Source organism: Papio anubis, chromosome 15 (genome assembly GCF_008728515.1).
Source record: "Papio anubis isolate 15944 chromosome 15, Panubis1.0, whole genome shotgun sequence".
Taxonomy (NCBI): domain Eukaryota; kingdom Metazoa; phylum Chordata; class Mammalia; order Primates; family Cercopithecidae; genus Papio; species Papio anubis.
Genome location: NC_044990.1, coordinates 61,848,991 through 61,993,169, shown reverse-complemented (window position 1 = coordinate 61,993,169; position 144,179 = coordinate 61,848,991).

Here is a 144,179-nt window from a genome sequence, read left to right as displayed (position 1 = left end):
TAAATGCACCTCGGGAGTATGAGGTAACTCAAAAGAACTTCTTAAAGAATTAGTTGCAGAGTAAATTGATTTAGTTAAAGAATCATTTACATGGTAAATTGATTTAGGCTGAAGTGAGATAGATGCAAATCAAGAGATGAAAAGGGCTTCCAGCAAGAGCAATAAAAGGGAAAAGTCTGAAGTGTGGATGGCAGAGTGTGTTCCATGAATGAAGAGCCTGGTATAATGACCATACAAATGTGATAGATCTAAAGATAATCAATTATAACATAATGCTGACAATCTTTTAAAAATGTATTCAAGATAGCTGGTGGTTTTTGAAAAGTGGCATAACAAGGTCAAATTTATAATTTAGGAAGATAATTCTGGTAAGATATAAATTCGATTAGAATAGCAAAATAATCAAAATATTGAAATAAACAGAAGATTTGCAATAATCCAGTCAAGACGTATGAGGACCTGAATACAAATATTAGTCCTGGGCGATTGAAGGTGGTAAATAATACTAAAAGGCATTACATAAGCAGAATGATGCAATTTCTTAAATTATTGCCAGAAGTGGATAAAAGAGAGTAAATTGTGATTAGAATGGGATTGAGTAAGAGCTGTAAAGGAGGAAGTCAGCTATTTAATTAGAAGAGAAAGGATTTTGTAGTATGAGAACGTTTGCTTTTACTTTCAGTAGACGAAAAAGCCATAGGGGTCTTGATTACGAAGCAAACGTAATTTGCTTATGGCTTAAATCACTTTAGATAGCTATTATGTTGAGAATGGACCATGAAAGAAAATAGAAGCAGGGAGAGATATTTATTGTTTTAATTCATCTGTGGCAAGATAGTGGCTAAAACTAGGATGGTTCTTGTGTAGAGGATACAAAGTGGCTGGATTCAAGATATATTTTATATGTAGGGGCACTATTTTATTAAATATTTGGCAAAGGATTGGAGTTAAAGGGATGATTTAAAGATGACTCCAAGGGCCTTGGTCTGCGCAACTTGGAACATAGACTTACTAAAAATATAAAGGGTAAAAAAACTGAATGTGGAAGAGTTTGGGGCATTTAAAATTTAAGGTGTTAGATATTCAAGTGGAGATCTCCAGTAGACATTTATGTATACTATATGAAGTAAGGCGAAATTTTTAAAATAGAGATATAAATTTGGCACATAGACAATTTTAAAGTCATGAGATAGAATGAGATCATAAGAACAGTCAGAATAAATAGAGAAAGTCATCATAGAAATCCAAACATTGCAGATGAAACATCCAAGGGGATTAAAGACAAACAGCTAACGAGGTTGGAGAAAAGAAAGTATAGTATCTTGGAAGGCAAGTAAATGAAGTGGTTTAAGCAAACACTAACTGTGTCAAAGAGAGGTCAACCATCAAGTAACATAAAGATTAAATAGTTATCCTTGAATGTAGCAAACAGGGCAGTTATTGCTGACCGTAATGAAAAAAAGATCAGTAGATTGCTGGAGGTAAAGGCAAATAATAGAGCTTTGCATAATAGAACATTGGAGGGAAAGTGGTAGAATAAGAACACAGTTTTAGGAATTCAACAGTGAATGGTATCATAGAAGTGGGTCCTTATCCAAGAAGTGGACATTACTTGGTATTAAGAGAAATTTTGTTTGTTTTCCAGAAGTTGTTTTTCCTTCTAAAAAAGTAGAAGCTGTGAAAAATCATGGATAGGTTTCGTGAGCAGGGTTAGGGAAAGTCTCTACTTACTTCACGAAATTGAAAAGCTCAGGAATTATTGGATACATTTCTCAAATTTCTGGTTTGTGTGGAGCCCTGGTGTGGCTAAAGCACAGAACGACAGCTCCTACTCCAAAGGTGCCTACAGAAACTAACATTAGCCATCTGTCAAAATCTCCATGCCTGCCCGCAATTCCTCAGAAACAGTAATGAGTTCTACTTCTATTCTACCTTCCTAGGTACATAGAAACGTCCTTGTCACACACTAAATAAAATTTTTCCCTGAAAAGGTTCTGTGAATCATATAGTCAAGACATACAACTCTTATGATATAATAGAGAATATCTAAATGAAAAATAGTGCACACACTGATTCCTTGAATGTTAGCCCATGCAAGGTAATAGTAGAAACTCTCACACTTTTTGTGCTAAGCTGTAATTTGTGTTTTGGGATTTTTAAAAATAAGAATAATTTCCAATCTTTACTACAGGGACAGGTAACAAAATGAATAAAGCTTCAATAAAGAAACAGTTCAAACTATTAGGAAAGTACAATATAGTGTTGACGTTTTATTATTACAAATATATTTTATGATAGGTTCTTAAATGTGCATTGATATTTGTAGGGACTCTCATAATGCCACTTAAAAATTTTTAGGGTTCTTGTGTATTTATACTTCCCTATTTTCACATCATAATTCTTCAATTATGCCTTCTATAATTTGAGGAATAAATTAGTTATATAACATTATATATAAATTGTATGTTGTTTGGTTAATTTTTTTTGCATTGTCAGGAAAAACATTATAAACGTCACCATCTAAAAATTATAAACATGGGCATGTTTATAAACATTTGTTTATGCATATTATGAAAATATATTTCTGTTTATATGTAAATATAACATTTGTGTCATTTCCCAAAAACTCTGAATATAGGCAATATGAAAATATTTTTATTAGAGATATGAGATATAGTATTTTTTCTTGTAATTCCTTATGGTTTTTTTCTCTCTCACAAATACTCTTCTACTAAGTTTTGCCATTTTCTTTCTGAGCCTGACCATTTTTCCCTATCTCTGTATATTTATTTTGTTTCTTTCCTGTCATAAATATATTTGTATTGAACAGTTAGAGTTTTCATTCTAGTTTGCTTATAGAAGAGTCTGACACCTTCGTTTTATTTCCCAGTGGGTGTTATATGGTTAAAACAAAAGTTTATACAAAGTTAAAAGGTGTAAGATTTGTTAGTTGACTAAAATGTCTTAAGTTCCTTACATTTTCTGGTAACTAGTTATAACATTAGTTTATTTAGACTTAAATATTCAAAATTATATGTTATATTTTCCAAACTAATAATTGAAATAAGTGGAAATATATACAAGTATGAAATTAATAAACAAAAAATGGAATACAAATAATTCATTTTTTTAGTTGCTTTGATATCTTTTCTCAGTTCAGTTAATAGAATATTTTATTGTTGTCAACTCCATAACTTTTATTTTCTTCTAAAAAGAAACCAAGCAGGATACATGTGCAGAACGTGCAGATTTGTTACATAGGCATACATGTGCCATGGTGGTTTGCTGCACCTGTTGACCTGTCCTCTGAGTTCCCTCCCCTTACCCCTCACCCCACAGCAGGCTCTGGTGTGTGTTATTCCCTTCTCTATGTCCAAGTGTTCCCAGTGTTCATCTCCCGCTTATGAGTGAGAACATGTGGTGTTTGGTTTTTCTGTTCCTGTGTTAGTTTGATGAGGATGATGGCTTCCAGCTTCATCCATTTCCCTGCAATGGACATGATCTCATTCTTTTTTGTAACTTCGTGGTATTCCATGGTGTATATGTACCATATTTTCTTTATCCAGTCTATCATTCATGGGCATTTGGGTTTGTTTCAAGTCTTTGCTATTGTTAATAGTGCTGCAGTAAACATACATGTGCATGTGTCTTCATAGTAGAATGATTTATATTCTTTGGGTATATACCCAGTAATCGGATTGCTGGATCCGATGGTATTTCTGGTTCTAGATCCTTGGGGGATTTCCATAATGTCTTCCACAATGGTTGAAATAATTTACATTCCCACTAACAGTGTAAAAGCATTCGTATTTCTCCACAGCCTCTCCAGGATCTGTTGTTTCCTGACTTCTTAATAATCACCATTCTGACTCGCATGAGATGGTATCTCATTGTGGTTTTGATCTGCATTTCTCTGATTATCTGTGATGTTGAGCTTTTTTTCCTGTTTGTTGTCTTTGTAAATATTTTCTTTTGATAAGTGTCTGTTCATATTCTTTGCCCACTTTTTGACTTTTTTTTTTCTTGTAAATATGTTTAAGTTTCTTGTAAATTCTGGATATTAGACCTTTGTCAGACGGGTAGATTGCAAAAATTTTCTCCCATTCTGTAGGTTGCCTATTCACTCTGATGATAGTTTCTTTTGTTGTACAGAAGCTCTTTAGTTTAATTAGATCCCATTTGTCAATTTTGGCTTTTGTTGCAATTTCTTTTGGCATTTTTGTCATGAAGTGTTTGCCCATATCTACATCCTGAATGGTACTGCCTAGGTTCTTCTAGGGTTTTTATGGTTTTGGGTTTTACACTTAAGTCTTTAATTCATCTTGAGTTAGTTTTTGTATAAGGCAGAAGGAGGGGATCCAGTTTCACTTTTCAGCATATGGCTAGCCAGTTTTCCAAGCATCATTTACTGAATAGGAGATTTTTTCTCCATGACTTGTTTTTGTTAGGTTTGTCAAAGATTAGATGGCTGTAGATGAGTGTTGTTATTTCTGGGGTCTCTGTTCTGTTCCATTAGTCTATATGTCTGTCTTGGTACCAGTACCATGCTGTTTTGGTTACTGTAGCCTTGTGGTATAGTTTGAAATCAGGTAGCATGATGCCTCCAGCTTTGTTCTTTTTGCTTAGGATAGCCTTGACTATCCAGGGTCTTCTTTGATTCCATATGATATTTAAAATAGTTTTTCCAAATTCTCTGAAGAATGTCTATGGTACTTTGATGGGAATAGCATTGAATCTATAAATTACGTTGGACAGTATGGCCATTTTCAAAATGCTGATTCTTCCTTTTCATTAGGGGGGAAGGTTTTTCCATTTGTTTGTGTTTTCTCTTATTTTCTTGAGCAGTGGTTTTTAGTTCTCCTCGAAGAGGTCCTTCACATCCCTTGTTAGCTGTATTCCAAGATATTATCTTCTCTTTGTAGCAATTGTAAATGGCAGTTCATTCATGATTTGGCTCTCTGATTGCCTATTGTTGGTGTAAAGGAATGCTTGTGATTTTTGCACACTAATTTTCTATCCTGAGATTTTACTGCAGTTACTCATCAGTTCAAGAAGTTTCTGGGCTGGGATGATGGGTTTTTCTAAATATAAAATCATGTCATATGCAAACAGAGACAACTTGACTTCCTCTCTTCCTATTTGAATACTCTTTCTTTCTTTTGCCTGATTGCCCTGGCCAGAACTTCCAGTACAACGTTGAATAGGAGTGGTGAGAGAGGGCATCCTTGTACTGGTTTTCAAAGGAAATGCTTCCAGCTTTTGCCCATTCAGTATGATATTGGCAGTGGGTTTTCATAAATAGCTCTTATTATTTTGAAATATGTTCCATCAATACCTAGTTTATTGAGAATTTTTAACATGAAGGTATGTTAAATTTTATCAAAGGACTTTTGTGCATCTATTGAGATAATTATGTAGTTTTTGTCTTTGGTTCTATTTATGTGATGGATTACATTTATTGATTTGCATGTATTGAACCACTCTTGAATCTGACAGATGAAGCCGACCTGATCGCAGTGGATAAGCTTTTTGATGTGCTGCTGGATTTGGTTTGCCAGTAATTTATTGAGGATTTTCACATCTATGTTCATCCAGGATTTTGGCCTGAATTTTTCTTTTTTTGGTTGTGTCTCTTTCTGGTTTTGGTATCAGGATGATGCTGGCTTCATAAAATGAGTTAGGGAGGATTCCCTTCTTTCAATTGTTTGAAATAGTTTCAGAAGGAATGGTACCAGCTCCTCTTTGTATTTCTGGTAGGATTCAGCTGTGAATCTTTCTGGTCCTGGGCTTTTTGTGGTTGGTAGGCTATTAATTATTGCCTCAATTTCAGAACTTGTTATTAGTCTATTCAGGGATTAGACTGTTTCCTGGTTTAGTCTTGGGAGGGTGTATGTGCCCAGGAATGTATCCATTTCTTCTAGATTTTCTAGTTTATTTGCATAGAGATGTTTATACCATTCTCTGATTGTAGTGTGTATTCCTGTGGGGTCAGTGGTGATAGCCCCTTTATCATTTTTTATTGTGTCTATTTGATTCTTCTCTCTCTTCTTCTTTATTAGTCTAGCTAGAAGTCTATTTATTTTGTTAATTTAAAAAAGAAAAAAAAACACATCCTGGCTAATATGGTGAAACCCCATCTCTACTAAAAAATACAAAAAATAACTAGCCGGGCGAGGTGGCGGACGCCTGTAGTCCCAGCTACTCGGGAGGCTGAGGCAGGAGAATGGCATAAACCTGGGAGGTGGAGCTTGCAGTGAGCTGAGATCCGGCCACTGCACTCCAGCCTGGGCGACAGAGCGAGACTCCATCTCAAAAAAAAAAAAAAAAAAACCAGCTCCTGATTTTATTTATTTATTTATTTTTTTGGAGGGCTTTTCATGTCTCTATCTCCTTCAATTCTTCTCTGATCTTAGTTTTTTTGTCTTCTGCTAACTTTTGGATTAGTTTGCTCTTGCCTCTCTAGCTCTTTCACTTGTGATGCTAGGGTGTTGATTTGATACTTTCTAGCTTTCTGATGTGGGCATTCAGTGCTATAAATTTCCCTCTTAACACTCTTTTCACTGTGTCCCAGAGATTCTGGTACACTGTCTCTTTGTTCTCATTGGTTTCAAAGAACTTCTTGATTCCTGCCTAAATTTCCTTATTTACTCAGGAGCCGTTCTGGAGGAGGTTGTTCAGTTTCCATGTAATTGTGTGGTTTTTACATGAGTTTCTTAATCTTGAGTTCTAATTTGATTGCACTGTGGTCTGAGAAACTGTTTGTTATGATTTCAGTTATTTTGCATTTATTCAGGAATGTTTTACTTCCAATTATGTGATCGATTTTAGAATAAGTGGAATGTGGCACTGAGAAGAATGTATATTCTATTAATTTGGGTTAGAGAGTTCTGTAGATGTCTACTAGATCTACTTGATTCAGTGCTGAGTTCACATCCTGCATATTGCCAATTTTCCATCTCGGTGATCTGTCTAATACTGACAGTGGGGTGTTAAACTCTCCCACTATTATTGTATGGGAGTCTAAGTCTTTTGTAGGTCTCTAAGAACTTGTTGTATGAATCTGTGTCACCTGTATTAGGTGCATATATATTTAGAATAGTTAGCTGTTCTTACTGAACTTTTCCCTTTACCATTATATAATGCCCTTCTTTGTCTTTTTTTATCTTTGTTGGTTTAAAGTCTGTTTTGTCAGAGACTAGGATTGCAACCCCTTCTTCTTTTATGCTTTCCACTTGTTTGATAAATTTTCCTTCATCCCTTTATTTTGAGACTGTGTGTATCTTTGCATGTAAGATCGGTCTACTGAATACAGCACACCGATGGGTCTTGACTGCTTATCCAACTTGCCAGTCTGTGTCTTTTAATTGAGACATTTCGCCCATTCACATTTAAGATTAGTATTGTCATTGGCAAATTTGGCCCTGTCATCATGAAGCTGTTTGTTTCTTTTGCACAGTAGTCGATGCAGTTTCTTCATAGTGTTATTGGTCTTTATATTTTGGTGTATTTTTACAGTGGCTAGTATCGGTTTTTCCTTTCCATATTTAGTGCTTCTTCAGAAGCTCTTGCAGGGCAGACCTCATGGTAAAAAAAAAAAAAAAAAAAAAAAAATCTCTTAGCATTTGCTTGTCTAGAAAGGATTTTATTTCTCCTTTGCTTATGAAGCTTAGTTTTGCTTGATATGAAATTCTGGGTTGAAAATTCTTTTCTTTAAGAATGTCGAATATTGGGCCCCAATCTATTCGGGCTTGTAGAGTTTCTGCTGAGAGGTTCACTGTTAGTCTGATGGGCTTCCCTTTGTAGGTGACCTGGCCTTTCTCTCTGGCAGCCCTTAACAGTTTTTCGTTCATTTCGACCCTGGAGAATCTGTTGATTATGTGTCTTGGGGTTGATCTTCTCATGGAGTATCTTAGTGGTATCCTCTGTATTTCTTGAATTTGCATGTTGGCCTGTCTTGCTAGGTTGGGGAAGTTCATCTGAATAATACCCTGAAGTGTGTTTTCCAGCTTGTTTCCATTCTCCCCATCTCATTCTGGCACTCCACTCAATTCTAGCTTTGGTCTTTTTATGAAATCCCATATTTCTTGGGGGCTTTGTTAATTCCTTTTCATTCTTTTTTCTCTATTCTTGTCTGCATGTCTTATTTCAGCAAGGTGGTCTTCAAACTCTGATAACCCTTCTTCTGCTTGGTCGATTTGACTGTTGATCCTTGTGTGTGCTTCACGAAGTTCTTGTGCTGTGTTTTTCAGCTCCATCAGGTTGTTTGTGTTCCTCTCTAAATTGATTATTTTAGTTAGCAATTCCTCTAACCTTTTATCAAGGTACTTAGCTTCTTTGCATTGGGTTAGAATATGCTCCTTTAGCTCAGTGTAGTTTTTTTATCACCTATCTTCTGAAGCCTATTTCTGTCAATCTGTCTCCATCTGATCCTCCATCCAGTTTTGCACCCTTAATGGAGAGATGTTGCGATGATTTGGAGGAGAAGAGGCGCTCTGGCCTTTTGAGTTTTCAGCATTTTTTGTTGTTGTTGATTCTTTTTTTTTTTTTTTTTTTTTTTTTTGAGACGGAGTCTCACTGTGTCTCCCAGGCTGGAGTGCAGTGGCGTGATCTCGGCTCACTGCAAGCTCCGCCTCCCGGGTTCACGCCATTCTCCCGCCTCAGCCTCCCAAGTAGCTGGGACTACAGGCGCCCGCCACCACGCCCGGCTAGTTTTTTGTATTTTTAGTAGAGACGGGGTTTCACCATGTTAGCCAGGATAGTCTCGATCTCCTGACCTCGTGATCCACCCGCCTCGGCCTCCCAAAGTGCTGGGATTACAGGCTTGAGCCACCGCGCCCGGCCTGTTGTTGTTGATTCTTATTAATCTTCTTGAGTCTTTGAAGCTGCTGAGCCTTGAATGGGGTTTTTATGGGGGCTTTTGTTGTTGTTGTTGTTGTTGTTGATCTTGTTGTTGCTTTCTGTTTTGTTTTTTTTTTCCAATTGTCAGGTCCCTCTTCTGTAGGACTGCGGCAGTTTGCTGGGGGTTCACTTAAGGCCCTATTCATCTGATTCACTCCCGTGCTTGGAGATGTCATTCAAGGAGGCTGGACAACAGCAAAGATGGGTGCCTGCTCCTTCTGGGATCTGTGACATTGAGGGTCATCAATGTGATGGCAGTCAGATTGCTTCTATATAGGGTGTCTGAAAACCCCTATTGGAATTTCTCACCCAGTTGGGTGGCACAAGGAGCAGGACTCGTTTAACAAAGCACTTTGTCCCTTGGTGGAGCTGGTGTGCTTCCCTGGGGGGAATCCCACTCATCTGGGCTGTCTGGATTCCTCAGAACTACCAGGAGGAGAGGCTAAGTCTGCTGGTCCACAGAGCCTGTGGCCACCCCTCCTGCTAGAGGCTCAGGCCCAGGGAGACCTGGATTCTGCCCCTGAGCCTCTGGCTGGAGTTGTTGGAGTTCCTGCAGGGAAGTCCTGCCCAATAAGGAAGGATGGGTCAGGCTTAGGCCTGAAGAGGTACTCTGGCCCCAGACTACCACAGCTGATTTGTTGGGCTGTGGGGCCAAGTCTTGGGACCAAGACATCCAGCTTCCCTGGCTCCATCAGGGGAAAAGCCCAGCCTGGAGCTATAGAGATGGGTGCCATCCTTACCGCATCCAGGGAGCTTAGTGTACTAGGCAGTTGTCAGTCCCAGTGCTGGCTGCTGCCCCTACCCAAGGAGCTCAAACGGCTTAGCAGGCAGCCGCAGCCAGTGCTAGTTACCATTCCCCAGGGGAGTTCAGTAGGCTTAAGCTGATTCCAGCTGAGGGACTGTAAGAATTTGTGCATTCCAGGGTTGGGATTTTAGGCCACAGTGCCTTGGGTTCACGAGTGGGATCTTCTGATCCGCGAGTTGCATAGTTCCATGGAAAAAGCAGAGTTTCCCTGGCTGGGTAGCATGCTCATTCACTATCTACCTTGCCTGGGGAGAGGGGCTTCCCTGCCCCTTGTGGCTCTCAGGTGGGCCGCTGTACCACACTGTTCTTTCTCTCCATGGGTCGTGCCAGTTATCTAGTCAATTTTGATGAGAGAATCTGGATACTTCGGTTGCTGGTGAAGGATTCATACACTTATTATGGTTTTTTTTTCAATGGGAGTCTCCGAACGCCATTGCTTCTAGTCAGCCATCTTGGCCCTGCTCCACTTTGATATCTTGAAGACTTGATAAGTAAGTAAAGAAATAAAAACAAAATAAATTATCACCAGTATACTTACACTACAATATATTTTACAGTAAAATTTTGAGGCTGAAAGGAGATTACACCAGTTCACAAATCAATCTATATGACTAAATAAAAATCACAGGCTATTGTGCACTCTAGCTACATATAACAGGCTATGTGCATACTTTTGTTTTATACATTTCTTTAAAACTTTTAGACTTATTTGAAATAAAATTAGAAATTTATAATGTATGTAAAAAATCTGTGATAAAGTAGTGTTATAGAGAGGAAAAAGGAAATGCATGCTTGCAAGTTTTCTGTATATTACATAAACTAATTAAATACTAATTCTAAGTACATTGTAATAAGTTATCAATGTATTCTGTAATCTCCAGGATAACCACTAAAGCAGATAAGAAATTATATAGTTATACATTATACTAAATACATTAAAATTTAATATGAAAATATTAGCTGTAATATATGTAGGCAGTAAAGGAGAAGCTGAGGAACCAAAACCAGATATCAATAAATATTGTAAATTAAATGGATTAACCCCTGTCTCAAAGGGCAGAAATTGTTAGACTCTCTAAGAGAATGAAGACCCAACTCTATAATGCTTATTAGAAATATTCCTAAAATATGATGACACGATAGATAAAAACAATAGGTTGTGAAAGGTAAACCATGCAACAAGGAACATAAGCAAGCAAAGTTGGCTAAAATACTATCAGACAAAAAATAAACAAACAAAAATGGACATTTAAAATAAAGAGAAACACTTGATAGTAATAATCAGTCAATGTATTAGGAAGATATAACATTTGTATGTGGTAGTGTCCACTAGCAGAGTTAAAATATATGAGCAAAAATTGACAGTATTAGGAAGGAGATATAAAGTCTAAATTATAGTTAGTAGCATTAATGTTTCCATCTCAATAACAGTTGTCAACAGCAACTTAACAAAAATTTCAGTGGGAATATGGAAAATCCAAATGATACTATCAATCACATTATTTAATTCACATTTTTTGAAATGCCACATCCAGCAACTGGAGACTTCACAAATTTACATTCATTTCCTATACACATGGCACTACCACCAATATACAATACATGCAAGTCACGAAACATGTTTCAATAGATTATAGATCATTTAATGCTGCAGAAAACTCTGACCCCAAAAATTAATCTAAAAGTAAATAAAAATAACACATGCAGAGAATGGTCTCTATATATCATATATTATAAATAATATATTTTTAAAAATCAGCAAAAAATTAATTGAAAAAATGATAAAGAAAACAACACATATCAACTTGTGAAAGGCTATTCAAATAATGATTAAATGAAAATTTATAACCTTAAATGTACAATTTGTTATAATAGGAGAAACATTTAAATTTATAATTTGTTATAATAAGATAAAAGTTTAAAAATCAATGATCTGTTTCTGAAGAACAAGGAGCCAGAAAACAAGGAAGAAATTAATCACAAAAAGAAATGCAGATATTGATCAAATAAAACAGATACAGAATAGAAAAAAAAATCAGTAAAACAAAGTCGGTGTTTTGAAAAAATGGGAGAAAAGAGTAAACAATAGTTATTATTTTAAAAGATACATTTGTTAATAATACCAAGAGTGAAAGAAGAGATTTACTTACAAATCTGATAAGAAATGGGTCATAATATTGAAAGACAAAGCAAATGAAATATCTCCACTTGCAGCAATGCTACAAAAATAAATACATTTATTAATTTAATTAAAAATGTGCAGAAACAACATCAAAATCTATGAAATTTTATTATGGATATTTGAAGGCTAAAGTAAATGAAGAGGCAGAGGTTAGAGAATTTGCAATTCAAGATTTCAATACTTACTGTAAAGCAATGTTATAACTACGACACTATTGGCGTAAGTGTAGGCTTAAAAGTCAATGATCACAATAATACATCTAAAATACACTCACACTTGTATGGTCATTTGATGTTAAACAAAAATGCCAAGGTAAATAAATGGAGATAAATCATCTCTTCCATAAATGATTCTAGACAAACTGGCTATCCATACAAAAAATAAATCATCTTTACTTCACACAATATACAAAATTGAGCTCAAAATGGAACATAGACCTGAATATAAGAACTAAAATTACAAATCTGCTAGTAGAAAACATAACAAAAACTTTGGAATATTGAATTATTCTGTGATATCTGGAACACAAAACAGCACAAAAATTGTATATGATAAAAGTATACAAAATAAGTTACATAGATATAAATTGAACGCATACAAAGATGAGCAGTAATATTGTTCACCAGGTAATTGCAAGCTATAACCACAAAGAGGAAAATGTTATACACACACCATATAGGTTACAATAAAAAATAAAGTATATTAATATTAAATCTTTGTAAGAATGTAACAGAATTTAGATTGTCATAAATGGAAAAGGGTGGGAATGCAAAATGGTACATCCACTTTCGAAAACAGCTTGCAAATGTATTATAAAGGTAGACATATATTTACCATAGAAATTATAAATTCACACATACTTTCCCCAAAGAAATAAAACATGTTTATACACACACACACACACATACACACACACACACACACACACAAATGTATGCAAATGTTTATACCAGCATTAATCATACTAATGGGAAATAGACACATCACAATTGTCATAAATTATGAATTAGAAAAAAATCATGGTATGTTCATACATTGGAATACTCTTCAGCAATACAGATTCAAATGACTATGAAGATAAAATCAATGATTCTTAAAAGCGTTTAGTAAAAAACGTCAGACTCAATATACTGTATTCTGTATGATTCCGTTTATACAAATTTCAAGAAAATGCAAAATTTTTTTTGGGTCTGGATTTTTTTTCTATTTTTAGTACAGATGGGATTTCACCATGTTGGCCAGGCTTGTCTTGAACTCCTGACCTTAAGCATTCCCGCTGCCTTGGCCTCCAAAAGTGCTAGAATTATAGTCATAAGCCAATGCACTCCATCTGGTCAAAAGGCAAAATCTTAATGACAGGAAATCATCAAAAAATTGCTAGCCCAGAGCTAGAACTTACAGGAGTAGATTTATTACAAAGGGGTACAGGGAACTTTTCAAATGGATGGAAATTTTCCATGCCTGGATAATGCAGTAGGTTAAATCATTGAATAAAATTTCGTAACTCATCTAATGGTACATTTAAATAGGTGAATTTAATTGCACATAAAACTGAGAGGAAACAAAGAACAATGAACAATATAATAAACCATTCTGTGGTAATTAACTTGAAAATCTAAATGAAATGAATAAACGCTGATAGAAACCTACCTCCTGAGTTAATTTTATTCTTAAGTTTTAAAAACATTTTGTAGCTATTGTAAATGAAATTATTTTCTTAAATTCTTTTTAAGATAATTAATGATACTGTATAGAAACATATAGATTTTTGTGTGTTGATTTTGCATCTTACCAGTGGGAATATGGAAACTGAATTAATTTATAATTTACTAATTTATAAATTCTAGCAGGTTTCTTGAATCTATAGAGTTTTCTCCATAATGTCATTTGTGAACTGAGAAAATTTTACTTATTTCTTTAAAATTTGAATGCCTTTTATTTCTTTCTTTTGACTCATTGCTTGGGCTACGATTGCCAATGCTATTTGTAAAGGCTTTATTTTTAAAAATAAAATAGACAAGCTAAAATTATATGCATATGAAAGTGTTCTTGAATATTCAACACAGTTTTTAAAATATTAAAAACTACTAAACACAGAAGGACTTACTATTCCTGACTATTCTAAAGCTATTGCAATCAAGTAGTGGGGTGATGGCATAATCACGGATATAGAGGTCAATAGGACAAAATAAAGAATTTAAAATGGACACAAATGATTTTTAGAAAAGACAGTCAAATGGGGGAAAGGCCAATGTTTTAAAATATGAAAGTCAAAAAATAACAGATGCTCACAAGGTTGTGCAGAAAAGGGAACACTTATACACTGCTGGTGTGAGTGTAAATTAGTTCCACCATTGTGGAAAGCAGGATGGCGACTCTTCAAAAAAAGCTAAAAGCAGAACTACTATTTGACCCAGCAATCTCATTACTGGGTATATACTCAGAGGAATATAAATCATTCTACTCTAAAGACACATGCATGTGAATGTAGCACTATTCAGCATAGCAAATACATGGAATCAACCTAAATACCCATTAATCACAGACTTGATAAAGAAAATTTTCCACACATACATAATGGAATACTATGCAGCCACAAAAAAAGAATAAGATCATGTCTTTTGCAGGAAGATGGATGGAGCTGGAGGCTATTATCTTTAGCAAACTGATGCAGGAACAGAAAACCAAATACCACATGTTCTCACTAATAAGTGGAGGTTAAATGATAAGAACTTACGAACACAAAAAGGAAACAACAGACACTGGGGTCTACTTGAAAGTGGAGGATAGAAGGAGGCAGAGGAGCAGAAAAGATAACTATTGGGTACTTGGCTTAATACCTGGGTGATAAAATAGTATGTACAACAAAATCCCATGACACATGTTTACCTATGTAACAAATCTTCACATGTACTCTCAAATGTAAAATAAAGGTTTAAAAAAGAAAGTATGTAACAAAATAAAACATGACCCATTAATTCTTATATTAGATATTTTTAAAAACTCAAAAATGGTTTTGTATCTAAGTGTAAGTGTTCCACTATAAAATCTCTAGAAGAAAACATTTTAAAAATTCATAACTTTGGAATAAGCAAACATTTTTTATATAAGAGAACAGAAGTTTGAGAGATAAAAGAAAAAATAACAAACCAGGTGTTAAAACTAAAACCTGTTTTGTAATCTTAGAAAGTCCAGTACGTTAATAAAAAGGCAAGCCACAAAGTAAGAGATAATTTTGTATATTATTTACCTACGTATATGTATACAAATGTGCAAAACATTTTGATAAGGACTCCACCAGAAAAGGAATAGGAATGCCACATAAGCATATGGCAAATTACTTACAGACATGAGTCAACACAGAAATCAAATTTAAAACCACAATGATTTTTCACTGCATATCTATCAGATGAAGTAAAATCAAATAGCCTAATATTGTAAGCTATGGGTAAGGTTTTGGAGAAATATGTTATTGGTGCATATGTTTTCCATTCTGGTATTCTTGGTATTTTATGGCATACCATTCTGTGAGATTGATAGTTGCTTATAAAGCTCTTACACTTATTCTATGACAAGTCAGAGGTTCCTGAGCAAACCTACAGATGATGAAAATTTCCACTACCTTGATTGTGCCCAGGATTCCAAATGTATGTATCAGCTAAAATATATCTAAGTTAACATTTTAAATTTTTGTATTCATCTTACACAAATTGTAATCAAGTTATTGAAAAATAAGGTAAGGATTAAAAAAGGTAAGTGAACTCAATTTTCCATTGAAATAAAATAATTTTTACATTGAACAAAATAAGAAATCCTAAAATACTAACAACAAAAAACCAAAACATATAAACAAAAACAAAGACAAACTTTAGGTTTTAAAAATAATAGGTGAAAATAAGTATTATAAAAAGAAATGACAAATCTAGCATATAAAATAAAGCAGGTGCAGCTATCAAAATATAAGACAAAGTAGGCAGTTATAACTATTATAATAAAAAATTATTAGTAGTAATAGAGGGATAATTTTAAAAAGATGATTATACCAAGAAGAAATAACAATTCTAAATAGATGAACATAAAATAGGTTAATCAAAATAAAATTTTTAAAATGTGTAAAGCAAAAATGGACAGATATAGAGAAAGAAATAGACAAATATATAATCAGATTTTAAAATACAATAAAAATATTAAAAATTTGATGCATACAATTAGGAAACTTAATCCAAGATATATTTGTAAAAGAATGCATAATAAACCTTTACCACAATTAAACATAAACTGGAACAAAATAAAATTGAAACAATTTTCATAGGCTGAAAATCATGCAGTGTCTTTTCACAGTTAAATTATAAGAAAATAAAAAATCCACATATACTGGAAACTCTCTGTTTTAAAATAAATTAATAAATTTCTGAATAACCTATGATTCAATACAAATAAAAATTTGAAAATTATTTAAAATAAATTATAAGAATATCATATATTAAAACATGCACAAATTAAAACATTAAATCTGTACTTACAGGTAAATTTGTGGCCTTAAATGGACATAATAGATAGGAAAACAGGTTGAAATATTCCAAATTTCCATTTTAAAAAGTAATAAAATGCTATCAAATTAACTCAAATAAACTACACAAAATAAAATGAACTAAGACAGTAAACTAAAGAATTCTAAAACACATATATGGCAAAGTATTAACAAAGACAAAGGCTGTTTTTGGAAAAGCTGGTAAAATTGAAAAATTGTAACATTTATCCAAGAGGAACAAACAGTTTCAGGAGTGAATAAAGGGGACATTGCTAAAGATTCTGAAAGCAAATTAGAAGAAGAAAATTCTGCAACTTGCTACAAGATGGATGAATTTTGATTACATCATGCGAAGTGAAATAAACCAGTTAGAGATGGGCAAATACTGCATGGTTTCCCTTCTATGATGTATCTTTCTCATAGAAGGAGAATGAGGAATGGTGATTTCCAGGAGCACAGTGGAGGAGGGAATGGAGTTGGTAAACAACAGGTATAGGATTTCAGCAATGCAGAATGCATAATTTCTAGAGATCTGCTGTGCATCATGCCTACAGTTAATAGCATTGTATGCTTACAAAATCTGTTCTGAATGTATAAATCATGTTGTGTTCTTAACCACAATAAGATAAAAATAAATAAGAAGGTATTTCTAAGAAAACTGTGCTGATGTATTTTAAAATTTAGATTAAGAGGACAAATTATTTTTTAAAATGTAACCAAAACAATTACAACATGATGGAAGAATAATCCTAAATATATGAAAGCGGTCGAAGTATTTAAGTATAATTACTTCAAAGACAGAACTCTAAACACAAATGTCTTCAGCAGTGAATCCACCAAAATATTTATAAAAATAATCATTAGAATCCAGTTTTAGGGATACCCTTCCAGAAAATTAAAAATGCAGGACAATTTCCTACCTTGTAGTACAACAAATCTACCTTAAAGCGAAGGCCTGAAAAGATTAAATACATGTATGTGTGTGTGTGCATGTATTTATACCTATATGACATATGATATAATAAGTATGATGTATGATATTGTTTATAACTCCTTATACAGCACAAATTTCCTTCTGCTTTTCAGTTTAGCTCCTTGCCTCTGCTTACTCAACAAAATAAGAGAAAATTACTGGATGGAGGATACTGTCACAGGATCCTTAGGGTATCACTTCACCAGCTGGAAACGCCTGTGGCCAGCAGCACTTCTGCTTGAGTTTTGTTCTTGCTCACTGCGCTTGTTCTGCCCACCTGGCTTGGCAGGCTGTGCCTGGCTCACACTACCCGCCCGGATCCCACACCTGCCAAGAGTAAGCAAAGCGTGAAGAATGAGGAGTGTGTGAGCGAGCAAGTGTGGGGTCCAGCCACTGCACACAGCCAGGTACACTGGCAGCTGCAGTGGGGTGGGCAGTTCCAGGCACTGGCACAGGCGCTGGCTCTGTGTAAGACTGTGGCTGGACCAGATGTACTACAAGCAGCATCTGCCGTGGGCACCAACATCCAATTAAGGGGATCATGGTAGCAGCCAAAAAATTGGAGACACCAGGAACCACAGAGCCCCAAAGAGGGTGTTACAGCATGTCACAGCCCTGGCTCAGGGTACCCTGGGATCTGGGCTCCCAGAAGGGCCGGAGGTCTTCTCTCCTCGTTGCCTGCAGCACAGCAAGTTGTGGGGAGGGAGGGTCATGTTTCAGGGAGGGGAGTTTCAGTCGTTTGTGCTACAGCTCTTTCAGTCGTTCTGCCCAGCTCTGGCCCATGGCTACTGGGCTGGCCAGCCCCACCACTGCTTTCTGTTGCATGGGGTGGCCACCTGGCCCCGGTGGAAGGCGAAAGGGCTATTGTGCTACAGCAGCTCTGGCTTGGGGAATTCCAAGGTCTGAGCCCCCAGAAGGGTTGCCACTCTACACTCCCACAGTCTGGGAGTGTATCACCGCCTGTGTAACTGCCCGCCGCTCAGCGAGCCGGCCAAGAACAGCTCCTTTTGCTTTCACTGTTTGGCGGGTCCCAAGTTCTTGTCTCACATCCTGGAAGAATGAGGTTATGTGGACAACTGGAGAGTGAGCAAGGCAGAGAGGAGCTTTATTGAGTGACAGAACAGCTATCAGTGGAGAAGTGGGTAGCTCTTACCCACAGGCAGTTCATCCTGATGAGCGTAAAGGAGACCTGAGGTAGGTAGTTCCCACCCACAGGCAGGTAGTCCCTATCCGCAGGCAGATAGTACCAACAAGTGTCCAAGTCTGGCTGAGTCTGGGTTTTGAGGGCTCAGAATAGAGAAAGGACATGCCGATTGGTCCATGGGTGGGCCGGGACAAATCACCATCCCATTGTCTGAAAAGCATCAAGGAATTTCTCACTCCAGGTTGCAGACGCCACCCTGAAGTGTCAGCTAGGTCCCCACGCTTCAGGCCATCCCTAGCTTGAAGGTGAAGCTTCACCAGGGACCTGTCCTTTCCTGCCTAAGGAACTTGTCAACCTCCTGCAGCCATCAGTATGATGTCCACAGCACCCAGGCTGTCCACACTGAGGGGCCCCTGCAAGCCCACATTGAGCTGCCCACAGAGCCTCCGGCTTCCCTCCCTGAGCTCGCTGGTGTACCTAATTTCAGATGGGGCTGAGGAGGTGGGGATTGGGGGTCTGGCATTTCAGCACCACCTCGAGCATGCACACACCCAGCCGGGTCGCGACAGCGCCTGGGCTTGGCTACAATGTTGCTTCACACCTAAGTGTGTGTTGGGAGCAGGGAGTGGCCAGGGAGTGGGAGCAGGCACTTTTGAGCCTGTGGAGGCAGGAGGTTTCCCAGGCCCCAAGAGCACAGGAATGCCTGAGCCCAGAGTCACGACTGGGCGGGTGCAGCTGTTCCCAGGAGCACGGGCTCCCACCCTGCCAACTCGGTAGGGCACGGGGCTCCTGCTGGGATCGCCTCTTCCCATGCCACACCAGCTCCGAGGAGCACATAGCCCCGGCTGCATTTCTCCTGCTGCAACTGGCGTCCTCGCAGTGGCCATTCCATACAGGGCGCCACTGCCATAAGTACTGTGCATTCACTGGAGTTCCTTCAGAATCAAATATCAAATATGGCATCAGCCCATCCAATTATCAAAAGTTTGGCTAGTTCTTGTTGTTCTTTCTTGTTTTTTTGTTTTGTTTTGTTTTGTTTTTGTTTTTCCTTTTTAAAATTTTTGTTGAGCTTGCTCTTTTGCTAGCCCAGTTTCAAACAGTCCCTGGCAGAGGCTAGTGAGGGGCAGAGTGGATGGGGGAAGGGGAACCTTTCATGAAAGGGTCAATGGTTTGATTAGATAGGAGGAATACCTTTTGATGATCTGTTGCACAGCACAGTGAGTACAATTAATAATAATGTATTAACTATTTCAAAACAGCCAAAAGAGATTTTAACAGTTTGCACCACAAAGAAATGATAAATTTTTGAGATAATGGATATTTTAATTAGCCTGACTTGATCATTTCTTTAATGTATACATGTATCAAAACACCACATGGTACCCCGTAGATATATAAAATTATGTATTATTTGTCAAATGAAATAAAATAAAAATTAAAATAAATTATATCTATCTATCTTTAAAACATGAAAGCTTCCCATGGCTTGCTTACCTAGGAAGTGTTAATCATCCGGAGTTTGAAGTTTGGTTTTCACAAATTTTCTTGTATCCACTATTCTTCACTAACTTGAAAGAAAAGTGTTTTACCTCATTTTCTCGCTCATAGATGGGAACTGAATAATGAGAACACTTGGACACAGGGTGGGGAACATCACACACCGGGGCGTGTTGTGGGGTGGGGCGAGGGAGGAGGAATAGCATTAGGAGATATACCTAATGTAAATGACGAGTTAATAGGTACAGCACACCAACATGGCACATGTATACATGTGTAACCTGCACGTTGTGCATATGTACCCTAGAACTAAAAGTATAATAAAATAAATAAATAAATGAATATAAAAATGTATTGAAATGGAAAATCATTAAACCTTTTTAATTTCCAAAAAAAAAAAAAGAAAGAAAAGTGTCTTTTTTTGTTGTTGTTAATTCAATGATTTCTTGTTATCCCACAGGAAATGAAAATCTTTTATATTCATCCATATACTAATCAAAGATGATCTCCCCAAATCCATTTTTTACATTCTGAAATTTACATTCCCTTAAGTTACTAAAATTAGGTAGTGGTAAAAAAACAAACAAACAAAAAAAACAAATATTCAATTGATTTTCTCCCTCAAAATTATTCATATGATAATATTGCAATAAATCATGTTTTGTTGAATCTATACATTGGAAAGAACACAAATAATATGTAAAAATATTCCTTGACCATGGTAAATTACAAATAATGTGAAAGACAGAGACAAGCTTTGGCAACATAGTGAGATCCTATCTTTATCAAAAATTTAAAATTAAAAAAAAAATTACCAGGGCATGGTGACATGCATCTGTAATTTCAGCTACTTTGGAGGATGATGTAAGAGGATTGCTCAAGCCCAGGAATTCAAGGCTGCAGTGAGGTATGATTGTCCCACTGCACTCCAACCAGGGCAACAGACGGAGAGCCTGTCTCAAGCAAAACAAAACAAAACACAATCATACCCAGACACACACACACACAAATGAAAGAGCTTAAGTTGTGTGTGTGTTTTCCTACAACATGTTTGGAAGTGGCAGAGTTATTAAAAAAGAAAAATAAGTACCTTCAGAAGTATCAGAGCAGTTATTATTTTCTAGGCTGACTCTGCATTTGAAGTTATGGGTGTTCTTTTGGAAGAAAATGCAGGTATCAACTAAGAATAATAACAGTTTCTAAAGTAAAGAAAAACTCATCTATTAGAGTATATAGTTGAGTCATAAATGCTTTCTGGTTATAATAATAGTGAAGGAAGTTTCAAAATGTGAACAGTATGCTGTCCTTGGCCCAAGGGGATCTGCCTCACTGTAGAGTGAAAATGGGATGTGGGAATTGAGCTTTTTGCCAGCTTTTCAGCCACTCTCTCAGAGCCTCTTCTTTAGGAGCAATACAATTAATTTCCACCTGCAGAGAGAGGCCTTTAACCTGCTGTTTTAACCCAGGCAGCGGGAGATCTAGGATCTCACCCTTGTTCTTGCTAGTATGAAATCTGTAAAGCTGGAGGATCTACTTAATTATGTGTGTCTTTGTTGTCTTTTACCATAAAAAGCCAAAATGAAACTAGTCTTGCAATGCTCTTTCAAGGAGAAAAAGAAGCATATTTGATTGCTAGAGGTATTTAAACACTTAAAAATACATGATATTCGTGAGTAATATAAGTATTTCAGATGACTTTTATCACTCGCTGCCTCATACATTTTCTTCAGACATTTATCAGATGAATCATATGGGCCTGAAGGCATGACCTCTAAGGAAGCTGAGCACTTCAAAAACAGTGAGGTAAATCATGCTACCAGTAGAAATCATCCTCTGGGCAACGATGTCGGTGTACATTTTGTTCCGAAGTCACAACTTCTCTCATGGCTTACCAAACTTAAAAATCAGTGGTGTGGATTTAAAATTTCCTCAATATCATCAGGACAGAGCAGGGAAATTTGAGCTGATCATCTAAGATAATTCAGGAAGCTATTCTTACCTAACACTTTCCACATTATTTCCAAATCAATAGCTGTATGTAATAGCCATCTTATTAAAACCGGAACTGACAGTTACCAGCCATACAACTCCATCTGAAAAGTCATGTCTTTCTATATTCTAAAGCTGTACTTCTTGGATTTTCATTTACTATCTCATTCTTTAATTTTAGATTTCTTTCCTGGACATTTATGGCACTGAAGTCTCTTGTTTCCTCTTTTAAAGATTTAAATGTCTTTTGTGTACACATACACACACACACATACACACACATGCACACACATACACTGCTTTTGTAAATATACGATAAGGAGGCAGGAGATATTTTTGTTTCAATAATAAGTGCTTTTTAAAATTATTAAACAGCTATTATGTACTAGGACTTCAAACACACTTTTAAATCTGAATTCTCATGATTAGAGATAATTAGTGCCTCATTATTTGAATAAGAAAGGAAAACCTGGAAAATTGACGTGTCTTACAAATTTGGAAAGCGATTACATGTCAGAGCCAGGATTACAGACAGGTCTTTCCATTTCTGCAACCCATTTAACTTAAACTTCACTGTAGTTCAGCCCATTTTGCTTCTCAGATTAATTTATCATCAGTGCCTGTGATGGCATCTGTTCAGTTTGAATACTTGGTAGGGTGTACATAGTAAATACTTTTAATCACTAATAAATATTTGTAGAGTGATGACTCTTTCATGTTGGGTGTTTTCGTGGATCCTGAAGGTAATTAAAAATTAACCCAACTAAAACCCAAATTGCAGATTCTCAGGTAAATGTGACATTTATACTATCACTTTTCTATGTTGAGTAAAAGTAGGAAGAACTCTTAAATCTAGGGATAGATATTGTGGAAAAAAGAGAACAAATTTGTTTATACAGACAACAATTTTAAAGATAATTCCCGAATGATTGCTTACCATCTGAATTCAAAACTTAAAGTGTTTCACTACTACTAAACAACATTTAAGATCACAGGAAAATGCATATCTATTGATTCTTTCCAGCAGGTTTCCCTACATGATATGACTTGGATGATTAAAAACATCTTTCCACTGACAAAACAGATGGGAACTGTAGCAGATGGAAACTGTAGAGATATGCCAAAAAGGAAAGTCCAACAGGCTATGTTCAAGTACATTCAGAGTATATCTCAATATCTTGGTGCATTTCTGTGTTTTGTTCAAGACCCTCAATAAAGTCGATAACTGCGTTACTGACTTTATTGAGCTCAGAATTAACCACTGAGAATAGCACTGTTTATAAGAGAAAAAAATCATGTTAACCAAGATCAGTTTTATTTTGTTTAAAAAAATAAAGCAGAAAACAGTCAATAACTGAGGCAAGGACCAGAATGCACATGTACATTGAATTCCCTACCTCTAAGTACACCTGCATGAGGTTCTAATTATTTTGCCCCAGTGACATTGTGTGTATGTGGTAATCAGAGCCATTGAGAGGTAAATTAGATCAGTTAAATGTTTAATGGTTTTGAGCTACAATGACATAATATGTTTGATTTCAAAACAAACATGGATTAAATTATTGAATAAAATACTAAACACCTGTCAGGTACGGTGTTATTTCTCTCTAGGCAAAATCTGAAAGTATATTCACTAGTAATTCTTTTCTATAAATCAATTTCATACCAATAACACCAAATACAAATATGCTCTTCTAGTTGACTGTGTTCCTTTAGAAACATTAATAAACTTTATCAGTTCAAGGTTTGCATGGCGGTTAAGTGTACTCAATTGAATTTCTTAATTAGTTGATATCTTATTTATTATTTAATGTGATGTTTCTATTGTTTCAGTGTACAAAACTGTTATTATGACTATTGTTTTATTTTCCAAATAATATAATTAAGAAGAGAGTAAAAATCCCCATGCAGAAAAGACACAGTCCCTACATATCAGAAATTAATACTTACTGATACTTATGAAATCTGTGTTCCAAATTTAAGACAAATGAATAAAATTATTCATAAGAATATGTATATGCTTATAATTATGGCAAAATAAGACTCAAATTGAAAGCCTTCTCAAAAATAGTAAAGAGTATTTAATGGGGTTATTTTAATGAAAGGTAATTATAGTATTACTCAGCTTTGCTATAATAGAGAAAAATCCTACAATTATGGTGGCTTAAAATAAGTATTTAATTATCACTCATGCAGTATGTAGTTATGTGTTGGCTGCAACTTTCCTCTAGGCAATGGCTGGGCTTCAGGCTAAGATTGTTAGAGGCTGCAGCTTTGCTCTATTATTGAGTTGATTGACATATGCCTTTGTTCCAGAACACAGGATAAAGAAGCAGCACCTGGGCATTAGATAAACATTCTGCAGTAAAGCAGAAGAGTAAGAGCTGACATAAACTTATAATACCTACAGCCTCTGCTTGAACATTGTGTAATCACGTTTGCTGATATTGACCATAATCCATAACAGGGCCAGTCTGAAGTTAGTAGAACAGGAGTTTATATTTTATTTCCATGATGGTATGAACAACAAAGAATAATGTGTCATAGATATATTATGTATAAATTAAAATGTTTTATACATAAATAAAACATATCAAGTAAGAAAATTTCTTTGCATGACAAGGTTTATAGAGGTTTATTAATAACAAATACTTTGCTAGTGATTTTCTCTTGTTATTCCCATTTTTGTATAAACAGATAATACACTCAGTTATTTTAAATGGAATGCTTAGAAAAAATAATTTTGATTTTTTTGGTTATTACTTTGTCAAACAACAGATATTCAGTTTTGTATAGCATTGGAATGATAGTTGATGTGGAGTCTAAATGTATGAATGAGTTAGACATGTTCCACACACTGGGCTGGAGGAATGAAAAAAGCCCTGGCTCTTCTTTACCTTTCTTTCAACATATCAGTCCCTATTCATAGTATTCCCAATGCTATGCTCCAACCCTCTTAAATTATATAAATATTAATGATTTATGGATACATTTTTGTACAGAGAGATAAAAGCAAAAACAAAAATTACTTATAAGACCAATCTTTGGATTTAACACTTATTTGTGTTTGGAAACGTTTAAGATGTAAATGTCTATTATATTCACAAATAGATACGCATGTAGAAAAATTTTCTTGTATGCTTAAACACTTATTTTTGTTTAATTCATAAACAGTCATTTTGGAGTCACAATTCCCTTATTCCTGCTTCATGAAGTTTTATCTTTGTGAATTTCACTTCTTAGACAAAATCATTGCACTTTGTAGATATACTGTGATATGGTTGGGTTCTGTGTCTGCACCCAGATCTCACATAGAATTGTAATCCACAGTGTTGGGGGAGGGATCTATTGGGAGGTGATTGGATCATGGGGGTGGATATCCTCCTTGCTCTTCTGGTGATACTGAGTGAGTTCTTACGAGGTCTAGTTGTTCAAAAATGTGTAGAACTTCCCCTTTCATCTTCTCTCTCCTGCTGGCCATGTGAATATGTGCTTGTTTCCCCTTTGCCTTCTGCTACCGTTGTAAGTTTCCTGTGACCTCCCCAGAAGCAGAAGCCTCTACATCCCACAGAACCATGAGCCGATTAAACCTCTTTTCTTTATAAATTATCCAGTCTCAAGTATGTTTTTATAGCAGTCCATAGTGAGAATGGACTAATACACACTGTGATTTCACCCATCAGCTCCCCTGACGGATATTTGAATTATTTCACTTCTATTGTGATTACAGGTATTGCTGCAGTGAATAGCTTTGTGCCCTTATTTGCACAATGGTTTTGGTATAAATTCTAAGAATTGGGGTTGCTATGTATGATGGTAAATTTTAAGATATTTCCAAATTTGCCTCTATTATGGTGACTTTTTTTTTTTTTTTTTTTTTTGAGAGGGAGTCTCCCTCTGTCCCGCCCCTCCCCCCCGCCCCCAGCTGGAGTACAGTGGCACAGCCTCCGCTCACTGCAAGCTCCGCCTCCTGGGTTCACACCATTCTCCTGCCTCAGCCTCCCAAAGTGCTGGGATTACAGGCTTGAGCCACTGTGCCTGATCTATTATGTTATGGTGACTTTTTTTTTTTTTTTAGGTGGCGTCTCTTCCAGGCTGAAGTGCAGTGACGCTATCTCTGCTCACTGCAAGCTCCGCCTCCGGGGATCACGCCATTCTCCTGCCTCAGCCTCCGGAGAAGCTGGGACTACAGGCGCCCGCCACCGCGCCCGGCTAATTTTTTTGTATTTTTAGTAGAGTCAGGATTTCACCGTGTTAGCCAGGATGGTCTGGATCTCCTGACCTCGTGATCCGCCCGCCTCTGCCTCCCAAAGTGCTAGGATTACAGGCGTGAGCCACTGCGCCCGGCCTATGGTGACTTTTCAAAATCATTATGAGCGGTGAATGAACTTACTTCCTGAAGCCTCTCTGAAGAACATGTGGTCACATTTTTAGATTCTTATAAATCCAATAAGTGAAAAATAGTATTCTGTATTGTTCACTTAAAATTTAGAAGCCAATTTGAGCAGATTTTCATGTATTTAAGAGCTATTTACATGTCTTTTTCTCTGATCTTTTAACATATATCACTAGCCCATTTTTACAGGGTGGTTGGTTTTTCACTTCTCCATAGCTCTTTATATATTAAGGATATTAATTTTTGTGGGATATGAATTCGGACATCCTTTGTCGTAAAATTTAAATCTGTGTTTTACCTGAGACATAACTTTCAAGACTGAAAGGTAGTTTAGCTATTTCAGCTAGATGCAGTTTGGAACTTATTTAGCAATAATTTGCCTCTGAGATTGTAAAGAAGATAACCATGTGTTGTTGGTTTCTTTGCCACGCATCTCTTCCAATCCAATAATGAGTTTTTAGATAGTCTACGTTCCCTAGCAGCAGCTCTCAGGTCACACTCTACCTTCTATCCTCTCCCAAGAGCCCCACTCAAGCCTGGGTTGCTCCTTTCTCTCTGAGGATGGCAGCAGCAGTTCGAAGGTACCATAGCCATTCACTTTTTCCGTGCACCGGCGAGTTTTTCTATCCCCTCGTACCAATACTGTTAATTTATGTTTTACTTTTGTTTAGAATTCTTCTGCAGATGTTTTTGATTTATTAGTGTGTTCTCTTATGATTTCCGGTCTGTCAATCACTGCTGTAAAGACGTGCCTGCTCCAAGATTATACACACATTCACCCATATTTTCTTTTAGTATATATAGAATATAATCTTAGCATTAATTTTTGACCTAGTTATAGTTTTTAATCAATGTATTTTGATGCATTTTTATTTATTATAAAATTTGTTCCTTTCATACCTTTCTCATGTTTTGAATAGTTCCAATATCACATTGTAGTCTTGTTGCACATCTTGTCTCTGCATTCATGCATTCCTGCATTGTTTTTGTTTTTGTTCTTATCATCTTTCTTAAACAAATAATTTGTTAAAATTTTTAGTTCATGTTGGAATATTAGATTACACTTTTCATCAACTATGTGAAACAATGTTACTTTTCTCATCCACTTCCTTATCCCATCTTTACATATAGACAGTTTGTTCCTTATTTTTGATAGTTATATTTTCATTCAGTACATTTTAGATTCCAGGGAAACAGTGGTAGGAGTGATCCAGGGTGGTTTTCCAAGCTTCCCAGGTTACGGATTTCCTTTATGTTTCTGCAAAAGTCTTAAAACACAGCACATTTGTTTCTCAGAGATCTTTTGAAAGGGATCCTATGACATCAGTTGTAGCCTTTCTATATCTCATAATTTTTGCCTTACAAGATATGTCTTTGTTTATCATAATTCTATTTGCTAAAACTCCTCAAATATGCTACTTTTGGGAAATAACCTTCATCCCACTTTCCAATACTTCTCTCTCTGCTTTCCTAGAAATTTAACTCTCTTCAGTATTGCTTCTATTTCGATGATCATCTTTCAGTGAAATCCTCTCCTTCTGGGAGCAAATATGATAAAACCTTGCAATAACATGCACTGATAATGTGAATTATAAAGAATATGATGAGTATTAGCTCCTTTCTCTGTGCAATTCTATTCTGCATTCAAAGCACAATAACATTTGCTCTCCTTTCAGGTGAGAAGGAAGGTAAACATGGAGGACATACAGAATATTGACATCGACAGTCAAAAAACGTGGGAGGTGAAGAGTATGTAGCCACAGTCCCAGTATTTTTCTTTGCTAGTTTTACTTTCTAATTTAGCTATACAGAATGGGTATCGACTAACTAGAAAGATTTGAGATAATTGACATTCTGGAATTTTTCCCATCAATATTTTAAACAGAATAGACACTTGACATTGCATAATTCTGAAAACCACCTGAACCAGATTGGATTCGTATTGCTTGGCCAGGCTTTGTAACACTCAACTAGTCACTGTGTATTCTGATCTCAGGCATGTTTTTAATCTCACAGTAATGAAACTCAACCTTATTTGTAATTTAATATTTTGCATTCCATTGGGTTGGGTGTTACTGTATCCTTAGTGATTTCTGTATCCTGGTCTCTAGGATTCTTGCATAGTTCCTGTCCATTTTGGTGACACATTCTCATGTGTCTACTCAAGGCTGATTCAGGTCTATGCTTTTAGTAACATATAGACACAATTTATTGCTTGTTTAGTTTTTTGTTTTTGTTTTCCTGATCCCAGTTTTCTCTAAAGTGCAGGTTTTTAATTTTTTGTTGCTTTATTTTTCTCCTTAATAAATTATATGATTACCCACATTTCCCTTCAGAATTGAAACTATGATCAGACATTTGCAAAGGCACTTTAAAATATAATTTATCACTAAAATTAGAAAGCTCAAGTCCCATAAAATACAATTTCAGATTCACTAGTAGACTCTAACGACATTCCATAATAGAAGCAATTCACTGAAATAATTTTTATTCATTTTACACTCTTTCCAGAAAATGGTAATTTAAAAAATCTGTTTCTCCAAAGTTCACCACCAAAATAGATAATAAAAATTATATATACTCTGGTTTCAAGAAAGCATAAAGGAAACCATATCACATTTGACCTTGAGAATAATGAAGCTGAACATATATAAGCCATTTAGAACAAAATATTCAATATAGTTACATTCGTGCCCTGTACAGAAAGTTATGAAGGTCTCTAATAAAGATACACTTTGGCAATGTTCGCAAATAATAGTATTTTGTCTTTGAAGAAAGATGTAATTATTTTATAAAGTGTTACATTGATCTCAAGCACTTTTTCAATGCTAGACATGCTTGGATTGAAGAATAATATAAGATCAAATATTTTTTGTTCTGCTTTCACTCATGCTTGTTTCTTCTTAAATTAAACCTAATTTTAGTTGTCAGGGTCCTATCTATTACTGTCTCATCTACTGTGACCACTTCCATCTTGATATGCAGAGGTCATTGTATGGTGTTTGACTCTATTGAATCTAAAGTTATAAAACGCAACATCACATGGACTCTTTACAATCTGTGATAAAAAGGGAGTTTGGGACTTCTGATATGGGGCAGAGGGCAGATAAAGAAAAGAAAAAAGAGATGCAGCTTCTAGAAAATAAACTTTGATAGAAAGATAGCATTATTTCCCCAGCTTTGGAAAGCTATAAGTAAAAAGTAAAAATGTATATATTTACAGTATACAATGTGATGTTTTCATTTAATCATTTCATAATGAGAAATGATTTAATCAAGTTAATTAACATATCCATCATCTTACATACCTACCATTATTTTGTGTATGTGGTGAGAATGATTAAGATCTAATCTCTTAGCAAATTTTAAGTACTCATTGCATTATTATTAGCTACAGTCATCATGCTGTACAAGACCCCTCCAGACTAATTCATCTTGTTCAATTAAAACCTCATGCTCCATAACCAATAGAGATAGCACTTTTGAAAGCATACTGGGGGGAGGAATTGAACAAGACTAAAAAGTAACAAAGTGAAGGAAAAGTGAAAATAAAGTAAAATTAAAAGTGAAAATGTACTATGAAATTAATATTGAAAAAAAAGTACAAAACAAAAACAAAAAACAAATAAACAATAACAAAAAAATGCACCACCAGGAAGCAAAAGAATGTGTCATTGACAGCCTCAAAGAAAACCTAGGTAAAATCATGTGAATTTAAACAGAAATCATATGTCATGCTTTCTGGCCACACAACCCCTTTTATACATACTTCCTGTTCTTGGGAATCTTCTTTTCTTATGAGACCTGGCTACCCTAGATATAAACCAGAAAACATGCTTGCCCGCTATGATTGCCTTTTGAATGTGTCAATTTGGGAAGGCTACACTCCCCAGTTATTCAATCAAATACTAATGTAGTTGGTACAATGAAGGTATTTTACAGATATGATTAGACTCCATAATATCTTAATTTTAAGTAAGAGAGAGTATACTAGATAATTTGTATAGTCCAATTCAATCCATTATAAAACCTTAAGAGCAGATCTTCATCTTATGCAAAAAAGAAAGAAAGAAGGAAGGAAGGAAGGAAGGAAGGAAGGAAGGAAGGAAGGAAGGAAGAAAGAAAGAAAGAAAGAAAAAGAAAGAAAGAAAGAAAGAAAGAAAGAGAGAGAGAGAAAGAGAAAGAAAATTCTACCTGTGGACAGCAGTTAAAGCCTGTGTTCTAGAATTTCAACTTGTTCCTCCTGAGTGCTTGCTTCATAGATTTTGGACTTGTCCAGCCAGCCCTCACAATCATGTAAGCCAATTATTTGTAACAAATCTCTTAGTATATATCTCCTGCTTCTGCCCCCAGGTTGAACTCTAACTGATAACACATTTTCTTACCTAAAAGTCAGCTGCTGCTCTAACAAGTACCTTAAAAATGTGTAAGTGGCTTCAGTATAGGGCCATGCACAGAGGCTGAAAATGTTTTGAAGAGCATGGTAGAAAAAGTTTAGATTGTCTTTAACAGACTGCTAGTTGAAATATGGATCCTAATGACCCTGCTACCGAGCACTCAGAGGAAGTTAAAAGCATGGTAAAGGCAGCCTAAAGCACCATAGAGAATATCTAAATAATTAGAAACAGATTGCTAGTAGAAATATGGAGGATAAAGGTGCTACTGTTGAGGGCTTAGAAAGAAATGAGAAACATGTTACTGGAAGTTTAAGAAAAGGAGATCCCTATGATATAGCGGCAGAAATTTTAGCAGGATTGCATCTTGCAGTTATATGGGAAGCAAAACTTGTAAGTGTTGAAATTGAGTATTTAGTCGAGGAGATTCCCAAAGTGTTAAAGGTATGGACTGAACTATTCTTGCTATTTATAGTAAAAATGTAAACTAAAAGAAATAAATTGAGGAAACCATTGTAAACAAAAGTGAATCAGGACTAGGACTTGGAAGGTCCCAGCTTATTCAGACTGCAAAAATTGCTAAAACTACTCAATTTATTTTTTTGAAAGTGTACTGTAATGAAAAAAAATTACCGAGCATGTAGCTGCTAGTAGGGACTTGCTATTACCTAAGAAAGGTCAAAAGATCAGAGTATGCAGTCACGTCAAAAAATGTTTTTGAAAAGATTAAATATGTTACTCACAGATCACAGTCATCTAAATGGAATCAAAAATTAGAAGTGAGAGTATGTAGGAATGGCTTGTGAAGGAACCTCTCATCTAATAATATACATCCATGTATGCATCCATCCATGTGTACACATATACTGTAATGCAACAAAATCTGGCATGACATGACAGGACCTACATGGGAGACTCCCAAAATTCCTTAGTATGTTACACCAACAGAGATGTGGCCAGCTTGCTTTAATGAGGACAATAGGAGTACAAAATAAAAACAACCTATTGTTTTACATGATAAGTGTCCTCAAACTTATCATGCAAGAAACAGGCTGAATAAAATTACTCATCTGCAAACACATGCAATCATTAATGAAAAAGCATATTGTCTCAGAGAATAGATCTAAGAATCATAGGGGATTATTTCCAAACTTCGAAACTGGATGGAATTTTCTTAGTGCGATTTTGAAGTTGTTTTTGACTTGTGACTCCATTTTCCTTTTCTTTCATCTCATTTCGAAAAAGAATGTTTGTAACTGTTATTCTATGCTTATCCTACCATTTCATTTTGGTAGCAAGTAACTTGTTGCTTGAGTTTCACAGGTTCACAGATGAAAAAGAATTGTCTACAGTATGGTTTATACCGAGAGCCTCACTTATACTCAGGAAAGATTCTGTAGTTTTTGACATTTGAGCAGATAAGATTTTGAACTTTGAGTTGATACTGTTACTGGTGGGTCTTTGTTCTTGAAGCTCCCAAGATGTGGCGGGCTGCTCTCAAGATGGCAGCAAGCCTTTTATTCTCTGACCTGGGGTTCTTGGCCTCATGGATTCCAAGGAATGGAACTTGCGGCCCTGCGGTGAGTGTTAGAGCTCTATTAGAAGCCGTGGGTCATGGAAGAGAACTGTGGAACTCAGTGACTAGTGTTCAGCTTGATTAAGACGAATCCAGGCACTTAGCCAGGCAAGAACAATGGCGATCGGGAGCGGCAACGGGCGCCTCGCTGGATCAGAAGTGCAACAGACACCCTGCTGGATCCGGAGGGGTGGAAGTCTGCAGCCGGTCTGCCATGGTGGCGATCCGCAGTGGTGGACAGGTGAGCGAAAGCTCAGCTCCAGCTGGAATAAACACGGACCTGAAGAGTGTGCAGTTGCAAGATTTAATAGAGTGAAAACAGAGCTCCCATACAACTGGAGGGGACCCAAAGGGGGTTGCCACTGCCGACTCGAAATGCCTGGGTTTATGTCCCGATCATTGTTCCTCCCAGGCTCTCAGGCGATATATGATTTGACTATTTATTTACCTCCTGCTTTTAGCCTAATTGGTATTTTAGTGAGCTCTCTTTACCACCTGATTAGTCAGATGTGAGTTGAGTTACAAGCCCCGGGTTTAAACGTGGGTGTGGTCACCTTCCCCAGCTAGGCTTAGGAATTCTTAGTTGGCCTAGGAAATCCAGCTGGTCCTTGTCTCTCAATATTGCAATAGGTTGGGGCTTTTGCAGACATTGCAGTAGAGCTCATTTATTTGGTATGTGGGAAGAACATGGATTTTTGGGGGTCCAGTGTAGTATGTGAATTATGGTAAGCAAAATAATAGCCGTCCAAAGATGTTTATGCCCTAATTCTTAAAACTTGTGAATATGTTGAATTATATAACAATGAGTAATTAAAATTGCACATGTAGTTTACATTGCTAATCAATTGACTTTAAAATAGGGATATTAACCTCAATTATCCAATTGGACCCATTATAATCACAAGGGTCCTTAAAACTAGGCAAGAGGATTGGAAAAAGGACTGGAGGAATGGCAATATAAGAACTTGGCCAAACTTGCTGGGCCATAAGCCAAGAGGGTCATGAGCCAAGAAATGTACATGGCTTCTAGAAACTAGAAAAGACAGGGACACAGATTCTCCCCTAGAATCTCAAGAAAGAAATGAAGCCCTAAAGATCCCTTGATTTTAGCCTAGTAAGACCCTTTTAGACTCCTCACATCCAGAATTGTAACATAATAAATTTGTGTTATTTTAAGCCACAAAGTTTGTGGTAAAATTTTCCAGCAGCTATAGGAAATTGGTATATATAGCCTTGCCTGGAGCTAGGGATCAGACATATGATGTTGGCTTAAGCAAGCGGATCAACTTCATTAACACCTCAGTTTGAAGGCAAACAAGGTGAAGAGTCAAGTAATGTTCAGAGTCTATTTTCTGATAATAAATAAAGGTTGGAAGAGGAAACAGGCTTTGGCCTTCAGAAACAGAGGTAGCGAAGACTGTGCTGTCAAGCCCAGCCCCAGTAATGAGAGGCAGAGCCTCTATGCCCGGTTTCAGAACAGTGTGATCTCTTGCAAAACAGTCTTCTGATGAGGTTTGGGTATTTAGAGGCTGTTGAACCTCTAAAGCCCCAAGGCTCAACTTACTATCTCCGCTAGATATTCTTTGACCTACCATACATCCTTTAATAATTTATTTGAAATAGCTGATGTGTGCTGTTTTTTCCAGTTAAGAATTCTGACTTATACACAATTTATCGAGACAGAAGTTTCATTGGATGTTTGAGAAAGAAACCATATTTTAGAATCAATGTGGAAATAAGTGCTACAGAATTAAAGAAATTGGGTAGAGAGCACTTTGTTTAATATCTGCGCCCTTCTGTTATTAACTCCTGAGACAAGGAGAATGCCAAAGCAGTGTTGCAGTGAATGAACTGGGACCTTTATTTCCTCGCTGGGCAAATGAAATGCTAATTATCTTGATATTTTAAATTCAAGCAGCTTATTCTTTTATTCGTATGTGGGAACTCAGGCAAGTATAATCTCATGTAAGGAAATCCTCTATAGTGTATAAAATGAGGATACATATTTAATGTCACCTTTTACAAGAGAAGAAAATAAAAGGCTTTCTGTCTATGAAATTATAAAAAATATTATTTTCTCCATAGGTGTTTTCATTTAATAATTCATTCATGTTTCCAGTATATTTACTGGGAATCTACTATATGCTTAACTATGAAGGAAAAGCCATGAGTAAAACATGGTTTCTACCTTTTGAAAAGCCTAAATGTAAAAGAAAAGCCAGGTATAATGAAATCAGCATGGGTATAATAACATAAGGGTATAATACAGTATTCCAGGATCATCTAAAAATGTGTTGTTAAATATTCCACAGAGATGTCGAGAGTATTCAAAACAAAGGTGATATTTGCCATTAGCCTTACTGGATAGAGAATAAGAGAGGAAGAAATCAGAACAAAATGTACTCCTGGCAGAGAAATTGACATGTAAAAAGCCCAAGAGATACAATGGGATATAATATATCCACGGATGATGAGTGGTCCAATATGGATGAAGTAAAGGGTATGTGTTTATGTGTATGCATATGATTTTGTGTGTGTATGTGGTATGCGTGTGTATGTGTGTGCGTCAGCTTTTTTGGGGGCGGGGGGAACATTTATCTAAACATAACTGTTAGTATAAGATTTAAAAGATCAGAATTGTATTTGCTGGCAATGTGGAGAATATATTAAAGATGAGACAGAATGAAGGCAGAGTGAATAGCTAGATAATGCATTTAACTCTAGTTAGAAATGACGTTACTATTGCTAGGCTGCAGCATGGAAAGAGAGGTTTAAACTTATAGGACTTGAACAGTTAAATGGGAAAAGGTGCTGTGGGAATGAGCAGTGGTCCAGGCTTGCTGTGCATTTAACTGGTGGAACTTCTCATACCATTTTCATTAACACCTAAATGAAATAATTCAATATTGCATCCTATTTGACAGTAGTTAAGTTCAGTACTCCCTTGAAAAAGTCTGAGGATATTCAGTGATCATTTTCACATATTGTGTGTCATTTTTTACCTCTACTGATGATGTGAATTCCAGGATTCTCTTTAGTTACCATTGGCCACATTATTGTCCTACAATCCTTTCATGCTGACACAGCTCTCCTTGTTCCATTTCAACCAAAATTAGGACTCATTCGATTCCTTACTATTATAGCACAGTTAAAACAGAATAGATACTAATTTGAGGTTACTAAGAAACAACTAAAATTTTTTTGTATATAATAAGTAATCATTATTCAGAGCAATATTCTCAGTGTTCCTCAAATCCAGGAGCCATGCATGCTTAGAGTGAATGCCAATTTTGAACATTTCCAAATTAGACTATATCCTATTTCCAATTTCTAATCTTCCACTCATTCCTGTAACAGCAAACTGTGTCTTTGTGTCTCTTCAAAAAAAATTTTAAAATCCTTTAAAATTAGACATTCTTGGAGATAAATTTTCTAAAATTAAAGCACATATTTAATAAGATAATCATTCATATTCCATTCTGTATTTTTTGCATTTTACCACTTTTCAGTACTATGACAAGGATGATGAGTATTAACTGTATTTTCATCTGTGAGGAATATGCATGTTCACCAAACTTAATAGTGTTAGAACAAAAAAAGGATAAGACAAATATGGATTAATAAGTCAATTTTTGGAGACCCAGAAAATGTTTCGGAATGTTTTGAAACAGTCGTTTTGTTTCTCTTGATAAAGTCCAACCATTTGGAGACATTTAAATCAAGGTTCAATAACCAGGGAAGGGAGGAAGGAAGTAATAATTAGGCAAATTCTAAAAATGGTGGTTTGAGTTGTCTGACGGGCCACTACTTGAGATAACTAGTTGTAAGTTAAAAATATGTCAGGAGATAAATGAGGTCAAGTTATGTATTTGAGAATCATGGATTTATACATAGAATTTAAAGCTGTGAGGCCCAACAAACTCATCAGGTCAAAAACAGGTAGAGTACGAAATCTGAAAAGACAAGATTTGAACTTTAGAAAATCTGATGTCTTAAGAGGATAAGTTGAGAAAAACTAAAAAACTAAAGATATGGAAAATGAGCTTTCAGATGAATATGAGATAAAAAAAAGAAGAGTAAATTCCTAGTAGGATTTACTGTGTAAGAGTAAATTCTATGTAGAGTTCACAGAAGCCCCAGCTGTTCTAGAAGATGGTCTCAAAGTTTGAGGAGTGATACAAATGCTCTGGAAAGTTGTAATAGAGTGAGGCCTATTATAGAGTAGAAGTGTAATTGTGGTTTACAATTAAGGGCCACTGATGCTTTTAATCAGAATGTGGTGTGAAGTAGACAGTAATAAACAGATAAGTTGAAAGGAGAAAATGTAGATGACTCTTTAAGAAATACGACCGGAAAGGAAGGATTTAGAGTGATAACCCTATTAAGAGGCCCTTATGAAGGGGTGCTGATTACTTTGCAAACCATTTCCATAGCTGACATTTTTACCTGGAATTTATCTCTTCAAATTCCTCCATTTAATAAACCTGACTTGCTTTTTTTACTTGAGGATTTCAATAACTAAACAAAAATAAAAACATCAGCTGACAACAATTAAATGCATAATTTAAAATAAAATTCGTGAGTTAAAAATTGTGTGTGAGTGATTTAGTAAATAGGTACTACACCTATTACATGCAAACCTCTATGTAAAGTTCTCCTACTGTTTTCTCTATTTTAAGGTAAAAGGTTCAGCAAGAATGTTTTATGGTGGGCAATTCTTTTTACCTGGTTCTTACACTAATTGTAGAAAACTCTGACACTCTCTGTATGTATCCCACTCTTTAAGCTTCTGAAGTACAGGTGCATATCAGTTATGGATTATAATTTTAAAATCAACTTTTAGTATGCTGAGGTTCAGAATAATGTGCCAAATGGAGAGAGGAAAAATTCAATGCACATGAAAAGAAAATAAATTTTTTAGAAAGGAGGCAAGTGGATGAACTAAAAGAGGTCAGCAATTAAAAAGTACTGTCTACTATATGAACAAATATAAGGGGTAGAAAGAGGGCTTGTCTAAGAATATATAAATTCTTCATTCATTTTCTAATTTTATATAACAGAAGGAAAAATAAAATAAAATAAAGCATTCCAGACCTTGTATTGTTGTTTCCTAGAAAATGAGTTACTGCCATCTCCTAATTCCTCCCAAATCCAGAAATGTATTCTGATTAATACCTTAGAGATTTCTTTCTTTGGTGACTAATACTAAGAAATTGGCACTGTGTGAGGCTATTAGTATTAGTCTTTTGTCTTAGTCTGTTCAGACTGCTATAAGAATATATCATAGACTTGGTGACTTATAAACAGAAATTTATTTCTCACCATTCAGAAGCTGAGAAATCCAAGATTTAAGGTGGCAGCAGTTCCGTATCTGATGAGCCTGTTTCCCGATTCATAGATGGCGTCTTATTACTGAGTCCATGCACAGTGGAAGGGACAAGGCAGTTCTCTGAGGTTTTTTTTTTTTTTTTTTTTTTTTTTTTAATATGTAAGGGTACTAATCTCATTTATGAAGGTTCTGCCATCATGCATTAATTACCCACTAAACACAAAACAGGGGAAATAAAGAAGTTACAATTTTATGAAAAGCCAACATCTTTGTAATTTCTTTCCATTGCCTGTTTTAAGATACCATGTAAGGTCCATCTGTTACAGATAAAATGAATATATTATGAAAAAATTTGGCAGCCTCATAATTGCATTTCTATACATGCTTTAAATGCATCTTGGTTTGCAAACAAAAGGCATATATCATAAATTGCAAAGAAAAATGTATATGCCTCTTTCTGTGAAAGAAAATGAGATACGTCAATAAATCATTCCTAATGAAGAAAATATTTCCTTTCCTTGAGGTTCTTTTCTTATCAGACCAAACTTTGCTACCATGTGAAAACTATTTGAGAGTATTTATCAGTGCAAAAGCTCAAAGACGTTAATGTAGTTTTCAATATATCATTTTTTCTAGAACTTTCTATGGCTTCGCTACCAAGCAAATTCATCTTCAAGAACAGCCTACCCATTCTCATTTGATGATTCTATGCATTTTCCCCTTTCTACAGCTCAGTTGTTTTTGTCTGATATAAAACACAGATTTGATGCTTAAGTACAATTTTAATCAAGTCCTCACTTAAATAAAAATAAATCAATACTTTTTATGTTCTTGAGGATTCTTTAGAATTAAAAATGAGTAAGATTCTATTTTTATTCTGTATGTTTTAAAACTTCTTATTTTGTTTATTGCCCAAGGATTCTAATTTTCTGTCATTCAGAAAACACATCACAGAGTTTTACATAATAGCTATTTAACAAATATCTGTTGAATAGATTTTAAAAGAAGAGTTAATTCAGGAAAACTGTAAAACAAACTCCTCAAAACTGTATCCTTTAAGACAGTTATAAAATATCAGTATTAATACAAATATATATTTACAATAGAAATTAATACAAACTTTCATACTCTGTCACTATTTTACTTATATAGCATGGATATATAGTGAATAAACAAGTAAGTAAACAGGAAAAATGAATCACCATTCTTTCTGGCATATTTAACTCCATATTTAAAACCATATATAAATATAGATATAAAATTAGAATAAAACATAAATTATAATCAGAAGTATACAGAGAATGTTGTTGAAACAATCTCTGAGAAACTGAACACTCTAACTTATGGTAAATGTATTCCACCTTAGTTGTCATTAATTTTATAAAATTAAATCGGAAAAGGTAGTTTATATTTGATTTTTAGGTTCTATATTTATATCAATAATGAGGTAAATCCTTGTATTGATTTGTAGGGTGTTATAAAATGTAATGGAGACTACTAACAGTCACAATGTTTAGTATTTATTTCTGTGATGAAATACAATAAATATGTAAAAATTATGTTTTATTTTGGCATTCTACGGCCTAAAATATATCTATCAAAAATGTACAAAGGTCATCTAATCCAAAGTATTCCTTAGGGTCCACTTATGTCTACCTTGACACATTGTCACTTAGGAATATATGTATATATATATTACACATATATATATATATGTATATATTTTTTGAGACCGAGTTTTGCTCTTGTTGCCCAGGCTGGAGTGCAATGGTGCGATCTCGGCTCACTGCAACCTTAGATTCAAACAATTCTACTGTCTCAGCCTCCCAAGTAGCTGGGATTACAGGCATGCGCCACCACGCCCAGCTTCTTAGGAATATTTTGAGGCCGATAAGTTATGCTCACAGCTGTGGAAATATCTTATCTCTGACTGTTTTCATGGTGTGTGTGTGTATGCACTATGTGTAAAACTGTGTTTGTATATCTTATATATAAATTCTGTTTCCTATGAAATGGTTATTGCTCATTTTCTTTCAGGGAACTTCAGGCTTATTTTATAAATATCTTCTAAGCCAGCAATTACACATACATATACATAATTATATATTATATATATAATTTTTTTATATATACCTACAATTATTTTAGAAGGCTACTTTCTTAAGCCAAATACATACATAACAATGCTTCCTTGGTTCACGAAGGGTTTAAAGAATATAATAATCTTATAAATAATGCAAATGAAATATTTATAATAGTTTATCTGGGAAAGCACAAAGAAAAGGAAACATAACTTACTCAATATAATAATAAAAAAGGAAGCAAACATGTGCACTTTGAAAAATTATCAAATTTACTATCTAGTAGATATATTTTCTAATTCATTAATATGTTTTTATATAAATTATTAGAATATATAATCACAAACATATATTATTATTATCTGGTCCTAAATAAACATTTTGTACACTGAAGAAACAGAATTAGACTGTAGTCTTCCAAGTTTCAAATCTGAAAACAAGAATAAAAAGGTAGCAGAACTGTTAATAGAAATAAATGTTATCATAATCCTGTAAATTCATCCAAAGTAAATTTTTAATAGCTAAATCCTTAAATAATCTAAATGGAAATAGAGAACTTGCTTATTTTAACGTGGGGAACTTTTTGTCAGAAACAGGTTACTGACAGAGGACTCCTCCCCTGGACGGCTTTTAGGAGAGGACAGACATCTGAGAGCATTTCCTTTTCCCCAGGCAAACAGGCAGGAGTCAGATGTCTTCTTACTACTACTTCCAGAAGTTGATTTTTGAGTCTCTTTTGTAAGAAAAGACAGGCTTTACTACGACAAGACAAAATCTGAAAGATATTTATGAACCACATACTTACACTCACATGGAAAATGGATGGATAGGCAGAAATTGAATGTATAAGAGGCCATTAAAGTAGAAATTTATATATACATCGAATTGTACATATAAATATGTATAATATTTTTAAAAGATATATTGTTTTAACTTTGTAAATATGTTCAAATTAAACTGTACTGAAAGTTACTTAACACTTGATTAGCATACTCACAGTTGTTTTTTTTTTTAATTTTTCTACATGATAGAACATATGAAAGGTGTGTTTCAGTGGAGAAATATTATTCTGAGTCCACATAAGTTGTGCTATTACTAAAAGATGAATACCAAAAGATTGAATAATTCAGAAATTATTGAATTTTTTTGTGGAAAAATACATCTAAACGAGAAGGAATAAACATAAGAGAAAATTTGATTCCCTAAAAAAGGTCATAAGCCTTGCAAGTAAGAAGAATGATGAATCAACTTAGTTTGTTCTTTTTCTAGTTCCTTGACATGTAATACCCAAACCATATTAAAGGCATTGTTAACTAGAGAGTTGAAAGATGAAGTTCCACTGAAAATATATTCAACTTAAGAAAGTAATCTATTACTGTTGTAGGTAATTGTAATAGTATGTAGACTGTATAATGCATATATATGTGCATACCTCACTAGTATAATGATATATGCAATTTTAATATGTAATTTTTCTGTAGCAATAGATTAAATCAATATTTGTCCTATTTCTTCTAATCCTTTTCTATTGAAAAATAACAAGATTTGATGGAAATAAAAGTCAAATATAAATGTTTATTTAGACAACTGTGATGCTAATCTGTTGAAATATTAGAAAAGCATTATGAGTAGAATTAAAAAAACAAAAAATCCAGTGATATTGATATCAGTTATGATCTTGTTTCTCCAAAAGCAGCATACTCCACTGATGACTAAGGACATCTTTGTGTCATTGCAGGCTCTACAAGTATAGCCGTATTAAGAATTTAATGTCAGTGTGAAAACAATTCACAGACCTGTTAGAAAAATACAATTATATCTAAACCTTTACAGAGGAGTTTATGAATGATATTTATCTCAGCATCTATGTGCTATTATAAAGAAATTTTTTTTTACCATTCAAAAATGAGCAATGATTGCAATAACATTACTAAATGTATAATTTGTATTTAGAAAAAGACATGCAGAGAGTATTTGCTACAAGGTCAGTTGAGTCAAACAGAGAATGATATTACGGAAAAGTTAAATGTATTAAAGGATTGACATGTTTTAGTAATGAGGAATGGTTTTATTAATCACTCCATTACTGTAAGCAGAAAGTTCAATCAAATATTCTACATCAGTTGTTTGGGGATTTTGTAGAAAAGATGATCTTTTTTCCCCCTCATTTTATTTATGAGTTTAATTTTCAAAGTCATCTGGGAGAAAGAATAAAGAGCCTAATATCGGTTCTCTTATTTCTTAATAGGAAAATGGTTAATGCAAGATTATTTCTATTACCTTTGAACTCAAAATATCATAGTAATAAATTCCACTATAATTTAAATATAAAGCAAAATTCTGCTTACAATCTCTAAAAGAAGGTATACAATTACTAGTGGTCAACTGATGAAATTACTGTGCCATGGCAACGATATTCTCATTAGTTACACGTACAATTTTCAGTTACCAAAATGTGGCTTATACTTTTTGGGAAAAGGGATTCCTATATTTATAAGCAAAGAGTAATTTTGAACAGGTATCAAACAGAGGAATTTGGGTAGATATATGCACCAAAATAAACAGATAATTTAATCATCATCCTTGACAGATCCTTGTTGAGATTTTGAAGACAGAAAAGTATATAATCTATGCAAAGCAAATGCTCATAGGTTAGACTAGGAGCTAGAGTATGTGATTAAGTAACATTCAGCCTATCTAACAGAGCAACCAAGTTTCAAATGACTGTTATCCACAATTACTCCATTTGTGTAATGCCAACTAGATGACATAAATACATAATGAATGCATACTGAATATAACTATAAATAATATTTAAATTATGTATAATATGAATTCATTTTCTTGTCTCATAATCTGTCCTATAAACTTTAAAAATAATTTCCATTCCAATATTTTTTCTTCAAACAAAATTCTTTAGAAAATGTATTTAGCTACTTTGGTCATCTCTTTGCTGTTAAATTGGATAGTACTAGACACTATCTATAGAAAATAAAATTAAGTTTCTTACTGTTGCACTTGAGGGACAGCATAAACTAACCACAGTTCAAAAATCCAATTTTATTGGTTCTTCTTCCTTCTCCTTCATTGAACCAAATGTTCTAAATAAATTCACTTACTTTATAGTTCACCAAAATATGCTTCCTTTTTCTGCCTTGCTGCACTTTGCTCATATTGTTTCTTCATAATTATGCGCTTATTTGTTATGCTTTTAAGTATTCTAAACAAATTCTGTATGTTTTTCAAAAGCATGTCAATATGCCACCCCTTTCTGACCTTGCTTGATTTTCCTAGTGAAGCATATTTTTACCTGTTCTAAGCTATGTAGGGAAGAAAAGATTAGAAAGAGAGTGAGGGTGTCATTAGTTCAGCCCAACTGGTTTAGTAACAAGAAGCCTCAAAAGCTAGTATTTAATTCACTGAATTCACCAAAGTCCATGTTTTGACCTTATAGTTTCAGAAACACAAACTTGCAATATCTCAGAATTAATTGAATTCAGGCATACTCTCCAAAACTAACAAAGCTCATAAAAATGAATTTAAAACCAGTGTTATGGTTTAATTTACTTTGTGAAATATGGTTGTTAGGTAGACAGTAATTTTCTGAATTTGTGCCTTCTAGCTCCCCATAGCCCATGACATGTAAGGCTAAATGTTCTGAAGGATGGCTGGTGAGCATGTAATCGAACTAAAGTAAGTTGTATTATTTGAATATCCAACAGTATCGGTTTCTAAAAGGCTGCTGCATTTATTATAACAAGAGAAATATGTGTAATATGAATTAAATACCCAAGCCAATCTGATCATTTAGTCTCCTCTAGTACTTGGATTGGCCCTTCAATGTTCCTTTCTGTGGCTTTCTATTTTTGTTTTCCTTGATGACTATTTTATTTTCTAATATATATATTATTTAATTAGTGTAGGTTTTAAACAGTTTTTCTAAGTCTCATTCACACCATCTGCATTTGAATTGTTTGAGTGGTTTGTTTAAATTGTGAATCGCTGGGTTGTTCTGCAAATTTACCAGAATCTTTGACTGTGGTGAGGCTTGGAAAGGCATGTAAATACATGTAAATATGAAAAGAAGGAGTTAAACTATCTCACTTACAATATGATTCTAAACTTAGAAAACCCTAACGTCTCCACCAAAAGTCTCCTAGAATTGACAAACAATTTTAGCAAGTATTCAGAATAAAAAAATTCAATGTACAAAAATCAGCAGCATTTCTATACACCAATAATGTTAAAGGTGAGAGCTAAGTCAAGAATGCAATCCCATTTACAATAGAAACACACACACACACACACACACACACGATTCCTAGGATCACATCTAACTAAAGAGGTAAAAACTCTTTGCAAGGAGAACTACGAAACACTGCTGAAAGAAATTAGAGATGACACAAATAAATGGAAAAACAGTCCATACTCACAGATAGGAAGAATTAATATTGTTAAAATGGCCACACTGCCCAAAGCAACTTATAGATTAAATGCTATTTCTAGTAAACTACCAACTTTATTCTTCACAGAACTAGAAAAAAAAAAATCCTAACATTTGTAAGAAACCTAAAAAGAGCCTGAATACCCAAAACAATCCTAAGGAAAAAACAAAAAAACAAAAAAAGAAACACCAACAAACAAAACAATAGCAAAGCTGTACACTTCAAACTATAATATAAGACTACAATAACAAAAATGGTCATGGTAGTGTTAGTACAAAAACAGACACATAGATCAGATAGACTAGTGGAACAGAGTAGACAGCACAGAAATAAATCTGCACACCAACATACCACCTGCTGATCTTTGAGAAAGCCAGTGAAAGCAAGAGATAAGGAAAAGGCTCCCTATTCTGAGATAACTGGCTAGCCACCTGCAGAAGAATGAAATTGGCCCTTACATTTCACCATGTCCAAAAATTAAGTCAACATGCATTAAAGATTTAAATGTGAGACCTCAAACTATAAAAATCCTAGAAGAAAACCTATTAAAAATTGTTCTTGACAAGAGCCTTGAAAAATAACTCTTGGGTAATGATATGATTTGGCTGCATTCCCACCCAAATCACATCTTGAATTATAGTTCTCATATTATCCCCACATGTCCTGGGAGGGACGCAGTGGGAGGAAATTGAATAATGGTGGTGTTTACCCTTATGCTGTTCTCATGATAGTGAGTGAGTTTTCACAAGATCTGATGATTTTATAGGGGCCTTTTCCCCTTTTTGCTGGGCACTTCTCCTTGCTGCCATCATATTAAGAAGGAAGTGTTTGCTTCCCCTTCCATCATTATTGTAAGTTTCCTGAGGCCTTTATAGCCATGCAGAACTGTGAGTAAATTAAACCACTTTCTTTTATAAATTTTCCCATACCAGATATGTCTTTATTAGTAGGGTGATAACAGACTAATACAGACAAGCCTCCAAAAACAATGGCAACAACAATGAAAATTGACAAGTGGGGACTAATTAAACTAAAGAACTTCTGTATAGCAAAAGAAACAAAGTAAACAGACGCTCTACAGAATGAGAGAATATATTCACAAATTATGTATCTGACAAAGTTTTAATATCCAGAATTTATAAGGAACTTTAACAAACAAAAAATAGGTAATTCCATTAAAAATGGGCAAAGGACATGAACAGACACTTCTTAAAAGAAGATATACAAGTGGGCAACAGACATGAAAAATGTTCATCAACAATAATTATCAGTGAAATGCAAATCAAAATCAGAATGAGCTACCATTTCACACCAATCAGAATGACTATCATTAAAAAGTCAAAAAATCAGAGATGCTGGCAAGGTGGTGGACAACAGAGAATGCTTATATACTATTGGTTGAGTGTAAATTAGTTCAGCAACTGTGGAAAGCAGTTTGGAGTTTTCTCAAAGAGCTTCAAACAGATTTAACATTCAACTCAGCAATACCATTGCTGGGCATATACCCAGTGAAAAATAGATCATTATAACCATAATGATATTCGCATGTGTATGTTCAGTGCCATGCTTTTCACATAGCAAAGACATGGAATCAACCAAGGTGTCCATCAGGGGTGAACTGGATAAACAAATGTGGTACATTTACACCATGAAATACTACACAACCACAAACGAGAACGAAATTATGCCATTTCCAGCAATATAAATGGAGCAAGAGACCACAGTCCTAAGAAAACACAGGATCGGAAAGCCAAATACTGTATATTCTCACTTTTAAGTGGCAGATATATATTGGCACACCTGAATATAAACATGGAAACAGTAGAAACTGTGGACTGAAAGGGAGGAGAGGAGTGGGGTGTGGATTGAAAAACAACTATTTGGTATTATTCTCACCACCTGGGTGCACTACACCTATGTAACAAATCTGTATTTGTACTCCCTGTATCTAAAGTAAAAGTCAAAATGTTAAAAAAAATTATAAGGAAGAGAAAATACATTTAGAGTACTACGTTTACTGATACCATAAGTTTACATCATCTGTTCATGAGATGAATTGTCTATCTGAAATGGTGGATAGCCACAACTGTAGACATCAATCTATGGTACACATGATGCCATTCAACTTTTTCTTGTTAAAAAAAAAAAAGATTACTGATATGTATCTCTCATGGTATTATGTGTGGCAATTAAGTCAAGTAATTGGTGATTTTATTTTATATTGAATCTCATTTTACTCATTTAAAGTCTTAATTTTGTTGGAGTATATTTGTTCACAACTTCCTGAGTAATTTGGATTACTCAGTAATCAAGTAATGATCCAAATAAATCAATTTTTAAAACTTTGTTTATCTCAAAATAACTTTATTATATCTTTATATTTCATTATTTAAATTTGTCTAGAATTCAATATGAATATTATTTTGTTCTCGAATTGGAAGTTTTGATCCATTTTCTTCTAAATTCCAATGTTGTTATTTGAGAATCCAGTGTTACTTGAGATTTATGGGTTTTATATACATTTTTTTTTTCACCAGGAAATGTAAGGATGTTTATTTTGCCCGTGTTGTTATAAAATGCCATGATATTTTACTTTGCTACAAGTTTATTTATTTTTATTACATTTGTCTTTAAACAAGGGAGACATCCTTTCTAGGAAATTATCTTCTTCTATTACTTTGATAATTTTCTCTTCTCAGGATCCCAAGCTTTATCTTTCTTAACACCTTACGATTTGGCTACTAGACTTCTTCCAGTAACTTTTGGACACTCATTACCTTTTCTGCTACTGGCCCATGATCTCTATATTTGCTTTACATACATTCCAAAATCTATGTTCTCTGGCTGATATTATTCATAGTGTTTTCTTCTTATTGTATTGATCTAGTGTGTTCTCTCTTGTTGTCGATAGAATTAATTATACTTCATAGGAATTTTTTGCTTTTAATGATTGTCTCTGTTTCTACTTTATTCTTTTAAAATTGTTTTGTTTTTGCCTTTTGTATGAATTTTCTTTTCCACAAATATCTGGTCAATTCTGACTCTTGAGTATTTTTATAAGGGAGGAAAAATAGACTGTAAGTATGTAAAAAGAACTGTTTAACACATAAGCTTGTGGTGATTTCATATGAGAGCAACTCCCTTCTTCCATTGGGACACTTCTCTTCCTCTGTCCAAGAAAAGTCTGTGCAAAAGTAATAATATTATTATGACTGCTTAAGGTCAGTAATAATTTCAGCCTTGGGGATCTTTATCTACTATGTGACTAAATCAGGAAATTTGATCAGGGAAGGAAGTGAGGTGCAGGGAGATTGGCTTTTGTTTGGCAACACACTCTTGCACCAGACCAAGACTGCTTAATTTTGAATTGCTCCTTTTGTGAGATAAATAATCTTATTTCCGAAATCCAATTTGGAATTGGTATTTCAGTACTGGATGTTCAATATGTTCTTAAATGATAAGCCACCCTAACTAAAATAACTGTACCATTTTATTTATTATACACTCTTATCATTCCTGTGTTTTTAATATTGCATGTTTAGTATGTAAAATTGTATGTCTATATATATATATATATTACTTGTTGTGTTTCTCTCACTACATGAAGTTATAGAGGGAAAGAGTTTTGGCCCATTTATTTCACTACTGAACCATCACCTAGTGAAATAATGTTGGCAGAGTTAGATATCCAGTAAAAATGTGCTAAGTTATTTAATGGAAAAAACATGTGATATATTGTTGGGTGGAAAAAGAAAGCTGCAGAATCAGAGGCAGGCAAGACTTAGCACATGAGCCAAACGTGTTTGGCCATCAATGTCACTATTCCCTTAGGAGAAGCATAAAGTTTTCCATTTATGATAAATGACTAGCCCCAAGACTTTATTGATTTTGATTATGTTCTTCTTCAGAGGCATACATATGTGGTCCAGTTTCTTGCCTCTAGGTGATAAGTCTCTAAATAAGAGGCAGGTGCATTTACTTTTCAATTTTTTCCAATTTTATTGTTTGAATTATGTATGTATGTATATGCATTATTTTAAAGTGAATGAACATAAAATTCACAAAACGTTGTTTTATATTTCCATGTTATCTTAGCTTTCTTAAAGAAATTATTCATTCAAACCTAAATATATTTGAATAATACTATCAGAAAAAGATATGATCATCTAAGATACACCTCTGTGAAAAGATTGTAAGTATAAACTGTGTAGAGAAAATAATTAGAAACTTTTTGGATATTTTATTCTATTTGGAATAGTTTGGCATTTATTTCTTAATATAGAAAATTACCCCAATAGAACCAATTTAACATCTATCATTCATTATGTGTTTTGTCTAAAGTTTATAAAATAAAAGTATGTTATTTCAAATACTCAGAGCTTAAACATAAAGAGAAGGATTGTTGATTGATGTGTATGTAAATACAGGTTATTTTATTTGACCTATTTTTTTCTATTCAGCTACATTCTATTTAATAAGTTGTTCTATAAACTATATATTTCATCTTCTCCAAAATGATGTGTGATTGTGAATACTACTATATAGTGATATGGAATATGCCTTTTATTTTATTGTATTTTAAAAATACAGCATTACCAACCAAAAATCTGAACAAAATGCTTCTTTAATGTACAATTACTGAATTAAATGTTGGATTAAAGAATATTAAAATCTGTTCAATAGTTAATTCAATGGTCCCCACTGAAACCATCAGCACTGGCTTAGCTTGAAAATAAATTAAATATTTCAGCATTTTTAATAATCATAATGTCACATGAAGTTCTGAATTTTTAAAGAGATACACATTAATAGCTTGAGTATCTTTTTATTGTAACCAAATGCTTTTAAATTTTAATAATACACTCTCATTAAATGTATCATTCAAGTTTCTCGTTGCTTAAGGATGATGTTAAAGTTCCTTTTGCCCTTCATTTACTATAACTTGGATCATGCTTTGTGAAAAGGGTTAATCTAATTTTAATTAAGTTTATTTAATTAAACTTCAACCCATTTTTAATAATTGAATATTTAATGGAAGTCACAGTCTGAGAGAACCAAATCATTTTTGCAACATGTAGTTCTTAATTGAAAATAATATAACATTCCTAAAATGAAATATTGTTAGAGCGATTACATCAAATGCTGCATGAAACACATTTAGATCAGATATCAAAGAAAGTTTTTACTTCTAAAAATCAAACGATGTGTTTCTTGAAAAAAAAAAGATTTTATTAGAATAAGTTTTAATACTTTAAAATTTTATTTAGAAAGAAAGGGAGACAGGTGAGAAGAAAGTCAAATGACATGAGCTATTTAAAGAAAATGAAATATTACTAACATAATTCAATACAGATAACAGATACGTTACTGAGAATTTTAAATCAAAATTTGTTTTAATGTTTAATATGTGTAACAAGTGATGACTCAGTTCATCTTTTCAACAAACTTCTTTCAGCTCAGCTTGTTAATGTGCAGATATATCAAACCTTCCTTAAAATAAGTATTGATTTGTTTCGTCTTTGTTCTTCTGTACGATAAAACCAAACAACAGTATATCAACAGCGATATAATTATTTTAGTATAGTCATTCTTCAAATCTGAGTAGATTTTATTTCAGTACATATAATTAGGTCTACTAATCTGAATTGGAACATCTATCTGATTAGTTGATGCAAATGCTCAGTAGACAACATGATAAGACTTCTTTTCTAAATAGAAGGCATTTTGAGTTTCTTGAGGCATCGCTGTTTAACAAGAAGTGGATACATTTATAACAATTAGGTTAATTCTCTTCCCCTGAAAACAAACATATAGTTACAAAATTTATCTTGCCTTAAAAGAAATCTCCACTTTAATAATTCACCTGATCATCTGATAGATAAGAATGCTCTATTACAAAACAAATCATTAAATATGTTAGGATTATTTTGTAGAACTAGGATTCCATATTTCTAAAATATATAAGCATTATAGTTAATCTGGGTATTCTGTATGATTTTAGATCTTCTGTACGCATTTGGTATTAACTCTGGACTATTTCTGGATTATTCATTCTGATACTTTTTTATTATTTAAAATACAGTTCGCACATTTAAAAAAATTGGAAACCCTGTAATCCCAGCACTTTGGGAGGCCGAGACGGGCGGATCACGAGGTCAGGAGATGGAGACCATCCTGGTTAACACGGTGAAACCCCGTCTCTACTTAAAAAAATACAAAAAACTAGCCAGGCGAGGTGGCGGGCGCCTGTAGTCCCAGCTACTCGGGAGGCTGAGGCAGGAGAATGGCGTGAAACCGGGAGGTGGAGCTTGCAGTGAGCCGAGATCCGGCCACTGCACTCCAGCCTGGGCCACAGAGCCAGACTCCGTCTCAAAAAAAAAAATTGGAAACCTTCATAAATACTGTTAGTGAATATTAGTCAAATAAATAAATTTGTGTTTTCTTTAATAAAATCAGTTTAGAATATCATCAAAGAAAAGAATCATAATATTCATTGTTCAACTGATTTTTATAATGATGGGAAGACTACTAAAATTGAATTGGATACTTCAAATTAATGATAATTGTTGATAGGAACACAATAGAAATGTATATAAAATATCTGTATCACATTTGGGAAGAGATTATTATTTTTAGAATAATCATTCTTTTTTAATATGATGACATGGTTACAATTTTAATTTTTTTCTATTTAAAAATAATGTGCAATACTTTCATAATATTGCTTTTAAAAATTATAATATATATCTATTCTAATTTTGGAATTTATAAAATAATTCACATGGTTAAACATGACATTTCTGAGAAGCATACTATCATTTTAATACTGGTGATCTTTCTAAGACATAAAGGTTGTTGCTCTTAATTGAACTATTTTTAGTTACATGAGATTTCTTCATTATTAAATGAAATCTTTGTAATTTATGCATTAAAACGATATTTTGAGAGGTTAAGTGGCTTGTAAAGAATAAAAGGAACTAAATCAAATCAAGATGGAAGATAAAACTCAAGTACCAGATTCCCAGGCCATTGTTCCTCTCTTACATATTTTCTCTTTCAAAAAGATAGGATGCCAATCAATTAAAACCCAATTGCTTGCTAACATAGCAACTAGAATACTGTATTTTAAATATTGCATTTGAATTTTAAAATATTTGGGAAAGATAACTTGCATTGAGAAATACACTAGAACTTCAATCTACTATAATTTGGAGTCAATACAATTGTTTTAAGTAAAATTTCAGAGGTTCTTCTTTTATTGATTTAACTAATTTTCTCTGAATGTGGTTGAAAGTTATATTGCCATATAAATGACAAAGGCTTACTAAAACTAATGAAAACCTTTTCCCCTGTTTGTAAAATGGAGTCTGAGAAATAAATGAGAAAATAAGACTGAACAGAACATCAGGACTTTCAATCTATGTTTCAGTCACTCTAAGCAGTACTACAAATATCCTTCCAGCAGAGATTACATTTGGAATCTCAATCAAATGCAAGCAAAAGGGATACCCACATTTTGAGAGATACATTTCACATACTAATGACAGAAATATGAAAAGTCATCAAAATAAGCGAAATCATCAAAATCCTTGATAAAAATATCATTTTAGTTAATTTTTTATAAAATATGCAATATCCACGGAATAGGGGGTTTTCATTTTAATTGTCAAACAATAATTGTATATATTTATGTGGTACAATGTAATATTTTGATCCATGTATATACAGTGCGGAATGATCAAATCAAACTAATTAGCATATCTATTGCCTCACATACGTATGTCTTTGTAGTGAGAACATTTAAAATCTTTAGCAATTTTGAAATATATAATATATTATTACTCACTATCATCATGATGCTGTGCAATAGATGGCCAGAACATAGACAGATCTGGTCCCCTTTTTAATCCCTAGGCATTTTGCAGGCTGGGAATTGGACTTTTATTCGACTATTTATCCAGCCTTTCCTTATTATACATGATCATCTTTCAACTACACGTCTCTCATATAACACTCCACCCCCACCATAGGCCGAGCAGGGAAGCATAGATGAAAAACATTAAAAATGTTAGTAAAAGGCTACAAAGCTTTAAGAAATGATTACTCTGCCATATTAGAATTACTATTTATATGATTACTATTTATATGCCCTTGGGTTTGTTAAAATGATAAACTTTACCAAAGAAAATTATGGAACTATGTTTGGTTTGTCATTAAGCAGATTAATCATTATAACTTAGTTTAAAATATACATATTTTAGTCTTTTTTCATATTCCCTAATGATTGGAAAAAATGTAGGAAATAAAATACATTTTATTAATCATTTGGATTAAAGAACTATTCCCAAAGTTTTCAGTGTGATCGTTTCTTGATATTACAAATATTATTATTTGTCATGTTGTGATATATTATTTTTCCCTCATATACGATGTCCCAGTTCAAATAAACCTGGATGAAAAAGTAGCTGGATGTGCCATCTGGCACAAAAATGGTAGCCAGTCAATCATTCAACCATCTGGGCCCAACACAGTCCTGACTGAGTTTTTGTACCTTGAACCAAAGGGGACCAGCTCAAATATTATAATTAACAGTGGGAAGAGAAGCTTGTGTTCCCATGTTGCTCCCTATTCTGGGCTATTGGCCATCAACCTAAAGCACTGGCTTCTTCTTCAGCTCAATTTACATTCAGAACTTCCAGCTATTCCCAGATAATAGAATTTAGTTTAAGAAAATTATATCTCTCGTATTTTCACTGTCTTGTTCAATTGTGACCTCCAAACCTGGCCGTGCTTGGTATTATTTTCTTTTAAGAGGAAAATCTGTAGATTTTGGCAGCCGCCGGGAAACACTTAATATAGTAAAGGTATTCTGGAGATGTAGCCGCACACGTTCCAGAACAGGTACTGGCTGGAAGGCAGTCAGGTCCATCCCTTCCATCTGTGCATAGTACAATTCTCCTATGGATTCAGTCTTCAACTTTCTTTTCAAATGTGGCTTTTCCAATTTTTAAATTGATGAGAATATTTACTGACCCATCCTCACACAAATTTAGTCATATTTATCTTGCATTTAGCTTCTTTAGGAAGAAAATTGATCCATTTACAATTTATTAATATAGAATTTTCTTGTGAATATTCCAGTGACCTTGAAATGGTAGAGGCTGAGACACTCTTACAGAATATTGAACCTACATTATATATACAAATGTGAATTTTTATTGTAAATTTTATATTTATTTAAAAAAATGAGAACTTCATAATATACTGGTATTTGATTTTAAATAACCTAATGGTGTCCAAATATCAGCAACAAATTGAAATTACTGATTTCCATGGAATTAGTCAAAGTTTTAAAGTTATTGTATCTAAGAAATGACATGATAATAATCTAAATAATAATTTGCCCTTAAACTTGCATTGCTATATCACATTCATTATAAGATTCAATATTTATCAAGGCAATAGAAAGGAATATCTAAATACAAAAACATTTTATTTAAATTATAGGATGCTTAACTCATAGTTGTTATTAGCATAGATATTGGAGACATTCCGCCTGAGTTTAAATCTCAGGTCTGCTACTTACTAGTTCTGTGCCTCGAGCAATTCTCATCTCCATGCTCAATTTCCTTTTCTTTAAAAATGATTTATAATTATATACACCCAAGGGTTTATTACAAGAATTAAAGAAATTGTATGGAAAGCCATCAGAACAGATGTTTATTAATACACAGCCAGGAAGTAGTAGACACTGTGCTCAAAGGTCTCTGTAGTGAAATGCTGCCAGTGTGTAGGAATGTCAGAGAATAGTGTAAAAGCAATGATGTACAAAAGTAAAACATTTCCCAAAAGAGTTACGATGTGTGTGAGCTGAAAGAGGGAAGAAAAGTTCAGCCAAACTGGAAATATACCTCTCAGAAATGCTGTGGGGCATGACTCGACCTCAAAAGAGAGGTAAGACTAGCATATTAGTCAAGGTTCTTCAGAGAAATAGAAACAATAGTCTCATAGGAGGTGTGTGTGTGTGTGTGTGTGTGTGTGTGTGTGGGGATAAGTGTGTGTGTGTGTCTTCTCTCTTTCTATACATATTTTCTCTCCCAATGGAGAGAGAGATCTACTGTAAGGAATTGGCTTGTGCAATTATGGAGGCAGAGAAGTCCCAAGATCTATAGTCAGTAAGCAGGAGAGCAGATGCTATACTTCCAGTGTCAGTCCTAGGGCCCGAGAAGCAGAAGGCTTACTGTGTAAATTACAATCTAAGTTAGCGTCTGAAGCCAGAAGAAGACCAATGTTTCAGCTTAAAGTCAGGCAGAAAGGTAATTTTTTTTTTTTCTTATTCAGTTTATATTGTATTCAGGCCTTCAGTGGATTGGACGAGCCCACCCACATTAAGAGGAACAACCTGCTTTACCCAGTATCAATTCAAATGCTAATCTCATACAGAAACACCCACATAGACATACCCAGAAATAATGTTGGACAATTGTCCAAGCATCCCTTGGTCCAGTCAAGTTGGCACATACAATTAACCATCATAACCAGTATGTCTCTAAAATTTCTGTTGACACCAAGATGTAATAAAACAATTTTTTTAAAAGGTGACTTTTTCTGAGTTTATTTTAAATGAGTTTTAAAACTCTTTGCATTAGAGTATTTTCACAGGTAGAACTAATTTGATGCATTGTTCTATGTGCACATTCCAACCATATACTTTGAAATTTCAAGTTGTTCAGAATACATAGGCAATTTTCTACCTATTTTAAAATATTTTAGCATGACAGTAATAATTATGACTATCGTGTTTAGAAATAAATGTTAATATGGTGGTTTACATTAAGAAAACTAGATATCGCTATAACTATTAAGAAGTACTCATAGTTTTTTATTATTACTTTAATATTGGCTGAAGTCAAACTCTTTTGACATATGCTAAATGTTCACTTTTCCTGATTTACATTTACCAGTGTAAAATAAAACTTAAATCCTTATTTTCATGTGGCTATTCAGCCTAAGCATTTTGATTTGAGACAAACACTGGTTAGTTTCTGGGTTATGTCGCTCCAATAACTGCAGGGAAATGAACCTGAAGTCGTGCCAGTATCTTACTGATATAATTTTTAAAAGGCAAGACTTTTGAGTAATAGGCACATGGCCATGAAACTAAACCTAATTAAAGCCTTGTTAGTAAGAACGTGTCACGTCCTGATCTATGGAGTCAGAAAATACAAGATTTACAAACCTGAACTAAGTCAAGCAGATGTTAAATCCTGACTTAATATTGACCAAGATAGAGAAAAGTACTCATTTTTTTTATTATGTGAGAAGATCTATCTTATTAAGATAATATATTTTCTATTATATAGTTTTGCAAAAGTAGATGGTTATCCCGGGTGTCTTTTTTTGTAAATTAAAGCTAAAAACTTGGGATACAGGTATAGACAATTTACCTATATGTAAAGAGGGAGGGGAAAAATAAAATAAAATTCTTAAAATTAAAGGTATAAAAATCTATATATCCTGTGTATTTTAATATATAGAAATATAAATTATGTGTATTTTAATGTTTTAAAATACACATAATTTTAAAACTAACATAATAATTGGGCTTTAATTTTAAAACAGTTAAACTTCTTCATGTTATATATATGTATGTAAAAAAGCTACTACTATTATAAGATTCCTATGAGAAAGTGAAACACTTGTTAATTTAAGAAAATGTAGTACATAAACACCAGAGAATACTGTGCAGCCGTAAAAAGCAGTGAGATCATGTCCTTTGCAGCAACGTGGATGGACCTGGAGACTACAATCCTAAGCAAACTAATGCAGGGACAGAAAACCAGATATTGCATGCTCTTACTTATAAGTGAGACCTACGCAATGGGTACACATAGATATAAAGATGGGAACAACAGACACTGGGGACTACAAAGTGGGGGAAGGAAGGGGACAAGGGTTGAGGAATCAACTATTGGGTACTATACTAACTACGTGGGTGATAGGATAAATCGTACCCCAAACTTCAGCATCATGCAATATACCCATGTAACAAACCTGAGAGTGTACCCCTTGAAGTCAAAGTGCAAGTTGTAATTATTAAATAAAAATCATGAGTAAAAATGTTATCTCCAAAATTTATTTGGTGCTTTATTGTTGTACAATGATAGTTACTATAGTGCGCCACTCTTCTGGGCATCATGAGTTATCATTACTAATATGATACTTTTGGAAACTCAGATTCATGATTAACGTAAGATTTACATATGTATATGAATTATGTGTTTAAGCACGTGGAAAACCTTTTGAATACATCAAATGGCATATTTTTCCTTTTTGTTTTTGGATCTAGGATGTAAAATATGAAGAGAACACTAGGAAGGTTCACACTACAATAGGAAACACTCAGCCATTGTGACAGGAGAATTGTCTGTTTGGGCCTCTAAATTTATAGCACCTGACCCAATACCTAACACAACTGACATATTTATTGTACCCTTGTTACCTGAATGAATTCAGCATAGTCTTTAGCATTTTCTTTTAGAATATTGTCTGGTAATGACAATGATAAATAATTCTTGGGATACAAGAGTATTATAATTATATTCGTATTTTTTCGAATCCTACTTGCAGACTAAAAGAAGAAATAATCTCTGAGAAGCCAAAGATGCTACTGTGGTCCTTGCCAATAATCAATATGGGAGTAAACTCTACAGGTGGTTAAAATAATAGACAATGAGGAGTGGATGGATTATTTATTGACCAATCTGAGCTAGAGTAGCATATACAGTTTGGATATCTATCAAATTTTGGTCCTAGTAGTCCCTAAGACTTTTGCATTTTAAATTCACAATATAAAACTGTTAATTTTAAAATGTAATCCATTTACAAAATGAAAAATATAAGTTGTTTGCTAAAATATTAGGTGCTTTTTAAAAAATGTATTTACAATTAATTTTATAATAAACTTGTGCAAACAACAAACTACTTGCAAATTATGATTAAATGAGAAATAAGCAATATATTATTTTTTCCTAATTTTTCAACTTTAAGCATATGTTTATTTAAATCTATTTTTTAAATTTTAAGATATATTTTACTGGAGATAATTGGTTAGATTTATAAATTAATTTTAAAAACTATTTTTGAGAAAATAATTCTTGTTTTTCTAAAAAAGCATATAATTTTAATAAAGTATATTTAAATTTTAATTGCTTTTGACTGTTTTATGATTATTAGCTTAACATTGTACTTCTGTAATTATTTTTGCCATGTCCTTTGCCTGATTTTTCCATATAAATGATAATAGTTTCTACTCTTTTGAGTGATTTGAAATTTTTGTCTTGTCAAGTTTATTATTCTTAGCTTTTATTCTTTTTTTTCTGTATTTATGTTTAGAAGTGTTGTTCTCAACTTAGAAACTGCAGACTTTTTAACTTACTTCCCTCCTGTGCTTATATATTAGTGTTTTATATTAGTCTTTGTAATCTAAGTTTCTATAATAAGCTTAGTGTAATAGACTTGATTATTATATGTTCACTTTCCAAATATTTAGTCAATTTTACTATCACCTGCTAAATCATGCATCCATTTCTTAATTTTTTTCTAAAATTATCAACCTTTAAAAAAGTATAATTTACCTATGAAGATGCATCTATCTGAGTGTAAAATTATCTGCATTTTGTCTGATGTACATGTGGTTGAGATCATCACCAGGATCAAGATACAGAACATTCTCATCACCTTTAAAGTTTCATGGGTACTCCAGGCATGAAAGTAGTCTTCAGTAGACATGTGGTCTGCTTCTTGATGTCAGAATAATTCTTTAGGGGGTGGGAACGGATGGTCACTCCATGTTTTTCTTTTTTTTACTGCTATCATTAGTTTATATATTTTTATTGAAGAGTAGTATTCTAATATGTTTATTTACCAAATTCTGTATATCCACTAACTATTGATAAATATTTGACTATATTCAAGTTTTGATTATCAAAAATAAATATATTCTGAACATTAGTTTAAATGTCTTTGTGTAGATATATTTAATTTTTATTTAGTAAATGTTTAAGAGTGCAATAGATATGATTTATTATAGATGTTGTTTTCCATTTAAGAAATTGCCAAACTGGTTTTATGAAGTAGCTAGATCTTATTTTTCCTCCTTCAGTCTATGAGCGTTCTTGATTCTCCATCTCTTCTCAAACAGTTGGTATTACCAGAGTTTTTATTTAGCCATTTCAATGTGAGTATAATGTCATGTCTAGTGATCTAGAATATGTTTCCATGTGCTCATGAACAATTTCGTATTATTTTGTATGGTATCTAGTCAAAATTATAGCCCTTTTTAAAATTGGGTTGTCCTACTGATTTAGAAAAGTTGTATGCAAAAAAGTGGACATAATCAGGAAAATAAAAATGAAAACCACAAAGCAATATCACTTCACACCCGATGAAATGGCTATTAGCAAAAAGATTGAAGATCACACGTGTTGGCAAGGATGTGGAGCAAAGGGAACCCTTGCACACTGTGGGTGGGAAAGTGAATTAGTATAGTTATTGTGAAAAACAGTACAGAAATTCCTCAAAACAATAAAAGTAAAAATACTATATTTTGGAATGTTTCATACTATACCGGGTATAGTGTCTACTACTGGGTATATTATCCAAATCCACTACTGGGTAAATATATCCAATGGAAAAGTATTCAGAGTGTCAAGGAGATATCTGCACTCCCACGTTGACTGCAGTATTATTCACAATAACCGAGATATGGAATCAACCTATGTTTCTACTGATGGATGAGTGGATAAAGAAAATGTAGTATGTATACACAATGGAATAATATTCAGCCACAAAAATAACGATGTTTTGTGGTTTGCAACACGGTTAAAGCTATAAGAAATTATGTTATGTAACATAAGTCAGGCACAGAAGACAAATACCTCGTTATCTCATTTATATGTAGAATTATACAGAGTTGAACTCATGGACATGTAGAGAGTAGAATGGTGGTTATCAGGAGCTGGGCAGTAGTGATGGTGTGTATGTTCGAGAAATGTTGGTCAAAAGATACACAATTTCAGTTAGATAGGAGAAACATATTCAAGAGATCTAATTTACAATATGATGATCCAGTTAATGATAATATATTCTTTTTTTAAATTTTTAAATTTTTTTATTTTTGAGACGGAGTCTCGCTCTGTCGCCCAGGCTGGAGTGCAGTGGCGTGATCTCGGCTCACTGCAAGCTCCGCCTCCCGGGTTTACGCCATTCCCCTGCCTCAGCCTCCCGAGTAGCTGGGACCACAGGCGCCCGCCACCACGCCCGGCTAGTTTTTTGTATTTTTAGTAGAGAATGGGGTTTCACCATGTTAGCCAGGATGGTCTCGATCTCCTGACCTCATGATCCGCCCGCCTCGGCCTCCCAAAGTGCTGGAATTACAGGCGTGAGCCACCGCGCCCGGCCAATATATTATATTCTTAAGAAATACTTAGGGTAGGCTGGGTGAGGTGGCTCATGCCTGTACTCCCAGCACTCTGGGAGGCTGAGGTGGGTGGATCACTTGAGATCAGGAGTTTCCAGAGGAGCCTGGCCAACATGGTGAAACCCTGTCTCTACTAAAAATCAAAAACAAACAAACAAACAAACAAACAAACAAACAAAAAAAACCTGGGCGTGGTGGCCAGTGCCTATAATCCCAGCTATCTGGGAGGTGGAAGCAGGAGAATTGCTTGAACCTGGGAGGTAGAGGTTGCAGTGAGCCGAGGTCACGCCACTGCACTCCAGCTTGGGTGACAGAGCAAAATTCCATCTCAAAAAAACAAAACAAAAACGAAAACGAAACAAAACAAAACACTTATGATAGATTTTTAAGTGTCCTCACAACAAAAATTACAATGTTGAGAGGTAATGCATATGTTAATTAGCTCAATATAGAAAATTTTCCATATATATATTTCAAAACCTCATATCATACCTGACAAATATGTACAATATTTGTCTTTTAAATAATACAACATTCAAAAAACCTGATATACATCCTTTTGCAACAGATATATGTTTGAGATGGTTTCACCTGTCTTTCTACTGCCTTTTACATTCACATAAAAATATCTGAAAGTCATGACTGACTTTGGAACCAAGAAATGAATGAAAAATCCTTAATTGCCTTTAACAGATTTTTATTAGAAATCTAGACATTGAGGATATTGCCAGTAAACATTGAATAGGAAATTAAGAATATGTTATTGAAAAATGGAAGAAGGGATCCCTTTGTTGTAGCAGAAGAAAATTTGCCAATATTATTTGTTTGGTAACATGGAAAAACATATACTTAATAAACTGCATTATCTAGTTAAGGAGATTCCTTAGCTAAGTTTTGAAAGTGTCATTAAATTTCTTCTTTCTACTTGGAGTAAAATGTGAGTGGAAAGAGATCCATTGATGTAAGACTTTAAAAAAAAAAATGAATGTGAACTTGATGGTTTTGAAATTGTTGAGCCTCTCAAACAGGCAAGTGATACTAACATTAACAAATTGCCTCTGAGCAAAGCTGAAATCCAGAACATGGTCAAGAGAAAGAGCTCCGTGAAGCTAAGACAGTTATTCTATAACTCAACAATTTTGTTTATTTTTCAGAAACATCTAAGGTTTTACTTCCAAATAAAATTGCTACAAAAAGAGGCATTTGTAAAGAGTGAGGATGTGCCTCAAAGACACTCTTAATTTAGTATTAGGACAACTAGAAATCTTAAGGCTATTGTCCATCAGCCATCTCAGGAGCAGCATAAGGTAAAAGAAGGGCTTATCGCAAAGATGTTTGTGTGTGTCTTTTGTCTAATTGACTCAACTTCAGTAAGATTCATACGTGCCAGTGTTTGAGAGCATTATATCAGTTACTAGATTCTTGGTTTAGCATCAAAGTGACAGAGGCAATGTGAAATAAAGAGACTACTGAACTCTAGAAATTTTACTGGCAGAAATCAGCCTGAGAAAATGACTGAGCTCCTAACACATACTACATTTCAAAGAAAAGGGAGAATTATCCCTAAGGCAGAAAAAAGAGCTCAGAACCATGGAGAACCACGACTAGCCCTTGAGATCTCATCAAGATATTTATAACACTTGGCTGAAAAGATTACTATGGACCAATGACTCCTTTGTGCCTTCAGTTTTCCATCTTTTTGGAAAGAAATGCTTATATTGGTTGCCCCATGTCTGTTCTAACATTGTATTTTGGTTGTGAGGACGGGCAGATAATTTGCATTTTTGGTTTCATGATTTACAAATTAAGAGGAACTCTATCTGAGAAACTATGCATAGGAAACATATCCAGGTTGGTGAGGTGTGATGGCTCACACCTATAATCCCTGCACTGTGGGTGGCCGAGGAGCCTGGAGAACATGGTTAAACCCCCGTCTCTACTAAATATACAAAAATTAGCTGGGTGTGATGGGACATGCCTGCGGTCCCAGCTAGTTGGAAGGCTGAGGCAGAAGAATCTCTTGAACCTGGGAGGTGGAGGTTGCGGTGAGCTGAGATGGCACCACTGCCCTCCAGCCTGGGTGACAGAGCAAGACTCCATCTCAAGAAAAAAGGAAGGAAGGAAGGAAGGAAGGAAGGAAGGAAGGAAGGAAGGAAGGAAGGAGGGAGGGAGGGAGGGAGGGAGGGAGGGAGGGAGGGAGGAATGGAGGGAGGGAGGGGAGGGGGAGGGAGGAGGGGAGGGGAGGGGGAGGGGAGGGGAGGGGGAGAAATGGTGGAGACGGATGTGGACTTTGAACTGGATGGTATAATGGAAGGGAAAGGAAAGGGTGGATCACGGTATTAGAAGATAGACTGTGATAGGCAACCTCTGAAAGAGTTCCCAGTGATCACTGCCTAGTGTTACTCATGAATTTGTATAAAACTTTCCCCTCAGTTGCAGGCTGGACCTAGTGACTCATTTGTAATGAAAAGAATAGTGTAAAATAATAAAATGTCACTTCTGAGATTAGGCTACAAAAAAACTTTCTCTCTCTCTTTTTCTGTCACTCCCTGTCTGTGTCTCTGAACCCTTTTGTGGGAGAAAGCTTCCATACTCTAGCTCTGTGTAAAAACCTGTATTTCAAGAAACTGATGTCTCTAGCTGCAACCAAAAAGGACCTAAGACTTACCAAAAGCTGACAACTTAGAAGCATAGAAGCATATTTTAATAATATTACCATGGAAACATCATTGTCGCTTTATCATTTTATTGACTTTTATTTTTATGGTTACTATTTTCTTCTTTGTATTCTTTTTGTGTATGATTCCTTTGTTCTTTTTCTAATTTTCAAGGATACTGATTTGAGACCTTTCTTGTTCTAATATAAGCATTTTAAACTAAAAAATTTCTTGTAAGCATTATTTTATCTTCTTCCCTCAAATGTTAAAAAAATGATTTATTTACATTACATGAGAAGTTAAAATAAAAGATGCTTTTTTTTTTGCTCAGCAAGTTCTACCTTGGTGAATAAACACTAGAAAAAATGGTCAGTCTAGAGTTATTGGGGTAGTGTGCCAGAAATGTCAGGAAGATCAATGTGGTTGAGAATGTTAAGATTCTACAAGTATTCACTGATTTTTGTCTATTTTCTTTATGAAATGATGAGATAGGGGTGCTATCACTTTTATCATGACTGTGGAATTCTGTTTCCCCAACTAAATCTAATTTGATTCCATGTATTTTGCAGCTGTGTTATTAAAGAGATACTCATTTGTAATTTTTATCTCTTTCTCGGGAATTGAACATGTTCCCATTGTATATACTTCTTCTATTTCTCTGATACTTTTTCCCAAGATTATCTTATACTGTAGTAATATTGGTATATTAAATTTTTTATGTTCAGTGCTTTATATCACATTAGCATTTACTTTCAACCTATTGGGGTCTTTATCTTTACAGTGCCTCCTTGTAAATAGCAGAGAGTTTGGTCATGCTTTATTTTTTATTTAAATAATTCTGCATGTTAACTAGAGCGTTAAATTCATTAACATATAATGTCTATATAGTTGGATTTTAATTTTATCGTTTTTTATTGTGTTCTCTTTCTCTTGTCCTCTTTTGTGCCTTTTGTTGTTCATTTTCTTGCCTTCTTTTATTAATAACTACTTTGATGTTTTTAGAATTTGCTCTTAATTATGTTTTAGCTTTCATTACATTATGTTTTATTAGTTTTTTATTTTTATTTTTAGTGGTGTATGAAGGACTAGAATATGTATTATTGAATGTCTCAGTCTACTAGTAGTAAATATAACCATACAACAATATAGGCTGGCATGTTTGCTTGATGATGTCTTCCAACAAATCATTGGAGTCCTCTTTTATATTTTTCAATTATTTCTCTCTCTCTCTCTCTTTCCCTTAGTTCAGATGATATCTACAGCTATACATACCTTCATGTTCACTGATGCTATCATCTTTATCTCAAAGGAACTGTGTTTCAGATTTTTTATTTCAACATTTCCATTTTGGTCTGTTTTATGGTTTCTATTATTTCTCTGCTAAGACATATATTTACAGTTATTATGAGAATAATATGCTTTAGCTGATTGAGCATATTTATAATAGCTATTTTAGGTTCTTTTTTGAAAATTCCAGCAAGTGGGTTATTTCATGTTTAGACTCTGCTTATGGTCATTTTTCTTTAAAACGAGTCACATTTTCTCGTGTTTGCATGCCTTATTTTGTGCTTTATCCTGTACATTGTGAACACTATGAAATGAGATTTGCTCTCTTACTTTCCTCTAATGAGTATTGTTTCCTTTCTGTAAGTCAATGTACCTGGATAGACCCAAATATAAACTTTCTTTATAAAATAAATTTTATTGTGTATATTGAAGATATACAACATGATGTTATAAGATACATGTATATAGGAAGATGGTACTATAGCAGAACAAATTAACATATTCATCAGCTCACATAGTTACCCATTTCTCCTCACACCACCACCTGACTCCCTGCCCTGTGACAAGACAAGCTATAATGTACTAATTCAGCAAAAATTCTGAATATAATACATCATTATTAACATAGCCTTTATGTTGTACATTGGATCTTTTGACTTGTTCATTCTACATATTTTCTACTTTGTATCATTTGACCTACATCTCCCTATTGCTTCACTTTCTTCCTGACCCTGCTAACCACTGTTTTATTCTTTATTTCAGGAGGACAAGATCTTAAATATCAGTTCTGTTCTTTTTCTTTTTCTCTCTCTTTCCTAAGCTATCCTGTTTGCACCCTGCTGCACACATACATTATTTAGACATAAGCCCAGGCCTTGCAGAGTTTATAAATAGTAATGCAGCTCACCTTCTTGGGTACTCATCCTTTTGGATTTTTCCCTCACTTCCCAGGAGCTATTGCCAGTGCAGGATCTGTCAGTGTCAGGTTGGAAAAACAGCACATTTTCTATTGGTCTTTGGTCACATTAACTCTACTGTGAACATTACCTCAAAGACAGGCACATCATTCCATATTTGTCAGTTCCAAATTTTGGCTGTCCTCCAAAATCAGTCTTTGTTCATTCCCCTGATCTTTCAAATAGGCAGCTGCTTTAGTATTTGGTCAAGAGTTATATTTGTTATCTATGGAAAGAGCCATCTTCATTAATTTTTTCCTCCCAACTCTTAGTATAAATACTAGTTTTAAAATTTATTGATTCTGCTTCTTAATGAAGAGTCTAATATGTATTATCTTAGCTTTCAAAGGTATATTCTTCAATTTATTCTTCTATTAATATTTATATAAACACTACACAGTTTAAATTGTGGAAAGCATAACACTGATTTAACATCTAGTAAGAGAATTTCCTTTGTCTTTCCCTTTTCTTCTCATTACCTGTAATGAGAAAGACTTCAGTTGCTCATCCAAATGTTCATTTGGACCTATCACTCAGTAACAAAGCCCTGAGCAATGGAATGGGGTGTGTGTGTTGGGGTGTGTGTGTGTGTGTGTGTGTGTGTGTATTCTTACTCAAAATTTTCAACCTCATCCTCCGAAAATACAGATTTAATAGCTGAGATTTACTACCTTGATTACATTATGAGGAACCATTCAGGAGAAAACTCTAAGATGATGAAAAATTGTAGAAGGATTCTCAACCTTTAACGAGCATGGAGGTAACAGGTGAACATTAGAGTGCCTATTTTTGGAGTTTTAAAAAAACTTTCATCAATATGTGTTTCTTTCATTTGATTAAAAATAATGTGTTTAATATGGTTAGAATCACAGTAAAACAATGATTTCTTGAGTTAATTTATTTTCAATATTTGTAATAACCAGATATGAGTCTCTACTAACTCGAATCTTCTTCCAAGTCTTGGAAACTGCTTTATTTTTTCCATATTGGCTCAGTATATTTTTTGTGGTATGTATTCCTGTAAGTATTGTATTTGCCGTAAGTTTGTAGATTTTTTATTTTATGGAGGTAAATTTTCACCCATAGCATTGAAAACAAATGGAATCTTATCTCATATTATCCCCATTAAGACCTTCAGCTTATATCCTATAATTCTCTATGAGGCTTTTGATCTAAATCCATGTAGTTTGAATATCTTATTTCATGTATCTACCATAGGTGTACCTGTGAGGAAGAAAATACTTTAAAAACATATTAAACCTTCCCCCCACTTAGGGCATGTAAGTGTGATAATACTTGTGTTTTTCATTGTAAATTATTTGTGGAGTACCATAGATTGTAATTAAAAGTAACCGTGCGCTAATTTTTTTACCTATGTCACCCACCAAACAATGAAAAATTTAAAATATGAACCATGTATAATGAACCTTTGTATTCAAAAGCACCTAGTCCATTACTGTTTAATTATTCCTATGTTCATACAACATACACGTAACAGTAAGGCAGCTTGGTATTAATATATCTCTTTAATATTTTCTCTTTCATTCATACTGGTTTATTTTAAGTGGTCACTCATTTATGTGTCCTTATCTATCTTTTAAAAACAGAGAGAATTGGCCAGCCACGGTGGCTCACACCTGTAATCCCAGCACTTTGGGAGGCCAAGGTGGGTGGATCATGAGGTCAGGAGATCGAGACCATCCTGGCTAACACGGTGAAACCCCATCTCTACTAAAAAAATACAAAAATATTACCCAGGCGTGGTGGTGGGTGCCTGTAGTCCCAGCTACTCAGGAGACTGAGGCAGGAAATGGCATGAACCCGGCAGGCGGAACTTGCAGTGAGCCTGGATCGCGCCACTGCACTCCAGCCTGGGTGACAGAGCGAGACTCCATCTTAAGACAAACAAACAAACAAACAAAAAACAGAAAGAAATTTACTTGGTCTGGTGAATACTGATGATAGTTCCCTTTTGACAATTTGAGTAGTTTCATGTTCATATTTTTTGCAGTTCCTTTTAAGTTTGGTCATATAAAATGCCTGGGTGTGACTGTTATATATTTGGCAACAGAGCAAATGAAGAAATACATAAATGTCAATTGAAAAAATAAATGTATTTCAGAGCTCTGACGCTGTATAATTTTATATGAAAAAAAGTCTGGATAATTAAAGGGAATTGTTGCATATGAAACAAAATTCTTCATTTTCTTATCATGTAATCTATTACTTACCCTTGACTTAAATTAGTGTCCTTATTTTCAATATGTATGTGTCATAGATTTGTGTGTTCTGTATCTCTACGAGATCTATAAACAGGTGGAATATATGCCAGAATTTTGCATTTACTTAAGTAACAATATCATTTTTAAAAAGTATGTCAGAAATGGATAAGTCTACAAAGTTTATTCTATAGAAAGATGTCTATGGTTACAAAGGGAAGGAAATGATTTAATATAAATCAATATATAAAACAGTCTCCAAAGAATTAAGCCAGCATAATTAATAATATAATACTATCAGTAGTTATAATATTTGTAATAACCAATACTATAATTGGTTGTAATTAGAATACAGTCTAATTTCTTAAATTTCAAATTTAAGAAAAATCAAATTAAAAATAATGTTTTTGTAGACCCTCACATTTTTATTTAATTTAGAACTTCAGGATAAATATGTATCTCTATAATAATATATAAATACATAACAAATGTATTATATATACAATATAGTAATATACAAACATATTTACAATTACATTTTTCAAGGTATCCCTTATAATGAAACTGTGAGATGGGCTAATTTTACGGATGTGTACAGTCAGTCATTTACATTTTTTAACATCTCAATCTTAAAAATATATAGCAAATTTGTTTTACATATTAGATAACTGCAATGAATAAAAAATGGTAATAGGAGATTAAAGAATAAAAGTAAGCTAAAAATACAGTTAAGATTATATATTTATAATTTTGAATTTTGTTGAGGTACTCAGTTTATAATGGATGGGTTTCTACCATTATTAAATTTGATCTCAAAAAAAATTTACTCACAAGGTGTGCCTAATATATTTTTAATTATTTGCAGATGAAGGAGTTGAAAGATTTTACAAAAATTTCAAGTTAAACTTTGCAACAGAGAAAACATTTACATCAATGCATCTGTGTGCACTCTTGACACTTGCAAACATCCCAAGATGACTTCAATACTGCATGAAATTTGCACACTGCTATAAGCAGTATAAAATAATGCCTAAAGGAATAGCTTATTAGCTGGTGAAATAGGTCAAGTCATTACTCATATTTAGTTAAATATGAATAGTTCAATGAAAAATAGTCCAATAATTTTATTCAAGATAAGGTGAACTTTTTACCCTTTAAACTTTTTTGTTAGAAACTATGACATATGCAACACACATTAGCCTAGGCCTACACAGGGCCAGAATCATCAATATCACTATCTTCCATCACCACATCTTGTCTTGTTCCACTGGATGGTCTTCAGGGGAATAAAATGCACGGTGCTGGGAAGTCCAACATTAAGAAGCCAGCATCTTGCGAGGTGTTCTTACTATGTCACTATATGGTAGAACACTTTCTGAAGGTATTCTAGAAGCGTGTGTGTGTGTGTGTGGGGGGTATAAAAGGAATACTCTCTAAAGTAACAATAAAATGTATAGAATAGTAAATGCATAAACCAATATGCATTTACTATACCTCCTAAAGATATTCTATACATACATACATTAAGAATTATAATATAGTACATGCATAAACCAGTAACATAGTCATGCATCACATTTATTAATAATTACATACTGTACATAATTGCATGTGTATAATTTTGTATGATTGGCAGCACAGTATGTTGACACCCACATCACCACAAATACAAAATAATATGTATGCGATGACATTATGATGACTATGATATCACTAGGTGATAAAAATCTTTCAGCTTCATTATAATCTTATAGAATCATCATCACATATGCAATTTGTCATTGATCAAAACGTCATTATGCAGTATATGACTGTAATTTTAAATATTAGACTGATTACAAGAAAAATGCTGTAGATATATGTGAAGTAGTATGTTTAGTGTACTTTGTGTTTGCTATAAGAGAATACTACAGACTGGGTAATTTACAATGCACAAAAATTTACTGGCTCACATTTTCTGGAGGCTGGGAAGTCCAATATCAAGGTACCAGCATCTGGCAAGGTCTTCTTTCTATGTCATTGTATGGTAGAATGTTGAAGGTCAACAAGAGAAAACCCGTGCCAGGAAAACTCGTTTTTAAAGATGTTAAAGTTACACGTGAGCAGAAGGCCCTCATGGCCTAGTAATCTCTTAAAGGTCCCACCTCCCAATACAATTACATTGGCAATGAAATTTCACCATAAGTTTTTTTTGGGGGAAAAGCATTCAAACAATAGCAGAGAGGATAAGAACTTTAAACAGACAAATATGAATATAAGATGCTAAGGTTTTGAGTTTTTTTTCTTAACCATAAGTGATTTCAAAGCCAGTATCTAATATAACTGGTTTCTTTCTACTACTAAATTTATATATATACACACACAGACACAAACTACCCAAGATATATACATTTTCTAAGTATATATAAAACTTTTCATCAATGATTTTATTATAATCATACAATAAATTAAAAATCATTCTGCTTGTATGCTTAATATAAACAAATGTAAAGAAGGAGATAGGCATAGTTTTAGGCATATACATAATCAGTGACTTTCTGATACTGACGGTGCTTTGTTGAGAGAATAGGAAATTACACAGTACTAAAATTAAACCCATCAAATTCATCTCAAATTTCTTTCATAATCAGTTATTCAATTGAAAATATCACTCATTTCAGAATTTTCTACACTTTTTGTGTTACAGATTGTTCATGATTTGTGGTATCTCATAAGATTATGAACAACATGATGTCATGCCAAATGTGTAATTTTAAATATATTAAAAGGAGTAATCAGAAAAAAATATAATATATTTTTAATAGAAATTTTAAAAAACTGCTGATTCATTGCTACTTTATTTTAAAAGCCCATTATTTTATGTGACTTTCTATATGAGTTATCATCATTGAGAATTTTCAAAAATATTCCAAATTCTATTTTCCATTCCCCCCATGCATTGTATATTATTTTAGTGAGCTTAACACGGCTAACCTCTGATGTGGTGGCTATATATATGATCTTAAATTTTTCAAAAAGGTGAGAGATAATTTTTTTTAATTATTATAGTAAGGAAATCAGATGACACACACACACAAATATTCGCTTTGGCTCCTTTAAAATTTAAGTTACTTGCTTGTTTTTGATTAAGGAATTAATCTTTTTTATTTACTTTTTAGTTTTTTGGAGAAAGGGTCTTGCTCTGTTGCCCAGACTGGAGTGCAGTGGTGCCATCTCACTTCACTGCAACTTTGGCCTCCTGAGCTCAAGGAATCCTCTCACCTTGGCCTCCCAAGTAGCTGGGACTACAGGTGCACTCTGCCATGCCCAGCTATTTTTATTTTTATTTATTTTCTATTTTATGTGGACACAGGGTCTCACTCTGTTGCTCAGGCTGGTCTTAAACTCCTGGGCTGAAGCCATCTGTCCACCTAAGCCTCCCAAAGTGCTAGAATTACAGGCATAAGCCACCAGGCCTGGCTCAATTAATATTTTTACATGAGATCTATGTGAGTTGTATTGATATATTTGATTAGATAGCAAATCTTGCTATTTGTGTTTTTAAGCTGGCAAAATAGAACAACTGAACAACAGAATATCACTCTCTTGTTATTCAATAAACTTATTAACATGGAAAAACACATTGCTTAGTGAATGACTAAATATTTAAGAAACCATCATATGCAAGTAGCAAAAATTGTGGCAAACTTACCCAAACCTTTTTACTTTGCTCACATGACAAGATGCTAGTAGATAATAGCTAATTTTATTCTAGAAGATCAGGAAGGGGATGATCAGAGGAATATGCCTCTGTGTGTAGCTTGGCTTTTCCCTTAAGGTCACAAAAGAACTGTGTGTCTACAAAAACCTTAAATGGTACATATTTATTCCATATTTAGCACAGAGAACGAAGTCTTAGAAAGAGTAGAAGTACTCTGGCATTCTGTGTTCTTTTCAGGAAGAGTTTTCTCAAGACCTCTTAACAGATATCTACTTCACATTTTACTCACAAGCCTGCATCAAAGACAAATTCCTATTGCAGGCATTGGAATTCCTGAGACTAAAGTATTTCTTCTCAATACCTCAATAAAATTTCATCCCTCTTAGCATCAATAATAGACAGCAATCATTCTGGGACTGGACATAGAGAATGATGTCCTAATATAATGGGTATGATATATGTCTGTGTGCTCACAAATGCATTTATAGACAGAGCATTAGAAGCTTATGTATCTTCAGTGATGTTTGTGCTACTAGGTAAGCCTAGACGAGAAAGGCTGGATTCATTTAAAAGAAGAAAAATGAGTGAAAATATTAATGAGCATTTTTATTAACATTCAAGAATACTGCCCACCAAATGGCAGACTTTCAACTCCTCTTACAGCTATGGATGTTTCTTATAATTATAATTATTAACTTCCACAGTCATGTAGAGATAGCCATAGGAAAAAAATACAAGATGATAATATTTTAAAATCACAAATGATTATACCACTGTTTTTTTTCATAACTATGTTAGATTTCTTTGCTAAATTTGGCTACATAACTGAGCTGTTAACCAATTTTATTTACCAAGTAAATAAATTTCACTAGTACCTACTCCTTTTAATATATTATCTAATCTTATTTTACACTGTTAATTGACATTCTCTCAATATCTAATCACACATTCAAATTTTAGGTTCATCTTTTGACTCAGGTCATAGGTCATTTTTGAGATGGAGTCTCACTCTCTTGCCCTGGCTGGAGTGCAATTGCATGATCTCAGCTCACTGCAGCCTCCACCTCCCAGGTTCAAGCAATTCTGTCTCAGTTTCCTGAGCAACTGGGATTACAAGCATGCGCCATGCCACCTGGGTAATGTTTGTAGTTTTAGTAGAGACGGGGTTTCCTCATGTTGGCCAGGCTGGTCTCAAACTTCTGGCCTCAAGTGATCTGCCCGCCTTGGCCTCCCTAAGTGCTGGAATTACAGGCGTGAGCCACCTCGCCTGGACAATGGGTCTTTCCTCAGAGAGATTTGGCCTTGCATAAGCGGGAATTTATTTTCTTTATAGTCAAAATTCTGTTTCTTTTACACTGAGCCAGCTTCACTTTCTAATGCCAAGTGTGTCTGTTTAGGAAAAGGCACTGTCATCTTAATGAAAGAGAATGGAGTAAGAAAAAAAATATGAAGACCAATACTGAGAAAGTCAAAATTCTCCAAAATAATAAAATCAAACAAAGAAACAAAACCATCTTAGCTTCAAAAGTGTAAATATTCTACTAATGATAAAACAAAAACAAATATGTTCTAGTATTTAAAATGCTTACATCTTCTAACACAATATCAAAATTCTTAGTCTTGTTTTAAAAAATAATTGAAGAAAATAGCAGAAAAATGAAAAGGCATATTACTTTTCACATGGCAGATCTACTGCATTTTTGTTTCAGTCTGTTCCAATTCACCCAGGCAACACTGCTTTCAATTATATGCTAAATTGTGATTACTTTTTTGTTCCTTATCAATAGAAAGCAAGAATCACGTTCTAACAGAATTCAGTCAGAAAAGAGACTGGCATGAATGTATGGCTGGTGTGAGAATAAGAGAACGAAAAAAAGAGCGAAGAAAAAAATAACATAAATCTGTCATCTAATCCTTTGATAATTGAATTTTAAAGATCTTTATTATGATATATATGGCACATAATCTAATGCCATTCATCTCAGAAACTGATATTCAATAAACAAGTGGAAGACTTTGAATAGCATGCATCATTTATAAAAATGACCCTGCCCCTCATAGGCCAAAATGCTGAGTTTCAAAATTCTGAAAATTTCTCTACTATATCCAATTCTAAAGCAAATCAAATTTAATTGTTCTAGAATCTTTCCCCCTCTTCCTCATTGGAATATTGAAAAAAGTTAGTGGGAAAAAATAAGTACAATTGGGTCAAGAAAAAAAAGTTTCTTTATAATGATGGGTAGAATCTAAATTAAGCATATCCTCTCATGGATATCATTAGATTCACCAATTTGGTAGAAGAAACAGGCATTTAAGGCATTTTATAGAACCTAAGAAGTGAGAGCAAAGCTCAGTTACTCTCAAGAAGGATACTCACCTACTGAGTTTTGCTATCTTCCCCACTAAGAATATCAATAAAAAATATTATGTCTAAAAGATAAACCATATCAAAGAATAGCTCTAAAGGGAATCTAACTGATTTAGAAAAGTTGGGGATTTGAAAAACTTTCCCATAATATCAAAGCAAATTTGAGGTCTGCAAAAAGCTTTGTACACATAATATTAAAAACAAATAATGTGTTAACTTTATGCAAATATATTATGAGAAAAAAGGTGGTGATTAAGGGGGAGAAAAGAGGAAGAAAGAGAATTATCCAGTTTTGGATTCCAAGAACACAATAAAAAAATCAGAAAATTCATATAAATTTTTAAAATTATAGGAAAGTTGGTAACAATGTATAATCAAAAATATAAGGTCAAAATTGAGAAATGAAACAAAAGTATGAGGTAAAAGGAGATATTCACATAAAGTGACATATACTTATGCACAAAGATTCCTGATAGGATTAATAACATGTAAGTTTACAATATAAAAATCAAAATGAATTTGTCAGTAATTGGAAAGAAAGGTTGATGAGTTAATACCCTTGTCTTTCATAGTAGGGAGGCAAATGAAAGTCTATGGTTGTAACATGATTTAAAATAATCTCAATGCCTCTTATGCTATGTAGTCACTCTATTAGTCTTAGAAGAATCTTTAAATGTCTTCATTTGCTACAATATTTTGGAATTTTTTAAAAAAACTATCCTTAAAAGTTTTATTTATTTGACATTTCTTTCTTAACTAAATATACAAAATATTTTAGGTAAAAAAGTGTAAATATTTTAAATTAAATTACTTTAATTGAAAAATAAATATTTTACATAGAAAATTAAGCAAATGCATATAATTGATAGAGAAATATGATGTGTTTATCACATCTATTTTCACTATTCTCCCTCGCCTATCATTTAGAAGGTATTTATGATTTTATTTATAAAAATACAAAAATATAGACTTCTTGTTATGACTTTATTTTGTCACTAACTGAATGAGTAGCTTGAATACTAAAGATATCTCCTATAACTACATGTAATACAATAAGTTAAACCATCTGTGTCCCTATTGTATTTTCCAAAGAGAAGCACAATTACTATTTTACTTTAATTTTATTGTATTTTCTGTGATATGCTATTAAATCTATTGGCTAGTTAGCATTTTGACATACTGGTGTATTAGTCAGGTTTCACTAGAAGGACAGAAATAATAGGATCTATCTATCTATCTATATATCTTATTTTACTAATCATGAAAGCTGTTATACACTAAGCACTGAGAGTACAAACATGAGTAAAATAAGATTAGTAATGTATTCACTCATTTGATCATAATATTTCATATATATATATGAAGGGGAGTTTATTAAGGGATATTGACTCACACAATCACAAGGTGAGGTCTCACAAAAGACCATCTGCAAGCTGAGGATCAAGGAAACAAGTCCAAGTCCCAAAGCTGAAGAACTTGGAGTCTGATGTTCAAGGGCAGAAAGCATCCAACACTGGAGTAAGATGTAGGCCAGAAGACTAAACCAGTTTAGTCTTTTCATGTTCTTCTGCCTGGTTTTATTACGGCTGCACTGGCAGCTGATTAGATTGTGCCCACCCAGATTGAGGGTGGGTCTGCCCTTCCCAGTCCACTGACTCAAATATTAATCTCCTTTGGCAATACCCTCACAGATGCACCCAGGAACAGTACTTCACATCCATCAATCCAATCAAGTTGACACTCAGTATTAACCAACAACTGTTCAATTTTTTAAAGTATTTCATATTTTCATATGCTTAGACCTTGTAAGTATAAGATTTAGAACATGTAATTTTTTAATTTATCAAGAAATACTTGGAAGCTATTATATATTATAATATTATATATTAAGCACTGAGAATACAAAGATGAGTAAGCGTAACTCACGGACCTTAAGCTGGAAAAGTCTAACCCATGACTTTGGCAATATAGTGTGATAGCTAAGAATACAGGCAGTATGGCCTTCAGAAAGAAGATGTAGTGGTTAATTTGCTGAATATGCTTAAAGACATCTTGGCTTATAGGTAGGTTTATTTTGCTCTGTAATTGGAAAGGGAGAAAAAAAAAAAAAAAGAAAGTCCAGATAGTAGATATGGAAAGCTTGACTCACACAGCTACATCATGGAAATGCATGCAGTTAAGAATTACTAGAAGTGAATGCCAGAATGATGACAGTTGGGCAAGACCAGATGATAAAGCTCTGGTATAATGTGATGATAAAGAGTACAGTGTTTATTGATTAGGCTCTGAAGAGCAAAACTTGTATTTAACCAAGGTAATGGCATGGGGAAAATTGTGTTTTATTAAACTCTATGGAGGATGCCTTCCAGAAGAAAGAAAATGGAGTTAAATATGGGAGGCTACTCTAATAAACCTAAGTGAGCTACAATAAGGTTCTGAATTAAATTTATCATGAAGAATTTAGAACCTAGCAAGATTCAAGAATAAAAAAACTAAAGATGATTACTTGGTTTCTATTTTGTGCAGATGGGTCAAAACACTAAGTAAACACAGGAAGTTGCACAACTTATTTGTGGAAATACTATTAAATATCAAACTTACAGAGTTTGAAAAAGCAATGAGACCAAAGATGTTTCATGAAAATGGTTGACTTAAGGTTGGTCATTACAAAAATGAAATCTGAATCCCTGAGAAGACATAAACTAAGAAATTACTTCCACATAAGTAGTAATGTAGAAAAAAAAGTATTGTGAGAAAAAAGGTAACTAAGAATTAGTCATTTGCACTATAAAATTTTATGCAACAACAAAATAAAGGAGCGTGGCCATTGGAAAAGTTTGCATGGGATTGACCATCAATACAGAGGAAACAGCTGAGGATGATCTTGAAGTAAAGGAAAGAAACAATAGTAGAGAAAAAAATTCAATCAGTGTTAAATATGAAGTCAAGTGTAAGTAAAATAAGATTAGTAAGCTTGTATTTACTTGTTTGATCATAATACTTCATTAGAGACTTTTCGTACAGTAATTGTTTTGGGTTTGGGGGTAGATGGAATAATGCTATGAGTTGAGAAGTAAATATTGCATTAGATCGCAGACATAGCAAGTATAGAATATTTAAGAAAATGCCTCTGAAGGAAAATTGAAGGAAATTTTGGTTGCTAAAGGATGATATGGTTATTGTCTGTGTGTATGTAAAGGGAATGAATTGTTTTTGTTAAAAAAATAGGTAAATTTTAAACTCATTTATAAGCAGAAATAGGAAAGGTATCTAAAATTATGCTAATATTTATTAAAAGCAAATTAGTATAACAGTGAAATAAAAGTATCTAAGAATACCTTGCTAAAGTAAGTAAAAATATTCACAACTTTTTATTTTACAGTTTAAAGAGAATTAGGCAATTTTATGTCATGCAATGCATCTTCAGCTTTTAAGTACATAAAGTGATGGTAATATAACTCACTTGATGAATTCAGTAAGTACTTTTCTTGGTATCTTGAGAGAGTATATAGAAGAAATATCTTGTTGAGTCTGTAACTGTTGCAAGATACAAAAGTGTTTACCTCTTGAAATGTAAGTTGCTGCTAAATTTGTTTGTTGAGTTCTCAATGAGGTGGACTACCTTCGTGAGCACTTAAATACCATATGGTTTCATAACACTGACAAGTACAACGGCTTGATGATTTTAATCCCAGTTCACCAAAGGAATCATAATATTATATAAAGTGAATGAATTAGGCTTTGTTATATTGATTGAATGGTTAGGAAAGTTCATTCAAAGGAAAATAAACTCTGATTTACAGTTTAATCCACAACATAACAAAATACCAAGTCAAGGATAGTTGCTTTACTGGTTATCTGAGCATAAAATTGTAAAGAACTGTTCCCTGAGGAATTACAAGTAAGATTCCTTCTTTTATTTTAATTTTATAGGTAAGTGTTATGACTTTAAAACTAAGAAGACTTTTATTTTTTTTATATTGTGTAACTATTGGATAATTCATTTATTCATGAAACTTTGTGTAATTATTAGTTTCAGCTTCCAGCTAAGTCATAAACTCTAGTATTACCACCTCTAGCCTGATGTCTAAACATCAATTGAGAGATTCTCTACAGCCCTCTTTAAAAAAAGGTCTTTATCGTAAGTTGTTAACTAACACTGGTACTATGAAGTTGCAGGGCTTTGACTCCTGGCTACACATACCTCATCCAAAAAGGAACACTGACCCCTACTGAATGTTAAATGTCAACACTGGCATCTGGCACCAAATTCAAGTTCACCAAAGCCCTATCTTCAGACCTGGGAGATGACAGTAAAAGTAACCTGCTTTCATAGAACACTGGACCAGGTTTGTATATGAAGTCATATTCATTTAATAGGCCAGGCACAGTGCCTCACACATGTAATCCCAGTACTTTAGGAGGCTGAGGCAGGGGAATTACTTGAGGCCAGGAGATTGAAACCAGCCTAGGCAACATAATAAGACCATGCCTCTACAAAATTTTTTTCTTTAAAATTAGCCATAGTTGTATGTGCCTGTAGCTCCAGCTACTTGAGGGGCTGAGGTGGGAGCATGACTGGAGCATAGAAATTTGAGGCTACAGTGAGCCATCATCATGTCGTGGTACTCCAGCCTATGCAAAAAAGCAAGACCCTGTATCAAAACAAAATCCATTTAATAAATTTTCCTCTATATAAAGTAATATAATTTGTTCTATGCTTTAATACAGAATAATTTAAATGTTTAGCTGCCCATGACTTTCCTTGTTTTTTCATTGTCAGACCTAGGCAGGACTTATGCCCCTTTTGTCTAAAACATTGGTAATTCTACCTGTAGCTTACAAAATTGGGTAAAACAACAAAGATTATCTTTCTCTCTCTACCTGATTATCTTCAAAATTTAAAAACCATTTCGAATCCTGCTGGGTCTGAACTATTTTCACTGCTAATGCCCTGCTGCTAAAACTATATAGGCAACTTCTCAGACTCAATTGCAAGAGCTGGGTATGTGAGATTTTAAGGGTCAATTTTGAGAGAGAAAATTAATTTAGCTCCTCTAAATCAAGGAGGCACATAAATGACTAAACATAGAAACAAAACAAGGGGCTTTGCCTCCTTAGTCCTTACTTGGCTCCTAATACCCACCCTCATGAAAAATACCATTTGGCATATGCAAAAGGGCCATTTTTCTTGGGAGGATTTTCTTTATCCAGTCTGTCATTGTGTATATGTACCATATTTTCCTTATCCCAGCTATCATTGACCTATCATTTAGGTTGATTCCATATCTTTGCTATTGTGAATAGTGCTGCAATGAATATACACGAGTGTGTCTTCATAAGAGAATGATTTATATTCCTTTCTTTACATACACAGTAATGGGATTGCTGGGTTAAGTGGTATTTGAGGTTTGGGTCAAAAGTCTTCAACTCTTTGAGGAATTGCCACACTATTTTCTACAAGGGTTGAACTAATTTACACTCCCACCAACAGTGTATTAGTATTCCTTTTTCTCCACAGTCTCACCAGCATCTGTGATTTGTTGACATTTTAATAATAGCCATTCTGATTGGTGTGAGATGGTATCTCATTGTGGTTGTGATTTGTATTTCTGTAATGATTGGTGATGTTGAGCTTTTTTCATATGATTGTTGGTCACGTGTATGTCTTCTTTTGAAAAGTGTCAGTTCATGTACTTCGTCCACTTTTTTATGGGGTTGTTTTTTTCTTGTAATTTTGTTAAAGTTTCTTATAGATACTGGATATCAGACCTTCGTCCAATGCAAAGTTAACAAAAAATTTCTCCCATTCTGCAGGTTATCTATTTCCTCTGTTGATTGTTTCTTTTGCTGTGCAGAGGTTCTTCAGTTTAACCAGATCTCATTTATCAATTTTTGCAATTGCTTTTGGCATATTTGTCATAAAATCTTCACACATGCTGTGTCCTAAATGGTATTGCCTAGGTGGTCTTCCAGGGTTTTTATAGTTTTGGGTTTTACATTTAAGTCTTTAATACATCTTGATTTAACTTTTGTATATGGTGTAAGGAAAAGATGTAGTTTGAATCTTCTGCATTTGGTTAGTCAGGCATCTCAGCACCATTTATTGAATAGGGAATCCTTTCCTCATTCCTTTATTGTCAGAAAAAAAAACCTCTTTTTCTCTTCCAAATACCACAATAAGGTGTAACAGCAAAGTGGTGGGGAACATAGATTTGACTATCGTAAACAAGTTCTATGACAATTTAGGCACTGAGCATCAAGCATTTCTCAAAATTGATTCATACTCTCCTCAGGATGTCACACATATGGACACCAATTGGCCAGAAGATAAATTAAATTTGTTGGATTCTGATTTAATGTTGGTGCTTGATATGGTTTGGCTGTGTCCCCACCCAAATCTCATCTTCAATTGTAGTTCCCATAATCCCCAGATGTTGTACAAAGGACCCAGTGGGAGGTAGTTGAATCATGGGGGCAGTTACCTCCATGCTGTTCTCATGATAGTGAATGAGTTCTCACAAGACGTGATGGTTTTATAAACAGCTTTTACCCCCTTCGCTGTGCACTTCTCCTTGCTGCTGCCATGGGAAGAAGGAGACGGTTGCTTCTCTTTCCGCCATGATTGTAAGTTTCCCGAGGCCTCCCAAACCCTGTGGAACCAAGTGTCAATTAAACCCCTTCCTTTATAAATTACACAGTCTGGGGTATTTCTTCATAGCAGAGTGAGAATTGACTAATACTGTGCTACAGTTCTCAAATAAGCAAATGACCCTTGCTAAGGAAGGCAAACATATGGTAAGTCTGATTAAAGAATATGATGTTACATTTTGTTGTTGTTTTGGCTATTTAGGTTGTTTATTGTCCTCTGATTCTACCTACGACTCCCTTGAACACCAAATATTCACTATTTTTATGATGCTTATCATTATATTATTGTTATCTATCTCTTGTAAATGTCATGATTGATTCAGAAAAAGAAAAAAAAAAAAAAAAAGGAAGGCATAGATCAACATAGCTTGCATAGTAGATCTGATCCAAGATTTTTTTTTTCCAGGCTGACTTCTAGGCCTGATTCTCTCTTGCCTCTTAAATAATTAGCTGTTAAATGAGGTCAGACTGTATCTTTCCCTGGGACCAAACATTGCTAGTACTGAAACTATTAACACCCATTGGACTACTCTAAGAATGAGCCTTCCTAGCATCATACTACTCCTTGCCATTGGTTGGCTTGCACATGCAATTTATGGAATAACTTTTGGCCAAGAGAGGATACTCCAGACTAAACTCTGATCTTCTTTTTCTCTTCCTCTGTATTAGTCCATTTTTATGCTACTGATAAAGACATACCCAAGACTGGGCAATTTGCAAAAGATAGAGGTTTAATTGTACTTACAATTTCACGTGACTGGGGAAGCCTCACAATCATGGCAGAAGGCAAGTAGGAGCAAGTCATGTCTTATGGATGGCAGCAGGCAAAGAAAGAAAACTTGTGTAGGGCAACTCCTCTTTTGAAAAACATCAGATCTCACGAGACTTATCCACTATCACAAGAACAGCATAGGAAAGACTTGCCCCCATGATTCAATTACCTCCCACTGGGTCCCTCCCACAACATGTGGGAATTCAAGATGAGATTTAGTTGGGGCCACAGCCAAACCATATAATTCTTTTGCCCAAATTCCTATCTAACAGGCCTGGGAAGTCATTTACTATAAGTCATAAAAATCACATCGTATGGGTTATTTAACACTATATAATATGGCTTTACTTTCCAACTTGATTCAGGCATGACGTCAAATGACAGATAAATTAAAAAATCAAAATATTTTACCCCATATGTTTCTTTGGCATATTTTGAAATGGCCCTGCAAAGACATATTTCATGGGGGGAAAATTTGCTTCTATAATGTATCTCTATTAACATAACTAACTCTTTCCCCTTTCAGGCCATCCCAATCATGAAGAGATTAACTGAGAGACTAGCACGTTTGAAGGTCTGAATAGGACCTGAGAGACTTCATCTACATAATAAGAACCTTGGTCGCCACAATCTTTTTTTAACCCAGACACTCCTTTATATTGATTCCATGTTTTCAGGTAATAACTCTTTCAACAAATTGCCCAAAAAGAAACCTTTGAATTCACCTATGATCTGTAAGCCACTGCTTAGAGGTTTCCTGCTTTTCTAGACTGAACAAGCATATACCTCACATGTATTGGTTTATGTCTTATTTCTGTCTAAAACATATAAAACCATGCAGTAATCCAACCACCTTGGGTACATGCTCTCAGGACCTCCTGAGACTGTGCACCAGGCCATGGTCACGCATATTTGGTTCAGAATAAGTCTTTTCAAGTATTAAAAAATAGGATAATCATTCCCAAATAAGTGTGTGGAATACCTTTTAAACAGTATCTATCATGATTCCAACAGTACCTTGTTATATAAATATGTGTCATATCTCAAATGTTTGAGTCAAGTGGCCAAAAGAGTTGAAAGAAAACAAGAAAGCCAAAGTATATTGGGGAACTTAACTATTTTATTTATAATGTATAGCAAGATGACATTTAATATCAATTATCATGATCATTCCCAAATAAATATGTGGAATCCCTCTTAAACAATATCTATCATGATGGTTCTCACAGTACCTTTTTATATACATATGTGTAATATCTTTAAAAAATTGAATCAAGTGGTCAAAAATGTTGCAAGAAAATAAGAAATCCAAAATAAAGTGAGGAACTTAACTTTTACTTAAAATTTATAGCAAGATGAAATTTCGTATCAATAGATATAGAACTTTATGTATGTGTGTGATTAATCCTATTTCATCACAAATTAAGAACAAAATGCACCATATTGTAAAAATTAATATTATACATGTAAAGACAAAAACTGTTATTAAATCTTATATATAAAAATGACTGGATTAATCAAATAGCAAAAATATGTAAAATAAAAAGCTATTTTAATGGTAATAAATTTGAGTGCAATTCAACTATAGAAGTTTCCAGCTAAACACAGCATCAAAGAAAAGACAAGCAAAGGAACTAGATGTAGGCACAAATTTTGTCACATGACTACGGTGAGCAAACCATTAAATGAGCCCAATGTAAAATGTAAAGGAATTTTAGAAAGTCCTATTTTTAAGGAGATATAACTTTTTGTGTAAATAACTTTATTCTGAAATTGAGAGCCCACATGATTGTGCTCATTATGAAAATTTGCTAGGATACCAGGTTCCCAAACAGAGATAACTGCATATGATTACTACAAAGGGTGCTATTGCCCTGTCCTGAAGAAGAATTCTCTCCTCCTTTAGGAATAGCAAAAGATAAAAAGTCATTCTTGTCTACACATTCCATTTCATTTTGATTTTTACTTTCTATGAATTTATATAGCACTTATCTTTCATGCTCATTTTAAAATTGAATCATATATGACTTTGTATAATTCTCAGAAGTTTTATGTGTTTGTTTCTTCTTCCAATTTCTGAAGGAAATGGTTATATTTGTATCTCTTACTAAAGAATACTGAGAGGAAGATACATCAGTTTTCTATACAGAAGAATAGACATCTCATTTTTGAATTCAAAAGGATAAATTTTTAAGCACAAATAGAAAGAAACCTTAAGTAAAATCTCTATCATTGAACTTTCTGTCCTGTAACCCGTTTATGTGGGTAAAAAGTTAAGATATGTCTAAATACATGAAAATAATTATTTTCTTTTCCTTTTACTTGTCTTTCTCATTTTGTTTACTTTCAAACTTAGAAGAACATAGTGGATACTAAAATAGTGTACAAAGGCTGAGGAAGTCTTGTGATTGACACATTATTATTTAAGTAAAAATCAAATTCCAGACAACTCTTAGCTTTTGAGATATTTCATGTTATCTAATAGAGGAAAGGAAGCATTAGAGGAGCAAATGTTTAGCTCCAGAATTTTTGGAACTGCTTACAATCATGGTAGATTAATAAAGGCTAATAGAATATATCAGACAAATGTGGGTTTTTCCTCTTTGCAAGATGCAATGCATTTCAAAATATTTTGTAAGACAACTGTCTAGAGACAAATGTAACTATAGAACAGACATTAGTGAGTCTAAAACCTAAAAAAAAAATTGAGAAGTAATTTTAATTGTAAAAGGACTTTAGAAAAAAGAATAAGATAAAAAGCACCAAATCAGTGTGAAATACCTAGTAGCAACAAAGTGGAATGAAAACAGATTATGAGGTATATTCATTTTGTGATTCCATTTTTAATGCACCATTATCCACCATTTTTATAAGGTGATAGTAAATACCAAAGTGAAATTGACTGACATTTTGAATCCTTTGCCTCATTTATTATGGTTCACCTGGCAGATAGCTAAGAACATTAAATTCACTTGTGATGGCCTCCTTTGCTAACATTTTAAAATAGTCATTGTAACTGATAATACCTAATACTGTAGCTTATATCACTCATATTCTGCATTAACTTTAACCTTTCTTAGAACCCACTGATTAGATTATAAAAGTAAAAAAAAATGCATGCAACAGTCTTATGTTGTATTACCACATATAATTTAAAGGGTCTTACATGCGTGTATCCTAGAGGAAAGTATATGGCTACATTAGGTCTAGTAATACATTAATAAGAACTGTTAAAGAATGTGAGTATTTACTGCAAAAGTTTCTGCATTACAAAATATGCAATAAATGGTAATAATTTTCAGAATATAGCAAACAGCAATAACTGATTTTAAAATAGGTATCTTTGCTAGGAGTCTGTTTAAAATATTCACCTTTTCATTTCTAAAATATGATTGGAGAAGAAAGAAAACTGTATAGCTATTTTAGCTCCAAGGTCCACACACCCCTACCCTCACACATGTGCACACACACAAACACCGGTAAATATGAAACTGACTGAAACTCATTTACAACTAAGCCATGATATTCCATGTCAAATGAAATATTATTTTTAGCCCCATACAAGAGCCAACTATAGACAGAACTCCCCATAGGCTTTTTTAACCGAATTCATGTCTGAATCTTCCCCTTTGCTCTTTTCTCTCTCCATGGAGCTGCTTTGATGAAGTGTTTCATTTACATAATCAAAAATTCCTGTGTCTCAGTTCTATCTATGTTCAGAATAGCTCACTGGGAATGGGCTAGAAGTACAGAACATATGAACAGAGAAAAAATTAAGAATGAAAAATAAGCTTAAACTCACCTAAAATGTGGCTTTAACACTAATTGGATGGAACACACACCCATGCTCACATGCACACATACACACACTCACAACACTTATCCTCCTTCAGGTCATGAGCAAATTTCTCCCAGTAACATTTCTCATTTGATCCACAGGGAAATTGGCATTTGGCATTACCTGTCTCTACACTGGATTTGAGGAAAGAAACTTCAAATCAGCTATGCAAACTAACTGTAGGCCAACGTTAAATTAGCCACACAGCGGGTTGTGATATCTAATTTATCCATATTCTCCAGTTAATTTATCCTCTAAGGCATTTTACAAAATCAATTTTGTTACGACATTTTATTTCACGTGGAGTAAAGAGAGGCTTAGAATTTTATACAGCATCACCAAACTTTTAATGTAAAAAATTGTGAGAAAATATTACTATATCATGTTCAATAATACCGTGCAACTTTATGGCATGTATTCTATTTATTACTAATAAGTCATTAATATTAATAATTTATTATTAATAATAGCATACAGAGCAAAGTGTCTGCTTATGAATGCCAGCAGAGCCTCCATTTGAAAAGTGCTATCTTCTGTTAACAATGAGTCCTGTGAATGAGCACTACCTTCTACTAGGTTAAGATTTTCTAAACACCCAAATTACTCCCCCTACCCTTTCCTCTGTCCAGTCAGAATCACTTTGGAAATGACCACAACCAGTTCCATTCTCCCAACCGTGAATATTATCTTCATATGTTCTATTTGGTCAGTAGAGATCCTGCCTCAGCATAGAAAGTCCCATGTAATAATATAAATTTTGGTTATGCTTTTACTGAAAGACTACATAACTTTACAATCGTAAAGAAGATATATTTGATGTGGTTGAATTTTTTATGTAAATACACTGATAAAGAAGACCAGCAGCTTTCAGCATTTCACTTTTCCAGCATGAAAAGACACTTGCACTGAGTTTGTGTCATGTTGTTGATTCTGTGCCAGTGAGGTTCAGATTGATCTCAGCACATTCTGTGCCTTTATCTTAACCAGCGGCAATGCCCTTAGAAAACCCCAGAATGTGTCTAAGTTACTGTGAGTCCTAAGCTTTATTCCATTAACCTTTAATGAAATCAATGAATAATAAACTTCTCTAATTATTGTCACAAAGAAACCATTGTGTAACTAAAGCTATTATGGATCCATGCATTATTCTTGTTGGCAAAAAGAAATGTAATTTTGTTTTTGTATATCCTTAGCATCTGAATATTTAATAGATACACAGGAAGATAGTTTATCATTAAGTCATCTGGATCTAAAATGTGACCTGAAATACTATTTCTTTTTTCTCCTAGGGACTCTTCAAGTTTTTAAAATAATTTTCCAATAATGCATTTTGTCAAGACATACTCTGAAAAGTTGATGTTTGAATCAATCTTATGAAACAACCAGAGCCAAAATTAATCCATTCTCAGTATTAGAAAGTGATTATTAAATATGTTTAAAAACATTGTTGGGCAAATACACTATTCAGTTATCTTGTTGGGGATTACTTCTTTAACATGGAGACCAGTTTACATGAGCTTCCTGTTCTGCTTTCGTGGTACCTTTCTTGCTTAAGATTAAATCCTGTATGTTGCAGTTTTAAGTTATTTTATGTGTTTTATTTAAAGCTTTATACAGGCCAGGCACGGTGGCTCACTCCTGTAATCCCAGTACGTTGGGAGGCTGAGGTGGGCTGATTGCCTGAGGTCAGGAGTTTGAGACCAGCCTGGCCAACATGGAGAAACCCCATCTCTACTAAAAATACAAAAACTAGCTGGGCATAGTGGCATGCGCCTCTAATCCCAGCTACTGAGGCAAGAGAATCAATTGAACCCAGGAGGCAGAGGTTGCAGTGAGTTGAGATGGCACCACTGCACTCCAGCCTGAGCAAGAGAGAGAGACTTTCATATAAAAATAAAAAAAAAAAAAATCTAGTTTCACAATGGTTGATTTTCAGTTAAACTTGCAAAAAATCCTACTATTCATTCATACTTCCACAAAAGTTTCACCATTTTCTAGTCATCATCAACGTATCAGTCCGAGCTCACTCAGAGAAGCAGAGACAGTATAAGTAAAAATGAGAATTGTTACAGAAATTAAACCTTTCATAACAAGGAGATAAGTTGTGGAAATGAAGTAGCTGCTATAATGAATAAAAGCACATTGTGCTGTAGTATTATATAGAATAGGCTTCAATAAGTATGTTGAGTAATAAAGTACTCATGTCAGCAATATTTAAATAAACACTGGGAGGTAACAGAACCTGAGTAACAACTTAGTTGTATACAAAATATTAGTTTTTTTTTTTTTTTGTTTTGTTTTTGTTTTTGTTTGAGACAGTCTCTCACTCTGTAGCCCAGGCTGGAGTAGAGTGGTGTGATCTCCGTTCACCACAATCTCTGCCTCCCGGGTGCAAGCAGTTCTCCTGCCTCAGCCACCTGAGTACCTGGGATTACAGGCTTGTGTCACCATACCTGGTGAATTTTTGTATTTTTTGTAGAGATGGGTTTTCACCATGTTGGCCAGGCTGGTCTGGAACTCCTGGCCTCAAGTGATCTGCCTGCCACCCTCCCAAAGTCCTGGGATTACAGGTATGAGCCACTGTGTCTAGCCAAAATATGCTCTCTTCCTGTTGTATTCTCTTTACAGATAACTTACCAAGCAGTAGGAAGACTAGAAGAAATAAAGCCCCTACAGACAGAGGTTTCTTGTTCTTTCTCTCATCAGTTTTGTTTCCTACCAAGAATCTCCTTAGTTTCCTTGAAGGATAGTTGGGCATGCATTTTGCACATTGAAAGATATGTGGAGATGTATTCTGCACATGTAAGATGTTAAGATTTGGCATAATATGATGTTATTATGTGTCATGTCTACAATTCAGCCTGGAAAATACAGGCTAAAAGAATGTGATTTTTGGTTTATTTTGTTTTGCTCTGTTCTGTTTTGTTTTTGAGGCAAAGTGAATGTGAGGAATGAAGATAGTTGCTTTTAATGCATTGGACCTATTGGTGAAAAATTTTACCAATATAATATTGTTAACTGCCTTAAAACACATTACAGATTATTTTATGAAATGTATCTGTTTGATTTTTTTTAACAGTGAATTTTTTCAGGTCAGAAGGAGTGATGGACATCATTTCTTTAATTATAGATAGCACTGTTTCCTGCACCCAGGAAATGACTTAGATATCAAAAGCATCTTCAGTACAAAGTTCAACATTTCTGTTTGCTTCTTCCTGTACATTTTTAAAGCTGGTTTCTAGGTTTCTGGAATAAAATAAAAGTATGTCAAGGCAACAAATTCCTGACAAGCAGCCTGAACTAAGCTTCAGATGAGTTCACTTAACTAATACTTATAAAACTCACTTATACCTACATAAAAATATTTTATTTACCTTTTAAATGTTTCAGCTATATTTCTAATTTGAAATATAAATTATGCAACTAGATACTAATATGATATTTCTAATCACTCTTTAACTTTGCCAATACAAAAGAACCAATTTAAACTATATCTGTGTCTTGAAACCTAAAAATAATACTTCCTAGGGAACATCGGTAGAACATCATTAAAAATACATCATAAATAACCAAGGAACCTCAGTCTAGCCCAGTGGTAATTTTAAGTGACTAGTCAATAAATATATTGCCTAGTTGAGATTTTTTCAATGAGCTCTTGTTAATTAGTATACACAAGCCAGGAATCAGTCTCTCAAAGAATCCAACACTTTTCATAAGTCTTATTTTGCAGTGTTTTCCAACTCCATGACATTAATTCATAATTATGGTCAAAGTTTTATTGCCTAAATTCAGCACCACTTCATCATAGAATGACAGGAAATCAAAAATACAATATGATGATACAGCAAGGAAGAAAGTATAGTACAGTGATATTCACCATATGAAAGACATATGCTTCAGAATCTATATTTATCCAAGGATAATAAATACAAAATACACTTGATTGGAGGCATTGGGAAATTTACACACAGACAGAGTAGCTGGCCAATGAAAGACAGTCCTGACAACTCATAAGATAAAACATAAAAAATTGACTATGAGCCTGTCAAGGCAGCAAAGGCTTGATGAACTAATATTTTAAAGAGAAACAAACAAACGTATACAGAAGTATGTTGGGCATTCTTTGCTTCTCTTATATGCCAATTATTTCTGTATCCATTGTCTTCCCAGAAACGGTGGCTAAGAAATATAAGAAAATGTAATGGAATTTTTGGAAGTCTCACCTTGCTGGGGAGAGGAAGAATTGAGTTCAAGAACCTCTAAAAAGCAGAGGTGGTGGTAAACACCATACATTCTCTGTTGAGATTATTTAAGGATTGCATGCTATTAGTGAAGGCCAATCAGAAAAAGCATCAGTCTTTAAAAATTGAAACACGTTGAGGGCTCAGTCTCTGACTGAATTGAGATCTGCCTGCTATTATATATGCCTGTTTAAGCATGGGGTTAATCTTACCTTAAGAAAAAATATCCTCTACTACCTCTGTAATTTCTCACACAAAATTTCTGGGCATTCCATTAAAAAGTTATCAACAATCAGTACCTGCAAATTAGACAATATAAGCAGAGTTGTCTAAGACCCAGATCTTAAGAGTTATCAGATATGGACTTTAAAATAGCTTTGATAAACATTTTCAGGAGAAATAGAAGACAGTACATAAATTTTGCCACAGAACAGGGAATTATATAAAAAAAAAATCAAATCAAAGTCTTTGAAATGCTAGATATCAAAAATAAAGTGATTGAAATGCATTACAGAATGTTTTACACAGGTGAGCAGAGTATTAGTTGAATAGAAAAAGACCAGTAGACTGAAGCAGAGGTTTTTAAAAGAAGAAAAAACTATGATATATAGAAATTATGCTGCAAAGATCTAATATCTATCTAATTTGAGTCCCAGACTGGAAAAAGATGAAAAAAAAAAAAGCAGGTCATAAGTATTGATGAGATATCTTGTCAGAGATACAAAAATCACTATATCTTCACCACAAGAAAAACAGATACAAAAATAATCTCACTTAGATATTACAATATAGCTACTAAAAATAAAAGCCAATATAAAATGCCAAACAGCACCAGAGAAAGACATATTAAAAACAAAAGAATAAACAATTAGACTGACACTTGAATTTCAACAGTAATTATGTAAGTCAGAATATAACGAATGGCATAATTAAGGTAATAAAAACATTTAACTGTCCATCTATAATTCTATAAACATTGAACATATTCCTCAAGATGGAAAAATTAACTAAATGCAGGAAAGAATTAAGAAAAATAACAAGGGTAAATATGTAATATATAGTAAGTCTAATTCTAAAGATGTTGAATAGTTTATAATATTATATTATGAGCTATTATATACAAAAAATTTAAAATAAGTGGAAAAACACTAGTAACACATAAATTATTAAAAAGTCACAAGAAAAAATAGAAATTTGATTAACTATAGAAATTAAATATGTAATTAAGTGTTTCTGAAATTTATCTTCCACCTTTTGACATACAGTTGTCTAGCAAATTATATAGAATAATATCTCCTTCCTGCTCACCAGATCCAGTAAGAATAATAGCACCAATGCAGTGAACCAGGATGGTATTCTAAGGAAATAAAAAGGTGGTCAGGGTACCCGTGTACTAGATTATAACATAAAGCTAGATAATTGATATACTGCTAGGGTAATAGGAGAGTGGAGATATATTGCTGGCCTCATTAACTGAAAATGAATTGTTTTTGGTGGTCTTTTTAATAAAGGGTACAGAGAAAAAGTATTCCCCAGATCAATAATCAAGTGTCATGAGATTTATTGATTTACTCCTACCATGAAACCACAATTGGTGCAGCAACTGCAACTGCGGTCACCAGTTACAAAAATCCTCTTTCATTCTCTAACAACAGGCTGTCTTCTGCAGAGAACAAATAGGCTAATTAAAGCAGAATATGATAGGGAGCTCCACTTCTTCCTCCTGCAAATCCTTGATGGTGGCACTCATCCTGTAATCCCTCCAAGAAAGTGGTATTACTTTTGGTTTACCTGTCCTTTGAGTTGAAGCAGTTCCTGTGGCTTCCACTTATTCTCTCCTGTCAGGACTACAGAATTTCTCTTTCCAGCCAGGATAAAGATTCATAAAGAAGAAAATTTAAGGAGACACCCACACTTGGAGTTATGCCTGTATCTCCCTACACTGCATGCTCCAGGCTCCTCTCTTACCTTGCCCTAGTCCTAACTCTGCATAAAATCTTTATCCCATAGTTATTCCATAGACTAGCCTGCCATTGTAGTTCTACAGACACCACGATCAACTTGCTAACACAAAAGCTCTCTGCAAATAATTTTTTTTTGTTTTGTTTTTACTATTTTGAATTGCTGTTCATTAAGGTATTCATGCTCCCCTTATCTTTGGTAACTGTGATCACAGTTGGCCCTTTTCACCTAGTGATCCCATCAATAAATAATAATTATTAACTTTACGAAAATATTCATGTTAAAGTTTTAAAATCAATAGCCACAGGCCACAGTTCTTTTCTGGTACTCATTGCACAAGTATGAATTTGTCTACAACAAAGAATCAAGAAGAAAAAATGCCACACGCTTAATATTTAAGCAAAGAATCACCAATCTGTACAATCTGGGGAAAAAAAATTTTGATGCGTCTTGCTGAAAAATCTGAATTAAGAATCATTTTGAATGCATATTGTCTTTATTTTAATTTTGTTCTTACATTGAACAAAATAATTAGAAAAATCATACTACTATGCTAATTGCTACTGATCCAGAGTGTCTTAATTACAAGTAAACAAGTGTATTTTTGTATTATCAGGATAACTTTTCATATTTTATTTTATTATATTTTTTTTCTAAATGTAAATTATAAATTGCACTGCCCATATACACACACTTAAAACAACACAGAGGCATATGGCACGCAGGAAGTGACCACCTTTAATGGAGTTTGGGCACACATGGACACATACTTTTATATAGTTAAATTATAAAAACAGAAATGTCAGTGTTGCAACTTTAATTAAACATATGGAAATGTTGTCCTTAGAGTAAAATTTCCTACTAAAGCTGTTTTCTTGCCAACTGTTTTTTATTTTTCATCAACATTTTGTTACATGAGTGTTTTTTTATTTAAAAAAGTTGTAAGAATAACTCTGAAATAAATCTCTGTAGCTTTAAAGACTTTTCTAATTAAGTCTGACGTTCAAATTTAAAATAATATTTTTCTGGAATTACCTAAAATATTAAACCACATGTATTTATCTAAACTTAAAATAATATTTTCTGGAATTATCTAAAAATATTAAACCACATTGTCATGGTTACTATCGTGTGTCAACTTGATTGGATTGATGGATGCAGAGTACGGATCTTGGGTGTGTCTGTGAGGGTGTTGCCAAAGGAGATTAACATTTGAGTCGCTGGACTGGGAGGGGCAGACCCACCCTCAGTCTGGGTGGGCACAATCTAATCAGCTACCTGCAAGGCCAGAATAAAAGCAAGCAGAAGAACCTGGGGAGACTAGACTGGTTTAGTATTCTGGCCTACATCTTTCTCCTGTGCAGGGTGCTTCCTGCCCTCGAACATTGGACTCCAAGTTCTTCAGCTTTGGGACTCTGACTGGCTTCCTGGCTCCTCAGCTTGCAGAAGACCTATTGTGGGACCTTGCCTTGTGATCATATGAGTCAATACTCCTTAATAAACCCCCCTTTATATATACATCTATCCTATTAGTTCTGTCCTTCTAGAGAACTCTAATACATACATATATTTACCTAGTTTCAAATAATATTTTCATGAATTATCTAAAAATATTAAATCACATATATTTACACTGTAAGTACATCTGGTTTTTAAATTTAAGTTTATACATTAAATATATTGCTTATAATATTAGGTACAAATTTATTGAGAATGTATCTTGTGAGTAACTTAGTATCATTCACCATAGTTATTCATAACTTCAAAATTGTCAGAACATTGACATTACATAAGCAAAACATTGATTAAAATGCAAACTTGTAAACTTTTATCAATATATCCATGTAGGTAAGTTCATATAGTCACAAAGTTAAATGATATATCATTTTTACTCCCTTAAAACATATATTTAATATAATAGAGACATGATCCCCATTTTACTCATATTCTATAGGAAAGAAGAAAGAAAGAAAGAAAGAAAGAAAGAAAGAAAGAAAGAAAGAAAAAGAGAGAATGGGAGGAAGGAAGAAAGGAAGGGAGGGAGGGAGGAAGGGGAGGAGAAGGAAGGAAAGAAGTGAAGGAGGTAGGGGGAGGAGGATAAAGGAAGGGAGGGAGGGAGGAAGGAAGGGAGGGAAGGGGAGGAGGAAGGAAGGAGGGAAGGGAGGGAGGGGGAGGAAGGAAGGAAGCAAGGAAGGAAGGGGGAGGGAGGGAGAAAGAAGAAAAGAAGGCAGAAGGAAAGAGAAGAAAATGAAGAAAGGACATAAGAAGCAAATAAAGAAAATTGTGGTATTTACTCTTACAGTACAATATTTAAAACCTAACGCTGGCTCAGTTTTCCCAGATTTTATGAGATGTTCCTGACATACAGGGGTATGCGCAATTTCCTTTCCAGCACATCAAATTACAAAATATGAAAGAAAAACCTGTGATGACTTACATTGAAATAGAAACCAGAAAACACATACAAATTCTAAAATAAAACACTTTGAAACTATTTAAGAACAAACTATCTTATTATTTTTATTAAGTGACAATACATTTTAATGTGGCCATGAATACATTAAATAGGCAGCCCCTAATCCACACTTAACCACCAACTTCCCCAGTCAATGGAAGAAAATATATCCTAGTTAAAATGTAATGCAAATTAAACACTTCCGCTATGGTACAAACCCAGACAGTTTGTATATTCAGGATTGTGGAAATAGAGCAAAAACAAAAACAAAAGAATAGATCTCACAGGACACACACACACACACACACACACACACACACACAAAAACGCCTGAAGTCTCTCTAATTATATTTAGCTGGTAATCTCACCTCCAGATCTTCTCAATCAACTGTTTTAAAGTCAGTTGTCTGTTTTTAGTATTTTGATAAAGTTTTCATTAATTACAAATGATTATACATGACAAAATATGCAATTTTAGTTTTTCAGGGCTTCAAAATGACTTTCTTATTGTTAGAAATGGGTGTGGTTATTTCAAAATAATAAGAGATTAGAAAATAGTGAACATAAGATAAAGGCCTGTTTCTGGGCTTGACAGTTGTGTCACCCCTAACAAGTCATTTTGTCCACTGGAACTTCAGTTTCTACATATAAAATAGGAGCAAAAATTCTTTTTAGATGTCTGTCTTAAAGAGTTTCTGTGGGCCAGATGCAGTGGCTCACACCTGTAATCCTAGCATTTTGGGAGGCTGAGGCGGGAGAATCACACAGTCAGGAGTTCGAGAGCAGCCTGGCCAACATGGTGAAACTCCGTCGTTATTAAAAATACAAAAAATTAGCTGGGCGTAGTGGCAGGTGCTTATAATCCCAGCTACTTGGGAGGGTGAGGCAGGAGAATCTCTCGAACCTGGGAGGCGGAAGTTTCAGTGAGCCAAGATTGTGCCACACTGCACTCTAGCCTGGGCAACAGAGTGAGACTCTGTCTCAAAAACAAAAGCAAACAAACAAAAAAGCAACCAAAACAAAAACAACAACAACAAAAAAACTGTTTCTGTGAAACTCATTTACTGATGCTCAAGACCCCCAACTGATTTCCTGGTTCATATTCCAGGACATAGTGATGAAATTATGTGGTGTTCTGAGGTCATCTTCCTGTATAACTGTGTAGAGCTCTAATCACCATTATTGCCTGACTTAATTCTTTCCGTTCTTTTTTTTCTGGTTAGTCAAAAACATTATGTCGTTTTTTTCCCGTTTTTCTTTAGTATCTATTTGGAAAATGTGTTTGATACGTAATTACATTTTCCCAAGTACTATGTTCAGTGCATATTACTTCTTACCTCTTGAGAGAATTCAGGCTATATCTTATACTCATTTTCTATTCCTTGTAGCTCAAGGGTACGCTGGGCACCCACTCACAATAAATATAGACAGAACTGAATTAAATAGTGTATTTTAGTAGTAGATATTTTACACAATATGAATGCTGACACGGTTTTACATTAGAAGTTATTCCATGTATTTAGTATTAATTAAAACTCATTCTATGTACTAATATACTAACAATATTAACACCACGAATATTTTTTGCTGAAGTCTGCCTGGAGACAATTCTGTATGGGTCTCGCATTTCTGCCTATCTTTTGAGCAGAGGCACTGGCTGCGTTTTTCTGCACTATCTTCCAATGATGTTTGTATAGCAAAAGCCTTTGAAGATCAAAATAAGGTTTCTCTTTGGGGAAGCATGCTTACTGCTGATTATAATTTTTTTTCAAATTAGGTTTTCTATGCTTAGGTTTCCTCTTTGCCACAAAATCCCCTGCCAGCCTTGTCTTCTTTATATCACCCTGGGGAATAATAATAAATTATCATTTGTTTTTATCCCAAGAGTCTCTTGTATAGCATCAGAATCAACAAAACTGTGACAACTTACCTGATTAGCTTATAAGTAGGGTCAAAATATGTAGCCTTTCACAGCCCTTGACAAAGTCTGTATTCATAAGCCACTTCTTAGTACAAAGAATCAGAAAATTTTAAGCTAGGGTGGAACACTTAGAACTCAGTTTTAGAGCTCTCTCATATCATAAATGAAAAACTTATATATTGGAAATTAACTGACTTTCTGAAGTTCACTGTATGTTAATGAAAGAGCATAGACCAAACCCTAGAATTTGTAATTACTATGAATGGCATTTTTCCCAACTGTTACAGAATGATATCTAGTAATACACATTTGAACTTCATGAATGCCACCCGATATATTAGCTTATTTAGACTTTTTCAGAATGAGTTTATGAACATTGTATTAGCTTCGACCATTTGATGCTGTATAACAAAAAATCTTATCTCATTGAGTATGTATATATATACACACATAGAGAGAGAGAGAGAGAGAGAGAGAGAGAGAGAGAAATTTGAAGAATATATATATTTAATCTAACCTTCATGACCATAGTGGAACAGTTGTGACTCCGACGTGTTTTCCTGGCCTTCAGCCTGATTTGGCTTAGTTCAGATTGCTCAGGCTCAACTTGGTTTCACTGGACTGAATTTGACCATAGTTTTCTTGGCCAGGTTGAACTTTACGAATCTTCTAACTTTTATTTTACAATCCAGGCCGAAAGGGATTTCTCCATGTGAGACATGCTGTTATAATAGAGAATAAATGAATGAGTGCCCCAAACAAGCTATTTAAAACACATATCTTCTGTTAAAAATGGCAAATGTCATATCTGCTTATATACTGCTCTTCAGCACAGTTCACATAGCCAAGCTGCAGAGTCAATGACATGGGCAAGCATAAAAAGGGTAAGGAGAAACAAATAATTGCAAAAATTCTGTAGAAATAATAAAAACTACCATACATGCATCTAAGATTTCAAGTCCAATGTTACAGTGCTTACTCACAAATATATTACATGATATATTAACATATATTACATAACAAATTACATGTGTTTTATATATATAGAAAATAGCTGACACATACAGGCTGACCACACTTTTCATCCAAATACAACTGATTTTTTTTTCTTTAAAATGGTCCTTTTGTTTTTCTAAATTATCCTTTCTGTGTCCTAATTATAAAACTGAGGAAATGGTTCTAAAGTGCTCTGGATCTTATCCCTAGAAGCAACCTTTGCCAAGTGCTTTTAACTATTAGTTTATTGAGATATAATTTATAATTTATGTACTGAGGAAAGTATCCATTTTAATGTGTATTTAGATTACTTTTTACAACTAGAGCACTGGGTAGGCTAAAAGCATGGGAAGTTCATTTGAATTGCAAGCATATGTCTCCCATATTTCTGCATGCCTTATGAGTAGAAGCAGCGCCTTTCTTTCTTCCAAACCATTTTTATGAGGATAATTACACAGCAAAAGGTATTTGTGCATTGTCTAGTATTATAAAGATAATTACCCTCTGGGCAAATATCAAACTGATTAACTACCTATTATTAAAAAAAAAAAAAAATCCCAAAGCATGTGGTTCTACTCTTTTATTTCAGCCCTATGCAGGTATCAGATTGTCCTATTTGCCTCACCCTGTGGATCTGTGTCATGTAGAACAAGCACAAATGCTGATATTCTGACTACTGTTGTTGTTGTGATTAATAAACTGTTGTATCTGACCCAAGTTTCTCACATTTTCTGCTTTCACCTATGAAAATACGACAGATTAACTTGTTAGTGTGAAAGCAGGGTAAAATCTCATATACTTTACTGTTCTTTTTGACTAAAAATGTCTCTTTAAATTCATGGCTGTTCTTCTTAACCATTCACTAAAAGTGTCAATGCAATCATAGTGATGTTAGTAAGTTTTTTAAAATGTGCACTATTTCTAAGATGCTGTACTCTCCACACAGTTAAGAATTCTTTTTTTCCTCATTTTTATGCTCAGCAGATAAGCTCATCATCTATTTTTAGAAAATATAACCACTGAAAGAATCAGTTTGCTTCCTGGTACTAAATCTATCAGCCAATCTTTTCTCTCTTCCTTCTCTCTTTCTCTTCTGTTATGTGCAAATGAAATAAATGTTTCATTTCCTGTGTTCTTCAGGTCCTCTCCTTGTTCTTTATCAAAAGTATACACATTTTCAAAAAAATCTAAATTTAGAACTCTAAATTCTAGCAATTTGAACTACAGAACAAGATGGAAACATGATTACTGAAAATTGACAACAAAAAAGAAAATTACTGCACTTTCCATTCTAGCTACCATCCTTACCTATAGAATTTTTCTTCACACTCATAGTCAGTAGGAAAAAGTGAATTAATTTGCTTTTGAATTTTATCTTTCATTGATTCTTCAATCTGCCCTCATTATTACAAGAAAACATCCTTTCTTAACCTTAATAACTTACAGAATGCTATAACCAATTCATATCACATAATACATAATTTTTATTTCTATTAAACATTGACAGTTAACTACTGCATCTTCAGAGACTTTCTGTTTGCATCTTTTAGATGTTAGATCATACTCATATCTCTGCTACCTCAGTGGCTGTTGTTTCACTAGATTTGGTAATATTTTATCTTCATCTTCTCAACCATTTAACATAAAGCTCTTCAAATTATAGTCACTCACACTCTTCTAACTCTATCCTCTAAATGTGTAAATATTCCAATTAAAAAATAAAGATTGGGGTTACAAGGCAGAGCAAGATAGTCAAATAGCACCCTCCAATGATTCCTCCAGCCTGCAAGAATACCAAGTTGAACAACTATCCACACAAATAGAAGACCTTCGTAAGACAGAAGGATCAGATAAGTGACCACAGTACCTGGTTTTCACATCATATCAATGAAAAAGTCACCAATCAGAGCAAGAAAGTCTCGAATCGCCTACACCAACCCTCCTCCATCCCCTGGCAGCAGCCATGTGGTGTGGAGAGAGAATTTGTGTACTTGGGAAAGAAAGAGCAGGGATTGTGGACTTTGCTATAGAACTCAGTGCTGCCTTGTAACAGCAGAAAGCAATACAGGGCAGAATTTGGCCAGTGCCCACCAAAGTAGCAATGAAAATAGCCCTAGCAAGGGAGGAATTATCCATCCCAGTAGTCAGAACTTAAATTCCAGCTACCTCTACCACTGCAGGCGAAAGCACTCTGATGTCCTAAATAAACCTAAAAGGCAATCTAAGCAACCAGGACTACAATTCCTAAGCAAGTCCTGGTGCTGCTCCAGGCTTAGAGCAAGTAGACTTGGGACACATGCAACCTGGTGAGACACCAACAAGGGTTGCCAAAAAAGTGCTTGTGTCATCCCCTCCCCAACCCCCTGGGAGCACAACTCGTAGCTACAGAACAGACTCCATATTTTAACTTAAAGGAAAAGTAAAGAGGACTTTGGCAACTCAGACACCTGCTCAACCACAATAGAAAAGGGCAGCAGGCAGAGTCCTGAGGCCCCCATTCCAGGTCCCAGCTTTCAGACATTTGTAGACAAACACTGTGCCTGAAGGGAATGCACTGCCTTAAAGGGAAGAATCCAGTCCTGGCGTAATTCATCATCTGCGGATTAAAGAGGCCATGGGACTTAAAGAAACATGAGTGATAGCCAGGCAGTATTCACTACAGGCCTTGGGTGAAACCCAGGGCTGTGTTGGCTTCAGGTGTGACCCAGCACATTTCTAGATGTGTCATCCAAGAGGAGAGACTCCTTCTGCTTGAAGAAAGGAGAGGGGAAAGTAAAGGAAACTTTGCCTTTGAGTATCAGCTTGGCCATAGTTCAGTAGAGCGTCAAATGGGATCCTGGAGTTCCCGATTCCAGACCTTGGCTTCTGGATGGCATTTCTGGACCTGCCAAGGATTGCAGGGCATCTCACTTCTCTGAAGGGAGAGACCCAGGCTTGGTGGAATTCATTGTAAGTCGATTGAAGAGCCCTCAGCCCTTGAGTGAACATCTGTGGCAGCCAGCAGTACTCACCATGGGGTAGTGGTGACCACGGGGAGAGATTTCTTCTGCTTGAGGAGAGGAGAGAGAAGAGTGAGAAGAACTTTGCAGACTGGATGCCTGCTCAGCCACAGTAGGATGGAGCACCAAGTCAATTTCGAAGGTTTTTATTTCAAGCACCGACTCCCAGATGAGATTTCTTAACCTGCCTCGGGCCAAAGAGGAACTTGCCACCATTAAGGGAAAGACACAAACCTGGCTGGATTCATCATTTGCTGACTGAAGAGCCCTAGGGCCTTGAGAGAACATAGGTGGTAGTCAGGCAGTGGTTGGCATGGGCCTTGTTAATGACCTAGTGCTGTGCTAGCTTTGGGTCTGACCCAGTGTAGTGCCAGTGGTGATGGCCACAGGGGGACTTGTGTCATCTCTCCCCCATCTCTGGGCAGCTCAGCACAGACAGAGACATTTTGTTTGTTGGGGGAAAGTAAGAGTCGAGAACAAGAGTCTTTGCCTGGTAATCTAGGGAATTCTCTCAGATCTTACCCAAGACAACCAAGACAGTACTTCTATGAGTCTGTAAGAGTCACAGCATTCCTGAGCCTAGGGTGCCTGCTAAAGCAAAAAAAGCTGCAGTGAACAAAGTCTTAGATCACAGCACTCAACTCTCTCTGAATACTTGGAAAGCCTTCCCAAGCAGGATGAGCACAAACAAGCGTAGACTGTTCAGACTGTGATAAATACATAACTCATCAATGCCCAGACATGAAGAACAAGTATCAAGATCATCCAAGAAAACATGACCTCACCAAATGACATAAATAATACACCAGTGACCAATCAGGAAGATGAGGAAACGTTTGGAACTTCCTAGAGACTAGTTGAATCATTTTGACCAAAATGCTGACAGTGATATGGACGATAAAGTCATTGATGAGGATATCTCAGATGGAAATTATGAACTTATCGGAAACTGGAGTAAAGGTCACTCTTTACTGGAGCGAAGGTCATGCTTTAGCAACGAGACTGGCAGCATTGTGCCCCTTCTCTGGGGATGTGTGGAACTTTAAACTTGAGAGAGATGATTTAAGGTAAGTCATGGAAGAAATTTCTAAGCAGCTAAGCATCAAGATGTGGCCTGGCTGCTTCTAAAGCCTATTGTCATGTGCATAAACAAAGAAATAAATAGAAACTGGTACTTACATTTAAAAGGTAAGCAGAGAATAAAAGTTCGAAACATCGCATTGTAGTCATGTGGTGGAAAAGAAAAACCCATTTTCTGGGGAGAAATTCCAGAAGGCTGTAAAAATTTGCATAAGCAAAGGGGAGCTGAATGGTTATACCCAAGAAAATGGGGAAAATGCCTCCAAGACATTTCAGATACCTTCGTGACAGCCCTTTCCATCACAGGCCTAGAGGCCTAGGAGGGCAAACGGTTCAGCGGGCCAGGATTAGTGCCCCACTGCTCTGTGCAGCATTAGGACTTAGCATCATACATCACAGAAGCTCCAGCTCCAGCCATGGCTAAAAGGGGCCAAGGTACAGCTCAGGCCATTGGTTCACAGGGTGCAAGCCCCAAGCCTTGGTGGCTTGCAAATGTTGTTGGACTAGTGGGTGCACAGAAGGCAAGGATTGAGATTTGGGAGTCTCCACCTGTATTTCAGGGGATGTATGAAATGCCTAAATGCCCAGGAAGAAGTCTGCTTCAGGAACAGAGCCCTCATGGAGAACATCTACTAGGCCAAAGCGAAGGGGAAATGTGGGGTTGGAGCCTTCACACAGAGTCCCCACTGGGGCACTGCCTAGTGGAGCTGTGAGAAGGCGGCCACCATATTCCAGATCCCAGAATGTTATATCTACCGACAACTTGCTCTGTGTACCTGGAAAAGCCGCAGTCACTCAACGCCAGCCCACAAAAGCAGCCTTGGGGGTTGAACCCTGCAGAGCCACCGGGGTGTTGCTGCCCAAGACCTTGGCAGTCCATCTCTTGCATCAGCATTTCCTGGATGTGAAACGTGGAGTCAAAGATTATTTTGGAGCTTTAAGATTTATTGACTGCCATGCTTGGACTTGCATGGGGCCTGTTGCCCCTTTGTTTTGGCAACTTTCTTGCATTTAGAATGGGAACATTTACCCAATGCCTGTAGCCTTCTTGTATCATGGAAGTAACTAACTTGATTTTGATTTTACAGACTCATAGGCAGAAGGAAGTTGCTTTGTCTTGCATGAGACTTTGGACTTAGACTTTCGAGTTAATGTCAACATGAGTTAAGTCTTTGGGTCACTGTTGGAAAGGCATGATTGTGTTCTGAAATGTGAGAAGAACATGAGGTTTGAGAGGGGCTGGTGCGGAATGATATTGTTTGGCTCTGTGTCCTGACCCAAATCTCTTGTTGAATTGTAATCCCCAGTGTTGAGGGGGGTACCTGGTAGGAGTGATTGGATCATGCGGGCAGACTTCCCCCTTGCTGTTCTCATCACAGTGAGTGAGTTCTCATGAGATCTGGCTGGTAGTGTGTAGCACTACCGCCTTCACTTTCTGTCTCTCCTGCCACCATATGAAGACATGTTTGCTTCCTCTTTGCCCTTCTACCATGATTGTAAGTTTCTTGAGAACTCCCCAGCCATGTCTTCTGTACAGCCTGCCGAACTGTGAGTTGATTAAAACTCTTTTTTTTATAAATTACCCAGTCTCAGGTAGTTCTTTATAGTGGTATGAGAATGAACTATTAATAATATATCATCTGACAAGTAATTAATAACCAGAATATAAAGAGAACTTCAGTAACTCAATTGTAAACATCTAATAATCCAATTTTAAAATGGAGAAGAGATCTGAATTTACACTTCTCTAAAGAAGTCATGCAAATAACAAACAGGTATATAGAAAGGTATGCATCATCACTGATCATCAGAGAAATGCAAATCAAATCTATACGGAGGTCAGGCACAGTGGCTTGTGCCTGTAATCCCAGCACTTTGGGAAGCTGATTAGAGCAGATCAATCACCTAAGGTCAGGAATTCGAGACTAGCCTGGCCAACATGGTGAAACTCCATCTCTACTAAAAAGACAAAATTAGCTGGTTGTGGTGATGCACACCTGTAATTCCAGCTACTTGGGAGGCTGAGACAGGAGAATCACTTGAACTGGGGAGACAGAGGTTGCAGTGAGCCGAGATCACACCATTGCACTCCAACCTGGGCAAAAAGAGTAAAGCTCCATCTGAAAAGCAAATTACAGGCAATAACAAATGCCAGTAAGGATGTGGAGAAAAAGTAACTGTCTTACACTATTGTTGGGAATGTAAATTAGTGCATCCACTATAGAGAACACTGTAGATTTTCCTTGAACAACTAAAAATAGAACTACCATATGATCCAGCAATTCCTCTGCTAGGTATATGCCTAAAGAAAGGAGATCAGAATATCAAAAAGATATCTGCATGCCCATGTTTGTTGCAGCACTACTCACAATAGCTGAGATTTGGAAGCCACCTTAATGTCCATCAACAGATGAACAGGTTAAAAAAATGTGATGGAATTCTAGTCAGTCATAAAAAATTAATGGAAATCTGTCATTTGCAGCAACATAGTTGGAACTGGAGGACATTATATTAGGTAAAATAAGTCAGGCACTGAAACACAAAAGTCGTATGTTCTCACTTATTTGTGAGAGTTAAAAATTAAAACCATTGAGTTCATGAACACAGAGAGTAGACTGATGGTTGCTAGAGTCTGGGAAGGGTACTGAGAAGCTGCAGAGGAAAGCATGGATGATCAATGAATATAAACACATAATTATATAGGAGGAATAAGATCTAATATTTTATAGCATAACAGGGTGACTACAGTCAACAATAATATTGTACATTTTAAAACAACTTAAAGAATGTAACTGGCATGTTTGTAACACTGCAAAATGATAAATGCTGGAGACCATGAATATCCCATTTATCCTGATGTGATTATTATGAATTGCATCTACTATCAAAATATCTCCTGTACCCCATAAATATATATACCACTATGGACACATAAAAATATAAATTAAAAATTTTGAACAAATAAATAAAGATTGACCAAGTGGGTTAAAAAACATGTCAATTAACTGTTTTATACCAAAAACTCATTTCAAATACAATGACATACTTTCAAACCAGATATGCGGAAACTGATATACTTTACAAGCATAGCTTAAAACAAATTAAAAAAGCAAAGGCAAAAATGGCTATATGTTGTCAGACATATTCGATTTCAGAACAATGTAAATTATGAGACATAAAGAGTGACATTATGTATTGATAAAAGTATCATCAGTACAGTCTAATCATCCTAAATGTGTATGCACCAAATGACACAGTCTCAAAATACATTACATAAAAACTGATAGAGCTGAAATGAGAAATAGACAAATCTACAACTATATTTATGAATGTACTCCTATAATTTTAATGTTTCCTTTGAAAGTTGATGTGTCATAAACTTAATTCTGCTGCCTTAATGAATGGATTAATGTTGCTCTCATAGAAATGGGTTTGTTATTATGGGAATGACTTTTTAATACAAGTGTGCTGTCTCTATCTCTGTTGTGCTTGCTCTCTTGCCATGGTATTTCCTCCATCATGGTATGACACAGCAAGAAGAATCTCACCAGATGCCAGCACCATTGTTTTTGGACTTCTCAGCCTCTAGAATCATATGCTAAATAAATGCATTTCCCTTATAAATTACCCAGTCTGTGATATTTCATTATAGCAACAAAAAACAAACTAAACAGAAAATTGGTTCTGAGAAATGAGGCCATTGCTATAACAATTCCCTAAAATTGTGGGAGCCATTTTGAAAAGGAGTGATGCGTAGAAGTCATATGAATTTGGAGGAACAGACTAGAAAAATTCTGTATTGTGGTGAATGAAGTGTTAACAGTGATTCTGGTGAGGGCATGGTAGGAGAGATTAGGGAAAATCTTGAACTTCCTAGAGATAATTTAAGTGGTTGTGAACAGAATGTGGATAGAAATACGAACATTGAATACCACTTTGATGGTTCGCAAGTAGAACTGAAGAATGAGGATTTGGAAACCATAGCAAGGACCAACCTTGTATAAAGTAGAAATGAATTTGACTGAACTGTTTTTGTACCTGAAGGCTTTATGGAATGCAGAATATAATAGGAACAAACTTGCATATCTGGCTGAAGAAATATTTAAGCATCAAAACATTTAGGCTACTGCTCCAAAACCACGAACTAAATACACTTATCTTATTTCAAATTACTTTGTGTGTGGTATTCTCTTATAGCAACAGAAAATGGACTAAGGCAATAACTCTCTCAATGACTGGTAGAAATACTTAACAACATATCAGCAAAGATATTGAATAACTGAACAACATCATTTGTACCAGCAACCACTCTCTTATTATTTGAGAAAAATATGTTGAGATTGAAAAAATAATTTATCAGTATAAGTTCATTAGGATGGACTTTCAAAACACAAAGAATTATCCTAGAAAGAACACAGGAGATAGAAGGGCAAGGATGGGAAAAATAAACAAATATACAAGCCAATAATCTTTAAACATGTGGATAAATGTAAATAAAATATAAAATAAGCTCTATCTTTACAAAATGATAATGATATTAATAATACTGTCTGTTATCTATGAGGAAAAAGTACAATACAAAGTACTATAAACAAACAACATGCAAGTAAGTTGAGGATGATTGGTATAAACCTTTCTGATAACTTTGTGTTTTTACAATGATAGTTAATATGTTTTCATTTTGTTGCATATCATGATAATATTTTTAGAAAGCCTATGGATAAATTGAAGGAGACCAAATTAGCATCCAAATCAGTAAAGGGAAAAAGAATATGTTTTCAAAGAAAAAATAAATAGCATACAGAAATGTAGATTAATTAGAAGTTAAAAAATAGTGTAAAATATGAAAACATTGTATCTAATCACAACAAACATAAGGACTAACCTCACCAATTAAAAAAAAATGTAAAAAAGTTAAAAAAATTTAATTTAAAAGGGCACTACTAAAACACAAGTTTGTAAAGTACATTAAAGTAAAGTAGTGAGGATTGAAATGGGTATTTTTGTTTGGGAGTTTGTGTGCATGCATATGTAAAAGTAGACTTTGATAGATATGTATGTAATACCAGTTACCAATTGTTCAATTCTCATGATACTGAGCTTTAAATATACGTTTCTAAATTTATGATAGGTGAAGCAGACAAAAATTTAGGAATATGAAAGCTTCAACATGTAATCAACAAACTTTATTAACATTACATGGAACACCACAATTGATGATTTAAATGGTGCCTCTAATTATATATATTTTGTTCTTTCTTGAATACATTATTTATTAAAAATTGACTGTAGAAATAGCTACACAGAAAATCAAAGAATTTTGAATACTTGCTATTACCTAGATATTTTATACATTATGTTTAAGTTCAAATTCCATTTAAAGACTAAAAGTAATAACCGTATGTTGTCAGTTGAAGGGTGTCCATTTAAAAAAAAAAAGTTGAAATCCTGACACCAGGTGCCTGTGAATGTGACCACATTTAAAAATAGGATCAAGCTGCTATAATCAAGAAGGGGTCATACTGGATTATGGTGAGCAATAATTCAATGACTGTTGTCCTCATAAGAGAAAAATTTGAACACAACCGTGAAATAAGATAATGTGAAAGACATAGTCACACAGCAGAAAAATCATGTGAAGACAGACATAAACATGAAAGTGACAGTTCTACAAGGCAAGAAACACCAAGCATTGCCAGCAAACAGCAGGAACTAGGGCAGAGGCATGAAATAGTTTCTTCCTCAAAACTTTCAGAATGAGGCAACTCTTCTGACACTTGGATTTTGGACTTTCAGTTTTCATGACTGTGAGATAATATTTTTTATTGTTTTAAACCACCCAGTTTGTGATAATTTGTTATGGCAGCCCTGAGAAAGTAATACATACTACTTTTGACTATTAAAATTAAACACTGATAAACAAGTGATAGCTTGGAGAAAAAAAATTGAAATGAAAGTTTAAAAACATGCAACCAACAACTGTTTTAATACAATTTAATTGCACATGGAAAATTCACCAAAGACGACAATACAGTAGTAAATGAACAGATTTTCAACAAATTGTAAAGGCTCTTAAAGATCAACATATATTATTTGACCACACCTAAATTAAATTAATATATGTAATAAGATATCTATGAAAACCTCAAATTTTTGAAAATTAAGTAAGTCTTTTCTAAAGACTACATCAATTATAGAATAAATAACATGGACCACTTACTGAGTTATATTAAATATACAGTATATCAGAATTTGTGCTCCATCTTATAATTCTGTAGAAGAAAATCTATGACCTGGTACAAATAGAAAAACTTAAAACTGGTTATCTAAACTTCACTTTTAAACATTAGATTAAGAATAATAAATAATACAAGTAGTAAGCAGCAAATGGGAAACAATAAAATAAGGGCAAAAAACTGACAAGCATTAGAGAATGCCAAGTAAGCAAAAAGTTGGTTATTTGCAAAAAGAAACAAAAACCAAATTAACAATATAATAAAAAAGGAAATAGCACTACATATCTTACAGGTATTAAAAGGACAGTAAGAAAAATTTGTATGCTTACAACCAATAAATTTAAAACGAATAAATCATGGAAAATTCTAATTTACCAAAATTAACATAATAAAAAATGAAAGATCTGAATAGTCCTTATTGATTCAATAAAGCGAATTTTTTATTATAAGTTTTCCCAGAAACTAAACAACTGGCTCAAGTACTTTCTCTTCCTCCAGTGAATGCAATCAAATATTTTATGAAGAAGATTCAGATTCTCACATTTTCAAAAAGTTTATGAAAGATGCTGTTATATTTAAATGCAATACTTTTGTGAGAATAACAACAGATAAGAAAAAAGGCGAATGTGCATTTTCTCAGGAATATCTGGATGGACACAGAAAACAAGGAATGCTTCAATCCAACCATGTTGTGAAGAATATACATCTTCTACCCCACTCGTTTAAGAATCAGGACAAACCAATAGATTAAGGGAAAAATGAATTTAAATAATATGATATTCAACAGAAAATAATATAAATAGCTACCATATGATCAAACTCAAGTTTAAAAGTAACATTTGCTTTATATTCTCATGTCAGAAAATGTCGCATTTTTTTTTTTCTAAACTACAATTTAACCTTAAGCTGTGGGGCAGAGCAATAAGATAAAAGAGAAAGTGTTTGGCAAAATCTAATGTTACATTCCATAACAAAGGTTTTGAACTTTAATTTTCTCATTTTTGATACTGATTTTTTCCTGGGATTTGGTGATTAAAATTAAATAGTACATAAAATGCAAAGTGCTTAACATGTTACACGGTAGGTTTTAAAATGTATTTTTAAGTAGCTCCATCTAAGAGTTTGTCAAAAGAAATATATTTATTCTATACAAATTCTAAATCACCATCCTATGATAACTGGTTTTCCAGCTGTATTACATTTTTTGACTACTATTTTATTTTTGCATAAATAGTATTTTGTTGATTCTTCACATCTCATCTGATCCAAACACTTTTTCTGTCTCTGTTTATATTCCATCAATATTTCTCTGACTTAAAAGAAATATGTTTCAGATAATCTGTTATTAGTAACACAATCTCACACACAATTTTTTCCTTATTATATGACACATACTATTACCTCAGATAAGTATATTTCAATATATACTTTCAAAGGACAAGTAAGTTCTCACAGTTCCACATCCGTGAAATGTTATTTTTGTGTTTCTGAAGGATTTTTGTAATTTTAAAGAAGTATTTTTTTCTTTAGATTTTCATCATGATTTTTAACATGCTAGTATAATTTGTGACTTACCAGGAGAAGGAATACAGATTTCAAGGTTTCCAGAAACATTTAAGCTTTAAACATATTGTATGGAACATTCATTATTGTATGATAGAACATTAGCATTCTTTACATTGAAAATAAGGATTGCAATTGCTCAGCGTTTATTTTCTATCATAAGATCATGCTATTTTTAATATATAAATGTTAATATTTTTGGCAAAAAAAGATTTCTGCTTATAAGTTCTTCTGCCATGTATTTTTGCTTCCCCTTTCAAGCTATCTGAGCCCTAACTGCTCATAGCAAGCCCTCCAGGATGTCCTTTTAACTTGCCTTCTGGAAACCCACCCACTAATGCATATATGGCTTTACCATCTTCTTTTACCCCTTCCTCTGAATACTGACTATGAACATCTTGGGAGGAGTTCTCTGAAGTGCATGTAGAACTGTTCTTTGTGTAGAGATGGCATTGAACTAAGAGAACTGTATCCCTTCTGGTTCACAGAAAGAGAAATTAAAATTGATGCAACTCAAAACAGGTGTCCAGAGCTGAGAGAAAGATTGGTTCTGAAAGCACATCCCAAAGGACATGAATCCAGAAAGAAGTTACTGAAACTTTACCAATCTTTTCACGTTAATTAAAAAAATATATATATCTGCAGTACACCACTAAAATCTAAAGAAACTATAGAGAAGGTAATGGTTACTGTGACACTTTATAGTCTATTGTTTTTTGTTTATGTCAAATATTTAGTTTCATTGATTTTAAAAAATATATTCTGAGAGTTATTAAATAAAACATAAATAATAATACAGGCATTTTGGAAATTACACCAAAATATATACTGAAAACATGATTGCTGATTTAATCTTTTGTGAATACCTTTAAACTGTTCATGAGTGAATACATCATCTGTAGGAAGGTTGCATTATTTATAGCTACCAGAAATTCTCTATAATGTACAGTGCTGAATGCTGGTAGATATTTAATAACTTCAACGGCCTTAGAAGAAGGAATTTGTTCAGCAGGATGCCTTAAGAAAAATTACTTCCTTCTCCTCCATTTCTCTGATCTACTGCCAGAGCTTCTTGTGACTAAAATAAATGAGAGCCAGAAAGCATTGAATAACTCTCAGTCCATGCTTCTTAACACCCTGGGAGATAACAGGCAGATATTCAGTACAGTATTATATAAACTTTCAGGGTCCTCTTGGATACCTTTTCTAGATTAAAAGTTTGTGTTCCTGACTCAAAGGATGACTAAAACCACATTAATGTATGATGATATTTGCTTAGCCATATCCCCACTTGAAAATTAAATGTTAGCCACACGTAATGGTTTTTATATAAGATCATGGAGTAAAACAGAGATGAAAACAGTAAGTGAGTAACAAAGAATAAGAATATAGTTCCCATATTGTTTCTACCCTTGATAATGTAAAATTATTTGTGCCCTGTACGTTTACAAATTCACTTTTTTCCTTGACATCTTCTAACACTTTGACTGTGATATCTACTTTAATTGATTGTGTGACCTAAATCCTTATTCCCACAGCATCATATTTCTTGCAATTTTGTCTCCATTGAATTTCTGAAGTTTTCCTTTGACTAATATTAATGAGCAAGAGTACAATAGGAGGAACCCCAGTTAATCACTGGTCACAACCATTGTCATTCATATCAAAGTACAAAAATGGTGAAAATCATCCATTTCTTCCCACAAGCAGACAACTTTGCATTGTAATGTTGTTGCTCCTTCTATGAACATTTTGAGTCTTTTTCTTTATCCCTTGACTATGGGATAGCCTCTGGATTTGCTTTGACGATAAAACACATTGGAATTGGCATTGTGTGTGGTTTGAATCCAGACCTCAATATTTGTATGTTTCTGCCCTCATTTAAGAAATTTTGTTGAGCTGTCATTTGCAAGGCACTGAATGACTGAATACCTAAGTCACAGATAATATACCTTAACTAGTGGACTGTTCACTGGCCAAATAGATGAGTTAAAGAGAGATATGGTGGAAATTAGCAAGCATATAACTCTAAAGATTCTAAAAGGATGAGATCGGACACATGGATTGGGTTCAGTGTATACTGCTCAGGCAATGGGTGCACCAAAATCTCATAAATCACCGCTAAAGTACTTACTCATGTAATCAAATGCCACCTGTTTCCCCAAACCTATGGGTAAAAACATTTAAATTTAAAAAGCAAAATAAAAATGAAGAATTTAATTGGCATTGATCTCTGCAATTCCTGCACACATGTGACATTACTTTTGGTTTACTATCTTGGCTAAAGGAAAGAGAGACTCAAACATGGAACCTGCATTTGGGCATGTTTGCCATAATGTCCCTCACTCCATGGGTTAAGAAATCAAAGTGAGGATTCTGCTTTGCATTAAACATATAGGTTCCAACTATTCATTTCAGAATTGAGGAAATAATTCGAAGAAGCAATTGCCTCACTAAACCCACTTTAGAATCAGACCAATAATTAATTTACCAGATAACTGCTACAAATCTTTACTCTAGGTGAAAAACTATAGTAGTAACCAAAAATCAGCTCCCATCTGGAGTCTATATCTAACAACCCCTACCTTGCTAGTAGACCAGCCATTGCTATAGTCAAGTTAGTTTTCTGCCGAGTAGATCTCAGCAGACATAGAACAATTGTTGCTATATAAATCAAGCAGTACTTTTGGAAGCTGAAATTCTATTTAATATTTAGCAATCCTGAAATCATTTAGTTATTGTCACAAATCACTGAGCTTAAAAAACATCTAATTTATGCTAATGTAACTTAATTGTGGTAATTGTAACCATGCTGTCCATGATGGTTAATTATTGCCAACTTGCCTCTACATCTTTAGATCTTATTATGCCAATGACATCAGGTTATGTGTGTCCAATGTATTATCACTCTCAGTCATCTCCAATATACAGAGCTCTTCGAGATCAAAATGCTCTTCTTAATATTTGGTAATAGAAGTACCTGTTGGGAGACATTCTTAGGAACAGCTGAGCAACATGCACATGAAAGACTAGCTTTAACATTTCAATATTAACTCTTCAGACTCCACTCTCTTCAACATACAAGGAAATTCCAGCATTTTCATGTTATTCTTTACTGTTATTTTTAGTATAGTTATCAAGAGCACAACTAGTAGATTATTATTGCTCTCTGGCAATCCAGTCAATCCTTTAATGCTCAAATGCTGTATTCTATTTTTAATACATTTGACCAAATCAAGTTTTTATTATGTCTTCTTTGATGTTTCATACTAGAATCACTTCCATAAACGCTTCTCAGGCTTATAAGTCTTTCAATGTCAATGTGATTTTCTCATGGCTCAAGACTTGCATTTCTCCATCATAGATTTGTTGTGTTTGACTCTCATTAGGGACTTGAAGGAATGAAAGGCAATGTGGGCCCATCTAAGTATATTTGACCTCTGTTTCTGAGAAAACTTTCTGAGTGTAGCAATTAAAATGTTTATATTCAGAGATCATATTCTGGATAGGGGTAGGAGCAAAGGAAATTAAGGAAAATGTAGTTTCAAGGTTCTTAAACTTATCAATATCTTTCCCCAAATTCTCATCCCTTCTCTTAGTGGGGGATCCTGCTTTTGACCCCACAAGAGTAAAGTAAGTACTTTAGCACAAAATGTCTAAAATGAGAGAGCATTCAATTTTGTGCTGCAGCTCTGCAAGGTGTCTATTGTTTCTCATATTAAAGGTCCTTCCCTGTTATTACAGAAGCTGTGAGAACTTTCTAAACCTTCCTTTCTAGATGCATGCTTCATTGGATATTGATAACCGCTTTCTTTTCTCTGTGTTCTCTAGAGCTGTACAAAGAAAGGTGATTCTACAATCTTCACTCTAGTTGCTATAGTAACTAAATACCATACCACTTTCTCTCTGAATATTATACTTTCTACCTATAATTCATCCTATGTTACTACTGGTAGTAATATGAGAAATTGTTATACCCCTTATGCTATGGATTAATCCTGTGTGTCAAGAATTGGGCTTGAACATGCTTTGCCTTGAATATTTGAGCCAACCAACCCTAGAATCCCATTATGAGTTCATATTTTCTGGGATAATTCTAATGTAAATTATTACCAAAGCCAAAACTAGATAAATACAATATAATCAAATTATGATAATTAGAACAATTACAAATAACTATTTGATGAAAGCATAGGTTAGATAAAACGAACCATAATGATTAGCACAGGAACCCTAAGCTGGAAGAGGTAGTTTATCACCGCCTGCAAGTCTGAAGGAACAAGGGGAAGGGGAGGTTACTAGAATTCATAGCAAGTCAGTAAAATGAAGTAAGCCACCTTGAGAGAAGCAATGACTTTCTGTCCAAGTGACACAATAAATTCAAGTTAACCTCACAAGAGGGAAGTTAAGGAAATAAAAAATGGTACAAAAAAGAAAGAGGGCGCAGGAGCCCTCTGATATTACTAATCATAATGGTCTCCTTCTGAGGCAGAAAGCAACCATGATAAAGTTGGATGGTGGATCCAGAAGACAGAAGGGATTCAGGATGCCTTTATAATACATTTATTCAAAATAAAATAAATATAAACATATCTATCAGCAGAATAATTAAGATCCTATGTGAAAATTTAAGGAGCTAGAGTTAATTGTGCTTGAGATAAGAGGGAATGATCATATTCTCCATAGGCCCTATGGGATATCATTACACACACACCCCCATACATATATATGTAAAAATAAACACGTATGTATGAATGTGTACATATATTATTTACTTATTCATAAAGTTAAGAAAAGACATATTTTCAGCACCCACTGCCTAGGATTAGGGCCCAGAGAGGTAACATTATTTGTTCTACCCAGGGGGCCAACCTTATTGCAACACTGAAGATAAGATCACAATGTTTCTCTAAACCTATTTCCACAGTTAATCAATTGGTATTAACGAGCAACAATGATCAGAGGCAGATAGTTAGCTAAAAATATGTTCTTCATGAGAGAAATACCAGAAATTTAGGGAATGTGGGAAATGTTTAACTGAACACGTATTCTACTTTTACAGCTTCTATACCCCTTCCCTATGGAGTATCATTCTCTTATTCTCTCTCAGGACTCCACTCTTTTAAAGCATTTTTAGTTATCAGAGTCTGTTAAATACCACTGGTTTGTGTGTTGAGACAAGCATTTAAAAGGCGGGCAATCATTTAAAATCATCATACTCTTTAGGCTTAATACTATGAGTCCAGGTTTACATTTTCAAGCAGAGAGACTCTCATCCATTCAAAGTATTTAATGAACAGTCATGAACTATTCATTTGTAACTCTTGTTTAGAGTTTAAAAATAATTAGGTCTGTCTCAATATAGTAACAAAGCATGCATTTATTCATTCTGGTTACTGTCTTATTAATTAACTTAAAATATTAGCTGAATATATACTTATGATCACACACTCTTCTTGACAATGATGAGATAATAGGAGCAAAAACAATAAAAATCATTGCCTTTGAGAAGCATACATTTTCATGGGTACCTGTATTCTACTGAAATGCGAGAGAATCTAATATTAAAATAGCTACACATACATTGTCAGTGTGGGTATTTCACATGAAGAAAGTATGCAAACAAAGTACTGGGCAATGGAGAGTAATGGAGAGGAGGCACAATGGTGTAATGTGAAATTAAGCTTCTACCAAAAAGCACATAGAAATTATAGAAGCAACATTTAATAATAGAAAATAATTAGAAAATTACAGTAAAATATAGTTTCAAAATATTCTACTTGTCCACACTCAAATATTAACCTTTCATTATTTACATTTTAAATTTCTATATATCTATCTTATATATTTTTATAAACATATGTTTATTTCCTTAATTTCCCTCTTGTGAGTATCACTTGGGTATGCTTTGTCACTTGGACAGAAAGTTAGTCTTGATCTCAAGGTATCTCACTTCACACACACATATACATATACATGGATATATTAGATAGATAGATACCAATTTATCCAATTATATGTGCAATAGAGATACATACTTTGTCAACAAATGGCAAATAGACATCAGGATATGAACAAAAGATACACAAATAGCAATATCAAAATTTCCTCCTCGGGCCTTTACTTTCAAAATCAAACTGAAAGAATTCCTTTTTAATTAATTCTCACTCTTATCCTGAATATTTTATAGCTATTGTAAGCGCTTCCATTTGTAGCGCTGAATTTTCTGGGGGGATCACTGAATATCCTCAAAACATTATGTTTATTTAAATAACAACAAAATGCTGAATAAGCACATAAATTTTTCTCTTCATTGAGATGATAATTTAAAGGTAGCAAATATTAATTGCATACTTACTTCTGAGAAGCATTCTAAGTCATATTTTCAGACCATTAGTTATTTCCTTGCTAAAATATTCATCATGGCAGTAACGAAAACGAGACTCAGAGTTAAGTAACTTACTCAAAATCTGACTTTCATTAAAGAGAGATGGAAGACTGACTTAATTTTGATTCTGGTGCCTGTGCTCAGTCTTCTCAAATCCATCCATGTTTATTGATACATTTTTTAAGGAAGCAAAAAAAAAAAAAAAAAAAAAGAAAAAGAAAATTGTATACGTTACTACTATTATTATTTTACATCTCACAAGACTGTACACTAAATGACAAGAGAAATGACTACTGAACTCACAAAGCTTTGAACAGTACTTTATATGTATTACTGAGCAATTTAAACCAAAGTTATTTATTGAAGTGACACTCCAATACACATTGCAGGGTTACACCAACGTAAATAATACAGTTATATTTAGAATGAAATTGAGTTTGTGTGTTTGTGTGTACATGTAAATGATACACAATTGCACTCAGAAGACCTGAGTTGAAGCTACAGCCCTTATAACCTTCAAATTACACGAACTTGGTTGAATAATAATGCTTTTTTTACCTTTCCAATAAAATAATAGCAATAAATCATTTAAGAATGTAGTTGAGAAGAGCAAAATGGGATAATGGGAACAAAAGTGGTTGATAAATTGTTAATTAATCTATATTTTTTGGTCTAATTATTGCTGTATCTGTTTTAAAAATTAAAAAAAAAATGTGTAGCCAGAGAATCATCCCAAAGGTGACAAAAGTTGTAATTGGTAGGAAGAAAGGACGGTTGAAAAGGGAGTGGGAAGAGTGCCTCTGTAGGGAATTTTCAGCAGTGCTAGAAGATAACATCTGTCTAATATTCAGAAGAGTCATACAGCCTGGCAGAGAATAGCAAAATGAATGAGTTTGCTAATTAACACTAATTAACCTGTTTGGGTGGAAAATTTGGTTTAATTCAGCAGATCTACCACATGCTGATATCAGGCTGAATTTCAACACTAAATACGACTTTTGCTAATTTAATTGATCAAAGTTTGAATCTCTTAAGCATTTATTTGATCATATTTATAGATTCAATAACTCACTACAGCTCTAAAAAATCAGGAAAAATAATGTTATTGTTGCTGTGTATTGTCAACACACATTGTAAAAACATTTATTTTTACAATTTATAGGGACTACTAAGATGCAATTCAAAGAATTCCTGGAAAAATGAAAGTTGTTGGTAATTCTATCCTCACAGATATAAACTGTACTAGCAATTAAATACATGTATCCAGGTGTATTAATTTTATACACATAAGGCAATGCAACTGTGTTACAAAGTAAATCATCTACTTAGCTTTGTGAGTTTTTTTAAATGATAAAATATACACTGAATTGTAGTTTTAAAGGACTCATAATTCAATATCTTAATATAAAATGTACATTAAGAGCTTGTCTCAGTTCATGTGGGCAGCTACAATAAAGCTATAATAACAATAAAGCTATAATACCTTGGACTAGGTACTATATAAATAATAGAAATTTCTTTATCACAGACCTGGATGCTGGGGAGTCCATGATCAAGGCACCAGTAGATCTAGGGAAGCCTCACTGTCTGCATCATAGGTAGTGTTTTGTTGCTGTGTCCTCATGTGGTGAAAGGACGAAAAGGAACCAAACACATTTCCTCAACCCCTTTTATAAGAACAGCGCCTCATGACTTTATCATCTCCTCAAAGTGCTACTTTGTAGTACTATTGCATTGGGGATTAAATTCCTGTATGAATTTTGGAGGAACCCAATTATTCAAACTATTGCACTACTCCTGCAGGTAAGTACAAGCAGGGATTATTAATATGTCCTTCCTCAATTTTCTCTAAACGTATAACAATCTACACCGATTGGTTTAAAACCAGAAAGCATCCGTACTTCAAAAGTTTTAATTTGATCTTGTGCAAATATATGTGAGAATATTACCACACATCTCCTAGAAAAATATATTTTATTTTCCTTTTTAAAAACTTTTAAATTCAGGGATACATGTGCAGGTTTTTTATATAGGTAAACCTGTGTCATGGGGGTTTGTTGTACAGATTATTTCATCACTCCAGGTATTAAGCCTAGTACCCATTGGTTATTTTTCCTGATCCTCTCCCTCCTCCCACCCTTCACCCTCCGAAAGACCCCAGTGTGTGTTGTTCCCCTCTATGTGTGTGTGTGTTCTCATCGCTTAGCTCCCACTTGTAAGTGAGAATATGCAGTATTTTGGTTTTTCGTTCCCGTGTTTGTTTTCTGAGGATAATGACCTCCGGTTCCATCCATGTTCCCACAAAAGACATGATCTCACTTTTTAATGGCTGCATAGCATTCCATGGTGTATATGTACCACATTTTTCTTATCCTCTACTATCAATGGGCATTTAGGTTGCTTCCATCTTCTTGATATTGTAAATAGTGCTGCATTGAACATTTGTGTGTATGTATCTTTATGGTAGAATGATTTATATTCCTCTGGGTATACACCCAGTAATGGGGTTGCTGGGTTGAATGGTAGTTCTGGTTTTAGGTCTTTGAGGAATTGCCACACTGCCTCCCACAATGATTCAACTAATTTACAATCCCACCAACAGTGTATAAGTGTTCCCTTTTCTACACAACCTCACCAGCATCTGACATTTTTTGACTTTTTAATAATAGCCATTCTGACTGGTGTAGATGGTATCTCATTGTGCTTTTGATTGGCATTTCTTTAAGGATCTGTGATGTCGAGATTTTTTCATATGCTTGTTGGCCTTAACCCTTATTCAGCAAGGGAGGTATAACTCAAACTCATTGTTTAGAGCTTTTATCGTTTGTTATTCCTCAGGATTATAAACTTGTTAGGGACGCAAGCACACTTTGTTTATAAAGACACCAAGTATCCTTTCTTTCATTCTTTGGGTTTGGAATGTTTTTTCTATTTTGATAGAAATAGGGTGCATAGAAACCATTCTGTAGCTGACATGTCAATCTGTGACAAAAGAAAATTTAAATTGCTGACGGTCTTAGGGTATAGCAAAAAAAAATTTTTTTTTTTTTTACATCTTGCTGCAATGCCAAGATGGTATGAGGAAATTGGGTTTTAGGTCCCCTCTGTTTGTAGTATTTTCTTACTTTAATTCTCAGCAAGTCACATTAGCTGTAAGAGAGAACTTGCTGTAATTGGGAAGAAGAGTTAATTTAGGGAAACTAAGCTAGTGACCTTAAGAACAGAGGAAAGTAGGCTTGCTCCTTCCTCCCTCCCTCCTTCCCTTCCTTCTTTCTCTCCTTCCTTTCTTGTTTCAAAACATTTACTGTGACATAAAAGATTAAGGTAATATGACTGAAAAGGATAGTCACCGCTACTTCATAACTTTTACTCCAAGTTGTGAAACACTTGCTCTTTTGAGAAGATGGTATTATAAAATTCTGAGAAAGTCAAGAGAGTATGGATATCTTCTGATCCCAGGTATGGATTGTTTATATTTCGTTCTCTGATTTATATTCCCAAGAGATTGATAGTGGAAAAAAGGTCCTCTGATACTTTAGATCAACATCACAGTTTTCCAAAGGGAAGGCATAAACAAGAATGTTAATAATTAACTAATTTCCTATACTTGCCTCTTTCATGCCACAAATCTATGTCAAATGTTTGTCTTATTTCATAGTTAATGACATAGAATACTCTAAAGTGCAAGTTATCAGTAATTAATATGTTGTAGAATTCCACAACATTTTCACAACATTATATCTAAATGTTCTTCATTTGTATAACTAAAATATAGTAGGGTCCCCACTTTCGTTTTGTATTTTACGACAACCACTAACTGCAGCATTTTGAGTCCATTCTTCTATTTGTAAGTTTTTTTTTTTTCCCTTCACTGGACAAACTCCCATTTAATTTCAAAATTACAGATGTCTTTGGGTAGAAGGTATAGTTGACTAAGAAATAAAAAATCAGCAGAAATGATTAAGTGCATTCCTAAACTTAAACTATAATTACCTTTGAGCTATATAGACTTATTTAAATTAGAACCTGATAAAGTGATTAATCTCTACTCTGTCAAACTCCTAAATAATAAATAATAGTGCTACTATATTTTCTCGGGGGGTATAAGGAGCCATTTAATTCTCTGTGTGAACTTTCTAGATGTCCAGGAGCGAATCAAGAATTTTTTAACCTAGAAGCTGGAGCCAGTTAAATAAATTTGAATTTCTCAGGAGCTCACTCAAACTCCATCATGTGGTGTGAATCACATCCAACCAAATTTCATCTTACGTCTACACTTATTCTCTAAGCAGTGACATTATTCCAGTCCCACAGATTTCTTTTCCTGCAACACATATTTTGAAAACTTGAAATAGGTATTGTAAATTCGTATCTGTTTTTAAGTGTTTTGTTTTTTAACCATACTCATCACCTCAGTAGCTAATTTCCTGTGGCTTTTCCTATGATATTTGATGATATTGCTGTTCTTGCTCTTTGTTTTGCCATTTACTGGGAGGAATTGTGACTAAGTTAGACACATCAAAATTTTATTTCCAGTATTCTCATATACTTCAGCATGAACAGTGTGCTTTCTTTTTGTCTTTTATGTATCACTTTTCAATAATTTCTTGATTTATTCATATATTATAGAATAGAATGCTTATGTGTACATTTTGACATAAGTGTGTCTGAAATTATTGACAAAAACACTTTAAGTCTGTGCAATTTAAAGAATACAGTATACATTTCATTTCAAAAATGTAATTCAGAAAAAAGTTTCTATACTGTAATTATAAAACTATTTACACTTTATAACACTTTCTTTGTATGGATCTACTTAATATTTCAGGAAGCCACAACACGTCCATTTTATGACTTAAATTTCAGTACCTGGTAATGTGTCTGAACTGGTGTGGTGGGTTCTTGGTCTCACTGACCTCAAGAATGAAGCCACAGGCCCTCCCAGTGAGTTTTACAGTTCTTAAAGATGTTGTGTCCTGAGTTTGTTCTGTTCCTTCAGAGATTCAGATGCGTGCGTCTGCAGTTTTTTCCTTCTGGTGGGTTCGTGGTCTCACTGGCTTCAGAAGTGAAGCTGCAGACCTTCGCAGTGAATGTTACCACCCTTAATGGCTGTGCAGAGCCAAACAGCAGCAGCAAAATTTTTCCAAGAAGTGAGAGAAGCAGGCTTCCACGTCAAAAAACGACACCTGAGTGTGTTGCCGCTGTCGGTTCCAGCAGGCTGCTTTTATTCCCTTATCTGACCCCACCTACATCCTGCTGATCGGTCCATTTTACAGAGAGCTGATTGGCCCATTTTACAGAGAGCTGATTGGTCTGTTTTGACAGGGTGCTGATTGGTGCATTTACAAACCTTGAGCTAGATACAGAGTGCTGATTGGTGTATTTATAATCTTTTAGCTAGACTCGAAAGTTCTCCCAGTCCCCACTAGATTAGCTAGATACAGAACACTGATTGGTGCGTTTACAATCCTCCAGCTAGACATAAAAGTTCTCCAAGTCCCCACAAGACTCAAGAGCCCAGCTGATTTCCCCTAGTGGATCCTGTACCAGCTCCGCGGAGCTGGTTGCCAGTTCCCCGCCAGGCTTGTGCTCCTCAGCCCTTGGGCGGTGGATGGGACTGGACGCCACGGAGCAGGTGACGGCGCCTGTTGGGGAGGCTGCGGCATGGCGGACTGCAGATCCCAAGCCCTGCCCAGTCAAGAGGCCGCTGAGGCCCGGTGAGAATTCGAACGCGGCGCCCGTGTGCCCGCAGTGCTGGGCGACCCGGCACACCCTCCGCAACTGCTGGCCCGAGTGCTAAGGCCTTCACTGACCGGGCCGGTGGCACCGGCCTCTGGGAGTGCGGGGCCCGCCTGGCCTGCACTCACCCGAAACTCGCGCTGGCCCGCGAGGGCCGCGTGCAGCCGCGGTTCCCGCCCGCGCCTCTCCCTCCACACCTCCCCCCAAGCGGAGGGAGCCGGCTGCGGCCTGGTCCAGTCCAGGGTGGAGTTCCCACAGTGCAGCGGCTGGATGAAGGGCTCCTCAAGCACAGACAGCGTGGACGCTGAGGCCGAGGAGGCGCCGAGAGGGAGCGAGGGCGGCTAGCACGTTGTCACCTCCAAGTGAAAGTAGGTATATAAAAAATGATTTTTAAATAAGTATGTATGCATGTACATTTTTACTACAATTTTACATTTACGTTTCAGTAATGGTTTTTGTTTAAAAACGTCAGGTTTTGTTATTTTTTATTTTTTGACGGAGTTTCGCTCTTTTGCCCAGGCTGAAGTGCAATGGTGTGATCTTGGCTCACTGCAACCTCCGCCTTCTGGTTTCAAGCGATTCTCCTGCCTCAGCTTTCCCAGTAGCTGGGATTACACGCACCAGTCACCAGGCCCAGCTAATTTTTGTATTTTTAATAGATACGGGGTTTCACCATGTTGGCCAGGATGGTCTCGAACCCCTAACTTCGTGATCCGCCTGCCTCGGCTTCCCAAAGTGCTGAGATTACAGGCGTAGGCCACCTCGCCTGGCCTGTTTCTCTTAATACTGTGTTACTTGTTGACGTTAGATAACTAAAGAAAATAATTTTTCCTCATTTCAACATTCCAGGGTTAACATTTTTTAATATAATTGTTTTAGATGTTTAAAAGAACCATTACAAGGTGGTTTTCTCTTAAAATTGCTGCCATGTTCCCAATGTACAAGAAACAATTTGTTTCTTACAGTATTTTTCACAGTTCCTAAATAAAGTAAGTACATTATATACTTACCCTTGGTTTAAAAAAAATGGAGTTTTCTAAAACAAGCAGAATGTGTTGTCACCTTTTCTTGGGTCTCCACGATAATAACCTTTTATTTGTTAAGTAGTAATATATGCAGGTTTTAGAATTTATAAGGAACTTTGGTTGCTCCTCTGCTGAGAAACTTTGTAACTACCCACCTTAGTTACATTTTAAATATTCTGTATTTGATATGTCCGACTTAACGTCTTTTTTGTCTTGTTTCATAGATGGTACTTTGGTTGGTTATTTTAATAAATTCTTATGTTATTCTATAGCAAACACTCTTATTTCCACTTGTATCCACCACCTAGATTGATAAATGGCATGTACCATCCAATTTAGAATCTAGTTTGATTTTTTTCGTATGTCTTCCTTCCCTCATAAACAAACTTGTTATTTGTATTTGTATAGTTTTAAATTTCTCAGATATTACAATTAGACACCATAGTTTGCCTAGTTTGTTTTTCGAGATAGGTATTTTAAGTTCCTTTTAATCTGTAGCACTCCAGTCTCCTTTTTTTTTTTTTTTTTTAATCTATCTGCAAATGATTTTAGGACACTTGAATTCTAGTATTCTCTACACTCTGAGTTTTGTTGATTGTATTTATTGGAGCAGTTCAACATATTTCTTATTTTTCTGTATTTCCTGGCAAACTGGCACCTCCATCCAGAGAATGAATCAATTTTAAGTTTGGTGTCCTTTGCAAGACTCAAACTTTGACTGTACATAGCCATGCGATAAATAGTATATGCATATGTACATGTATCACATATAAATGTGATGTATATGTGTATGTATATGTATCACATACACATATAATGTATGTGGATCACATATATATGTGATACCTAGTAGGACAACAAAAGGCACATGATGTCTAATTTAATCTGTGGTGTTAGGAGCCCTTGATGCTTAATACTTATTTCAATTTATTAATATGTAGTTTATATGTATTTAATGTATTCACTGTGGTGGTGGTATGATTTTATAATTTCTTTTTTCATTCATTTATTAGTTGAGATTTTGCAATAAAGGGATGCGTCCCTTATATCTAATTTGGTTTTGGGTATTACTTGGTACAGTTTATGCAGGAAAGTCAAGACAAATGCTTACCCTTTATTCTATTTATTAGTTTCCAAGATACTGATTTGCTATCATTTCCCGAAGGTGACTACATAATTTTAAATATTTTTACGAACTCATTATTTAAATGTATTATGTTATTTCCAATCCATTATAACTATTGTCAAAATTAAAGCTCAAAACTTCTCATCTCTACCTATTGGAAACCTTGGTACCTTCAACATATCCCTATATGCCTGGAAAATATCTCTTGAGATATGATACAACATCATCTTTTATGTTATCGTCTTAATACCTGAAATAAGCTATTTCCCCAAGATGCCTGAAATCATCTAGTGAGGAAAGTCACTGTAAGACTACAGTCTTGAGCATGGATGCTCATTTTTGGTGGGCGACCATGTCTAGAACTTTTTGAGACAACTCATTGATGTTCAATTCAAGTTGAAGATGAGACTTTCATTAAAACATATTCTTGAAAAATCTGTGTCTCTTATCTTTCATACCAACATTCCTGATCCTCAGGGATACAGGGGATAGTAAAAGTAGATCATTCTATGATTACGTACTATTCTTTTCTACCTTTCAATGCTCATTTCCACAGCAGGCAAAGGACCTGTGTGAAAGTTTCTCTAATTCATTTTTATTGTTTAAATTTTATTCATTAGTAGATTCCTCCAGAAGAGCCCATGCATAAAATCAAAGTTTTTGCTTTTTGATTGAATTGCTTGAAAGTCAGTTTTGCTGGATATATAATCATTGCCTTATACAGTTGTTCTACCATAAAGTATTGTTATGAATAGTTTTGAAATACAATTTTTATTTCTCATAAATATCATGCTCTTAATTTAATTTTATTTTTTGATGCCCAAATGATATTTTTTTCTTTAAACTACTGAAATATCCCAAATTGGTATTCTCAGTTGTGTGGTGTGCCATTTCAGTAATATTTTCAAAATTTTCAGGGAGTTTCCTTGAATTATAATGTTTAGTATCTTTTCTGTTTCCTTCAATTTTCTTCTTTAGAGAATTCCATTATCTGTAAGTTACAGGTTAACTATATGATATTGTTACCTTTAGTATTTGGCACTTTCTCTTAACTAATTTTTATCTTGCACATTTTCTTTTTTTAAAGGAAGTATTTCTTGTTTTATCTTTCAAATTAAAGATCTATTGTCAGTTTAGAATATATTTTACGTCTAGTTTGTGTGCAGTGTTATGTACAGCTCAAGGTTACTTTTTTCCTACCTAAAATGGAATACTAAACAGAAATGAGAAAGAATGATCTAAAACATAAATGAATTTCAACCACAAAAAAATTAAGTAACGGAAGGCAGACACAAAACACATTCTGTAGGATTCCACCCACAAAATATAAAAATATGGAAAACTACTTGATACTGTTAAAAGTAGAGACAATGATTATTCTTGAGAATTAGTTACCAAGGGTTAATAAGGGGCCCTTATGGATACTTTTATAGTCATTTCTGGTCTAGTGATGCTTATATGGGTCTGTTAATTAGTGAAAATAAAACAAGTTTAAGTGTATGATTTGTGCACTTTAATGCATAAGTATTATAGTATGTCTATGCAATTTTACACCTTAACATTGTGCAAAGTGCAAAATCTACATCTTCTTAAGTAGCCCTTGCATTGAATGCCTGATAGTAGTATATCTATGCAATTTTCTTTTGATTAATGTCAAATTTCAGTACGTTTTCCTATAGTTCTACTTTCCCCTTTTTGATGTTTGTATTTAAAATGTGTCTCTTATGAGCATATTGTTTTTATGCCAGTATCATAGAATATTTTAGGATTTCTCTTTAAAGTACTCAATTGATATATAACTTGTTCATTAAATTGATGTTGGCTTGTATATACTGATTTAATATTTGTGTTCTAATTATTTCACCTGTTTTATGTTCCTCCTATGTCGTTTCTTTCCTTCTTTGAAGAATTTTAATTACCCCTTTCTTAAAATGGTTGAATGATTCTTCCCAATCTGTAACTTCTAAATGAGTATGATAATCACACGTAATGATAATGTTCTTCTTGAACATAGAAACTGTTCCTTGCGTTTGCAGGAGGGATTTAGATGAACAACATTTTTTTCTGAGCAAAAACAACAACTCTATCCCATCCAGTAATTTTCCCCCCTTAAGCTACATTTTAAATCTGATTGCAATCAATTCTTTCTGATATTTATTTTCCTTTTTCAACTCATTTTCTGTTATAACATCTTCTGTTGTATTAGTTAATTTTTGTCTTCCTTTTCCCTTGTTTCTGTAATGTTTTAATTCTTTGTTAAAATATTATAGATTCAGGGAGTACATGAGTAGGTTTGTTTTAGGGATATATTGTGTTAAGGGTAAGGTTTGGGCTTCCAGCTTCATCCATGTTGCTGCAAAATATATCATTTCATTCTTTTATGGCTGTGTGGTATTATGTGATGTGTGTATGCCACATTTTCTTTATTCAGGCTTCTGTTGATGAGCATTCAGGTTGATTTCATGATTTTGCTATTGTGCGTAATGTGGCAATAAACATACAGGTGCAGACTTTTTAATATAATGATTTATTTTCTTCTGGTAGATAGCCAGTTGTGGGATTGCTTGGCCAAGTGGTTGTTCTGTTTTTTGTTCTTTGAGAAATCCCCATATTTTTTTCTGTAAAGGTTGTACTAATTTAAATTTCCACCAACAGTGAATTAACATTCCCTTTTCTTCACAACCTGCTAGCATCTGTTGTTTTTTGACTTTTTAATATTAGCCATTCTGACTAGTATGAGAGGTGATATGTTTAAAATTTTTAATATTTGTGGCTATATAGGTGTATATATTTATGAGGTCCATGAGATAATTTGATACAGGCAGACAGTGAGTAGTAATCATAGGGTAAATGGGGTTTCCATCACCTTAAGTGTTCATCCTTTGTGTTACAAACACTGTAATTATACTCTTTTAGTTGAAAAGATACAATTCAGTTGTTAATTGACTACAGTCACTCTGTTGTGCTATCAAATACTAGCTCTTATTCATTCTTTCTAACTATTTTTTCTACCCATTAACAATCCCTACTTCCCCTCATCCTCTCCAGTGCATTTCTCTGATGATTAGTGATGTTGAACATTTTTTTGTATGTTTACTGGACACTTGTATTATGTCTCCTTTGAGAAATATCTGTTCATATCCTTTGCAAAATTTTAATGAAGTTGTTTTTTTTCTTGTCGACTTGAATTTCTTATAAATTCTGAATATTAGTCTTTCATCAGATGCATTTTTTGAACATATTTTCTTCCATTCTGTAGGCAGTCTGTTTACTGTGTTGATTATTTCTTTTGCTCTGCAGAAGCTTTTACTTTAATCTGTTCCCACTTGTCTATTTTAATTTTTGTTGCATTTGCTTTCCTCATGTCCTCACATTTCTTTTTTTTTTTTTTTTTTTTGAGACTGAGTCTGGCTCTGTCGCCCAGGCTGGAGTGCAGTGGCCGGATCTCAGCTCACTGCAAGCTCCGCCTCCCGGGTTTACGCCATTCTCCTGCCTCAGCCTCCCGAGTAGCTGGGACCACAGGTGCTCGCCACTTCGCCCAGCTAGTTTTTTGTATTTTTTTAGTAGAGATGGGGTTTCACCGTATTAGCCAGGATGGTCTCGATCTCCTGACCTTGTGATCCGCCCGTCTCGGCCTCCCAAAGTGCTGGGATTACAGGCTTGAGCCACCGCGCCCGGCCATGTCCTCACATTTCAAAACCAGTCATGCCTTCCCAACAGTCCCCCAACATCTTAACTCATTTCAGTATTAACTCAAAAGTCCACAGTCCAAAGTTTCATCTTAGACAAGGCAAGTCCCTTCCACCTATGCGCTTGTAAAATCAAACACAAGTTAGTTACTTTCTAGATATAATGGGGGTACAGGCATCGGGTAAATACAGCCATTCCAAATGGGAGAAATTGGCCAAAACAAAGGGGCTACAGGCCCCATGCAAGTCCAAAATCCAGTGGGGCAATCAAATCTTAAATCTCCAAAATGATCTCCTTTGACTCCATATTTCACATCCAGGTCACACTGATGCAAAAGGTGAGTTCCCATGATCTTGAGCAACTCCATCCCAGTGGCTTTGCAGGGTACAGCCTCCCTCCTGGCTGCTTTCAGAGGCTGGCATTGAGTTTCTGCTACTTTTTCAGGTGCACAGTGCAAGCTGTTGGTGGATCTACCATTCTGGGGTCTGGAGGACAGTGGCACTCTTCTCAGAGCTCCACTAGGCAGTGTCCCAATGGGGACTCTATGTGAGGACTCACATTCCACACTTCCATTCTGCACTGCCCTAGTAGAGTTTCTCCATGAGAGCCCTGCCCCTGCAGCAAACTTCTGCCTGGGCATCCAGGTGTTTCTGTACATACTGTGAAATCTAGGCAGAGATTCCCAAACGTCAATTCTTGACTTTTGTGCACTCATAGACTCAACACATGTGGAAGCTGCCTAGGCTTGGTACTTGCACCCTCTGAAACCACAGCCTGAGCTCTATGTTGGGGCCTTTTAGCCACAGCTGGAACAGCTGGGATGCAGGGCACTAAGTCCCTACATTACACACAGCACAGGACTGGGCCTGGCCCATGAAACGGTTTTTTCCTCCTAGGCCTCTGGGCTTCTGATGGGAGGGTCTGCCATGAAAACCTCTGACATGCCCTGGAGACACTTTCCCCATTGTCTTGGGGTAACATTCAGCTTCTCATTACTTATGCAAATTTCTGAAGCCAGCTTGAATTTCTCCTCAGAAAATGGGATTTTATTTTCTGTAAAATTGTCGAGCTGAAATTTTCCAAACTTTTATGTTCTGCTTCCCTTATAAAATGAAATGCCTTTAACAGCACCCGAGTCACCTCTTGAATGCTTTGCTACCTAGAAATTTATCCTGCCAGAGACCCCAAGTCATCTCTCTCAAGTTCAAAGTTCCACAGATCTCTAGGGCCGGAGCAAAATGCTGCCAGTCTCTTTGCTAAAACACAAGAGTCACCTTTGCCCCAGTTCCCAACAAGTTCCTCATCTCCATCTGAGACCACTTGAGCGTGGATTTCATTGTCCATATCACTATCAACATTTTGGTCAAAGTCATTCAACAAGTCTCTAGGAAGTTCCAAACTTTCCCACATTTTCGTATCATGAGAACAGCTCAGGAAAGATCTGCCCCCACGATTCAGTTATCTCCCCCACTGGGTCCTTCCCACGACATATGGGAATTCGAGGTGAGATTTGGGTGGGGACACAGCCAAACCATATCAATCATTTTAACAATATTGACTCTCGCAATCGATCAGTATGGCATGTTATTTTATTTGTTCATGTCACCTATTTATTTCTTTTATAATGTTTTGCAGTTCTCCTTGTACAGATCACACCTCCTAGGTTGAAGATATTCCTAGGTATTTTATTTCTTTAATGGCTATTGTAAATGGGACTGCATTCTAATTTTTTTCTATTCTTTCTCCAAATATCTGAGTTATTGCGGCTCTGATTCAAGCTTTTTTTTTTTCCCTCTTCTTTTCCTTCACTTCTCTTAAAGTCTATTAGGTGTTTTAAAATACTAGGTTATGGTTGTGTTACTTTAATGGACACGATTTTCTGAGTTAATACCTGGAGAGATACTATTCTGTTCTCTATTCTTTCTGGTGTTTTAATACTAACTCTGGAATTTGAACTCAATAGTATTCTCTTTTCTGACTTCATGTGAAATTTTCCTAAACTTGAAAATGAAGGAGTTTTCAGGAGAGCTTTTTAACTTCCTAGAGTTCTATCTTCTGTTGTTTCCAAGAAGTGTCCAAACATATGGCACCTTTTGTTTAATTTTTGTGATTTCCTGGTGTTATTATCCTGTGCTGTTTTGGTCAAGAGCCTTCTCTTTTCTCTGTCTCTGTTGTCCTTTTCCTACTCAATTTGATTGCATTTTCAGGGGTATTTTGTCCATATTTAGTGTTGTCTTAGAGTGGAGCACTGAGAGGAAAGGGATGGTAGTTTATCAGGATTAGTTAGCTAAAGCCACATCAGGTCATCTTACCATAGGCCCCTTGTACTAACTCACAACTGGAAAAGGTAAAACTTATCCCTGTTTCAGCTGCTGTTCTCCAACATACTTTTCTCATAAATACCTGTTAGTTATTTTGAATTGTTTTGCCAAATCTATCAGGTGCTGTTTTCTCCTGTACAGGTTTACAGATTTTGACACCAGGACTGGTATAATTTACGAGGCCTGGTGCAATAATGAAAACATGAAAACATTTTTTCAAAAATAAGAATTAAAGATAGTGATGGCAGAGCATTAAACTAATTATGGGGCAAGAAAAAGTCACATGTCCTTGAAGCAACCTCTGTCTGATGACATGTAGGTCTTATGTCTCTTGGTGGTTTGTCCTTATTCACTGGTGTTGTATCTTTCATAGGAACACCATCAGTAAATTTTCTTTTAAGTTTTGCCCATAGAATTTAGTTTTGTTATGTTTTGTCTTTCGTAATGTAAAAATTATTCTGAATTTAAAAATTATGCTCTGGTCCCTGTCATCTTCTCACACACCTTCTATTTAAAATAAATAAATAAAATAAAGAACCCTGTTAAACAGAGTTATTTAGTATTAAAGTCCTATTTATCCTAAATTAAAATTGTCTATAAGATTTAAATGAATATTGGAATGTTGTTCTTTTTATATGACCAAGTTTGTATTTTACTTTATGAAAAAAGTTTGTCCACCATTTTAAGAATTATTAGTGCATCTAACAATAGAAGTGTTTTAGTTTGGACAAATATACTACACATCTGTGTAACTGTTCTTTAGTAGTTCATATCTTTGGCAAAAAAAAAAAAAAAAAAATCAAATTTTTAGTAGCAGAACAAAATTGAACCTTACTTTTTCCTAAGATAACAGTTGAATGCAGTTAGTTTGCTCAGCAGTTTAAGTGGCTACAGTCAATAGAAACTATGAGGGGCCTAGGCTGATAGAGGACCTGCCTTCTCCAGTAAGTGTTTCACCAGATTGCCCTGGAAAGCTATAGAGGCAGAACAGGAAAGAACATAAAAAACTGAGTAATGAGTGTCACCTAGTGATGAGTGACACTTAGTAATGAGAGACATCTAGCGTCACCAAGACAGTCTGATAATTTCTGTCCAACTGCATGCCCCCGCACTCCCATGAATTACATGGATTTAATGAAAATGTGTTATTTTTCTGGGACTGCCAGAACATACTATCAGAAACAGAGTGGCTTTAAAAACATAAATTTATTCTCTTACAATTCTGGAGGCTGGAAGTTTGAAATCAAGGGGTCACCAGGGTCACGTTCATGCCACAGGCTCTAGGGAAAATCCTTCCTTGCTGCTTCTAGCTTCCGATGGTTGCCTGTGATTTTTGGCATTCCTTGGTTTATGAAAGGGTAACTCCAAACTCTGCCTCTGTCCTTACAAGGCCTTTTTTGTGAAACTCTCTGTGTCCCTGTGTCTCCAAATCTCTTTCGTAGGGATACTAGTCATTGGAATCAGGGTCCAACCTAATCCAGTATGATTTCATCTTTATTAATCTGCAAAGTCCCTATTTATAAATAAAGTACCATTCAGAGGTACTGGGGATTAGGAACTAAACATTATCATTTGTGGAGGACACAATTCAACCCACACCAGTCAGATAATCTCTGCCACGTTCAGTTGTGACTTCAACTTGAAGGTCTTTTCTCGTCCCTGTGTCTCCAAATCTCTTTCTTAGGGATACTAGTCATTGGAATCAGGGTCCAACCTAATCCAGTATGATTTCATCTTTATTAAATCTGCAAAGTCCCTATTTATAAATAAAGTACCATTCAGAGGTACTGGGGATTAGGAACTAAACATTATCATTTGTGGAGGACACAATTCAACCCACACCAGTCAGATAATCTCTGCCACGTTCAGTTGTGACTTCAACTTGAAGGTCTTTTCTCATGAATAACATAAACTATTTTCAATTTAAAAAGAGAAAACACAGATATTACTTGAATAATACCCTAAAACATTTTTAGTTGTAGATATTATCGTCAATATACTGAAGTTGTGGTTTTATCTTTTTATAAAGACCATGTTGGCACATTTTATAATCTCATGATGTCTGAAGAGTATGTGATAAGCTATTTTCCCTGCCCATTAATATCCTGACAACAGAATATGAATATTACAAGAGTTGAAAATTAAAAGAGAAATCGATAGAAGCAGTATTTGTTCACTGATAAAATGGTATTGCCAAATGACATCTTGAAGTCTAGCATCACACTTCTGAGTTGAGTACTCTGAATTTGAAAAAAAAAAAATAGTTTAAAATTTTTGGTAGACAGTATCCAAGTATTATGCTGGATATTTGAGGAATGACATTACTGAAAATGATACCACTTGGCGGCTGCTCACTAGATAATGCCTTTTTCTTTTGGTCTTTGAATAAACCCTTAATAACATGATACCATACTTACAGTATGTAGGCTTTACTTACTGGGTTAATCTTTTGTCATTGCTTTTTAAACAAAATATATTATCTCTTTCTTGCTAGTTATAGAGGAATTACCAGACGAAAAATAAAAAAGCAGTTATTAATATGGGTTTTTAGGAATACTTCTGAAGTGGCCTATAAACAGACACAGTAACATTTAAATAAAACAATTTCTAAAACCTCAATTTCTGTATACTTTATATATTATACATTATATGTTAAAATGGATATGCCAGAGAATTAATTTGTATTTAAGGCTCTATATGGCCTCTTTTCCCACTTTGTACAAATAAGCATCTGCCATTTTCCAAAACAAAATTATCAGCTATTTTGAATCTCAATGAAATACATTGTACCTAGTGGAGGACAAATAACATTTTGCTACTGGTTGTAATATTTAAAAAGTTACACATTAATTGACCGGGTAAACCCATCTGTTTGTACTTCATGTGTTTTCCAGTTACTTGCTTTTGAAAATCCTGAAGAAGGATATAATTAAGTTGTAAAATAATGAATGATTTTAAAAATGTATTGACTGTATGATTTTTGCTCAGAATTTGAAAGTTTGAGGAAACAACTGTCACTGTTATAACAAAACACCTTCTATTCTTATGATCTTACTTATTTGAGCAAATGTTTTCAGAGTTTGTACTTATTAATACTGAAAATGAAGAATTAAGTGTATCCTTAAAAACTGTTACATTCTAAAATTTAAAGACATAGAGTCTGAAATTGACAAAATGTAAAAATGAATAAAGGGAACCTCAAATTTCCACCCAGTGTGGATGTGGGTTGCAAATAAGAAACAGGAATATCCATTTTTATGTTGATTTTACAGTCTGCATCAATATAATCTGGTCTGGATTTGTCTTCTGTAAAGGCGAGATCATACTAATATTACTGGACATCCATGAAAATGATGGAGTAAAAACTCCACCACTCCATAAAAGCAATTTAAAAACCGGCAAAAATCAGTTAGAATCCAGTTTTTAGAGCAGTAGAAACTAACCAAGAGTATGGACTCAAGAGTAGGAGCACTTTTTCAAGAAAAGGGTTGAATTTTGGTTTAAAAAAACAGCCAGTGTTACGGTATTTTAGTTTACCAAAGTCCCATTTTCCACTCTCCAGCTGAGTAGTAGCTGTGAAGAAACAGCCTGCGCTTCTGGCAGCAGTATCAGATGAAACATAATGGACTTCATTTTTAAAGAATTGCAACTTTTGTTTTCACCTGTCTGGTGACTCCTTGGAAGTCACATCATGGAATGTGGAAGTCACATCCATGGAAGTCACTACTTCCTTGGAAGCAGTTCATCGTGATGAAGCTGCTGCCCAGTGGGTATTTGAAGAAAACATAGGTAGGCAAATGCTTTAGTCAGCGTTGTCTAATGCAAAGGATTACAGTTGTGGCAAATAATAGAATAAACAAAAAGCTTAAGAGGAGAGGTTGAAGAATGAGATGCTTTAGGGAAATAAGGGCTTTGAGAAGATCTGACGTATTCTAGAGAATTTATAAGGCCAAGTGCATGCCCAGAATTCTGCACATGCTCAGAAGAGACTAGATGAAGCATTAATGTCTAACTCTTCCTCCTCCTCCTCTTCCTCTTCCCTCTTCCTCCTCCTCCTCTTCTTCTTCCTCCTCCTCCTCCTCTTCTTCTTCCTGTTCTTTACCCTGAGGCTATGTGAAAGTGGGAAATAAGGATAACGTGAGGCTATAAATGATGTAGCTTCATGCTGGGCATTTCTAACATACTGCAGTCACTCTGCAGAAGTGGGGAGATTTTACTGTTGTGCCAAACACTAAAGGAAATTTCTGTCCAATCATTAGATGTCCAGTAAGCTGATGGAAAAAAAGGTATCTGTAACCACATGCAACACAGAATATATCCCAGGCCAGTAGGCAGTGGGATAAAATACTCAATTTTCACAAAGAAAAATACCCACAAAATTTCAACTAATAATTCTAAATCTGGCAAAAACTTCGTTTCAAAAATGGAGGAGATAACCTTCATGCCTTTGAATATGGGTGGAACCTGTGAATATAATGAGATATTACTTATGTGATTAGGTTACATTGTGAAATACAGTTGATTTTAAAAAAGGGAAATTATTGAGGTGTGCCTGTCCTAATCACCAACAACACAGCTAACATAATGCCACAACTACAAGGAACTGAATTCTCCCAGCATTCCAAACGATCTTAGGAGTGATCTTGCCAGTTAGAACCTCCAGATAATGGCACAGTCGCTCAACATCTTGGTTTCAGTATTATGAATTTCTGAACAGAGAACCCAGTTAAAACATGCTAGACTTCTGACACAAGGGAAATGTGAGATAATAAACGTGTGTTGTCTTGAGCTGCTAAGTTTGTGGGTTTTTGTTGTTGTTGTTGTTGTTGTTACACAGCAATAGAAAACTAAAACACCTTGATTTATGCCTTCTTGTGATTATGCCTTCTTGTGATTTATGCCTTCTTGTGATTAGGTCATTAGAACTGATAGAGCCTTTAGTCCACTGAACTCCAAGGCATTTATTCCTCATGTGACACTTTGACCCAAGCATGGACAGAAGACCATCTTTGGTTCGTTCATGTTGAGACTATTTGGAATATATTTCTTTCCTTGTTTATATATTTATCTTTAGGGAGGGTATTTTAAAATCTATTTAAGTTTGCAAATAGCGAATTTAGTTGAGCCTAGGTATCCTTGGAATTTGGTTCCAGGACCCCCTGTGGATAACCAAATCCATGGATGCTTAAGTGCCTTACATAAAATGGTGTTGTATTTGCTTATAACCTATATACATCCTCCCTTACACTTTAAATTATCTCCAGATTACTTACAATACTTAATTATAGTGTATTGTTTAGGGAATAATGACCATGAAAAAAAATCGTTGGTACATGTTTAGTGCAGACACAGTCATCCTTTTATTTAACTTTCCTGAATATATTTGACATGTAGGTGGTCGAATCCATGGATGAAGAACCCAAAATACAGAAGGTTGATTATATATATACATGGGTCAGAAATAAAATTTGACAACATTTATAGTGAGAACTTTCCCAGGCTTTCTTACCCTCATCTGCACTGTTTTAATCTGTCTTCTCTTCAAATAACCAATGCTTTTAGTTTCTCGTAATTCTTCTAGAGTTATTTTAAAATGCATGCCTGTGAAAAAGACTATTAATTATTACCAATATTCATTCTCCTCATCTTAAAAAATGCTAGAATTTTTTATTGGGCACATGACTCTAAGGAGTAAAATCTACAGTCTTAAAGCTACGTCATAGCTAGATGTGGCCAGGTCAAATATAAGCAGAAGCATATGTGGCAGCTTCCAAAGTATGTTCCTTGATATGCAACCTTTGCCTCTTCTGTTTCTCCATCCTGCTTTCTGGAAAGTAGATGGTAGCTTGGACCAGAGGACAAGGCCATAATCTAAGGATGGGCTGGTGAGTTTGAAGTAAACTGGCTCCAGAAAGTCTCATAGAACAGAGCTAAAAATGCTATCATCGTCTACCTGCCCCCAGGCATTTATGGAGAAAAACAAACGTATGATTAAAAAAAGAGAAATTAAGACCTCCCTAGATAAGCAAAAGCTGAGATAGTTTATCACTGAAAGACCTGTACTTCAAGATAAGCTAAATTGAATTATTTAGGCTGAAATTTAACTTTATGCTACATAAAAACTGCCATATACAAAAGGTCATAGATTGTGTGATTCCATTTATATAAAATTTTTAAAATAGGCAAATTCATAGGGAAAGAGAGTATATTAGTGCTTTCCAGAGGATGAGGTGAGAGGGAAATTAGGAGAGCAGGATTTCTTTTGGAGTGATGAAATTGTTATAGAATTAGCAATGATGGGTGTGCAAGATTATATGAGTATGGTATAAAAATACTGAGTTACATATTTTTTAATGTTTTAAATGGTAAATTTTATGATATGTAAATTGTTTAGTAAATTATAAACTGAAACTGTTAACTTATCTATGTCCAATGCCTATGCATGATGTGTATATGAAGATAATACACACAAATCACTAATAACAGAATCAATAATGTTCAAAATAACATATCTTTAACCATTGTAAATCTGGTAACCAGAATTTTCTGTAATGTGGGAATACTTATAGTAGAGATATTTCCTTACTCTCAGTAACTGTTTCTTTCTTAAGGAAATTCATGGAAGGATAGAAAAAAATGAAAAACATTTCATGTCATCAGATTCTTCGTTCATTGAAAACAAATTGTCTATTGATTTTTATGGGTCAAGAAATATTTCAGGACATTGGAATACATCAATAAGCAGATGTAGACCCTTGTCCTCAATAATAATATAAAGAACACAAGAAACAATAAGTGATGATAATATGAGACAACATGTAAGATGTAGAATGGAATAAAATGATAATTGTTCTGATATAAAAGGGAAAAAAGTGTTTATGGATATTGGGAAAACTGGGTTGATAGATAAATTAGGCATGAGAGAAGCATGAAATTTTGGACGTTTCTTAGTTTTTGTGTGGTGTAGTGACTCACATAAGCCTCAAAAGTGTCCTCTTCTGGCACACCTTATGTTCTCTTCCCCCAGGTCCTTGCTCAAGGATATTGACACCAGTAACTACGTTCTAGTATATTAAGTTTGATACGTTGATGTCAGAATTGATTCTTTATTGTCTTTCTGCAGCCAAGTGTTTAGTATATCCTTTATTTTATGTGTATAAATACCTGTTTCCTTTTATCTCATTCGAGTATCCGAAGTTGTGCAAGAGCATCCTAAAATGTCTTCCTGCCTCCAGGCGCAATGCTTGTTTTGTTTCTCTGTCTATATCTTGTAGTCAGTTTGAATAAAAAAGACAACTTTCATCAGGCTGTGTCTATTCAGTTAAAAAGCATCCAGCGGTTCTAAATCACCCAGATTAAGTTTTAAGTTGCTCCACACAGCACCTGTGGCTCTACTTTATTTCTTGTAACAATATGTTTCAAACTCTCTCTCTTCCATTTACCTCGTGCTACAACCACATCAAATCCTGTTCTTTAATCTGTAACAAAGTCTCTCTGTCACGTTTTAATACCAGGATGTGTAGTTTCTCTTATACTTACTATGATTTATATTTTTCTCTGCTTTTGCTTAGTGATTGTAACTAAGGTCACATTCATTCATATGGAAAGGTCACTTTAAATATAAGTTGTAGCTGAACCATTATATATTCCCATCTCAGTTCAAGAAGTAAAATGTAAAAAAAATAAATAAATAATTCTCTGAAGTTCTCAGTGTTTGATTTCCTTGTCACAAACTTTCAACTCTCTCACTCAGGTAAAAACCATTTAAATGTTTTAAATAGTCTTGATATTATGTAACATTCCTATAAAGTCTGACCTGATGTTGCTTATTGTTGAATAGTGTATAAATAAAAATCATATTGTATGTATCATTTTACAAAATGTCATTCTCACCTAATTATGTGTTTGTGGGAGTCATCTGTGTTTTTACATGTAACTGCTGTTCATTTATTTTGTTACCTAATATTGAATCACTAGGAATATGTCCACATTTATTCGTCTGTTTAACCTTGATGAACATTGAATTGCTTCTCTTTTGTGCTTATTATGAACTGTGTTGATATCAATTTCTTTATTAAATATATTGTTGAATCCTAGAGATACTTGCATGTGTTTCTCTAGGTTATATACCTAGGAGTGGAGTTGCTGGGTTATAAAGTTTGTGTATAATTAAGGGTTTTCCAAAGTGGATGGACATGTCTACATTACAGACCACAATGAATAAAATATCTCATTGTTTTTGCATTCCAACCAGAGTTGTTGTTAGCAGTCGCTGAACTTTCTACAGTCTGGATTTGTCATCATGTTACACCGTGATGTTTTAGCTGCTTTATTGACATATAATTTACATACTATACTATTAGATTATTTATACTATACAATTACATGGTCTCTATTACAGATATGTGGAACCATCCCCACAGCTTAGAACATTTACATCACCTCAAAATAAATGTAGTACCTCTTAGCTATCACACTCCTAATCCCCCAATAACCCTAAATTCAGCCCTAAGCAGCTACTGATCTATTTTCTGCCTTTATAGTTTTCCCTATTCTGGGCATAAAGGATTTATGTGAATGCAAACATAGAATATGTGAGCTTTTGCAGCTTTTTCTAAAACCTGGAATAATCTTAAAGTTTCTCCACATTTAAAGCATAGTTTAGAACTTTTTTTATTTTTTGTGGCTAAATATTCTGTATGATGGAGGTATCTCATTCATGCATTCATGGGCATTTGGACCATTTCCACCTTGTAACTATTATGGATAATGCTGCTATCAATATTGATTTACAAGTTTTTATAAGTATAAATGATTTTATTTCTCTTGGATATATCTAGAAGTGAAATTCCTGGGTCATAAATGACTCTTTGATGAACTGCTAGAGCTTTTCTCTGCGTGGCTGCAACTTTTTCATTCTCACCAACACCATATAGGGGCTCCAGTTTTTCCACAATTACGCTAATGGAAATGATACCAAAACTAGTTATCATTCATTTTAATTCTAATTATGATACAAGGTGTAAAGTGGTATCTCATTGGGATTTGAATTTTCATTTCTCTGATAACTATGATGTTGAACATCTTTTCATGTACATATTGGCAATTTGTTTATCTTCCTTGGAGGAATTTTTATTCAGAACTCTTAATTTTCACTTGATATATTTCTCATTTTATTCTGAATTGAAAGATCTAAAGATCTTAGATCTGTATAGTCTACATACAAGTCATTCATCAGATACATAATATGCAATCATTTTTCAATCCTGTGTACTTTTACCTTTCATTTTTATTGATCCATAATAATTGTACATATTTAATAGGGGTATATATAATATTTTTGAAACATGCATAAAACATGTAATGATCAAATCAGGGTATTTTGGATATTTATCATTTTTGTTACAAACATTTTAAATCTCCTGTAGCTATTTTGAAATAGACAGAAATTATTCTTAACTCTAGTCATCCTTATTGCTATTATATGCTAGAACTTATTATTTCAATCTAACTTTATTTCTGTACCCTTAAACAATCTTTCTTCATCCTCTCGTCTTTCCTAGTAGTCTCTAGTATCCATCATTCTACTCCACCTTCATGGAATCTACTTGTTTAGCTCCAATATATGAGTTAGAACATGCAATATTTGTCTTTCTGGGTCTGGCTTATTCCACTTAAGCTAAACACTTCCAGTTCCATTCATATTGTTGCAATATAATTGAGAAACAAAGTCATCCTTTAAGCTTGCATTTGTAATCTTTATATTTTTTTAATTAGATATATTTCTTGCAGGTCATGTCCTTCCCACAGTGTCTTGGCTAACTTTTATTACTGTGTCAAATCTTATCAAGGTAATTTTGTTAAATTATTTATGTTAATAAAATATATTACTTCTAAGTTATAATTTTGAGTTATTAATATTATAATTTTGTATTAACTTCCTGATTCTTTTTACCTGCCTTATACTCTCTTCTTTTCTCCTGATGAATTTTGTGTTTTCCATCACACAGAAGAATGTCATGTTTTTTACCCTTCAGTGCAGTTTTCAATAAAACAAAAGGTTACATCCGGACTCTCTTCTTTATACTATTGTTTGCATATTATATGGGTTACACATCTATTATAGATTACTTTGTAGCAGGATGAAGTAATTCTTACCCTATATTATGTAGGAAAATTAAAACAAGTCTTGTACTTTGCAATTGTATACAAATATCAAATCCACAGAAGTAAATTGGGCTAAGCATCAAGACAATGTGATCTAAGTTACTAAGGGTCAGTAGAATCTATTTTATTCCCTGGTATGATTAAAGTAACATGAATTCAAATTTTGAGTTGATTTTCTTCAGAAAAATATGGAGCATTCAGTGATTATGTAAATAATGATTCTCTTCTGACCAGAAGACATTAACTCACTCCTCTATGGAGAAATATAGTTAAAAACATGACTCTGTATAACTGGACATTATCATAATATTGATTTAATTTTATTGGATATTATAAAGGTTTGTTCTTATAAAGCTCTACTTTCTTTTAGAAAGTATGAACACTATCATGTCTCATTTAATCAATGACAAAGTATACAAAATAGAATTGGAAAATAAGATATAATTTTAGGCGACATCTTAAGCAAACATATAGAACATTTTTTTGAAATTTATGATCACTTAAGAAACTTTTGAGTATTAGGAAAACATTGAAAATGTATTATTTGATTTCCTTGAATACTTCCTTTCATGGGACACTACTACACATCTGTTAAAATGACTAAAATATGGAAATTGGCAATTCCTATTGCTGCCAGTGATGCTAGCCACAGGAACTCTTGCTTATAGCTGGTGGTAATGCAAAATGATGCATCCACTTTACAAGATACTTTGATAGTTTGTAACACAGCTTAGCAATCTTACCATGGAATCCAACAATTACACTCTTAGGTGATTTGTCTGCTTGGAAAACTTATTTCTACATGAAAACCTGAAAATAAATGTTTATTGCAGCTTTAATCATAATCATTCAAAATTGTAAGTAACCAGTATGTCCTTTAAAAAGTGAATGTGTTTAAAAGTCATGGTACATTCACACAATAGAATAACATTCAGCACTAAAATGAAATGAGCTATGTAGTTATGCAAATACCTGTATAAATGCATGTATATTGCCAAATAAAAGGAATCGTGAAAAGGCTACATATTGTGTGATTCCAATCATATAGCATTCTATAAAAGGCCAAACTATAAATATAACAAACACATTGGATGTTGCAATGGGACATGTTCGTGTGTATGTGACGGGGGAGTTTGAGTAGGTAAAAAAGTGTGAATTTTAGGTTGGATGAAACTATTCCATATCTTTCTGTAATGGTGATACATTACACTACGTTTGTCAAAACCATTGTATTTTATAGCAAAAGGGTGAACCTTAAAGAGTGTGTGTGTATATATACACACACACACTCATCTAAGTATATAATATATAATATATATATGTAACATATACATATGCTACATATCCATATATGTATATACATATATGGGTATGTATGTATATGCACATGTATTTATATGTATGTATATATTTGAGTATATGTGTATATACATATATACATGTATATTCATATATTTTTAAACTTGTACTTTAAGTACAGGGGTACATGTGCAGTTTTGTTACACTGGTAAACATTTGTCAGGGACATTTGTTGTGCAGATTATTTATCACCTAGGTATTAGGCCTAGTACCCATTAGTTATTTTTCCTAATCCTCTTCCTCCTCCCAACCCCTACTCTCCAAAAGTTCCCAGTGTGCGTTGTTCCTCTGTTTCCATATGTTTTCATCGTTTAGCTCCCACTTATAAGTGAAAAGATATGGTATTTGGTTTTCTCTTCCTGTGTTAGTTTGCTAAGAATAATACCCTCCAGCTCCATCCATGTCTCTGCAAAGTACATATTCTTGTTCTTTTTTACAGCTCCATAATACTTCATCTTGTGTATGTAGCACATTTTTTTATCCAGTCTATCGTTGATGGGCAGTTGATACTGCATCTTTGCTGTTGTGAATAATGCTTCAGTGAATATATGTGTGCATGTCTGGTGTGTTTTTAATAGAACATTTTTCATTTGTCTGGGTATATATCTAGTAATGGAATTGCTGGGTCAAATGACATTTCTGGCTTTAGGTCTTTGATGAATCACCACACTCTCTTCCACAATAGTTGAACTAATTTGCACTCCCACCAACAGTGAATAAACACACCTTTTTCTCCACAACCTCACCAGCATCTGTTATTTTTTGACTTTTAAATCATAACCATTCTGACTGATGTGAGATGGTATCTCATTGTGGTTTTGATTTGCATTTCTTTAATGATCAGTGACATTGAGCTTTTTCTCATATGATCATTGGCCACATTTATATCATCTTTGGAGAAGTGTCATGTCCTTTGCTTACTTTTTAATGGAGTTTAAGAGATCACGGGATCCTAGGGTAGAATGCAGAGTATGACAAGATAATGTAACTGCATTCCAAATGTATGAAACAATCTCACTGAGGAAATATGGTAAGGAGCAGTGCTGACCTAAGTTATGTTCTAAATGGATACTATAACACTAAATATCAAACAAACTGTACAAATTATCATACTTTAATTGATAGTGTTTCCCATAGGAGTACAGTGGGAACTATAATACTGTTCTACATGTATTCTGCTACTACTACTGTTCTACAAAACTAAATGAATTGCGAATGTTGAGAAACAATTTCTTGCGTTTATAGTAGGATATTAAAGATCATCAATGACAGGATGGATAATCCATGCTATGGATTAGAGTAGGGGAACATCATTATGAACTCGTGTTCTGCTTAATGTCAATATGGATAATTACATATAGACATATTTTAGATGTGTGTTCATACACAGTTTAGTATACACACATATATTTATTTTCTGTGAGTTAATGTGGTCTAGAAGTGATGGCACTTATTGCAATTAGGCTTTGTGTCCAAACTCAAATCTTGTCTTGAATTATAATCCCCATAATCACCATGTGTCCAGGGAGAGACCAGGTAATTAATTCTTGGAGGGCAGTTTCCCCCATGCTGTTCTTGTGATAGTAAGTTCTCATGAGATCTGATTGTTTTATAAAGGACTTTCTCCTCTTCGTTTGGCACTTCTCCTTCCTGCTGCCTTTGTTGAAGAAGGTGCCTTGCTCCTCTTCACCTTCTCCCACGATTGTAAGTTTTCTGAAGCCTGCTCAGCCATGCTCAACTGTGAGTCAATTAAATCTTCCCTTTAGAAACTACGCAGGCTCAGACAGTTCTTTATAGCAGTATGAAAACAGACTAATACAGTACATTGGACCAAGATAGTGAGGCACTGCTATAAGGATTCCTGAAAATGCAGAAGTGACTTTGAAACTGGGTTACAGGCAGAGGTTGAAACAGTTTGGAAGGCTCAGAAGAGACACAAAGATGTGGGAATGTTTGAAACTTCCTAGAGACTGGTTGAATGGCTTTGACAGAAATGCCAATAGTGACATGGACAATAAAGTCCGGGTGAGGGTGGTCTTAGATGGAGATGAGAAACTTGTTGGGAAGTGGAATAAAGGTGATACTTGCTATGCTTTAGCAAAAAGACTGGCAGCATTTTGCCCCTTCCCTAGAGATCTGTGAAACTTTGAACTAGAGAGAGATGTTTTAGGGTATCTGGTAGATGAAATTTCTAAGCAGCAAAGCATTTAAGAGGTGACATGAGTGCTGTCAACAGGATTCAGTTTCATGCATTCACAAAGAGATGGTTTGGAATATGTTTGAAAGGGAAGCAGAGCATAAAATTTTGGAAAATTTGCTGTCTCACTATGTGATAGAAAAGAAAAAAAAATTTTCTAAGAAGAATTTCAAGCCTGCTGCAGAAATTTGCCTAAGTATCCAGGAGTCAAATGTTAATCACCAAGACAATGGGGAAAATGTCTCAAGGAAATGTTGGAGGTCTTCATGGCAGCCCCTCCCATCATAGGCATCGAGGCCAAGAAAGGATAAATGGTTTCCTAGGCTGGGTGCAGAGCCTTGCTACTTTGTTCAGTCTCAGGATTTGTTGCCCCGTCTCTCAGCCATGGCTAAAAGGGGCCAAAGTACAGCTCAGGTCATTGCTTCAGAGGGTGCAAACCCCAAGCCTTGGTGGCTTACACATCGTGTTGGGCCTGTGGGTGTACAGAAGCCAATAATTGATGTTTGGGAACCTACACCTAGATTTCAGAGGATGTATGGAAATGACTGGATGTCCATAAAGAAGTTTGTTTGAAGGGTGGAGCCCTCATGGAGAACCTCTGCTAGGGTAGTGCAGAAGGTAAATGTGGAATTGGAGCCCCCACACTGAGTCCCCATTGGGGCACTGCCTAGTGAAGCTGTGAGAAGAGGGCCATTGTCCTCCAGACCCCGGAATGGTAGATCCACAGACAGCTTGCACTGTGTGCCTGGAAAAGCTGCAGACAACTCCAGCCCAGGAAAACAGCTGGGATGGAGGCTGTACTCTACAAAGCCACAGGGGTGGAGCTGCCCAAGATATAGGAACCCACATGTTACATCAATATGAACTGGATATGAGACATAGAATCAAAGGAGATCCTTTCAGAGCTTTAAGACTTGAGTGCCCGCTTGATTTTGGACTTGCACAAGGCCTGTAGCCCTTTTATTTTGGCACATTTCTCCCATTTGGAACAGATGTATTTACCCAATGCCTGTACTCTAATTGTATCTAGGAAATAACTAACTTGCTTTTGATTTTAGAGGCTCATAAGTGGAAGGAACTTGTCTTGCCTCAGATGAGACTTTGGACTTGGACTTTTGGGTCAATGCTGGAATGAATTAAGACCTTGGGAGCTATTAGGAAGGCATGATTGGTTTTGAAGTGTGGTGGTGACGTGAGATATTGGAGGGGACAGGGGTAGAATGATATGGTTGGGCTTTTTGTCCCCACCCAAATCTCATATTGAATTAAAATCTCCATAATCACCACACATCAATGCAGAGACTGGGTAATTGAATCATGAATTTCCCCCATGCTTTTCTCATGATAATGAGCTCTCATGAGATCTCATGGGTTTATAAGATGCTCTCCCTGCTTTGCTTGACACTTCTCCTTCCTGCTACATTGTGAAGAAAGTGCCTTTCTTTCCCTTTGCCTTCCACCATGATTGTACATTTCCTGAGACCTCCCCAGCCATGCTGAACTTTGAGTCAATTAAACCTCTTTCCTTTATAAATTATCCAGTCTCAGGGAGTTCTTTATAGTGGTATGAAAACGGGCTAATAATGCTCATTGGTAATGAGAATATCTAGCAGCCAGATTTTGGTTTTTAATACTATTATTCAATAAAAGAAACCAAGGTTCTTTGAATAAATGGCTAAATCTATCACAGGGGAAGGAATCTACAGCATTAGCCTGGAGCATCTCATAGTTGTAGAAGTTAGTAAAGTGCACAAAGCACACAGACTCTCTATCTTTCTGTATCTCTCTTTCTTCCTGTCTCTCTTTCTCCTTCTCCTCTCTCTCTTATACACACACACACACACACACACCCCTTGGGGATATGTCAAAAGGACACCTTTCACTCAAAAGGTTTTTCAGTAACAAAAGCTGGACCAAATTGAGCAGAAAATGCATAATATACTATTGGATTATCTCTCTACATATAAAATAAATACTCCAAGCCCACACAGATATAAATAAGTAAATGACTGAAAAATAAGTAAATAGAATGGTCAAATCTCATGTCCAGAAGAATTCCAAATAATTTATGTGGATTCTCCTTCTTCAAATCAGCAGAATATATCCCTGCCCTTAAGTGTGATTGCCACCGTAATGACATACTACTGAAGACCTTTGCGGTTTCCTTTGTGGTTAGTGATTGTGTGTGTAATGGTGTACTTTGAAAATAACAGAATTACATAAATTTTAAATAGAAACAATTCCCCAAAATATATGGACTTTATGGTTTTATTGGAATCACACATTACCTCCCATTTCTTTTGTCACTAAGGAATTTCCTGGCAATTTAAAAGAACATTCTTGCCTACGTGGTGGACATAGTGTGAACGTTTGAATTATATAATCGTTCTTCCAATTCATATTTAAATTCTATGTTCCAGGGTGTTCAAAAAATATTTTAAATGTGCCACTTATCTTTGTCAAGTGATTATTGAACAAATAAGCAAAAACAACTGACAACAGGCATAATGTTACTTGCCAATCTTGGGTTTTTTTCTTACTCTGT